The sequence below is a fragment of the Magnolia sinica genome, chromosome 4, assembly GCF_029962835.1.
Source record: "Magnolia sinica isolate HGM2019 chromosome 4, MsV1, whole genome shotgun sequence".
NCBI lineage: Eukaryota > Viridiplantae > Streptophyta > Magnoliopsida > Magnoliales > Magnoliaceae > Magnolia > Magnolia sinica.
The window spans coordinates 29,132,222-29,256,504 of NC_080576.1; the positions used below are offsets into that span (position 1 = coordinate 29,132,222).

Below are 124,283 nucleotides of genomic sequence, written 5' to 3' on the forward strand. Positions count from 1 at the left end.
GTTCTCAACCATCGACTAGTTAAGCTTACCTCAAGGGTTTAGTTAATAACCGGGTTAGATCAAATATTCATTGGACCGAATGTTCCCCAACACATCTATCATTGGTTGGAGTTAGCTTGTTTTACATGAAAAAAACTGACCGAGTCGACTCGCAAACGAGGGTAGCGTTGACTCGGTTAATCAAAATGATTAAGTCAGCCCCAAAGTGGGTAGATCTCAGTTGCCATGAGTTGAGATTTAGGCTGACAAGGAAAATTTGTATTCCAGGTCCCAATGAGTCAGAACTTCTGATTCAGATTCGGTTCCGAGTCACTGACTCAATGACGACTCGACCCACAACTCACATCCTCAAGAGTTTATAGAACTCGGGTCGGATGAGGTCTGCCTGAACCGAGTTGTCCCAGTCAGGGGACCCGTTCATGGGTTCTATTTGATTCTTCTAACATCTCTTGAGTGGGATTTGGGATGGTATAGGCTCAACTTAACAAAAATCGAGTTATGTCAAATCGTGAGTTTAGACAATAGTAGATTGGATAAATGGGTTTGATGTATTACTTGGGCAGAGACTACCCCTATCGTTGATGAAGTTGCAATCCGAATACGCTCTCTACATCAGCTGGCTGGATTACAAATCTGGCTTTCAGCATTTTAACATGCTATTTAAAGTAGAGTGGTAAGGACAGTCTTAAACATCTTACCAGTTTTAATGGAAGATCTCATCTACCATTGTAGCGAGGTCCGGGTGAATCTCATGACTCATTCTATCGAATCAGGATGCTGATTTCGGGAAGGCGGCCAGGCTCGAGGACTCGTCCAGCACTACAGAGACTCGACGCTGAGTCGGTTGGATGAAGCTGGTTCGGATCAACTCGCTATCGGTGTGGCTGAGACGAGTTACAACAGAAACCTGTAACTCACTCCAACAGTCGATCCTCCTTTCCTCACCCTTTTGATCTCTCTCTCTCTCTCTCTCTCTCTCTCTCTCTCTCTCTCTATGATCCTAACTTAGTAATGAACGGCTCAAACTGAATTGAGTTGCTACTGGGGCCTGTAACGTTTTCTCTCCCTCCTTATTTTTTTTCTTTCTATTTCCGCTCTCTTTCTATCTTGGGATTTGCCCTAAAAAACGGATATTTATAGTTGCTTCTCCTTCTGGGTCTTTCTATAGCTAATCTCAAAGGTTGGCGCTAATTTGGTTTTTAATAGCTAGGAACGACTAGTCATTAGAGTCTCTCCATGAGTCGGATCTTCTGTATGGGTCCATTCTACTTTCCTTGATGGACATTAAATGTGCTGGGCCCCACGATGAACGGACCAGATCAGTGAACGGGTCCGATTTCTCAGGAAGTGGGTCTCACAGTCAGTTTGAGGAAGGTGACTGACGAAAATGGCATTTTCAGACCGAGTGGCTAATCCGTATATCAGGGCCATTCAGATGGTCCAGATGATGCCCATCAGGCTTGTGGGTCACTATCAACGGTGATGGAATGCCATGTGGTAAGTGGGATTAGCCGCACGAAGGCGGTTTGCGCCGAATCCCAACCTCGTTAGTTTCTCGAGAATTTCTCATTTAGCTACGAGATTTCAAGCAACCCTAGAGCCGACGCTCGGGATTTGCTCGATAGAGGTTTCTAGATGTTAACGGTAGGCTGGGATGGGGCGTTTCTATAAATGGAAGGGATTCCTCCGCTTTCTGACGGGTAGGTGAGCTTCTTTTGGAAACTATAGGGTTGACGAGGCTTCCGCTGCGTGCATGGATGGAGTCTGACGACTCCGGACGGCTGGATTCGCCAGCCAGGAAGAAGACGTGGATTTCCTCCACACGCCAGCGTTTTTCTCTCACAATGCTTGACTGGACGTTTCTTGAGCTAGTGAAGACGATTTTCAATCGAATATTTAAACATGATTAGGGTCGGTGAGACCATTTCTATCAGATGGACGGTCTGGATCAAGTAACTGTATTCAGATGAATTCCATCTGCGTCGTCAAACGGGGTCCGGTTTTGAGAGAACGTCGGGCGGGAGAGTTTTGAAAATTTTCTCAGCTTTTCGATTTCTATCGGGTCAAACCTTGTTTGACCCAAAACTCGATCCCATGTACAACGAGTGTACATGGCTCCGTATACGTGCGTGATTGAAAAGTGGGGCCTACCTGATGATCTAAGAGATCTGCACCGTCAGATCTCTAGCAGGGTTAGTTCAGGTATTTTTGTTATGAAGGGTTTGTCAGCTTGATGTTGTTAGGTGGTTTGAACTTACGGTTTAGTGTTTTTAGTTACCACGTATTATTATCATTATTCTTTACGTGTTGATCATCGGCAATTTAACGGTCAAACTGTCTCTCCATTCAATCATCGGGTTTCTAAAGGTCTCTAGGCCTATTTAAGTGAATTTCTATGGTAAGTTCAATTACTAAAAGTTGGGATAATGCTGATCGCATAGTGAGTGGTGAATTTGAATGTTGTGGGCTTGTTGAACTGTAAACCTGATGAATTAGGTCCTAAAATTGTTTAATGGAATCTGCTCCATCCACTCATCTTGGACACGACTGTTGTGCCTTCAAGCCAAATATGGGGTGGATTAAATGTCATAATGCTTAGTTTACATGCCTAAATGGGTATCATTTGACAGTTCAGGTCCCAGTCTTTAAGATGATCCAAGATTTGGGCCTTCTATGATTCATATTGGATTGTCTGATTTATCCATCAGAGCAATTATTATATTAAGGGGATTGAAATCCTAAGAATAGAGTTTCTTGGTGATGTAGGGATCTGTCTCAAAGAATCAACGAGTGAATATCTTGTTCTATAGTTGAATATCGCTCCTAATGGTCAGATTTGGACTAGAACATGTGAACGTTTAGATGAAATAGATTTGTACTCATTCTAAAATCGATTACCCGGTAACACCCGAGTACTAAAAACTACGGGGTGTTATAGGGCGCATAGCCATGATCCCTTATCTTCGAGAAGCAATATGCCTCCGAGTGCCCCACTTTTCTGCAATACCCACAGGTATGATCGGGTGAGCGAATGCTGGTGGAGGAGGAGCATGCTGAGGAGGCGGACTTGGTTGTACTCTTCTTCTTGAGGTGGAGGAAGACTGTCCCACAAATATCCCCCGTGACTCGGCTTGGAGGCGCGCCCGGGAGACTTGTTTTCCGTCCTGCTCTGATCGCAAGGACATCTCGACCAACTCGGCATAAGTCTGGATGTTCGCACAACACATCTTGGTGCGGATTCCGGCCCTCAGTCCTTCAACAAAATGCCTCATGTGCGTTTCTTCATCGGCAACAATCTTGGGGACGTAGCGGGATAGCTCGGTGAACCGATTTTCATATTCGACCATTGACATTCCCCCTAGCTGGAGGCATAGAAACTCATTCTCCTTTTCAATTCGGTATGTACGTGGGAAGTACTTTCGGAAGAAACATGTCTTGAAGTCCTCCCAAGTCCATATAAAGTTTTCGGGGACGGTCCTCAACACACTGTCCCACCATACATTAGCCTCCTTCTCGAATGATAGGATATCAGTTCCACCTATTCTGCTTCAGAGCAATGGAGAGGCCGGATCGCCTTAGTAACCTGATTGAGCCAACTTTCAGCTTCCTCTGGTCGGTGCGTGCCAGTAAAGGTTGGCGGTCTAAGCCGCTGGAAGTGCTTAAAAAGATTGTAAGACACGGTTGCCGTACCGGCTTGATCTAGCAATGGCATGGTGGGCCATGGCTCCCACTAAAGTGTGTAACACCTGCTGCTGCTACTGCATGACGTGCAACACTTGCTCCATCGTGCCCATAGCCGGGACTGCGTGGTATGAAGAGGTCTCGCCTTGAGTGAATGGCACCTTTGGGAGTTGACCCGGTAGGTCATTTTCTATATCGGGTTGACTGGCTTTGCCCTGGCTATCTTGTGGCTCATTTGGGACGATTCGTCCATATTCGTCTCTTCCGCCCAAAGCTAGGTGGATGAGGTGGCTATCACCTTGGGGTCTCATTGTCTTGGAAGGTAAATTCTATATTGTTTAGATACAAAAATATTCATGGCCATGACATATAATACATACATAAATTCAGAGCAACATCACACGAGTGTCATCAATTCTCCAAATATTCCAACATATTACTCAATTAAAGGCAACCTAATGCATTTCATTAAGCAAAATTGTCACTGTTACATATGCTAGGGCATTACATGTACAATGACGGAAAATGCATGATTACCCATCAACAAGAAAAACTTCCATAACTATTTCCCAGGACGACCAAACTAAGCCTATCCCAGGCCATTACAAAAGATAGGGATGAAAACATCCACATCATCACTCTCCTAATCCTCCAACTCAGGCGAAGGTGGAGGTGCTCCCTTATCCTACATGTAGCATAGGAGTTCCTTCAATGTACGAGACATCTTCTTTAGCTTCTTTCTCATGTTCTCCTGGTTCTCCTCGATTTTGGCGAGGCGAGAGTCAAGTGCATCCTGACTTTGGTGCCCACCACGGGTGGTGGGAGGCTCCCAGTCAATGTCCTGAGCCTCACCTTCTTCTTCTTCTTCGGGCTCTCTCTCCTCTTCCTCTTCAGTCTCTTCTTCCTCTATATCATCCTCGAACTTCTCAAGTTGGGCCTAGTGTTGCTTGGGGCCAATTTTCATATTGTTGAGAGTGTTCTCATCTATCATTCTGATTGGGACGAGATGCCATGTAGACTGTCTGTACCCGTAGTTATGGGCGATCTTGCAGATTAGTCGGCTGAAGAGGAGTGACTGTTTCTCTAGTGAGACTGCACCGCATTCATAATTTGCGTCAGTATGAGCGTAGGCAGGCATACATTCTCTCCTTGACCCACACGGTAGAGAAAGTCTACCATGAACCTATTGTATTCTGTGCGATAGCTCGTCCTCAGATACACATTGTAGGTGCATATATGGTGAAGGATGTGGTAATTGGGGGTCATCTCTGTCAAATTGAGGCTATTTTCACACCTCCACTCGACTAGTAGACCACACAAATAGTGCGTCCGGCGGTCTCTCTCCCGTCTTTCAGCGAGATTCTTCTCATTTGCATGAACGACGCTGTGCTCAACCCCAAGGATACGTGCGATGACATCCAAATTAATCCGAGTTTCCTGTCCGCCCAGAGGGATGTAGAATTTAAGTGGATTGAGGGATGTCCTCTGTATGCATGCGTAGAAGGTCCGTACAAGGTCCTCGCTGGCCCGATCTTCCCTTCAAAGATTAGACCCCATCCGTTCTTAAGAAGGTGGTCCAATAGAGGGTGCTCACCAAATAACTTCTCATCCACATGGGCCTTGAACACGATCTTGCGGTTCCTGAACTTGCCTTATTCGACGCCCGGCGATAGCACTCTTGCCGGCGGAGCAAGGGGGTCGAGATTCCTCTTGGATCTTAATTCGGTGCTCGAGCCTGCACTGACATCTTGCTTCTTCTCCGATCTCCTCTCTCGGCTCGGCCCGACTTCATCAGAGGCTGTCTGTCTCTTCCCCATGAGGGAAAGAAGCATGAAAATGAAGAAGATGGACGTCACCACCTCAAAGAAAGCCATTGAAGTGTAAAAGCTTGGAGAAAGTAATGGATTTGAAGGAAGAGAAGTTGTGGGACCCTAGAAGGAGAGTTTTTGGGTTCAAAGGAGTGAGATTGGGTAGGTATATGGAAGGTTTAGGATGATTGGGGTCGAGGATGGGTTAAGGATGAAATATACAAGGAAGATGGTGGACCTAGGAGCTTGGGAATGAAGATTTGGAAGAGCAAAAGGTTTAGGAGGGGTTTGGAATGTAGAAAGTGATTTGGGAGGGGGGGTTTTCACCTTAAAAAGGGGAAATGGGCATGTTTAAGGGTCCCCACGTGTGGGAGGGGCCCCACATGAGTGTCGGACCGGCAACGCGCCGCCGTCCTCTGGACATCCCGGCCGCATTGCCGCCGTTGTCTGTCTCTTCTGGCGGCACGCCACCGAGCTAGAGGTGGCCAGCCACCCCCGGCCTCCATTCGCAGTCCGTGGGACCCTCTGGTCCCCCTGTACGCGTCCTTCAGGCCCCCGATGGTTTAGGTTTGCTCATTCGCGATCCACAGACCATTTCATTGTGTCATCCGGTCGATATCGAACCTTGGATATCCCTAAAATGGTAATTCAAACTGGTTTTAAGTTCGTCGGGTCCATGTGGAGATGTACTGTCTTAATGAACTTAGAACTTTATAAGATTTTATGTTTGATTGGACCGCTAGGTTGAACATTAAGACCATTGGAGTCTCGCGAGTTACTTACGCCGCTTAGTCTCGACGTACTAATATCGAGTCGACTAAGTTCATTTGTTCGTGACTAGGAGTGACTAGAATCATTTCTCATAGCCTAAGCATTTCTACTTGTAGGTCCTAGGCTAGTCTACAAGGTTCGGTCTTGCTTGTAGACAGAACCTCGAGATCCTAATATTATCTCTAAGTTCAATCGCTCCCTCCTAAGTCAGAGTGCGTCGTGATAAACCTGTCACCCTAGGCCCGATTTAATTCAAACTATTGCTCTGATACCAAGTTTGTAGCACCTCGAAATTCAAGGGCCGAGTAAGAACTCAGCTCTCGGATTCTCGAGTGCCACGTGTACCCTAACGGGCCTCGTATGCATGTAAATATGGATATTAAGAAGTCAAAGAAAGATTAAATTAACATAAGGTAACTAATCATCGAAAATTTAAATATAAACCATCCATAACCAAGTGCTACTAATAAAGTTATGAACCAGCATAAAACCTTATAATCCCAAGAAACAAATATCCATTAGGGACCTATTCCTATCCTCTCGTCTCTCCTAAAGAAAGTTGGGCCCTGGCTCAGACCTGAGATCATCCATCGCGCTAGTAAGGTCCGCCAAACGTCTAGAAGTATGCTAACTCCTCGTCATCGTCCACACTGACATCCTCCAATGCATCTTGCTCCAAGGTTCCTGCATCTATGCCAAAGTCTGGTTGGTGTTTTAGAACACCGTCCTAGAGTGGGAGTGAGTGATCAACTCAGTGGTATTATTAGCAATAGATAACACAAATAATCATGCATAGAATAGATTTAGCAAACAACATACATCACAGATTCCTAAATACTCTTGTTAATGAAATGCATGGTTCATGATGTGATGCATTCGTCTTTCCACCAACACTCCCTCGAGCTACAACATCTAACGAACGCGAATGACCAACACTCCCTCAGTGTGACCTCGATTCTCTAATCACCAAAGTAAGCAATGCAATATTATGGATCATGTTAGCGAGTTGATTAATTAGGTTCATTCATCCAGTAGGTTAGGAAAATCGTAATACCCTTAGCAAAATGTTGCCCTAACCTGATCATGCGGCTCAGGGCTGTGGTCGATTGGCTCTCGTGATCCTTAGCCCTCGTGGGTTCGATAATCCCATAGCTCTTAAGCTCATACGAAGTCAATTAGGACTTTTAAGTCCATCTCGCGGTCACTATGGGGAGGTCGTCACCCCAGCATAGTGTAAGTGTTATGGCTTTATCCTCCTTTGGTTGTCAAATTTTGTGGTGCCAGAACCTCAATCTATGTCATGTGTAGCTCATTGGTATATATGTTCAAGACATTGCATATGGTTCAAGACATTGCATCACATCTCTAAACACTTTGCTTCAAGTCAAGAACGAAGAACTACTTCAAACCATTTCAAGAAATACAAGTACAAGCTACAACGAAAGAAGTGATCTTGTTCAAAGACTCAAGTTAGTGTACTACTCAAGATGAAGTGTAATTCAAGCTCTAGAAGATCTCAAGTTCAATGCTACATCAAGTATAGAGATCTCAAGCTTACAATCTTCAATTGTCAATGATCATCTGAAGAAATGAAGTGTCAATGTCCATACTTCACATTTAAGGTATGAATGACCTTAGATTAACCTTAGGGTAGGTCATTTTGTATACATAATTTAAGTTAAATCTTTTTATACGTATTTGGTCTGTTTTAAGACTAGTCCTAGACCTTGTTCGACTAATTTTAGAACTGGCTTGACTAGTCTAAGAAATTTCAGGACCTGTCCTAGGTTTGTTGCAATTTTTTAAAATTTTTTGGTTGAGCTACGACCAGTCATGGAGTATGCTCGACTGGTCATAGGAACAGTGATGACTCGATTCAGGACCAGTCGTGCACTTATGACTCAAACTACAGTGACTAAACCTGGTATCACATGACTAGTCATGGAGGGCTCACGACCGGTCGTGGACAGCCTACGACCAGTTGTGAAACGGTTTTATCTGATCGCGCTTAAACTTTTAAAAATCCATTTCTTCTACGACTAGTCATAGTGTCCTCAGGACTAGTAGTAGATGCGATTTCTGCAACTATAAATAGAACACGAATTTCAGAGTTTCATATGGAATTCAAGTAAAATCAAGGCTTCACTCTGAGATAAGTTTGTGTTCATTTTAAGCTACTTCGTGCATATTTAAAATTCTCTTTTGTTAGTTTTATTGATTTGATTTTGTTTCTATATTCCAATCTGAATTGAAAAGAGGAATTGTTGTATTCCTTCTTCTTGAAATCAAAATCAAATATAGCTAGCCCATCTAGTTTAATTTAAAATTAATTAGAACTTATAACCATTTCAAAATGAGTATTGGACATTGAACTTCTATATTCGAACTTCTACTCCGATTGGTTCTTCCGGGCTACAACAAAAGGAGAAATCTAGGTATTTTACTTTATTGTAAATTTTCTTCTTTTGGTTTTATTTGAGATTAAGCCAGAAAAATCTCAATTTGTTGGTTATCTGAGGAGAGCCAGAAAACTCAGAAGTGGGATTTTTTGAATTGTGTAAGCCCATTTGAAAGACACAAATATGAAGGTTTTAGGTGAACCTGTGAAACCTATTTTCATAGTGAATGTTGATATCCCCTGTGTGAGGATATTAGGAGTGGAGTAACAAGCTGTGTGGCTGTTATTTAACAGTTGGTGTACACACAGGCGAACCACTATAACTCTTTGTGTTTTGTAGATGTGTGATTTATTTTCTATATCTTTTATCATTCAAGTTTATGGGATGTATGTGTAGATGTGAATGTTGTAATATTTACATTTCAAGCATTGTGGAGAATGTTGTAATAGTTTAGAATTTATTTCTTGCTATTTCCTTTATTTCCTTTCAGTTTGAGTTTTTGACATTCAAATTGTTTTAGTAAGGTTGTCCTGCCATAAAACCCTTGGTTTTTATGGTGCAAGGTTGTCCTTAGAGCAACATTGGTATCAACCTCACTGTTCTAGTATTTGAAGGTTGCTTTACATTTTCATACAGTGATTGGTTTATAGTGTTATCTTTACTTTATTCATTTAAAACCCGTTGTTAAAGTTTTAATTTGGCATAGTCCTATTCACCCCCCCTCTAGGACATATAGCTAGGCCTTTTCACATAGGCTGACAGCATAGGCACAGTGTCCTATACCACCGTTCCCAGCTCACGAGTTTTGGTGCTTATTGGTCACTACGGGGAGGCTCGTCACCCTAGCGTAGGCCACAGCACGGGCATAGTGTCGCATACCACCATCCCCGGCTCATGAGTCTTACGGGCCAAATATTATGATTAACAGTGGGCGCAAAGGTCTCAGGGATCTCGGGTTCCTACTGTAACGCCCCGAACTTTTCAATACCCGAGTATTGAAGTTCTCGCGTGTTACCAAGAAATTTACTTAGTATGTACACGTGTATGATACCAATCTAACTATTCTAGCCTTACATTTTTTCCCTGACACAAACCTAGCCATTGAGAGTTACCTCCATTCAATAGATTCAACCATCTGACAGTTGATTTCAAGACAAGACCATCCACCACGTGATTAGACGTAAGTACTTTCCCATGTATGACACAACGAATAACTCTCTATCCGTAATTACTTAGATATATATATTCTTTTGTAAGAATTTCTTAGAAACATGCCTATAACCATGTGGAGCCATTAGATTTCACAAAACTCTTAGATAAAAAATAATTACGAAAATGCCATTAACCTAAATCCCTAATTTCTCTAAAAACATACTTTATGTCCATCCATTTACAAAACTGACAGTTCAATCACCTAAATACATGACTAGAATACCAACCATCATGCCTTTATATTTTTAGCATGTCATTTGACCCTCCATCATATTTGGATCCCTCAAACGGGCCATCAGAATATTATGATAATTTAGTAATTGTGAAGATCTCAGGTTATAGGTCCAAACCATCGGATAACATGACAATTAGATGTGTTCAAACGCTATTTTGGAATTATGAAGCGTGTTAGCCATTAAAAAGGCATCTTGGTCGTCTATAAGTGATCAAGGCTCAAACTTGACCGATAGAAAGAGCACATAAAGTGAGGAATGTCCGACAAATTTCAAGACATTCGGATGGCGCACGTCGACGTAACGGACGTCCGAAGTAACTTGAGAAATGGATGTCAAGATAGTAAATATTCAATGCCATTATATTATATACCACCGTTGAAGCTGCGGCCCACCCTATCAACATATATGTTCCATATTTGGACTCTTATTCTAACATGGCGTGTCAAACGCAATGAATGAAGCGGGTCGTGCTGTTACAAATAGTACAATGGGCTCCACACAAAAGGATCCAATTCGCGTGAAATTTCAAATTATCATAGTAAGCTCTGTCACGAGGTGCATGAGGTTTAACGGTGAAGGTTGATTGCTACTTGGTCACAGTGTACGGTTCACTCGACTAACCAAATTGCCTCGTATTTGACCCTATGTCCTAAGGTAGTATTAGGAAGGTGGTGAATGGAGTAGATCTACCGGAAGATCATCACAAGTGGACCCCACATATTTTGAACAACAATGTAGAATAGAGACTCGTCCACATACTGTAACCGTGGACGCAAAATCGGAAGTGACGGTGAATATCGTCCCCACGTTGACTAATGATGTGGCCCACCCTAAGATCAGATTCACTCCATATTTTAGTCTATGGCCTAATGTGACCCGAGGGTTTCAGTGAAGGGCACGGATTCCCTTAAAAACTGCTGCAAATGGACCACACCATATCAACGACCGAACTGCAACACTCTCTGCTGCTTGAAAGAATCCAAACGAAGCACGAATTCAAGAATTTTTCGTCGCCAAAACTTCTGGCTCGATCTTCTAACGAGATCTGAACCGTTGAATCCCCGCCGAAAGGAAAACCGACCACACTCTAGCCTTCCTTCTGCGTAAATCACGCTCCCACGAATCCTGGTCGCACTCTTTCGAGAATATTGTTCTCAAAGAGACGTAATCAGGCCAAGAAATCGACGATCTAGACAGTCCAAACTCCGGGAAAAGAGATTTCGACCACTCCCATAAGGTTGGATTGATTGGACTGGACGGTCCCTCACCCCAAACTCGGATCAAAACGCAAACAGTCGCCGCATTTTCCCTGCGTAGAAATAGAGCTGCGTAAATCAGTTCCGCGAGAGACCTTGCTGGAAGAATTTGGAAGAGGCACAACACCCTATAAATAGGTGTGTTGTCCAGCATCTGGAAAGAAGACACAACAAGAGGAGAGAGAGAAACAAGAAAGAAAGAAAGAGAGAGAAAAGAAAAGAAAGAAAGAAAGAAAGAGAGAGAAGAAGAGGGAGAACCGTGCATTCAACCAGCGAGTCGCCAGGCATAAGGGACGTCCACATCCAGGTTGGCTCCCTCTGATGATTAAAGGTAAGCTCCTAGGGAAGTTCCTTGTTGACCTATGATTTCCAACAACCCTATGTAGGTTCTTTAATATTGAGTCAAACTAAGTTGACTCAGAAAGGCTGAAGGTCCAAGATCGGTTGATTAAGGCTAATTGCTAATCAAGGTAATTCTCTCTTATACTAAAACCTTATATTAAATTGATATCTAAGGTATTACCTTGATAAGCCAAATCCTAAACCTATATCTTAGGCCAAACCTTAGTCTTAACTATATGAGTCATTTAATGTAGTGATCTAACCACACGAATTGTTTAAAACTATGTTAGAATTCAAGTCTACACATGGAACTCTAGTAACACTTGAGGGAGATTCAAAGTTAGAGGTGAGGGTTTTATCCTTTAAGTTTACACTAATTTAAGTTATTATATTTTCTTGTCTTTTCATGCCTTTAAAGATGTGAATTATGTTGCCTTTTCATACTTGTAATGATGAGAATTATCTTGCCTTTCTTGCCTTTAATGATGTGAATTATCTTGCCTTTCCATACCTCTAATGATGTGAATCATACTGCCTCTCATATTTATATTTTTCTTGGAATTATCCTACCAACTGATTCAGTTATTATCATTACAATTATTAGCCCTGCTGGGATTATGACATCATGTCAATTATAATGGATTTCTTTGAATTTATGTGAGGTCATGGATACAAGCCTCGCCCTGCCTTATCAAATTTATTTGAGTTGGCCCTTGCCACTCTCCTTGTTATTACGTTGGCCATTGCCACTTTTGTTAAGTTGACCATTGTCACTCTTCTCTCTATTATGTTGGTCTCTATCTTTACAGCTTGGGCATGTGTCTTGCTACTCCAGAACTTCCATACTTTAGTTAATATTCTTCATGATTCAGATTCAGTTATATTCTTTATGTTTCAATTTATCTTTGTAAGTGCAAGTGATGTGTAAGATGTATCACAACTAGTGATTCAGATATTCTATCATGGACGTAATACGCTCTGGGTAGAGACCCTCTTGGGGCATGTAAGTCCTTGATCCTTCGAGTAATGGTGCACAAATCGATGTGTGTAATCGCAACAGCGTCACATCACTCCGGGATTGGATGTCACAAATAGTCACTCCATGAACAAATCATGTCACGTAAATCACCCAGCCCATGTGTTTTGCGCTCTGAGGAGTTCTCGTAAATCCACGGTAGCGTTGGCCATGTTGGCGAATATCCGTATAGTGAGGTGCGGGTCGAGCCGGTTATCTATAAATCGTATTCCACACTGTGATGATCACTACGTATGATGAGCCCCACATACTTTGCTAGGAATGCATCTCATGTAAGTTGGTTGCGCATGCTGATACCCTCGTGTTAGTGGAGCACGGGACGTATCAGACCCTTACTTTACCTGTTATGAATCTCTTGAATTATTGTTAATCTTGAAGGATAACATTCACTATGAGTAGGGCATTGACCCTCTCCCAACCCTATAATTGATGTAGGTGGCATACAGATTGACGACCTAGATAGCTACTTCCCTATAGAAGATTATCTTGAAAGACTAAAAAGACAGTTTTATTATTTAATTTTATACTTCCGTTGTGAACTCTGATGTTGTAATAAACCTCCCATTATGAGGCCTAGATTATTCCTTTTACTCTGATAATATATAATCAATACAATTGATTTTATTCTTGTAAATGTTACTTTCATGAATGTATCTGGATATAAACAAATAGAAAAAATAGGGTGTGATTTCAGAGCATCCAATTGTACATTATTAACACTTGGTTTCCTCGGGCATGAGTATATACTCTGGCTGTGAAAATTTCAGGATGTTACAGCTACATAGGCGTGAGATCATGGTTAACACACAAGGATGGCCGATTGTGAGTCAATATGCCCCCATAAGTCGCACTATAAATCGAACGGTCTGAGAACGATGTCTCATGTAGTCCAACTACGACTGCCGATTCACAGTTTAACTGATCGGGCCAGATTTACTCATGGGCAGGCCCAACGGAAGGTCGCTCAAGTGATTCAATTAATCGGCCAATCCATAAGGGTCTATGCACTAGATAAATAGCATGTATCATCAGATTCAGGGATAAGTCACATAAGGCAAGTATAATTCTGCAATTCAACTACATAGATAACAATAAACCAAATTCAGATAAACCATACAGACCATATTCAACGTTTTCAACATATACAGCCATAAGGACAACCATGCACTAATATACAACAATTTGATCTTTCATGGGTCAACATAAATCATACAATTCAGTTATATGTAGAGGATCAAGTACAAGTAATTCAACAAATCAGCAAGTTGTCAACAATTCATGCCTTATCTCCTAGCACATTTGATATGCAACAGTGATTCATCCAAAATCAGTAATATTTGGAAAAAATTAATTGCTTATACCCTACAGGAACATGCAATCAACAATTCATACATTGGGGTATTAGGGTCTCGAACCCCATTTTCCATGAATTTGAGAAATCCCTAGTCTATAGTCCCATTCATGCACTCCTAAGAAAATTTCAGTAACAAGCAATAACAATGCACCATACACATTTACTAGACCTACGCTAGGCACGATAATCAGCCACCTAAAGGTAATGGTCTGTACCTATGGTTGACCGGAAGCCGTTGAAATCGTCCTAATGTCATCGGGTCTGCAAGCTCGACACGCTGGGGCCCTTCATTATAAGAAAACGGCGGTAAGATGCATGCATGTGGTTAGAAATTAGGGAGAGATGGGCTGAAGTTTAGTTCTCACCTTAGATCAGGCGTAGCTTGGTTCTACGGCAGTAGGATCGAGATCCGCGGGGTTACAAGGGCATGGGTGTGAGGGAAATGCGGTCCCCAAGCACCAAAGCACTCCCTTCCTCTCTTCTCTCTTTCCCTTTCTCTCTATTCTCTCTCTCTCTCTCTCTCTCTCTCGGATTTTCAGTTGTTGGAAAATCAGCAAATGAGAGAGGGTTGGGCCATATATACCCTAGAATTAGATCCTTTAACCCAGAGTTTGATAATATGCCTCCAATGGCCCTGTTGGGCCCATTTTTGGCTATTGGTGCCACCCTGATGGGCCCCTGGCCCATCCAATTCATGGATAAGGTGTCTCATGGTCTGATGAAGGGCCAGGTAAAATTTGACGGCAAACGGATGCGAGGTTTTTCCCTGCCTTTGATCAACGGTTAGAATTTGTGGGCGAGGGCAGTGAAATATTTCTAGCCTTCAGTGTAAATTTATAAGAGATCCGACGGCTGGAATGCCTGGATTATCTGATCCAAGAAACAGGGCCAATTGATTTAAATTTTTAGGTTTTCCTTCTTTAGGCCTGGCGATTCGCGATTTCCAAGTGCCAATTGGATGACATGGTTTATCCATCTCTGGGCATCATCTGAGCCCGTAGTCCGTGAGGGACCACAAGCTCAGTGAGGCATATAACTTCCCAGAGATTTGAAATTTTTGGTCCTTCCTCGGGCGATACACAGCTCGTACGGACAGTTGCCAAGTGAGACTTGGTCGTCTGACCGTACGGCCCGTGTTTGGCCTGAATATAATTTGATCAAGTCACATTAGTGGCTTAATCATGATTAATTTATGGGTAATAAGCCCACACGTGTGACCGAATTGTATGGTCCTACGTCAGTTCACACGTGAGCGCCTTAGGACACTGCTCCAGTTTTGGGCCAGATGTTACAATAGGTTATCGATTTTTGTAGGCTACACATAAATCGTATCAATGCCAATTTACCATCTCTCCATATAAATGGAGGGCCACAAAGAAAATGAACGGATTGGATTTATCTTCTAGTGGGCCCGATAACAAGTCCCATGCTTCGGAATGAGTGCTACGTAGCTTCTCCCCCACACAAAAGCCATATTAGTACTAGATCCAAAGTAGGGGCAATTTTGTTCCAAAATTTTTAAAAAAAAACTTGTCAGGGCCATCAAAGGATTATTATTATTATTATTATTATTATATATTTTTTAAGTCTCACTTTTTGGGGCATTTAGCAATACCACAAGACTACTTTGGTCAAAATTCCTTATCTAAATATTAGATTTGTTATTTTACTGGATATCCAAAAATAAAATTTATCCAATGGTTTCATTTATAGAATAAGTGGCCACAAGTTAAGAGGATAAGTTTGTCCAAGCAATTTAATTTTCAAATTGTGACGCGGCAAAATGGATTTTTTTCATAAATAATTTGAACTTTCATTTAAACCCAAGGGTCAAAGCAAAATCATTAGAAACCAACAAAGCAACATTCATTTCCACAATTTAATCCATTTAATTTGAGTTGATAAATGTCACATGTGCAATGCTAAATGCCTGAGAATCATATTGTCATACACTGCATGAGGCAACAAATAACTCCTATGATGCCATCAGGATTGTTACTTTGCATGATAGAACTAGGTGGGCCTGGAAAAAATAAGCATTTGGAAAATGATCTCATTATAATATACATGATGGAGTGATGTGCAAATCAAGTTTGCCATATATGGGACCGAACACAGATGGTTTGTCTAAAAAATCACTGATATCAGAAAGAATAGTTTTTTTCGTCTAATTTATAGGCCATTAAAATGACAGTAGAAAATAAAAATGGTCAATGATTAAACGTATCATGTATTTTATATTTACTACATATAACACAAGTAGCTGTGGACAATTTAAGCTACTAGTTACCAGAGTAGTGAACTTTGAGATTTAGGGCTAAAGTGATTTGTTGTAATTATTGTAAATTATAGAAGTAATTCACTCATCAATGCGATATTGCCCTTTGTATTTCATTTCTTCCAAACAATAGAAATAGGTTATAATTATCTATTTACCACCATTTATAATGGTAAATAGGAAAACAAACATGCCCTTAACATATCTTGTTAGAGGTATGAAAAATCATCCCATGGAACTGAACCTTTCGAAGCCAACATTCTGTAGGTCCGATATGACATATGCATTATATATATTTGTCCATTCATTTTAGAGAAATTTACGACTGTATGACCCATTTATGACCCATTTACGAGACCAAGCCCACCTCATTTTACCTTGCAAGAATAAGCCCCAGCAGTACGAATGCCTTCCCAAAGGTCGAAAATGCCCCTCCTTTTTCAATTTCAGTCCATTCTCTCATTTACTCCCAAAAATACGTCCGGACTCGTCTCTATCAACCCTTTTTCTTATTTTCACATATTTTCTTCACTAAATCGCCATATAATCTTCATCATACTATCACATTACATCTTCCCTGTTACATTCTCCTCAAGCCCAAGTGCATTCTTTTTACGAGAGGACGCGAATGCATTGATGAATATGAAATCTTGAAGACCTTTCTCCAAAGAACATGTTTCACATCAACGCACTCTTATTCCTTTTCTCGAACACGGATTTCACTGAGTGTTAGGGAGTGATTGGAGTTCGCGGTCAACTACCTTGAAGTTTAAATTCTAGGTAAATTCTTAAGTGTTTACCTAGAAGACCATGGTCAATTTCACGTGGTCAATATCATGCATTGCTGAGTTAATTTTACATGACTATCCAATTAGATGAAGTATTGTGGTCAATTTCACTCACTTCCCAGTCAATATACTGAATTGATCGGTCAACTTCATGCACTACTTGGTGTTTTTCACGCAATTTACCGTCAAATTGTAGTGCATTTCTGTAATACGACGGTGAATCTGTAGTGCATTTATTGTAATACATTTGTGAATGTTATATATTGAATACATCTGTTGCTTTCTTTGAGCCTGTTTGGTTTTCCATAATCCAGGTAAATCGCCGTAAAGAAGTAATTATTATATTTTTTCATTTGTTTGGAAATGAGTGAGTAATTTCACCTAGAAAACTGGTCCGAAAATATTGACTTAAATCCATGGGCCCACCATAATGTATATAATATATCCATGTCGTCCATCTATTTTTTTAGAATATTTTGAGGCTTGATCCGAAAAAATTCGGAAGATCTAATGTTCAATTAGCCCACATGAAAGCAAACAATGGATTTAATTTGTCCACTGTTGAAAGTTGATTCTTTTATTGGGCCCACATTGAGGTTTATTCACCATTTAACCCGTTCATAGGGTCACATGGACATGGATAAGTCAAAAATATAAATATAAGCCTGATCTAAAATTTCTAAGGGCCTCAACAAGTTTTTAATGGTAGGCATTCAATTCTCATGATTTCGTGTGGTGCGGTCCACTTGACGTTATGGTGGGCCCCATATTTATCTTACAAATTCCTTGATTTATGTGCTTAAAAAGTAACTGGTAAAGTCAACATTGGGAAAGATGCAGGTAATTACCTTGGTAAATAATGATTACTCATTTACAATATAATTACACTTGAGCCAGAAAACCAAACAGGCCCTGAAATTGCAAATTGTTATCACTACGATTCAAATTTCCAATAAGACATTCATTTCACGGTCAATTCCATTCATTTCACGGTCAATCCCCTTCACTCCACGGTCAATTCCACGCATATGTATGGTTAATTCCATGCGAATCCCCCTAACTTCACGGTCAATTTAATTCAAATGGGTCCCACCAACAAGTGGGCCCTGAGATTCAAATTAATGACAAAGCACCCACCTTATCTTCCTTTTCCTTGCTCCCTTGGACTCCTTAGCTCCTAACCTTCACTTTTAATGGAGATTGATGAAGGATGAATGGTTGAGATTGGAGATGAGAGGGTGGGCCACACTTGAAGTTGAGAGGGAGTGTTGGATGAGTGAAATTTCTCATGGGATTTGGAAAATTTGCTAGAGAATGAGAGGGAGAGATAGAAATAATGGATGGAGGGATGGGTGGAGTGGTGGTTGTAAGAAAGAAGTGATGAGGGGTATGGCTTAGTTTGAAATTGGTGGAGAAGAGGGATGGTTGAAGTTGAAAATGAGAAAAAGAGGAATGGTGAGGTGGAAAGATGGTGGACTTTTGGAAAAAGAGGGAATGGGTGAGGTACTTTGAGGTATGGTTGCATTTATGTTTAATTAGTGGGACTAATTGTGTAGAGATTCCCTCGAAATCCGAACGCGCGGTGTTTCTTCTAATAAACGCCGATCGGCATCTTCTTACCAGGTATCGGTTCGGTGCGCAAGTCACGGCGTTGGAACCGCGGCGGACGACGCGATCACCAAGACATAAGTTTCGGATCGAGCCGACGTCGTTGCGGGACCTGGCTTAAGATCGGGCGCAAATACCAAATACGGTGCGAAGGTTGCTAGAATTTGAACAGGAAGGACCGCGGAAGCTAACGAATGGTACGGATTAGGACACGGGTCTTACATTTCATGTTCCATTCGCCTCACTTCACGGTCATTTCCATGCATATCATGGTCATTCCCATTTCGGCGCATTTCAGGGTCATGCCCCTTCACTTCACGGTCATTTCTGCGCATTTCACGGTCTAATCGCCTCACTTCACGGTCATTTCCATGCATACCACGGTCATTCCCGCCTATTCCATGTTGATTCACGGTCATTTAGGTGCATTTCATGGTCATGCCCCTTCACTTCATGGTCGTTTTTGTGCATTTCGCCATCCAATTGCTTCACTTTATGGTCATTTCCATGCATATCACGGTCATTCCCGCCTATTTCGTGTTGATTCACGGTCATTTCGGTGCATTTCACGATCATGCCCCTTCACTTCACGGTCATTTTCACGCATTTCACGGTCCATTCGCCTCACTTCACGCTCATTTCCATGCATATCACGGTCATTCCCGCCAATTCTGTGTTGATTCACGGTCATTTCAGCGCATTTCACGGTCATGCCCCTTCACTTCACGGTCATTTCTGCGCATTTCACGGTCCATTCGCCTCACTTCACGCTCATTTCCATGCATATCACGGTCATTCCTGACGATTCCGTGTTGATTCACAGTCATTTCGGCGCATTCACGGTCATGCCCCTTCACTTCACGGTCATTTACGCGCATTTTAAGGTCCAATCATCTCACTTCACGGTCATTCCATGCATACCACAGTCATTCCCGCCTATTCCGTGTTGATTCATGGTCATTTCGGCGCATTTCACGGTCATGGCCCTTCACTTCACGGTCATATCCGCACATTTCACGGTCCAATTGCTGCACTTCACGGTCAGTTCCATGCATACCAGGGTCATTCTCGCCTATTCTGTGTTGATTAATGGTCATTTCGACGCATTTTACAGTCATGCCCCTTCACTTCACGATCATTTTTGTGCATTTCACGGTCCAATCGCTGCACTTCACGGTCAGTTCTATGCATACCACGATCATTCCCGCCTATTCCGTGTTGATTCACGGTCATTTAGGCGCATTTCACGGTCATGCCCCTTCACTTCACGGTCATTTTCGCGCATTTCACGGTCCATTCGCCAAGATTCACGCTCATTTTCATGCATATCACGGTCATTCTCGGCGATTCCCTGTTGATTCACGGTCATTTCGGTGCATTTCACGGTCATGGCCCTTCACTTCACGGTCATTTACACGCATTTCAAGGTCCAATCACCTCACTTCACGCTCATTTCCATGCATACCACCGTCAGTCCCGCCTATTCCGTGTTGATTCATGGTCATTTCGACGCATTTCACGATAATGCCCCTTCACTTCATGGTCATTTCCATGCATTTCACGGTCCAATCACTGCACTTCATGGTCAGTTCCATGCATACCACAGTCATTCCCACCTATTCCGTGTTGATTCACAGTCATTTTGACTCATTTTACGGTCATTCCCCTTCACTTCATGGTCATTTTTGTGCATTTCACGGTCCAATCGCTGCACTTCATGGTCAGTTCTATGCATACCACGGTCATTCCCGGCTATTCCGTGTTGATTCACGGTCATTTCGATGCATTTCACGGTCATGCCCCTTCACTTCATGGTCATTTCCGCGCATTTCACGGTCATTCGCCTCACTTCACGCTTATTTCCATGCATATCACGGTCATTCTCGACGATTCCGTGTTGATTTACGGTCATTTCGACGCATTTCACGGTTATGCCCCTTCACTTCATGGTCATTTTCGTGCATTTCACGGTCCATTCGCCAAGATTCACGCTCATTTTCATGCATATCACGGTCATTCTCGGCGATTCCCTGTTGATTCACGGTCATTTCGGCGCATTTCACGGTCATGTCCCTTCACTTCACGGTCATTTACACGCATTTCAAGGTCCAATCACCTCACTTCACACTCATTTCCATGCATACCACGGTCATTCCTGCCTATTTCGTGTTGATTTACGGTCATTTCGGCGCATTTCACGGTAATGCCCCTTCACTTCACGGTCATTTCAGCGCATTTCGCAGTCCAATCGCTGCACTTCACGGTCATTTCCATGCATATCACGGTCATTCCCGCCTATTCCGTGTTGATTCACGGTCATTTCGGCGCATTTCATGGTCCATTCACTTCACTGCGCGGTCATTTCCATGCATTTCATGGTGATTCCGTGCGATTCCGTTTTATTTCATGGACATTTCCATGCTGGTTGAACTAATTCAGTCTTATCTTTGTGGTGGTTAAACTGTCATGCCCCAAACTCGGAAACCAGGTTCACAAAATTCCTAATCGCCGAATCCGGTGCCGACAGCCTCCGTAGTGCCCTATTCTCAGATTCCGGCACTCATATGCTAGATTCTGATCCTAGGATCTTACAAGGAGAATTTTTCAACATACATTTGTCTCACAAGAAGCATAACTATAAGTATACCGAAATAATAAAGGCAACATCATCACCACATATCCACTAATAAAAACATTTAAATACAATGCTGAAAGGGAAATACATATATCGAAATCAAAGCTCCAGAGGACAGCTGCACGCTCCAAGCTCAACGCTGCTGCAACCTAAGGCCACTTGCACCCATCTATCGTGCATAAGCTTACAAAAGCTTGGAGGGTGGTGAAAGTGTGTGCATAAGATTAGTGCCAAGTATACCATAAAGCCCATAAATCATACATCATCGAAATAAGAGGAAATACTAACAAGGTCATGAAACATACGATATCAGAGTAAGCAGAAATATACTGGTAAGTCCATGAGTGCTATCAGTCGTACTAAAGCTATGCGATGCAAAACATAATAAGACAATAACAGATGCTGAGGTGCAATGCAATATGCAAATCCTGACAAGCCACGAACACCATCAACCTCATGTAAAAATATAGTAACCAAAAATGCTAAGTACTGCGGATGCAGTGTAATATGCGGTGCGAATGAAATGGCCATGTTGAAATGTGAAGTCGGGGTGATAGTACATAGTATCGCAGGCTATGGGGTTCACCACAAGGGACTTCTATCCAAACCAGTCCCATACCTAAATTTGGATAGTCCGACTCAATGTAGTAAACTCCTGATCTCAGGTTAGTCACGCGCCCAATCGAAATCCTGGCCATACGAAGGTACATGTGACAAATAGTTACGCACCACCAGCCCGAGTGGATAGTGAATGAATGAATGAATGGATATGCAATTCAATAACTCCACATATCAATAGGGTTGCTCTTTGGAGAAATCACCGGGGTCTATTACACTCCACTCCGGCTGCCTCCTCCCTAACTGCACAGCCCAGTGAGTGGAAGAGACCACATATCTGCCTGCCAATGTCGGGCCCGGCTCGTCGATAGCGGACCCATTTACGAGCTGATCATACTCATCCTAGCTTATAGCCCCCTCACTAGGGCGGATAAGGCCACACTCCCTTTTAACCGACAATGACACAGTAGGAGACACGACCTCATGGTATAGGCACCGACGCTCATATTTCACTCAGTCTAGAGGTTGGAGCATCTCCTGGTACGAAGGAGGTTCTGAAATTTTCACCCAAGGACATCCTACGTGCCTATAGTGCTAAAACCAAGCATTTTCGATGTCCCATCTGGCCATCCACGATGTATCTATGGAGGTCACGGCCCTGATGTCGCTAGGGCGTACAATGATCAAGTCACATATATGTGAGATGCATGAGTCACACTATCCAGTCATGCAGCAATCCTGCGCATACGGCGCGATAATGTGAGCACTCTGTCTCATAAGGAGTCCCGTAAATAGTCTGCCCAATGGCGTATGCTATGATCAAACATTCCTTATATCAGGCATACATATGATGCGTATGGGCATGAATCATGGAGTTATACTAGTATTTTATATGGTGATGAACTATCCTCTCAACGAAGATGGGCCTTGATGGCCTACGCACAATAAGTATGGGCCTATCAATGGGCCCTAGGGAGACTTATAATGCGAACATTTAACCAACATTATTCTTACGATGTGGACGTTAAACAAACATCGCTCCCAAGGCACGACCCGCCATAAATGTCATTACATAACCCATGGTGGAATCACACAATGCAATAGACCTTGTATACATCCCATTGGGCCTCAAATACATCAAATGAGCCTCATAACATGGGTCTCATATATATCAAGGTGGGCCTCAACAACGGGCCTTGAATGCATCACAATGAGCCTCAACCCATAGGTCATAATACATCACAATGGGCCTTAACCCATGAGCCTTACATATATCAAAGTGGGCCTCAACCACGGGCCACAAATACATCGAATGGGCCTCATAACATGGGCCTTACATTCACATCCAAGTGGGCCTCAACAACGGCCTCATACACATCAAGGTGAGCCTTAACAATGGGCCACAAATATGACAAGATGGGCCTAATCACTTGAGCCTTATATATATACCAAGGTGGGCCTCAATGGAGGGCCACAAATAAATCAAGACGGGCTACATACATATACTAAGGTGGGGTCCACTTGAACTATAGATCTGTCTTATTTTTAGTCTCAAGCCTTAAAACAAGTTTTCAAAATAGTTGAACAGATTGGAGGCAACACATGCATCAGGGTGGGGGTCCACATAAAGGCCAACCATCATGTATATATTATATATAATATAATCTATAATCTATATATAATATATATAATATATACAATATTATATATAATAATACACACACACACACACACACACACACACACACACACACACTGCAGTCCCACCCGTGGGGTGGGTCCCACCGTCCAGTGTGGGCGGTGTGGATAGAACACATAAATTTTGGTGGGCTCCACCGTCCACTGTGGGTCCCACGTGGGGCTCACCATTATGTTTATATGCAATCTGACCCGTTAATAAGGTCGCACGGACCTGGCTGAGTAGGAAAAACAAATTTCATCTTGATCCAAAACTTCTGTGGCCCAGAAAAAGAGTTTCAAGGGCAGACGTTCAATCCCACTCTTTCCTCTGATGTGGGCCATCTGAGCCGTGGATATGGCTGATTTTTGGAGGGGGCCCACTATTGGAAGTGGCTCACCATATGAATGGGTTGGATGACAAATATACATCATGGTGGGGCTCACGGCTAGGGCCATGGGTCTGCTGTCGTCCACCCGCCCGCCAGCAGCAGGCGCTGCCTGCGTCTTTGACAGTAGCAGCGTCTGCTACATGTATTTTAATTTTTTTTTTGAAAACGAGTTTTATCGAGGTTTTCCATACATGGGGCCCACTTTAAGTGAATCTGACCCAACCGTTGGGTCCCATGGCTTAATACAAGTCAAACACGCCCAATATTGAATATATTTTGGTGAATAGAAACAACAGTTGGTTTTTCAACGGTAATCACCACAGTTTCCCATGCTATGGCCCACCAGATACTCGGATCAGCTTCATTTTTCGACTTGACGCCTAAAATGATCTAGGGAATGAGATGGACCGCGTGGATCGGATCAATGCATCAGGGTGGGGCCTGTGTGAGCGGTTCACTCCAAATAATAGCCTTGAACCAAGGCTAATATTTATGTTATCCTTTCAACGTCCAGCATCCCTGGACGCTGGACAATTTTGGCACAGTACATACATTTGAGGTGGGCCCCACCTATGGATGTGGGTCACCAAAAGAAAGGGGTTGGATGGCATGGAAAATACATACATCAAAGTGGGGTCCATCCAAGTGGGCCACTCAACTACACCATCACACAAAGGGAAAAGAGAGAGAGAGAGAGAGAGAGAGAGAGAGAGAGAGAAATAGAGTGGGACACATGTGATGGAGGGCTCCGCCACTATGAGCCCTCCCTTGCAAGAAATCATACATCGAGTGGGTCCCAATACATGTGGGCCTACCAAATCAAGGATTAACGGTGGAGATCCCTTCTCCACCCAAAATGGACGGTCTAGATGACCTCTCTTCATGCAAGGAAAATAAACATCATGATGGGGTCCATGGAGAATGGCCCCATCATGGAATGATCATGAGCATCAAGGTGAGCCATCGGCCACACCTAGGGTCCAAAGTGAGATCCATACCATCAATCGGTAGGCCTCACTTGGCCCATCATCAAAACATGAAAAATTTAGCCTAATGAGCACCCACCATTCGATCTTCTCGGTCCGTTGGAACGCCAATCTTCTTGTGCTCCACTTTGATGGAGGGAGATGAGGTTTGAATGGCTAGGATGAAGGTTAAAGGGATGGGAAAGTGGGCCACCAAAAATCACTTTCTCTCACATGGAAGAGCTTGGACGTGAGCTCATTTGGTTGCTTGGAATTTGTGAAGAGAAAGAGAGAGAGAGAGAGAGAGAGAGAGAGAGAGAGAGGATGTAAGGAGAGAGAGTGATGGGAGATGAGTGATGGATGTGAGGTGAGTAATGGGTGAGGTGAGTGATGGGTGAGGTGAGAGATTGGTTGACTTTGGGGTTTGCTTGACTTATAGAGAAAGGAAGCATGGGTTGCTCTTGTACTTGACATGATGTGATGTGATTGATTGATGGGACATGTTTTAGAGATTCTCTTAGGATTGCAAACGCGCGACGTTTTCTTTGAAATAAACGTTGGCTCACATCTCTTAGCCAGGGTATCGGATCGGTGCGTGAGTCGCGGCGTTGGAACCGCAATGACGGTGCGGTCATAATGGTACAAGTCTCGAGTTGAGCTTACTCAAATCTACAGGATACGACTTAGGGTCGCGCGCAAACATCGATTATATGATGCAGGTTGTCGAAATTCGACAGGAAGGATCGCGGGATTCGACGGAACAGTATGGACTAGGATACAGGTCTTACAGCTCTCCCCACCTAATAAAAATTTCGTCCTCGATATTTAAAACACGACACAACCAATATATAGTTCATAAGGGAGGAAAATCCTATCGCTATATATATAATCATCAAACACCTAAGAGTTGGGGATAACGCCAACGAATATCAGCCTCTTACTCCCATGACACCTCGTCAGCACTCTGATGATCACATAAAACCTTGGATCCTGGAACAGAAACGATCGAAACTATGCAGCCTCACAATCTCAACGGTATGGAGCTATATCAAAAAATCTCTAAGTTATTCGAACTCAGGGATCCAATCATTCTAAGTTCTCAACAATCATCGAGTGAAGGGTAACTATTAGCAGATATGTGATGTTATCTTCAGGTATTCCCAAGTTATGCTGTGATACCAACTTCTGTCACGCCCCAAACTCGAAAACCGGGCTCACAAAATTCCTGATCGCCGAATCCGGTGCCGACAGCCTCCGTAGTGCCCCATTCTCGAATTCCGGTACTCATATGCCAGATTCCAATCCTGGGATCCTACAAGGAGGATTTTTCAACGTACATTTGTCTCATAAGAAGCATAACCATAAGTATACCCAAATAATAAAGGCAACATCATCACCACATATCCACTAATATAAACATTTGAATACAATGCTGAAAGGAAAATACATATATTGAAATCAAAGCTTTAGAGGACAGCTGCACGCTCCAAGTTCAACGCTGCTGCAACCTAACGCCATCTGCACGCATCTATCGTTCATAAGCTTACAAAAGCTTAGAGGGTGGTGAAAGTGTGTGCACAAGATAAGTGCCAAGTATACCAAAAAGCCCATAAATCATACATCATTGGAATAAGCGGAAATACTAACAAGGTCATGAATCATACGATATCAGAGTAAGCGGAAATATACTGGTAAGTCCATGAGTGCTATCAGTCGTACTAAAGTTATGCGATGCAAAACATAATAAGATAATAACAGATGCTGAGGATGCAATGCAATATGCAAATCCTTACAAGCCACGAACACCATCAACCTCATGCACAAACATAGTAACTAAAAGTGCTAAGTACTGTGGATGCAGTGTAATATGCGGTGCGAATGAAATGGCCATGCTGGAATGTGAAGTCGGGATGATAGTACGTAGTATCGCAGGCTACGGGGTTCACCACAAGGGACTTCTATCCAAACCAGTCTCATACCTAAATTTGGATAGTCCGACTCAATGTGGTAAACTCCTGATCTCAGGTTAATAGTGCCCAACCGAAATCCTAGCCACACGAAGGTACACGTAACAAATAGTTACGCACCACCAGCCCGAGTGGATAGTGAATGAATGAATGAATGGATATGCAATTCCTGCTCAATAAGTCCACATATCAGTACGGTTGCTCTCTGGAAAAATCACCGGGGTCTATTACACTCCACTCCGACTGCCTCCTCCCTAGCTGCACAGCCCAGTGAGTGGAAGAGACCTCACTATCTGCCTACCAATGTCGCACCCGACTCATCGATAGCGGACCCATTTACGAGTTGGTCATACTCAGTCTAGCTTATAGCCCCCTCACTCTGGCGGATAAGGCCACACCCCCTTCCAACCGACCACGATACAGTGGGAGACACGACCTCATGGTATAGGCACCGACACTCATATTCCACTCGGTCTAGATGTTGGAGCATCTCTCGGTACCAAGGAGGTTCTGAGATTTTCACCTAAGGACATCTTACATGCCCACAGTACTAAAACCAAGCATTTTTGGTGTCCCATCTGGCCATCCACGATGTGTCTGTGGAGGCCACGGCCCTGATGTCGCTAGGGCGTACAATGATTAAGTTACATATATGTGAGATGCATGAGTCACACTATCCAGTTATGCGGCGATCCTGGGCATACGGTGCGATAATGTGGGCACTCCGTCTCATAAGGAGTCCCGTAAATAGTCTGCCCAATGGCATATGCTATGATCAAACATTCCTTATATTAGTCATACATATGATGCGTATGGGTATGAATCATGGAGTTATACTAGCATTTTATATGGTGATGAACTATCCTCTTAACGAAGATAGGCCTTGATGGGCTACGCACAACAAGTATGGGCCTATCAATGGGCCTTATGGAGAGTTATAATGCAGACATTTAACCAACATTATTCTTACGATGTCGATGTCAAACCAACATCGCTCCCAAGGCACGACCCGCCATAAATGTCATTACATAACCCATGGTGGAATCACACAATGTAATAGACCTTGTATACATCCCATTGAGCCTCAAATACATCAAATGAGCCTCATAACATGGGTCTCATATATATCAAGGTGGGCCTCAACAACGGGCCTTAAATGCATCACAATGGGCCTCAACCCATAGGTCATAATACATCACAATGGGCCTTAACCCTTGGGCCCCTAATACATCACAATGAGCCTCAACCCATGGGCCTTATATATATCAATGTGGGCCTCAACCACGGGCCACAAATACATCGAATGGGCCTCATAACATGGGCCTTACATTCACATCCAAGTGGGCCTCAACAACGGCCTCATACACATCAAGGTGAGCCTTAACAATAGGCCACAAATATGACAAGATGGGCCTAATCACTTAGGCCTTATTTATATACCAAGGCGGGCCTCAATGGAGGGCTACGAATAAATCAAGACGGGCCCCATACATATACCAAGGTGGGGTCCACTTGAACTATAAATCTGTCTTATTTTTAGTCTCAAGCCTTAAAACAAGTTTTCAAAATGGTTGAACAGATTGGAGGCAACACATGCATCAGGGTGGGGGTCCATATAAAGGCCCACCATCATGTATATATTATATATAATATAATCTATAATCTATATATAAGATATACAATATTATGTATAATAATATACACACACACACACACTGCAGTCCCACCCGTGGGGTGGGTCCCACCGTCCAGTGTGGACGGTGTGGATAGAACACATAAATTATGGTGGGCTTCACCGTCCAACACATACATCACTGTGGGTCCTATGTGGGGCCCACCATTATGTTTATATGCAATCCGACCCGTTAATAAGGTTGCACGGACCTGGCTGAGTAAGAAAAACAAATTTCATCTTGATCCAAAACTTCTGTGGCCTAGAAAAAGAGTTTCAAGGGCAAACGTTCAATCCCACTCTTTCCTCTGATGTGGGCCATCTGAGTCGTGGATATGGCTGATTTTTGAAGGGGGCCCACTGCTGGAAGTGTCCCACCATATGAACGGGTTGGATGACAAATATACATCATGGTGGGGCCCATGGCTAGGGCCGTGGGTCTCCTGTCGTCCGCCACCCGCTAGCAGCAGGCGTTGCCTGCGTCTCTGACAGCAACAGCGTCTGCTGCATGTATTTTTTTTTTTTGTTTTTAAAATTGAGTTTTATCGTGGTTTTTCACACATGGCTTAATACAAGCCAAACAAGCCCAATATTGAATATATTTTGGTGAATAGAAACAGCAGTTGGTTTTTCAACGGTAACCACCACAGTTTCCCATGCTATGGCCCACCAGATACTCGGATCAGCTTCATTTTTCGGCTCAACGCCTAAAATGATCTAGGGAATGAGATGAACCGCGTGGATCGGATCAATGCATCAGGGTGGGGCCTGTGTGAGTGGTTCACTCCAAATAGCCTTGAACTAAGGCTAATATTTATGTTATCCTTTCAACGTCCAGCGTCCCTGGACGCTGGACAGTTTTGGCATGGTACATACATTTGAGGTGGGCCCCACCTATGGACGTGGGTCACCAAAAGAAAGGGGTTGGATGGCATGGGAAATACATACATCAAAGTGGGGTCCATCCAAGTGGGCCACTCAACTACACCATCACACAAAAGGAAGAGAGAGAGAGAGAGAGAGAGAGAGAAATAGAGTGGGACGCGTGTGATGGAGGGCTCCGCCACTATGAGCCCTCCCTTGCAAGAAATCATACATCAAGCGGGTCCCAATACATGTGGGCCTACCAAATCAAGGATCAACGGTGGAGATCCCTTCTCCACCCAAAATGGACGGTCTAGATGACCTCTCTTCATGCAAGGAAAATAAACATCATGATGGGGTCCATGGAGAATGGCCCCATCATGGAATGATCATGAGCATCAAGGTGGGCCATCGGCCACACCTAGGGTCCAAAGTGAGATCCATACCATCAATCGGTAGGCCTCACTTGGCCCATCATCAAAACATGAAAAATTTAGCCTAATGAGCACCCACCATTCGATCTTCTCGGTCCGTTGGAACGCCAATCTCCTTGTGCTTCACTTTGATGGAGGGAGATGAGGTTTGAATAGCTAGGATGAAGGTTAAAGGGATGAGAAAATGGGCCACCAAAAATCACTTTCTCTCACATGGAAGAGCTTGGACGTGAGCTCATTTGGTTGCTTGGAATTTGTGAAGAGAAAGAGAGAGAGAGAGAGAGAGAGAGAGAGAGAGAGAGAGGGTGTAAGGAGAGAGAGTGATGAGAGATGGGTGATGGATGTGAGGTGAGTGATGGGTGAGGTGAGAGATTGGTTGACTTTAGGGTTTACTTGACTTGTGGAGAAAGGAAGCATGGGTTGCTCTTGTACTTGACATGATGTAATGTGATTGATTGATAGGACATGTTGTAGAGATTCTCTTAGGATTGCAAACGCGCGACGTTTTCTTCGAAATAAACGCCGGCTCACATCTCTTAGCCAAGGTATCGGATCAGTGCGTGAGTTACGACGTTGGAACCGCGGCGACGGTGCGGTCACAATGGTACAAGTCTCGGATTAAGCCAACTTAAATCTACGGGATTCAAATTATGGTCGCATGCAAACGTCGATTATACGTCGCAGGTTGCCGAAATTCGACTGGAAGGATCGCGGGAGTCAACGGAACAGTATGGACTAGGATACGAGTCTTACATAAACTAATTCAGTCTTTAATTTGTAACAAAATTTGTCATGAAATGTTATATGCTATTTCCCATAAGAGGTTTCCTGGAAGAGCAAGAGATGAACGTGGGGTATTTTCCACCGGATGGTTCTAAAGGTGAGATGGGCTGGTCTTCATCCGCAGTATTGAAATCACTCAGACTGCATAAAAAATACAAGAAGTGGTTGCTGTATGATCTGAAGGAACAGCAAGCTTGGTTACTGGTTATCTTGTAAACAGTTAGGGTATGTTTGGCCAATGGTATTAAGTTGTGTTAAATGAGATTGCATTACTAATCCCACTTTGAAATACGGAATGGCATGTTAGGAAGGAGTGTGAGATGGGATTAAAATTAACTTTGTTGGCTTTGGAAAATGAGCCTATCCCACATATGATGAATTATTACTTCATCCATGTTCAATTCAAATGCAATGTAAAAGTAAATCCTAGTATTTACTTTTTAATGTATACATTCCAAACTTGGTGTTCAAAAACATGGGATGCACTCAATTCAGGGAAAATACCTTATACATGCATTTATTACAAGTTTTACAATTCCAGTCACCTTAACCCCACCTAATGCGGCTGGCCAAACAGGCCCTTAGAGGGCAATTAAAATGCATTTATTTTCCATCCAATCTATTCATAAGGTCACAAAGACCTGGATGAATGTGAAAAACAAATTTCATAATGATCCAAAACTTCGATGACCCCTAAAAGGGATTGAAGGGTAGACATTGAAAGAAGCATGGTAATGTTTTAATAGCTACGGATAAAAACCGTAGCTATATAACTGCTCTGTAGCTATTGAATCCTCACCCAATATTCAAACCCGGATCGGTTTGGTGCTCCCTCGCCACTTGCTGGACTGTTCGGCGGGGCCACACCCATCTGGCGGGGCCACGCCGATCTGGCCTATAGCTTCGAATTAAAACTGTAGTGAAAGATCCGTACCCCTAATAATCGAACCTGGATTGGCGTGGGCGCGCAAAATTGGTTCCCCCCACCCCCACCCCCTGCCACTTGCTAGCCTGTCTGGCAAGGCCACGTCGGTACGCTGACCCCTATTGCCACGGACTATAGTCGTAGATATAATTTTAGCATACAAGGAGGATTTGTATGTTGGTGATGCATGTTAAGGAAAGACTATACACTCCCCCTTTTTGGGCTGTAATGCTACTTCTACAAGTGAAATAGACAAATCGCTTCTTCTATGTAGTGGAATGACCAAATAGTATTACGATTCATATGTAGTGGAAGTTGTGTTCATAATGTGCTTCTTCTAGTCTCTTAAGTTGCAATTGCATTTAGTGCTTTTGAGTTGGGACTAAAAATAAATGAAACTACAATTTGTGGTACTTCCTCATTACAAATGTGCTTGCTAGGAAACGTCATTCATCATCATCATCATCATTTTAGCCTTATCCCTATTAATTGGGCTCTGCCACATGAATCATGTTCCTTCATTCCAACTCAAGCCATAAGATGCTTTACATGTTATGGGGGTGAAGGATCATACAAAGATGTCATAGGTTGAAGGTTGGTTGGTTCAGAACATTATTCTACAAATTTGGAGAATAAACAGAACTATAATCAACTAACCTGCTGAAAGGAACAGGTCCTAGAACTTTGTAATGACCACAACTAGTAGTCATGCTGAATAATGATGTCACTTCTAAGGGCAATTAGTTCTAGAAGATCATATTCATGCTGCAACTCAAGCTAAAACAAGAAACTAATCCCAGCGTGAGGCCTCAATGCAATAGAACTCCTTTTTGTCACATAACTATCAACCAACCAAATCAGTTAAGCCATTGGAATGTTGTCTATGTAATGAAGGACCATTGGAATGTTGTCTAAACCCCTGATGTTGTTAAACCCTATCTCCCCCAAAAACCCTAACCTTAAACCTCCTAAACTGTAAAACCATATTATTGCCAAGTCCCTAACATTTCTCCATCCTCCAATCCACAATCCCAAACCTTAGATTTTTCAAATATAATTGCACTAAGTGTGAGGGCATTATCCCAACTAATTGGAGTCAGCTATACGAATCTTGTTCCGTGGTTCCATTCTATCAAGGGCCATAACTTCAGTTAGACCTTAGGTTCATCTAACTAAGATCTAAATCCTAATTTAGGCTCAATTTTTTGCTACAATCTATCTCCTAGCCTTAATTAATGACTCCTAGAGAAGGATGGACTCCACCACAAAAGCTCCAAAAGCCTAAGAAATCCTTCCAACTCCAAGTCCGACAAGGATCTCCTGTAATTAAAGATTTATTTGTGTTTCCTATGATTGGAAATCTTCTCTAGAAGTTTGACTCTTCTAAAACCTAGGGGCTATGGAACCCTTCAAATTGAGCTTTACTCCTACTACAAGGATGTTTAGACTTGCAAAAATTTAAAAGCAGACACTTCCCTACTCCGAAAACTGACTTTGTTGTAGCTTCGCTTCATGTTTCTTTTAACTATAGGCGAGAGTCCTTTAGTTTCTTTCAGGATGAGATTCCATAAGAACTAGTCCCTTCTCTTTAGTTGCTTCTATACTGTTTGTGTGTGGATTGGATGAAAATCAGAGAACTCAAAGGTTCTAAAATCTTATTAGTACAATTAAATCAGGAAAAACTAAAAGAGTTTGTTCCCATTGCTATTCTTGTGAAATAAGCAGAAAAACATTGCACCAAGGAAATCAAAGGATACATTCGGCCACCATCAACAATCAAAATTAGCACTGGACTCTATTTCAAGTAAATAACTCTAATAGAGTAAGCAGGGAACAAATCATATACATGGCTTCTTCTAAGCAGGGAACAAATCACATCTTAAAAAAATATTCATAACATATCTATATTAACTCCTTGTATCATGTCTGTATTACATATAACATATCTATATAACATAAACAAATCACAAATAACAATAGAATGATTTTTGTGAAAAAAGTACATTGATTTGTTTGTAATAATTTGGTACCCTGCACAAACATTCTACAACAGAGAGAAAATCCAATGTGACCATCAAGTCATAATTTTGATAACTCATATCGCATCTCAAGCATATCAATCATATCAAGTTTCGGAAATATTCATACAAATGCAAATAAAAAACAGATAGAAAAGTTCATAACTTGTAAGAAGTTGCACTTTTGGTGCGGTTATGATGAGGACATAATTAATCTAACACGCATAATGCAATACTGCACAAGGTAAACTAAAGTGGAAACAATTTCATTTATAATATGAGATTGTACATTGTTCCCATTCACTCCTTTCACCAAGTGGAAAACATAATTAACCCCTCTACTAACTAGTAAACTACTAGGTGGAAATGATCCACTTCTTACAACACAATAAACACAAAGCACATAACCGCAGACATGGCTTCACCCGATGCCTAATGATCCTGTAAATCAGTCGGATGCGGTGCTGTTCCATCCTTTTGAACACAACATAACACTTCCTTCAGGGTGCGGAAGATCTTCTGGTTCCATTGCTCTTGTTCAGTCTTTTGGGCCTTCATTTCAGCCCTCATATCAGTTAATTCAGACCGGACTGAGGCCAGCTCCCCTTCCATCCATACTGAAGCACACATGTATAAGGGGGGGCACAAAATCTTCATCGATGTCTTCGTCATTATCTTCCTCATCCTCCTCTTCTTCTTCATCTTCTTCATCTTCTTCATCCCCAGATTCTTCAATACTACCCCGGGGCTGATTAGAGCTTCTTTCAACACGATTTATGGTGTCCTCGTTGATCACCATGATCAGGTATGGGACCCCGATCGGGTACTTGAAATTGTACTGACGTGCCAACTTACAGATTAGATGACCAAAAGGAAGTGATAATTTTTCACGCTTTCCTAATGCAGCCTTCACAATCTATCTAAGCACAAGGGTGGGGATACATACATTTTCTCCTTGCCAGATCTGGTAGAGGAATTCTGCCATATACCTAGAAACCTTAGAACGGTTGCTGGATCTTGGGTACACGTTATACGTGCATATGTAGTGGAGCAGGTGGTAGTCTCGTGCTAAATAACTGGCTTTGATGCTAGTATCTCTTCTCCATTCGACGATTTTTCCGCACAAATGGAGAGCGCGCTCGTCCCGTGCCCCCTTATCCCTTAGGTTACTCTCCTTGACGTGCACATTGCTGAGCTCCATACCGAGCATGGTAGCGATTTCTTTCACACCAATGTCGTACATTTGTCTGTTAATGCTAACTTTGAATCCAAGAGGTTTGAACTTGGCCTCAACAATTCGTGCATAGAATGCTCGCACTAGATATTCACTCGCGACCTGCGTTGCTTCAAACATCGCTCCCCAACCATTGTCTACGATTCGGTTGAGCAAGAGATACGTACCAAACATGTTATTATCCACATTTGCCTCGAACACGACCTTTCGATCCATGAATCTCCTGAATTCAATGCCGGGCGGGACGACTCGCTCAGGGGATGTTCGTGGGTCGAATTGTCTCTTCGACCTCTTCTCGAGGATCAGTCCCTCATTATCATCATCGGGTTGGCTGAACCTTCTATCACAGCTTGGTCTCACTTGCTCGCTAGGTTTTCCCTTCGATCTTGTCCCACAGCTTCGCCCCGCTTCATCGAGGGTTGCTCTTTTCTTTCTCATGAGGGAAAGCACCAAGGTAACGGTGAAGAAGGAAGAGAGGGTTGCAAGGAGGCTCATCTTTCTTCCTTGGTAGGTGATGAAGATGGAAGATGAGTTTTCGATGTGCAATAGAAGAAGGGTTTTGGGTGTTCGACGTGGGCTGGGTACAGATGCGTGCAAGAGACGATTGGTTTTCGTTGTGTAAGAGAATAAGGGTTTTAGGTGTGTAGATGGGTTGTGGGCGTGCAATGCAGGATGGGTTTTCGTTGTGCAAGGGGAGTGTGCAAGAGATGATGGGTTTGGGGCGTGCAAGGGAAGATGGGTTTGAGGTGTGCAAAGGAGGGAGGGATACAAATGAAAATCCGATTTTGGAGGAGAAATGAGAGAGAATGGGGAATGAAGAGCATAAAAGGTGAGAGAATGGGCCCCACACATGTTACAGGGCCCCCACTCAAATGGGGCTCCGGCGTGGGCTTGCCAAACTGGCGTGGGCGCGCCACTCGCTGGACATCCGGGCGGGGGCGCGCCACTCGCTGGACTTTCGGGTGGGGGCGCGCCAGTGTAGCATGTCAGCCCCCCTTGTTGTTGCTTGTTCGGTGTGGGCTCGCCGAACCAGTGATGCCCACGCCACTCCCTGGACATCCCGGCGGGGGCGTGCCGGTCTGGCGGGGCCTCCCCAAATAAATCCCCCCTTTTCTTTATTTATTTATTTTTTTGATGTTAGCTTGTTAGTACACCCAATGTCAGTTCACACTTCACTGTTAGCCACCCCCACTAGGGAATCGATACCAGGACCTTAGTGTTGAGACGAGGTATCTTTCACTCGGTCTACCACTTGATTTCGTGGATCAGGGTATCATTTTCTCTCTCCCATGTTAGTCGTGTGCATGCCCTCCAAACCAATGCAAGTCAATGCTAGCGTTTTCTATTTTATAACCCGAAACTGCAAATCGACGTAGAGTACCTTGTATTAGTTTTTTAGAGTTGAGAATGGTCTCCTACAGGCAAGGTATTTAATAGCACGTATCGTTGAAATTACCTAACGGCCAATGGATAACAATTGTTATACACCATGCCTAGGTAAAATATTGTTTCTAGATGTATTCTGGTTGATTTGTGCTGAACAGAATGAGAGATACTTTGCTAACAATCATTAGTGTCCTGGTAAGGTGTTCAAATGGTATAATTGGATGTTATCTCATGGGTTATTATTCTACTAAATTGCGGCAAGATCAGAAACTATTCTATACTCTTAGAAGCCTGTACGTTACAATCTAATATTCAGCTCTTCAGAGATTATCTGAGAATATGAGAAAAGGCACTTGAAATGATATGCAATGTCTCAGGCTTTTCATCGAATATATGGACTACAATACATTATTTGTAATGGTCTCTCAGAGATAAATCATTTAAATAAAACAACAACACAACAACTTTTGGAGCTTAAATCGTGGCCCATGATCGTTACCTGCTCCCTCAGTGGTCGATATTAGGTAACCTAGGGTTAATAGCATAAGCAATTCCTAATAAAACATCAAGTGCCACTAATCAAGTAAATATCCACGCACAAGACCAAAATATTATCTAAGCAAGCAAGTTGTCCCAACCATACATAGTCCATTGAAGTGCCTTGTTAATCACTTGGGCCCTACTAGGGAGAAATTGAGGAGAGTTCGGATTCTTACCTTGGATCAGAGGTACCTTCTACAGCAATAGGGTCGAGATTTCTGACAATGCAGCCACACACACTCCTTCCAACACTTTCTCTATCTCATCTCTCCTCTATTGCTCTCTCTTTTTTCTGGAATTGTTGTAAGAGTGAGTGGGAGAGAGAGGTTAAAGGGTTTTATACCCTGGTTTTAGATGAGTTGGCCCCGGGTTCCGCTGATTCATCCAAATGGCCGTATGGGACCCATTTTCGGTCACCGTTTCTCGATCAAGGGTTAGATCTGGCCGCCATGCTGTAGGGACATATTTTCAATATTCAATGTGTAAATTTAGATGAAATTAGACAACCGAAATGCCACAATTCACTGTCCGAATTGGCAGGGCCATTTGGTTAAAAAGCATAAAATTTTATTTCAAGGCTAGGGCAATTTGCACTTTACAAGTACCGACTGGATGGCACGATTCATTCATTTCTAGGTGTCGTCCGAATTGGTCATCCGCGATGTACCACAAGCCCCGTGAGCCCCATGACCTCCCATTCAGTCGGATTTTTTTTTTATAGCTTCATTGGGTGATGCACAGCCCGAAAAGACAGTCACATGCATGGAAATGAGCATGAAGGGAAGCGAATGGACCGTGAAGTGAAGGGGCATGACCGTGAAATGCGCGGAAATGAACGTAAATCAACACGGAATAAGTGGGAATGACCGTGATATGCATGAAAATGAGCATGAAGTGAGGTGATTGTACCGCAAAATGCGCGAAAATGACCGTGAAGTGAAGGGGCATGACCATGAAATGCGCCGAAATGACCATGAATCAACACAGAATAGGCGAGAATGACCGTGATATGCATGGAAATGACCGTGAAGTGAAGCGATTGGACCGCGAAATGCACGGAAATGACCGTGAAGTGAAGGGGCATAACCGTGAAATGCATCGAAATGACCGTAAATCAACACGGAATAGGCAAGAATGACCGTGATATGCATGGAAATGACCGTGAAGTGAAGCGATTGGACCGTAAAATGCGCAAAAATGACCGTGAAGTGAAGGGGCATGACTGTAAAATGTGCTGAAATGACCGTGAATCAACACAGAATAGGCGGGAATGACCGTAATATGCATGGAAATGACTGTGAAGTGAAGCGATTGGACAATAAAATGCGTGGAAATGACCATGAAGTAAAGGGGCATGACCGTGAAATGCATCGAAATGACCGTGAATCAACACGAAATAGGCGGGAATGACCGTGATATGCATGGAAATGACCGCGAAATGCGCGGATATGAGCGTGAAGTGAAGGGGCATGACCGTGAAATGTGCCGAAATGACTGTGAATCAACACGGAATTGCTGGGAATGACCATGATATGCATGGAAATGACGGTGAAGTGACGCGATTAGACCGTGAAATGCGCAGAAATGACCGTGAAGTGAAGGGGCATGACCGTGAAATGCACCGAAATGACCGTGAATCAACACGAAATAGGCGGGAATGACCATGATATGCATGGAAATGACCCTGAAGTGCAGCAAATGGACCGTGAAATGAGCGGAAATGATCGTGAAGTGAAGGAGCATGACCATGAAATGTGCCGAAATGACCGTGAATCAACACGGAATAGGCGGGAATGACCGTGATATGCATGGAATTGACCGTGAAGTGAAGCGATTGGACCGCAAAATGCATGAAAATGACCGTGAAGTGAAGGGGCATGACCGTGAATTAACACGGAATAGGCGGAAATGACCGTGATATGCATGGAAATGACCATGAAGTGAAACGATTGGACTGCGAAATGCGGGGAAATGATCGTGAAGTGAAGGGGCATGACCGTGAAATGAGCCAAAATGACCGTGAATCAACACGGAATAGGCGGGAATGACCGTGATATGCATGGAAATGACCGTGAAGTGAAGCGTTTGGACCGTGAAATGCATGGAAATGAGCGTGAAGTGAAGGGGCATGACCGTGAAATGAGTCGAAATGACCGTGAATCAACACGGAATAGACGGGACTGACCGTGAAGTGAAGCGATTGGACCGCGAAATGCGCAAAAATGAGCGTGAAGTGAAGGGGCATGACCGTGAAATGCACCGAAATGACTGTGAATTAACACGAAATCGCTGGGAATGACCGTGATATACATGGAAATGACCGTGAAGTGAGGCGATTGGACCGTGAAATGCGCGGAAATGATCATGAAGTGAAGGGGCATGACCATGAAATGCGCCAAAATGACCGTGAATCAACACAGAATAGGCGGGAATGACCGTGATATGCATGGAAATGACCATGAAGTGAAGCAATTGGACCGTGAAATGCGCGGAAACGACGGTGAAGTGAAGGGGCATGACCGTGAAATGCGCCGAAATGACCGTAAATCAACACAGAATGGCGGGAATGACCGTGATATACACCGAAATGACAGTGAAGAAAAGATGTCATTTATTACAAAATGTTATTTTCACCATTCAAAATGAAATCAATATTACGAATACATCATTTCCTTCAAAATTATGACAAAATATACAACACATCATTTACATCCTTTTACAATGAATGTTTTACAGTACTTCATTTACAACAGTTTACAACATTTCACAAAATTTCCCTATTCCTCTCATGCCTAAGACAAATATATCATATTTTGAAGTCACTCAGGCAATCATAGGTTATTGACTTCCTAAAGCTGAAAGTGAATTGTTGCAAGTCTCTCCTTGTCAAAATTTGATCACTGCACAAAATATCGATATATTTCATGATAAAAATGCCACAATCATATCCGTTTGTCTGCTTTGGTATAGAGGTATCTTCTCTAACCGTCCAAACATTTCCTTCCAGCGCAGCCCTATCTCTAGTGGCGTAAAATAATATAGCAAGGCCCCCTTCATCAGATCAATATGTTGCCTGTATCGACTGAGTGCCCTCGAATATAAACTGTCAAGTATAATGATTTCTCGGTCTCGAGGGTGGATGACCATTAGGTACCAATGATTGTTGGCGTGATTGACTGGCACATATGCCTGTCCATGTTTGGCAAGATAAGATATTAATATCTAGAAGTTATAGATTTGGGTATACCTAACATTGATAACTTGTAATGACACCATTACCTCTTCATGTTGCCACATGGCCTTCTGCCCCTCATGAGGCTTGACAATGCTGATCAGAGAGAGTTTTTCTGGCCCTTCAAATAATAAACGCGATTCGTCACTGCCAACATCCCGATATATTCGCAATGTCGACATTTGCATGCCGATATATGCCTATTACAAACAACATAGTAAATTAGAACATACATCAGATAATGAGATAGCATAATAACCATGATCCAAATCACACAGTTACCAGGAAAAATGTGGGACAGAACTTATAGTCCTTTGTATATAATAGAGGAAATGATTGGTGCCTTCTCTCCAAGAAATCGACGTACTTATCAATAACCTAATCAATAAAGAAGGAAAATTAACCTATACTCTATTATATACAAATTCTGAATAAAATCATGTATGTATGTGTGCGATTTACTTACCACACTGTCAACCCAAACATTCCTCTCCCAAATGGTCTTGAACCAAAGAAATTCGGCGTGATTCTTTGTTTGCGTTGGCCCATCTTTCCAATTCATTGAGTTCGTCCTGCGATATTACCCTAAGTGGATCAATCTTGGCCTGAAGGGGTATCGGAGAAGTCAGAAATTCTTTCTGTTTCTTATTGTCGGCGGCGTTGCTTGGAGTAGTTTGCACGGCAGAGAAGGAAGTGAATAGAGAACACTTATAGACAGACAACTTCAGCACCCTCATAGGTCTCCTCGTATATACTGGAATGGAATGCAGTGATTTCTTACATATATCAACGCCCAATGCATCCTCATCCTCCTTCTCAAACTCTTCCTTCTGATTCTCTAAGTCCTCCTTCCAAAACCGAATCTTCTCTATAAGAAATGCCTCCATCTGCTTCTTCAACTCCACTTTACCTTCCTCCAACTCTTCCCTCTCATTCTTCAATTCTTCCTTCTCCCTCAACAACATTTCACTCTCCTTCTTCAAAACCTCTCTCATTCAACTCCTCCTTCTCTAACCTCAAAGCTTCTTTCAGTTTCAACATTAGTTCAACCTCCTTGAGTACTACTTCTCTCTCCCTTTTAATCGATTCTTCCCTCTTTTAGTATGCGTTCGAGAAGCTTCAACTCTTCCCTCTCTCTCTCCAACTAAAGCCTCTGCGCCTCCAGCTCCTCCCTATTCTCCCTCGACTCCCCAATGAGTTACAATCCTCATCCCTCTCCCTCTCCCTCACTAGTACTGTCTTCCTCTCCCCCTTCTTCTCCCTCTCCACCCTCTTCTCCCTCTCCCTATCCCGATTTCTCCTTCATGTCTTCATCATCTTCATCTTTAGTGCCCTACAGAATGAAGCAATATATGTATCAGTTATATAACATGTCAAATTAAATATAAAATATCAACATAAAAGAAGACATTTCTGACATCTTACATCAAATATATCATAGGCCAAACAAACGGCCTCCGTCTCCAACTCCTCTGTGGTAGGCTCTAAGTTAACAATGATCTCAGCCTGCAAGAGAACATTTTCATTTTCATGCTACAGAAACACACACGCACACACACACACACACAAATATATATAGTTAAATGAGTGACCACTTAGCTTCATAGAAATTGACTTACATCGTTACTCTCTATAATTTCATAAATATTCTTATACCTCAAAATCTTTCATCCCCGATATTGTATGAATCGTGAAAATTGGAAGGGAACGTATGAAATTATACATTGTTGGAGAGCTGGTACTCTCTCGACGGCCCATATCTGTTATAATGAAATAACAAGACGATGTTAAATAAATATAGTTTGCTATAAACTATGAATTAAAATAGACAAGGAAAGAATCCTTACCTGTAAAGGAAATATGCAACCGATGACATTGTAATGAAGCCTCTGAGATGCCATGAAGCCACTCTCGATCCCTTCCGTCATCGTTTGGAAGGCCAAACTACCCCAGGGGTAGATATTAAAGTCTTCCAACGAGTCGACAAGGTTAATAAACTCTTTACAGCATATAATATTCGTGTCGGTACCCCTAACAAACCACTCTACATATAATATTACGGCTAACTTCACGACATCTTTGTGCTTATTGCTATCAACTATCCTATTGAACACCTCCTGTACATGTTTCTTTAGGATAAGATATTCATGGAAGTATTTTTCTCTTAAGGACTTCTTCGAACGATCGATATTGGGTATATAGAGGTCACCAGTCTTCAGCCCTGTTATTAGGGTGAAGTCCATCTTGGTAAATTTTATATGGTTTCCCTATATCTTAAATACAAGGTTGCCTATATATCTGTTAATAAGTGCATGAAAAATTGCTCCTATAAACCTAAATGATGGCATGTGTAATAAAAATGAGAATGGGGTCTACCTAAATATATTTAATCTGGTGTTATTCTTCTCCAACCCACTCTTCACACTATCAAACCATCATGTCAAAGAACATCTGCATGAGATGGTGGGGGCCAACTTACCGAATCCCTTATGTAAGGATTTGTCATCTGCAAGGATGAATTGGAAATTAAATTAACAATAACATTCAGTATTTAACGACACATAATGTGAAAGTTGACTTATTGTGGTGAAAATTTATAAAGTATGGTGTGAGTCTGCCGAGTCAGCATTCAATTTTTGGCGAATTTCAAATGAAAGTACAAGACTTATTAGTGAATTTTCACAAGTTTTGGGCCTCTTTCACTCATTTATCAGTATATTTCATATAGTTCTTGGTAAATTTATACCAAGGTTGGCAGTAAAAAAAATGTCAATATCAAGCAGTCATCGGCCATTTTGAAGAATTTCATGTTAAATGGTCAACTCATAGGTCACATTCAACAACTTCACAGCCAATTTCACTAAGATATGGGTCAATTTTGAGAGTTATATGTTGCATTTTGGCCGAGAACGTCGTGAATTTGACCATGCGTGGATTTGTCTAAGGATTGTAATTGACCGTTAAGTAAAGGGGATTGACTGTGAAATGCATGGAATTGTCCGTGAGGTGAAGGAAATTGCCTGTGAAATGAGTGGAATTGAACGTGGCGTGAAGGGTATTGTATATGAAAAGCATGGAATTGACCGTGATGTGAAGGGGAATGACCAGGAATTACCGTGAAATGCATGGAACTGACTTTGAAGTGAAGGGAATTGACCATGAAATGCATGAAAATGACCGTGAAATGAAACGGAATTGCCGAGATTGACTATGAAATGCATGGAAATGACTGCGAAGTGAAGGGGATTGATCGTGAAATGCATGGAAATGACAGTGAAGTGAAGGGAATTGACCGTGAAATGCATGTAAATGATCGTGAATCAACACGGAATCGCCGGGAATGACTGTGAAATGCACGGAAATGACCATGAAGTGAAGCGAATTGACCGTGAAATGCGTGGAAATGACCGTGAATCAACGCGGAATCGATGGGAATGACCGTGAAATGCATGAAAATGACTGTGAATCAACGCAGAATCGCCGGGAATGACCGTGAAATGCATGGAAATGACCGTGAATAAACACAGAATCGCCGGGATTGATCGTGAAATGCATAGAAATGACCGTGAATTGAAGGGTATTGACCGTGAAATGAAGGGAATTGATGTGAAATGCATGGAAATGACTGTGAAACGAAACGGAATCGTCGGGGTTGACTGTGAAATGCATGGAAATGACCGTGAAGTGAAGCGAATTGACCGTGAAATGCATGCAAATGACCGTGAGGTGAGGTGAATTGACAGTGAAATGCATGGAAATGACCGTGAAGTGAAGCGAATTGATGGTGAAATGCATGGAATTGACCGTGAAGTGAAGGGAATTGACCATAAATGAACATGAAATGATTGGAAACGACCGTGAGGTGAAAGGAATTAACTGTGAAATGACGGGGAATGGCTGGAATTAAGTCAGTTCACGGTCAATTTAACTCAACTCACAGTCATTTTAGCCCAATTCACAATCATTTTAGCTCAGTTCATGGTCATTTTAGCTCACTTCATGATCATTTTAGCTTAGTTCACGATCATTTTACCTTGGTTCACAGTCATTTTAGCTCATGAATCAATAACTCAGTAGGTCCTTGGTCTATTAACTCAGTCGGTGCTCAGTTGCTTTCATGGTTTTCGTTTAGTTTCACATCTAATTTAATTTTTTGTTTAAACAACTCTCAATATGGGCCATTTGAGTCCTGATTTCGCTCATTTATCAGGACATGTCATACCATTAAGCATTTTTTAAAAATGAAAATGGATTGGGGACCGTGCACATATATAGTATAATATACAGTGGGGTCCACCCAAAGAAAGCTTAATATTTTAAAAAAATGAAAATGGATTGTGGACCGTGCGCGTATATAGTATAATATACAGTGGGGTCGACAAAACGAAAGCAGGGATTTCAATATATTTGTCATTCGAGGCTTCTTAGCTGGGGGGACCATTTTTCATCCTATATTGGGCTCAAAAAGTCGAAAAAGACGTCTGTGAGGTGTGTATTCTCGACCAGATAAAGGGAAAAGAAGAAAACGGTAAAAGAAGGGTTTTACTGCTACAGTGGACAGTCATAGAGGGAGAGAAGTGATCAGAAATTGGTAATCTACGGGTAGGACGAAGGATTAGGGAGAGGAAAGAAGAAAAAAACTAGGTTTTTTCAATGGAGACACAGCTGGCAGCGTCAGCAAGATGCGTCGGCTATACCAGGGGCATTTTCGACCTTTGGGAAGGCATCCGTACAGCTGGGGCTTATTCTTGCAAGGTAAAATAAGGTGGGCTTGGTCTCGTAAATGGGCCATAAATGGGTCATACAGTCGTAAATTTCTCTTCATTTTACCTCATTATTTTATAGTCTGAGCTTAAAATTGAAGTAGATCTAAAATTCAAGTGGACCACATTATAGGAAAAGGGAAATTGCACGTCTACCATTGAAGGCTTCTTGAGAGGTACAGGAGTTTTGGATACATTGCACTTTTGAGCTCATGCCCTATAATAATGATGCTATAAGAATGGACAACATGGATTTAACACATACATCTAAGCGGAGCCCACACAGTTTTGAGATGTAACCATGGCCCGTTTCATTTTTTGGCATCATAACCCGCGGGATTTAGAAGGGCTAACGAACATATATAAGGATATTCATATTATTAACAAAATTTGTATGCTTAGTAATCCACTACTCAAGTATTCCCTGCCCTTAAGATTACTCATAGAAAATTGGTCAAACATGCATCTTATGCGTCATGCAATCCAAACCATCTATTACATGCAAATGTGGGTGAATAAAATTACTAACAATGGATGTTTAGGACAAGCCAATTGTTATGTTTCTCCACAATTATGAAAGAAAAGCTGAGTGGGAATAATGGACAGTTAAAACACATGAAGTAAATTCAATTGGCTACATGGATCATTTCTCTTTATTTAAGAGAGTTATACAAAAACAGTACACTAAAAACATGTGTTAACTAAAGTTAACCTAACAAAATGGTGGAACCCATTGCTGCTAAGTCACAATCCCAAAATCAGACTGGTTAACCTCTAATACGGCCACTTCATTATTAAAAGAGCCATTGGATATTTTTATTTTCAACCGTCCATCCCATGGTGTCCACCTCCAATTTGATGGTTAGATTATCAAGTAAGCGGCTTACTTTTAGTCCATCATGTATCCAACTCCAAATCACAATTTTGACAATTAAATTTGAATTACATGAAGCGCATGTAATTTTTAAGTAACTGCGTATCATCCATCACCGTTCAGCCAGAATATCAAACATTTCTCGGAAATGAGGAGTTATTTGATACTCCTGCTGTGCATGAAGCTCGATACCGGGGCACTTAGAAATGGTACAAACGGCGCATAGACACTCTCGTTGTATTAGAATATAAAAATCAGACTATTTAACCAATTCTAACTTCTAGTTGCTCTAAAAAATTTCAATTCTAACCGTCCAGTAAATGTCAAGGAGCCTATTAGTCTGGTAACCGAATAAGAGCAATTTACGGTTCAGAATACATCAGTCAAGGTACTGATAAATTGAACAGTTTAATTTAAATTATTTGTATTCCACGTAAGCAACTTATGAGTAATTTATAATTGTCTGTGTATCATCCATCACACTGTGCCAGAGTATCAAAGCTTTCCTCCTAGATAAATACATCATACACATGAATGGGAGACGAACACTCTCGAACCGAACATTTCACGCCCGCATTTTTTAGAGCTCTGGTCCTCTGATTCTCCATCTATGGCAACATCCACCCCTTCTTACCAGAAATACGCCATCAAACGAAGAAATCCCGACCCCAAAAACTCCGCTCTCCTCGTCATCGACATGCAGAACTACTTCTCCTCCATCGCAGCGCCGATCCTTCCCGCCCTCAAGAACACCATCCATCTCTGCCGGACCACCGAAATCCCTGTGCTCTTCACCCGCCACGCCCACCGATCCCCCGCGGACTACGGCATGCTGGCTGAGTGGTGGAACAACGATCTCATCCTCGACGGGACCACAGAATCGGAGCTCATGCAGGAGCTCGGGCGGCGGAGCACCGAAACGGTGGTGCAGAAGAGCACGTACAGCGGATTCCAGGGGACGGATCTGGAGGCGATCTTGAAGGAAAGAGGGATTGAGGAGGTGATAATCACGGGCGTTATGACAAATCTCTGCTGCGAGACTACGGCGAGGGATGCTTTTGGGAGGGGTTTTAGGGTTTTCTTCTCAACGGATGCGACGGCGACTGCGACGAAGGAGCTGCACGAGGCGAGCTTGATGAACTTGGCTTATGGATTCGCTTATTTGGTGGATTGCGAGAGCCTGAGTAAGGGTTTTGGGTTGGAGGAGGAGGAGACGTAGCGCTCTCGCACGCGTTTTGAGTCCACGGGAAATCGGTTCGTTGCGCACCGGACTGGAATGGTGGTGGGGTCCACCTGACGAGCTGCTTGGATCTCGCGGGTGGGCATGATGGTTTTTTTTTTTTTTTTTGGTTTTCTTGTTTTCTTTTGTTTATAAATAATCTTGTGTCTTTTTTTTTTTTCCTATGGTATTGATTGCGGAGAAATGATTTTTATGGTGCATTTGAATAAATGGACAATCCAGATCTGAATCATACTGAGTGGTCGGTTCTAACCGTCTGATCAGTATTCCTGATAAATGGATTGCCGTGATTTTCTAGAAAATGGGTCCGGTTGTCCATTTGCCGTTCATTTGCTTGGATTGATTGCGGTCCCAACGAATCACTTGCATGATGAATGGTGCTTCGTGGCATTGCATGATTTCGGGCCTGTTCGATTTTTCAACCTTCGGAATTAGTAATTATTACTCCTCTACCTGTCTGAATATGCACTTACATTTCTGTTTTGAAACCGAGTAAAAAAAGACTAAATTTTGGGGCCCACCATGATATATAATATGATATGCCTGCGCCATCCATCAGTTTTGGCATTACATTTTGAGGCAAGAGCTAAAAAAATGAGCTTTATTATTATTATTATTATTATTATTATCTGTTAGCTTGTTAGTACACCCACTGTCAGTTCACACTTCACACTCAAGTGACCCACACTTAGGCCCTGTTTGATGTTTCAAATTCAGTGCAAATGCCATGTAAATAACCAATTATTACAATTTCACCTGTTTTAAAACACGGTGGAAATTCTTCTTCGAAAAAACGGTCCAAAAGGATGGGTATGAATTTGTGGGCCCCACCGTCATGTATATGACATATCCATGTCGTCCATCCTTTTAACAGAACATTTTGAGTCATAAGCTCAAAAATAAGGCAACTCCAACATTCAAGTGGCCCACACCAAAGTAAACAGTGGCTCTAAGATGTTTTTAACGGCGAGAGTTCGATTCCATTTTTAATGTGGTGTGGTCCACTTGAACTTTGAAGCTTCCTCATTTTTTGCCTCATGCCCTAAATTCAGTTGGCATGACAGATGGATGGTGTGGATAATCCACATATATCACGGTGGGCCCCACATATATTTGACAGCATCCTCGATTTTCATGTTTCAACTAGGAGTCAAATCAACCCTTGAAAAGGATAGGGTAATTACCAAAGGAAATAATTGTTACTCATTGTCACCTTGGAACCCGTTTGGATTTACAGCTCAGATTGTTTTGCATTGTATTAATGAATAAAATAATACTTTTAAAGCGTTTGATTTCGAATTCAAATCCAGTGTCTAGGCCGCTTTCGAATACATCGCTGAGCTAGTGTACTTATTAAAAACGTCAGTAATGTCAAGGATGAGCAGTGTAACGCCTTCATTGTACTGCATTGGAAAATATACTTTCAGTTTTAAATAGTTCGATGATTCATATTCAGATTTACACCTTTGTCGTTTCCTTCTCATCTTCACAGACTAGTTCAGCTGGGGGCACTAGTGACAGTTATGTACACGTGAAAAATATTATAAAATCGTTTTCGACTTTGCATCGCGCCATTATACGTCTTATCCAAACATCGACTAATCTATCACCTTTGTATACTCATCTGAATCTACTCTAATGCAAACGGTGTGCTTTTCTTCTGGAAAATGGAAGAATATATACTCTCCTATGTTGTATACCTCTGTCGTACAAAAATTCAATGTATAACAATACTATACGTAAACCCAAACAGGTTAGAAAATCAAACATGCCCTAAAGGAAACAGTGGCACCAATAAGTTTTTAATGGTAGATGTTCAATTCCCTAAATCTTGTGGTGTGGCCCGCTTGAGCTTTGTATCAGCCTTATTTTTTTGGTCAAGCCCTAAATTCAGCTGGCATAACAGATGGACGATGTGGATAAGATACCGACATCACAGTGGGCCGCACATATATTTGGCAGTGTCCTTGATTTTAAAGCTCAGAAAGCAAGTGTAAAATCAAACATCGAAAAAAGTAAGTGGTCAATCAAGCATCGTTAGGTGGCAGACTGAGTGATTACCCGGTGAAATAATTATTACCCATTTGCAGTGTAAAATCAAACATGCCCACGGGGGCAGAATTGCAACCGTTCCAGATTTGATGGGACCAAAGTCGACAGGCCCGATGGGATGGGAGTGGATCAGGTGAGACCGTGGGTCCACCGAGGTGGGTGGGACACTGACAGTGGGACTCAGGTGATGTATGTGCCTTAAATCTACTCCTTCCAACAAAAAGTCATGATTGAATCCCCACAATTAAAAGCTTCATGAATTGGGCCGGAATGTTTATTTTCCATCCAACCCGTTGATAAGGTCACAAACACCTAGACAAAGAGACCATACAAATATCATCTTGATCCAAAGCTTTTGTGGACCACAAGTAGTTTTTAATGGTCAAGCACCACTGTTTCCTGTAGTGTGGTCTGTCTAAGATTTGGAACAGCTTCATTTTTTGGGGCTCCCACCCACCTGGGTGGATCTGGGTCACACCTAATACGCTCCGGTGGGATGCGGCTTGGTGCCCGTGTATTGCTGATGTATGTGTATTATATCTAAAATCTCAAGTGGACAAAACCACAAGAACGCCCACCATTAAAAACTTCCTGCGTTCAACTTCGTGGGGTCCACCTGAATATATATTTATATATATTTAAGTTAATGATCTGCATGAGAGGAATACACAAATATTAGCTCCTTGATTAGAACAGGCCTACACAAATATCAGCTTCATTCAAAAGCCCATCAAAAGTTTGTAAAGTTTGTATCAGTGAATTATGTAGATTTGGATTTGCTTCATTTTTTAGGTTCATACCTTGAAATATTTTGGTGGGGATTTAAGAGACATGTCTAAGTGGGATCCGCAATTAGGGGGTAAGGTTGAGGGGTAAAGGAGTGAGTAGGGTCGAATGGCCAAAGGAATGCACACTGATCCATAGCTCAAGTGGTAGACTGATTTAAGATACCAATGCTAAGGTCTTGGTGTCGACTCTCAATTGAGGTAGAAACGATGTTATCTTCACTTATACTACCACCTGAACTGTGGAACATTTGATTTATTCATTTATTATATTTATTTAATATAAAGTTATTTGAGTTATTTGAAAGTACATTCACTCATCTTTTCAGTAGAATAAAATTGTTTTGATGGGGCTTATAAGATGATTCCAAAATCACAAAGCCCTCTTTACTTTCGGAAAATGATCATATTTCAACAAACAATTGTTGTGACCCATTCCACATTCATCTGAGCTACATGTCAATTGAGGCATCTGAAGTACATCTCCAAGCAATTTCACTATTTAGTTAGGTTCAATTTTTGTTAATATATGCCAAATGTACCATTTCTAAGTGCCTGCGTATCAAGTGCCATGAGCTGAGTATCCGGGGGTCCCATGCTTTTTTTATTTTCATAAAGAGCCTCTTTATTTTAATAAAGAGTGATGACGTTTGATGCATGAATATGTGAATGGAATAAAACTTCTCTCTATATTAAATGATGTTTTTCCTGTATGGAAGACTATAGAGCATCCATCCAATGGATCCTTATCTAAATCTGTCACATCTTCCAGATTGTTCTCTTGGGAGAAGGTAAAATCTCTCTGTCTCAACTGAATGGTCAGATTTGTCCACTAGAGATAAGGTTTTGCATCTCGTCCATCCAAATCAATACAATTAACGTTCTTCCAATACCGTGAGAGTAATTGAGTAGTATTATTTCTAATTGTACCGACCTTGCTAATCCAACTATCTCTACCATCTGGACCTGCTAAACTGGATTAGTTTTCGAGTGAGAAAATCTAAATGTTGGGACCCACCTGATGGATGTCTTGAACATGATATACCTGCCAGCCATGTTGGCACATATAGTAGCATGTATATGATCTACCTTTAAAAAAATTAAAAAAGTTTCCAACTTAGAATCCAAAAAAATACTTGAAAAAAAAATAAATCAAGTTTTCTTTTTTAATTTTGATAATAGGCATCTAATTACAGTTAATTTCAACTAAAAATAGAATAACTATATTGAAAAAATGAAAAAAAAAAAAAAAAAAACATAAAAACAAGTAAATATAAAATTTAAAACATAAATAAATGATAAAACCTTAGTGCCTGTTTGGCTGCCACTATATAATGAGTTCATTTCATTTTAATGAATCAATTATGTATTAAAGATCACAATTTCTATAAAATGTTGTTTATATTTTTTTAATTCATACCGAAAAAAATGATCTCTAATACATAATTATGATTAAATAATATGAGATGAACTCATTTTCATGTGGCAACCTAAACGGGACCCTATATCAAATAATCAAAATGGAGACTTTGGCAGCTGCTTATTGGCTAAGAAATGATTAATAAGCTGGCGTGAGCGCTTTGGAACGAATGTTGGAACTTGGTGGCCCGCTCCCCTCAAGGTGACAAATGTCAACCCGTCGTAAACTATTGTAAATCCGCCAACCTAGAAAATCACCCAAAAAATGAAAGAAAGCAAGGAAATTTTTTATTTGAATATAAAAATTAAATAAAAAATAAGTAAATTAAGATCATTACCTCCTGATGGTTGTACCATGCATTCGTTCAATCCAAGTTTGTTCAATGTGTATCTCGTGGCAGTTGCCAGAATTCTTCCGTCGGATATCTCCACTGAATAAATAAATAAATAAATAAAAACACAAAATTTCATATAAGATTAAAAAAGAAGATGAGAATTGAACATGTAGGATTTTTTATTTATTTTGAGGCCCAAAATTGAAGTCCGAGATGACCCAATTGGAATTTCTTCTTACCTTATTACATTGAAAATTTTTAAGTGGGTCCACATATGATCAACAAAGGCCATTCAAATAAGGGCCTGGAAATAAAAATGGTCTTATTATCCATTTTAGCAGGAACTTGAATGATTGTGATCATCTGATCAGGATGACCTTGAGAACTTGAACAAACCATATTGGACCTGTTCTTTCCCATGACCCACATGATCGTAGTTGTGTCAGTTGGCCCACCTTAGTGGTAAGATGAATTTTTTCTATGGAACTTGCTCTGTAGAAAGGCTTCACCTGAAAACCCAAACCCGAATGCCGGCAGCTATGAGTTTTCTGATAACTGGAAGGACTGACGCAGGTGCATCGTTCCAATTTTCGATGGCATCACTGTAATAAGATAAAAATTCAAGAATAAGTTAGCAATTCTACAGTATAAATGCTAACATGCACCCAAGTCACAGTGAACATTAACTGTCAACCGGCCGGGCTTGTTAAAATCTAGAACCAAGCCCACCAAGGCCCAAGTCCTGATTATTTTTTTAATGGAAGATCCAGTTCGTTCATTAGGTGTGGCCCATCTTGATTGATATATGACAAAAATGCCTTTCAATTTAAAGGGTCTCGGCCAGGATGAATGGCTGTTAGGCACAGTTGACAAACAAGCTTAAATTTAAGGCCTGGTGGGTATATCAGTCGAAGCCCGTCGTGAAGCGAGTCAAGCCCATCTGATGATCATAGCCATCCAATGGAAATGTACGGCTACAATTGTTAGATCACATTTGACATGATGAAATTGACATAGTATGTACCATCCGATGAGGGAGATTATGGGCCCCCCTACCATATGGTCACTTGAGATCATCAGATGATGGGCCCCACATGTAGTTTTCGTTTGGTCGAACAAACATTGTGCTTGACATTGTATATTTCCTTCAACTGATCAAATCCACTACCCTTAAAGTCAAACAAACTGACACGAGCGAGTAAACCCTATTAACTCACTTAGTTAAGTGTGTCGAATCACTAAATTACTATATTTCGAACTCAGCTTACATGCAAAGAGTCCAAGCATAAGGGATTTTTGTTACATTAGCATGTAAAGCTTCTTGCACTTCACGCCAATTGAAGTATGCTTCGAGATGATAATCAACGCATGGATCATAGCCTGTTGGCTTCCTATGCCAGCCATCCTACGAAAAAGATAAAAACACCATTGTTCTCGGTTTATGATTTTCTGAAGAGATGGGCTAAAAATTCCATCTCAACGGGCGATTGGCAATTACTTAACAGACTTCGCGACTACTTTTGGTGCAATGCCTTCAATCTTCCGCAACTGTCTCGACGTGGGTGTGTTGGGGTCCACACAGATGGGAGAATACAAGCTGTACATGTCGATGATGTCGTAAATAGAATAGTATGTGTTGACAGCTTCCATGCATTCGGGTAGTTGCTTGACCCAAAATTCCTATTTAGGAACGGTTTTGAACCGTGGCTAAATAGGGCGTCGCGAAAAATTAGGAACGGTTGCTAACAGTTCCTGAAATAGGGCGTCGCAAATACTTGCGGTTGAAAACCGCGCAAATTTTCAATTTCCAGCACAATTTTAATTTTTGGGAACTTTTTTTTTTTCTGCCAGTAATGGATCACTCCTGGAAATACGACAGAAGAAAACTCACTAACAAACTCCCAAAAAGAACCAGTGGTATTATTTCACAAGGCATCAACAAAAAGAATTGCAAGGCTATTCAACAACTATTCAAACTTGTCCCTAGTTTTTTATTAGAAAAGAATACTCACAGTAGCAGCACGTTTTTCACTGAAATATTTGCATGAAACTGTTGATAAGAAGCTGAAAACCTCCTGTGGTGCCATTTCAGTGGTGGTTGGAGACCAGATCATAGGCTAGCACGTGTTATCTGCACATGACATGAAGGCGTTCTCGTTTGCGGGAACTCTCAAGCATGAACTCATCAGTGGCATCTTGCCTCCACCCTGCCACATCTGTGGCAGTGGTATCTGAAGATTTGGGTCCTGCACTGTTATCCTGTACTACTCAGGATGCTCTGCAAAAAATAACATTACAAGCAAGTTGAAGGGCATGAAACAGACATCTCAGCAAACACATCTAACCCAGCTTTGCACTTTTGCTTTTGCAAATAAATGACAAGTTCATTTGTTTCAAGAGGATGAAAAACTAGAGAAAAATTTCATTGTTAAAGAAATAATTTGAACATTTCAAGAAGCAAAGGAAGTTGGTTTACATCCCTGACAACCAAGCTAGCTTCAAATATGTTTTCAGAGAGAAAAGATATGAATGAAAAGGAAAGAAAGGATGGAGGAAGTAAAATTAACATATGTTTTTCTTTTCTTTTTGAAGGGTATATGATTGATATCAATTTCATGAACCAGAACATTTGTAGGATGATGCTTTGGGTTTTTTTTTTTCTAAAAATGCCCCATGGAGCTTTGTTTTCTTTTGGAATTCTGCCCCTGCTGCCCCCTCTAGTGGCTTTTTTATTTTCTAAAAATGCCCCATGGAGCTTGTTATTGGAATTTCAATCATTTAGTATCCATGAAATTTGTAGATTAATTATAATATTTTGGAGAATCCTAACCCTACTTGGTGGCTGATAAATAGATAGCTGAGAAAGAAAATAGGAACACTCCATGCCTAACGAAAGAGGGTTGATGCATATGATTTTCTATCTGTGAGATTTTCAGGTATGGCATATTAGGGAGGTCATTACATGTAATTACAGTAAAGCAAAAATCCTTTAGACGTAAACAGCCCTTCCCTTTATTCATTTCTCACTGTTTTATTTTACCAAATAATGCTTGGATGTATAGACGATACATAGATTACCAATTACATGGAGGTGCTTCTTGATAGATGAAAATGCAGAGGGAAGCAATGTAACTCGTGCGAAAAAGCATTCATTGCCTGTGAATATGTGATCATTGAGGTCTATTCGGTAAAATCCAATTTTTTGCCATCAACATTCGAAAAAAAGAAAAAAAAAAAAAGAATAAATAAAAGTGTGCATGGAATCATCAACTAATACGGAGTGACAATTTCTTGGGGATTGTATTTCTACAATGTTCCTAAAAGCATTAAAGCAAATCAAAGCAGAGACACGTGACATGTTTTTCATTGAAATAAAATCAGCACAAAAAATAAAATAGCATCAATAGTCTAGAGAATTTATCAAGATATGGACAATTTTCACTCAGTTCACAATCAGAAAATTCACTCAAAACAGTTTTGCAGGAGCATGAAACCATAATGAGGGAGCATCGATATGAACTGAAAAGACTAGATTCTCTATTGATGAAAATAACAGATTGATGGGTATATTACATGAATATAGCATTGTTGAATGATCCATGGTTAAAAGTGGAGAAGCTTACCTGGAAAACAATTCCAAATGATCCATGCCCTACAACACGCTCGGCCATGTAGCTTATTGTCTGCCATCAAAATGAACAAGGTTTATCAGACAAACCATGTGCAATTAATAAAAACATCAAACACATGATAATAACACTACCAGATACTAAAGGTAATAAATGGAAACATACGTAATGACATTCATCACTCATCAAGAACCAAAAAAAGACGTGGTAATCTATATTTCCACATAGTAATGCTAGTGAACATGAAAATTCCTAAAATAATAATGTAACAACTCAGAGAAATAAAAGCAAATCCTCTTTGCACTACACACTTTCCAATTCTTCAACTCTTCATTCGACTTAAAAAGATTTGACTCCTAGTGATTACCTGCTTTGGTTGGCCATTTCTACCCCCAATAGTTGTCATGATTATATGACCCGTTTCCATCGACCACAGCAGTTTCCATTTCCTAGAAGAAAATTCACATTTCATAGAGAAGGCTAATATGCTATCAAGCAAGCAGAGATAAGATTATATTAAAACCTACCTTGTCATCCCCTATCTTCATATCATTCATTTCTTCAGGCAACCTATCCATGCTGATAGCATTTCCACTTGTGTTTCTCAATCCAGTCGCAGGCACCACACTAGCTGATGCCATTTGCTGCAAATGGGGAACCAAACAGATCTAGTTCCAGTACGTTGCAGAATCACCTTTTTTTTTTCTCAATAACACCCAATCCTTCACCTGCTTTAAAACATGCAGAGAACCATTTCAGTAAACAAAATAAGCTGGAAAAAAAAACAGTGGATTCTTCAGGCTAATCCCTCCCCAAGATTTAAAATATATATACAAGGAAAGAATCTGAGTCTTGCAACAGAAGTCCAATGCATGGACCACTGCAAACTGGCCAATGACCATAACTCTGCCAGCCAACGCAATGTAGTGTTTTGAGGAACCCTGACCAACATTTTGTAGGGCTCGTTTGGCTAATGAATTGGAATCCAAATCGTAACTACACCGGAATCAAAGTTATTTGGAATCTTCATTTGTGCTTGGCAGCCTGTAACTGAAATCCCGTGGAATCCAAAAATTGTATCCAGCGGCCTAGATTTTGGCTAAGGGGAATTCTGTAATCTATTCACAGGATGATGAATTGGATAAAGTAAATCATCTTTACTACCCCAAAATGACATTCATGTGTGACATGTTAGATAATCAATGCAATAAGCCCATTGAAAGATATACTTCAGCTAAAAATGAGGTGATTCCGAGCCTCAGGTGGCCCACTGATTTTATAGCTGTAGCAAAACCCTGTAACAGGTGGGGCCCACGGTTTAGTAATCCAAACGATTGATCTGTCGCAACCCACTACAGATGGAGAACTGCATGGAAATATCCCTGCAAGATGCTCCGCTATTGGGACCTTTTTTCAGTTGAACAAGGATCTGTCGCAACCCACTACATAACGGTTTATGTTGTTGGCTAAAATTGAAACGGAATAATCGTCCTATCAAGGAGATTTTTGTGGCATTGTCCATCCACAGTGGGGCACGACATATCGGTGGTCAAACCATGGCCCATGAATCCCAACTTATCAGAATTGAGAATCCCTGGAATCAATTGGGTCCCACTTCCAAAATTCGACCACCAAATCAAGCAACCACACATGCCAATACAGAGCAAGGGTATAAAACACGAACTCTTCAGCATGTAGGCACCATGTTTGGATGTTTTTACCTATCAGTCAGGCTGCTTAACTTCAAATTTTGGTTAGGTTAAGATCTTTTGAAAAATGACCTGGAAAAAATAGAAACACGATGGTTATTGAACAAGATCTAAATGACAGTGTAACCTAGAGAAATTCCTCAAAATAGACGGAATTAAATATCAACAAGACCTCAACATACTGAAAACAACCAAATGTGCACAACATGACTAAACATTTGATAGGATGGAAACATAACCATATGAAATCTTGTTCATTTCACACAGTAAAACGAGTGTCATGAGGCCTGGCTAAAACATTGAGAATCATAAATAATCCATGATAGGCATTCACGACACAACATGCGTTGGGATTTTTTTCCTATTTGCAAGACAGTTTCAACCCTTAAACAAAAAATGTTACCACATTTAATAGGAAATTGGAAAACCAAAGAGAATCTTAGTGAATTCGTCATCTTCTCAAAATAAACTAGACTAGTTCCCACAAAATCTGGCGTACAAATACATTGACAAGAAGACATGGCAAAGGTCACATTTTGCAGTGTTATGGCCAAGAACTTACCAAAGGTATCCCTTCTAGTTGCATTTGATATTACGGTTTTGGAGAAAAACTTCCTTCCATCTGAAAGCCTCACTCTCACCTGCAAGATTCAAGCAGTTGTAAGACAGCATTAGCAATAGTGAGGGAAAAATTAATCTGGTAATATTATGGTTAGAAAGCCAAGAATTGTGAGCATTATCTGTAGGTGGTAGCACTTACAGCCTTTCCATGCTCGAGTATAATATTAGTCACATTAGCTTTATAGAGTATTTTACTGCCCTTATCTACTAAGCCTTTCACTAACGCCTTCGCAATTCCACCAACACCACCAACTGGGTAGTTTATCCCTCCAAAATGCCTGTCGCATAAAACCTGGCCCCAATAAGACATGAAAAAATAATGCAGCTGTGAATGCCAGAAGGGCTCAGAGCTATTGAAACAACCAAGAACAATATCAATGGAAAGAAGCTTACCATGCTTGCATTGATCACTGGTGTCTGCAAAGCATTAACTGTGCTCACTATGAAACAGTGGAGACTTAAATGGATTAGTTTTCATCCTCAATGATTCCAAACCTTAAGACATAATCTCATTTAAAGGAAAGCTTTCAAGATGGAGGAATTACATGATCCTTGATCCAAGGATATTCATTGTGCACTCTGGTTTCAGCTTACAGATGGGCTCATCACACTCGGTAATGCAGACAATTGCTCATTTGGGCCCCGACAGTAGATGGACCATGCTCCAAACATCTTCTCAATCTGTGGCCTTCAAATAGAAGGTTGATGAGTGAAATAAAGCAGTGGGCCACATTCAATTGAGAGGACACGGGACTGGTGCCCAGGATTATTCCATTCTGGGAGATTTTTGGGGCATGGTCCATTCATTGTCAAGTCTAACAGACTGATGGCCGGGGAGGCTGGAGCTTTGTGCCATGAGCTCCACTTGGACTAACTGAAAACCTAAGTACACTGCATATCCTTGGCTACGAGATCATACAATCCTCTTCAACTAACAAACATTCACACCTCTGCATCTATGAAGGCTAACAATTGGGGATCTCGAATGTACTTTCATGCTCCGGCACCCAACAATTACAAATATAATTCTGCTTTGATCCTCAGCATAGAGATCATGTTGTTTAACTCCATGTTAATATAAAGAATGCCATTGAATAAAGACTGATTACCAAGCGTCAAGCATTCCAAGGGCTTCTTAAAGAATTGTCCAAAAAGGTAAATTGGCTCCTCAAGTGACTTCAGCTCCAATGAATTCAGTGCATTGAATATCCATACATGCAACGCCTTACTGTACTCATACATGACTGATACTGACACTGGATGAGCGCTTGAGAACCTACATAAAAATAAATAAGGCAAAATTATTTAGAAATTATGATTTGATGAAATGATGCCTCTGTTGGTGAAACTGCCTAGTAGGAAATCTTCATCCTTCCCTATGGTGTGGCCCACTTGAACTTTGACGTGGCCTAATTTTCAGGATAATGTCCTATAGCTAACATGAGTATTGATTCTAAACAAACAATACAGAGTATGCTGTACAAGCTTTAAAACCTGTATGTTATGCTGTACAAATATTGAGGAATCGTATGATGTACAAAGCTGAATGGTATGCTGTAAAAGCTTTAAAACCTGAAATGTATGTTGTACAAGCTTTAAATTCCAAACATTTCTGTGGGTGGTCAACAAATAGAAGGGCCGCAATCAAGGAATCTTAAGCTCTTTCGTGGGCCCTAAAGGCAGCCATCAGCAGTTTGGATAATTGAACAATGGCCCCCACATGTAGAACTCCTTAAAACCTGAATGGTATGCTGTACAAGCTTTAACAAACACTTCAAAAACCAGAACATGGCATAACACAACATGCCAAACAGCCAAAGATATCCAACACCACACATTCTTCAAAAATCAAAACATGGACATGAACACAAACAAGCCAAAGATGTAAACACATGCACACACACATTCTTCAAAAATCAAAACGTGGGAATCAACACAAACAAGCTAAAGATTATGAGAACATATACATTTTTCAAAAGTAAAAACATGGGTATCAACACAAACATCAAAACATGGGCATCAACACAAACAATCCAAAGATCACATTAGCAACATTTCCACAAATCAAAATTGAGAAAGAAAGAAAAAATCATATTCTTCACAACTCAATTATAATCTATAGAAACCAAACAAAGCCCACAACAGTTACAGTAATGCAAGATATTAAGAACACGATATTCAAACTCCAAAAATGTTATGCATTTCAAAAAAAAAAAAAAAAAAAACAATCCCAATCCTTTACAAGGAAAAAAAAAAACCCAAAAACAGAATTCAATCCCATATAGCTAAATCACTATATCATATTAATATTTGTCATATTATCTCATATTAAGTCAGCCCCATGTCTGGCTAAAGATCCACAAGAGAGAGAAGCATACTAGATTAGCTCAACCAATAGCTATTAAAAACACAAATGAATCTCTAAAAATATAAAAATAAGAAAAGACCCAAAAAAGGCCACAATCAACAGAAACCAAAACTTTTGTAGAAAACATAATCTTAGAAAGATCGTAGACAACAAAGAAGAAGATTGATTGGATAACAAAGATTGATCAATCAGTATGATTTTAGATTTATGCTCCATCGACAACAGGGCCCACAATAAATCAGCCTTTCTGTATGATATAATCAACTGCATCTCTCCAAAAGTACCAGCTATCAGAGAATTTTGAAAGGTAAAATCCTTCCAACTATCAATAAAGCATCCTGTACAAGATTTATGGTTCCGGACCAGTGTGTATTGCTGGATAGATACAAACAGTTTTGTTCATAAGAGATGCCTGTACCATACCAATACAATCACAAAACAGCCTGAAGAGGAATACAACCCAGTTTCAATGGTGACATGTATTGTAAACCGTAATCCGTTTTCAATCCTTAGTCTCATGTAGATTGATATCTCAAAATTTTCTAGGATGAATTGGCTGATGCAGAATGCAAAACTGAAAACGTTGTCTCATGAGAGCATAGGCCAGGGGTTTTGCCGATGGATTAGAGACACTAAGTTTGGGGAGAGGGGCAAGACAACCTGTCAATGGAGATCATGGTTGAACAGAAAAGGGTAATTAGAGGTGCTTAGAAAAGAAAATTAACATCCTTGAATGATATTCTTGTTATTCTACTAATGCTACTTTGGTAGTCCTTATCGTTCAAACATAGCACGAGAATTTTATTTTTTTTTTTCCGCAATGATTGCAAGGAAATCACAATATCCATAACATACAAAGACAACCTAATTTCAATACTATGCTGGTCTTTGATAATGGTTTACACCACGATTTTCTCAACATAGACCAGAAAAAGTATCCTGTGTAAACCAACATAAAAGCAGCAAACAATGCTTTTACACTAACAGTGATGACCGAATTGCAATGCGTCTCTCCATAAGTTGGAAGAGGGGTGAATTGTTATCAGATGTTTTTAGCCAGAGGAGTGATGCTAATGGAGGTCCAGTCTAAGATTCGAAATGGAGCTAAAGCATGCTACCAATGCTGGTAATGGAGGTCCAGTCTACAAAATGTTTCTTGGGTCGGTGTTACACTTGCCTAATAATTTTGTGTTTCAGGTCTTGTGAATGTGTTAAAACTTCTTCAACCTATCAAGGACAAATATTCGAATGTGGCGTATGCGGACTTGTTCCAATTAGCAAGCGCTACAGCTGTGGAGGTCTTTCTCTGTTGTATACTTGCGATGTTTACTCTGAAAAGATTCTAGGATTGAAAAGGATTACTGACTTTCTACTATACAATTTTTCAGGAGGCTGGAGGCCCCAAACTTCCTATGAATTTAAGACCCATTAGTTTAAGAGGAAAAAAAGTAATAACAGTGACACATGCTGAGAATTAGCTTACTGTGTGTGGGATTGTTGAAGGATATGCAATTATCAACTACTATTCTGGTGCATCAGCCCATGATTGGATTCACCTGCATGAAAGGCAATCCAGCTATTAGAGTACAACAAGAGAGAGCTAATATTGACTCAAGCAAGTTTGATGTGGCTCATCAGAGTTGATTCAGACAAGGTCAGACCCAATCTGGTTTGATATCATGATTTACCTCCAAAACAGCCAAGTCAGGCGAATTCAGCCCCAACTCAACTCAGGACAGAACAAGTTGGTCGGAGTCAGCGAGCCTTTTAACCATTCCATCAAGAGAGAATTCCATGGACAAATTTCTACCACGGTAATGAATTTTTTGATAATGAAAATAAAGGATGAAATGGTATGCTAGTCAACTTGGTAGAGCTTCGGATTCTACAAATTCCACTTAACATCATAATGAAACACATTAACAAAAGGGACAATATGTAAATAATGCATCAGTACATGAATGACCCTTCAATGGCTCAAAGAATAGAAACATATACACACCTTTAGTTTAATACTCAAGGCTGCATGCATCCAGAAATTCTATTGAACAGAAAAACATGCACCTATAGCTTAATACTGAAGGCTGCATTGAAAAAATCACTATGGATGTATCTCACCATTGCCCATAGTGAACCATGTCAAAAGGAAATGGGGACCGGTCCTTGCCCTTTTGTTTATTTGCCCATTAGGATTCCAGACAGAATAACAGTGAGTTGATGATAGCTCATAGAGCTGTACACGAGTCGGTCTGAATCGAGCTTGGCACAGCTCGGCTCGACTCAGCCAGTACCTAACCCAGATCAAACTCGGCTCGGCTCGGTCCTCAGCCTGTCTGGCCAGCTCGACTCGGATCGGTCAACAACTCGGGCCAGTTCGAGCCGAGTTCGAGCCTGTGCGGCATTTTATCAAACACCTGATATGGCATCCAGCAAGATCAGCCATCCCTCATCTGAACAGGTAGCCAAAAGACACCCCTGCAGCTGAAGCACCCATAACAAATCCACCTATCCTGCAACTACCAGCAGCAAGCAGACTTGCATGTTCCACTATACCAAGCTGCCGCAATCAAATTGCTCTGCCACAACTACTTGAATTAGCAAACGGCAACTCAACCACAACTACTTGACTTAGCAAACGGCAACTCAACCACAACTGCTTGAAATAGCAAACAACAGCTCAAGCAATCACAATCAAACAAATCTTCTATAATCTGCATCAACCAGCAAAACAAATGTCACAACTGCATCAAACAGCAAAACAAATATCACAATTGTATCAAACAGCAAATCAGAACATCTGGCCCAATTATGAGAACATCACCCCAGCTGCCACAGTCTCCTCCCAAATGGCATAACAAGCAGCAACCAGGGTGATGTAGAGCAGGTCGCAGACACTTTCATGGCAAAGATGGAACAAAGAAGGCCCGATTGGAGGTGGAAGTGATCAGGACCGTCAGAACCTTAAAACAGTCGGATCTCGCAAACCAGAATAAGTTTTTTGACGTATCATATATGATGTTGGAGTAGGAGAAGCTACTTTAACTAACCAACCCGTTACATCAGGTTGCCCATGCAGGATTTACGAGAAACCACAATTTTTTTGAAAAAAAGGAAACCTCAGAAAACCCTAATTGTGCCAATCTGCCCTCAATTATGCAAATAACAAGAATACTTGAAACCCTTCAAAACCCACAGAAGCTCACAACGAACCCTAGAAACCACCAAATCATTCAAAACAAAAACACCACAGAAAACCCTAATTCTATGAATCTGCCCTAAGAACCCTGGAATCTGTTACAAATCGAAGAAAAAAAACTTGGAAATTACCAAATCTGCTAAAAGAACCTTCAGAAAGCCTGAAATTAACAATTCTGCAACGTACTCGTATGCAAAATCATCGGAAAGCATGGTATTCGTCCGTCTCTTGCTTTAAGCATGCCTCGATTGCAGGAAAATGCAAGATCTGAGAAGAAATCTGACATTTCCACGGCCATTTCCACTCGGGTGTATGGATAGAGAGAGATGCTTCTTGTTAGACAGGCCACAAGCCTTGTATAGCCACATGCCTTGTATAGCTAATTTCCATAGATAGATGATTCTCTCTTTATCATTTACCTTGTATAGATGGCTGTAGATCTCTATATATTCAATCCCTTTGGGTTGTCTCAAATACAAGAAAACCAAAGGAGAATCGTTTCTCTTTGCTTTCAGTTTCTCTTTGCTTTCATGGTATCAGAGCTACACCGATCTCAGCTGATCTGATCCGGCACCACCATCTTCAGCTGCACATCCTGATCCGGCACCTCCTTCAACACCGGCACCACCTCCTGACAGATCCAACCTTTCCTGCGCTACCAAAAGTAAGTGTATTCCCTTTTCTCTAAGTACTACAAAATCATCATCTATATTTGAACTAGTGCATATGGATGTCTGGGGTCCTTCACCAATTATGTCTCTCTCTGGGTTACGATACTGTGTTATATTTATTGATGATTTCACATGTTACACCTGGATTTACTTTCTGCACTCTTAAGTCACAGGTTTTTGAAAATTTTAAGTTATTTCACTCTATGTTGGACACTCAATTTCGGGTAAAAGTTCAAACTCTCCGCTCTGACTCAGGAAGAGAATATCTCTCAACAGATTTTCGTACATATCTTCAGGGTCATGGGATTATTCATCAAATCACCTGTTCTGATACTCCACAACAGAACAGGGTGACTGAACGAAAAAATCGTCATATTGTTGAAACTGCCAACACCTTGATGACAACTATGAGTGTTCCTCGTTTTTTTTAGGTGGAAGTAATATTACATTCAGTCTACTTGATTAACCGGATGCCAACCAAAGTTCTGAACAGTAAATCTCCCTACTTTGTTCTCATCGGCTTACCTCCTACATATTCCACATTTCGTGTTTTTGGTTGTGTTTGTTATGTTCACCTGGCATCACGTGAACGTAACAAACTATCTCCAAAATCAGTCAAATGTATGTACTTGGGATTTGGAGAAACTCAGAAGGGTTTTCAATGTTACGATCCGGTTTCTCGTCATGTTCGGGTATCATGACATGTTGTTTTTCTTGAACATATTGTCTTTCATTCATCTGTTCCTCCTCCGCACGCACCAAACTCTTCTAGTCTTACCGCTTTTCCTGACATTCTTTTTGCCTCGATTACTCTCCCTCGTCCGTTGCAGGTTTACTCATGACGACCACGTACAGATCCACTACCTATTACTCTCCCTACTGTACCTGTTGCCGATCCAGAACCCACCTTAATACGTCGTTCCGCTTGTGTACATCGACAACCTGATCGCTTGATATACTCTATATCTGCCATGAATGCTACTTTGGATACCGTATCTATTCCTAATTCATACACCCAGGCAGTTACTCATGATTGTTGGAAGAAGGCTATGGCAGAAGAACTTGAAGCATTGGATGATAATCATACGTGGGACATTGTCACTTGACCCACTGACCAACAATTACTTGGTAGTAAATGGATTTATTCTGTAAAGCTCAAATTTGACGGATCATTGGATCGATACAAGGCTCGGCTTGTAGCTCAGGGATACAAATAAGAACACAGAATTGATTATGATGAGACATTCGCTCCTGTGGCCAAGATGAAAACTGTTCGTACTCTTCTGGCAATATCATCCGTTCGTTCTTGGCCACTCGCTCAGATGGATGTGAAAAATACTTTTCTTTATGGCGACCTTCAAGAAACAGTATATTTGAAACCTCCTCCTGACTCTTTAATCCCTGCCAATAAGGTATGTCGTCTAAAGAAAGCTCTGTACGGCCTCAAATAGACACCTCGAGCATGGTTCCAATGCTTTCACGATGTTGTTACGGGTGCTGGCTTTACTCAAAGTGGTCATGACCCATCCTTATTTTTACGCACCACTGATCGCAGTATTGTCATTATTCTCGTATATGTTGACGACCTACTCCTGACTGGTAGCGATGCTACTGGCATTTCGACATTAGAGGAAGTTCTGAAATCATCCTTCAAAATGAAGGACCTCGGCCATCTAACATACTTTCTTGGGCTTGAATTTTCACGTTCTCAATGTGGGATCCTGGTTAGCCAGCGTAAATATACGAAGGATCTTCTCGCTTTGGCCTCATTTGACCGATCAGAAGACAGTTCAAACTCGCTTAAAACTTAACGTTCAATATAGTCGTGACGATGGTCATCTTCTTGAGGAGCCCACATTATACCGCCATTTGGTTGAGTCTGGTTTCCTTAACAATGACTCGCCCAGATATTGCCTATGCTATCCAAGTTGTCAGCCAGTTTGTTTCAGCTTCTTGGACTCTTCATATGATTGTCATGTTGCGCATCCTACGGTACCTACGTGGAACTCTAGATCAATCACTATTCTTTTCCTCCACGGCAACTCTGGACCTTCGTGCTTATTCGGATGCTGACTGGGCCGGTTGCGCTCTCACACGAAGATCTACCACTGGTTACTGTGTTTTTCTCGGCGCTTCTCTCATATCTTGGAAGTGTAAGTAGCAGGCCACTGTTTCCAAATCAAACATGGAAGCCGAGTATCGAGCGATGTCAACTGCTTGTAGTGAGCTTGTTTGGTTACGTGGACTTCTTTCTGACTTGCGCGTTCATCTACAGAATCCTACTCCACTCCATCTAGATAATTTGAGTGTCATTCAGATTGCCTCTAACCTTGTTTTCCATGAACAGACAAAGCATATTTAAGTTGACTATCACTTCATCCAAGAGAAGTTTCAGTCTGGGCTCATTTCTCTTCCACATGTCGCATCCCATGATCAGATTGCAAACATTCTCACGAAGTCCCTCACTTATGCACGTCACACATTTCTAGTTGGCAAACTATTACTTGTCAATGACCAGCATTAGTTTGAGGGGGGATGTTAGACAGGCTACATGCCTTGTATAACTAATTTTCATAGATAGATGATTCTGTCTTTATCATTTACCTTGTATAGATGGCTGTAGATCTCTATATATTTAACCCCTTTGGGTTGTCTCAAATACAAGAAAACCAAAGGAGAATCGTTTCTCTTTGCTTTCAATTTCCCTTTGCTTTCACTTCTGACCCAAACGAAATTGAAACGTCTCCCAACGAAAAGATAGATCGAAAATTAGGGTTTTCCTTCTAAAAGGTTAGATCTTGCTTAAGATCTACTGCCATTAACGAATCTCTCACTCAGTCTCTCTATCCCTCTCTGAAAAGGGAAAAATGCATTTGATTTCGCATCCACAGAAAGAGAGAGAGAGAGAGGAAGGAACAAAAATCGGTAAGAAATGAGAAAGAGAATAAAAATGGGATAAAAAATGAGGCCGTACAAGTGGTTCGGTGGTTTCCTTTTCCTTGTAAAACCGTTCTAAATTTCAAACGGTCTGAAGCTGTTCCTGAACCAAAACTCTCGCCGTTCCTCAATAGTGATTTTGGTGTAGTGATGGTGGACCCCCTATGATGGATGACCAACATCAACGGTAGGCCCTACATAATGGAAATGCACATTAAAGGTCGGCCCGTAATGATGAATGACCCTCATCCAAGGTGGGCCCCTCATGATGGACAACCCACATCAAAGGTGGGGCCCATGCAATGAACAGACCACATCAAATGTTCCCCACATGACGGATGGTGGAACCGTGGATGTGAGGGGTAGCAAACAGATTTGAGGGATAAATACTTAAGATGTTAGAAACCAAACATGTTTTTCTACCTATTAGCTGATAAGCATGTTGTTTACCAAATATACTTATTTGCTGAGTAGAAACCAAGATACTTATGGCATAAGTAGCTTATCTAAAGTAACTTACGATCCAAACACCCCCTTAATGACTTATGCAATATGTGTTTGAATATCCCTCAAAATGCTGGATGGGAAGGATGTTTTCCACCAATATTAATAGCTAGTACGTTCTAAGTATGATGTGAAATGTGACTGGTATTGATTTGTTGTTGGAAAGATGGGAAGACCATATCCTGCCTGATGTTCTTCTCATTTCCCAAACCTGCAAAATGCACAACAGAAGATAAACCATCCTCACACCAAAACTGTATTAGGAATAACTGTTGTGTTTTTCCACTGACCTTGTGACAGACACAATTCCTTCTTTTAAGTAATGAGGGCAATTTTGTCTTTTCAAAGGTTTAGATCTGATTGATATCATTGGTAATTCACGAGGTGTTGACTGTAGTGTGAGCCATGAGCATCCATGTGTGCTTTGGTGAAGCTTGTGTACATGCATGCACCTCTGCTAAATATTGGTGTATTTTTTTGAGTTCTTTCACAACCCTTGTTGTGATGACGAGTTTATGTTAAAGAGAAAGATAAAGGTTTTTCAGATCTTCCATGGGTGCACTAAATAGATAATTCCCGCTTTCTCCACATTCATAGAAAGGATTGCTTGATGAGATCCTGTTGTTTTGATATTGAAGAGGATTTCATGCTCATACCTTGCCCTATTCTATGGTGCAGCGATTGTGTCTGGGGGGAAAGGTACTGCTCAGGACAAAATTAAGACCCTCAGAGAAGCTGGTGTGACAGTCTCTGAATCACCTGCCAAGATGGTGCTGCAATGCTGGATGTTTTCAAGGAACGTGGCCTTGTGAGCTAAGAAGGCTGTTACCATATTTTCCTATTTATGCAATTTTCCTTCTTTCTTTATCTCTTCCAGAATTGTTGGATGGCGGCCTTTTCTTTATTTCATTTTTTTCTCCAAATGAGTGTTTGGATACTTTAGATGTACCCCTCACAAAAGCCAGGAAGTTTTTTTTTCCTTAACTGTGAGCCATTTGATATTGAATAAATTATCAACACCAGCTGCGGTTTAGAGACAATCAGAGCAACTGATTTCCTCTCTCATCTTTGTATTGTTGAACTTGAATCAGGTCTGAACTTACCTGGAAAGATTTGAATCAGGTATAAAGTTACATGGAAATATTTGAATGAACATAATAGGAAATAAGATCAAAATTGGTATGATTACAGTCGGCAATACATTATATTTTCTCACATTAGATCAAGATGCCGGATGAGTGTTAACAGAATATGTTTGGACCTCCAGAAGAAGAAAGGATATACTACCATTGAAATAAAGTATATTTGGAACTTGCATTAAACAAAATGGTGTGATGTTTTTACAGTGAAATATAAATAAATAGAAGAACCAATACACACAGGCACCCGCCCACCCACATGGGCTCACCCACTCTCTATAAAGGGTTGCAGGTGCAAACACTCAAGAAGTGGGATAAGCGTGAGTGTGTGGTATCTTCCTAGAAGGGGCAACATACCTTCATCTAAAACTAAATGGGCACGTATTGCACCAGATATCACCCATGAACGATTATGGCCATCTGCCTCTTGACTGTATCAGCCCAAAACAGAGGCCTTGACTGTATTAGCCCAAAATAGGGGCAATACGACTATATTGTATTAGCAGTTGACAATACATTACTATACGTCAACTGATTTGCAAACCTCAGGAGAATAGGTGACCAAAAACAAAATTAGAAGATTTGAGGTCGGCACCTGTCCTAAAAACAAGAAGCCCCTATCGATGGCTTGATTCTGTCATACATAATAAATTGCGACTAGGCCATTGGGTTGTAAGTGCACATAGCAAATGTTAACTCAAAACCATTCATCGTGCACCTAAAATCACCCTTTGGTTGGTGTACAGCAAACTCAACTGCCACACCACACCAGCAGGCTACCCTTGCACAAGTAATACAAAATTACCCTTTGGCTAGTTCAATAAGCCAGGTCACTCTTGGATGGATAGTCCCTTTGGCTAGTTCAATCAGCAGGTCACTCTTGGATGAGAACTACCCGATTCTGAGTTCATACAGAACAACCTGTAGATTTGATGGCAAAATGCATTCAGTTAAAAATTTTGGGCACATTGACATAACTATGAGGTGGTCAAATTTTGTGGATGCATTTACCAATTACTTGAGTTGGCAGTCTGCACCATTAGCTATTATACAGCAAGGAAGAATATTCTATTATAGAATTTTGGACAGGAGATTACTACACAGTTGCCTCATCTGTAGGACACCTGAACCTCAATCCAAACCGGCTATTCCATTGCCAACTTCCTCATTGGAAATCTGTCTTATACAAGATGAAATGATTGAGATTGGTCGGTTAACGATAAGAAGCTGAGCATTTGATCATTTTCATAGAAGGAAAATGGAAGAACGGGAAAAGCCAAACTAGAGTAAAAAAGTATCAACGGTACCTAAGAGCTTGAATGACAAAAGCAACCTCTCACACCCAATTAGTAACAGGAGACTTGGCGTTGTCAAGTTCTAGCACTCTGCAAGTACACCATTTAATGTCCAACACAGATATAGAGTTACATAGTTATCAATGTATATAGACAATTCATTGTTTGATCAAACCAATAGCTGAGACCAACACCAGGTCATCCCAGAAGAAACTCAATATCGGTACTTAGTTGAGTAATCCTTTGGTGCGATGACCAGACCTCGGCCTTTCCTTGCTCCCCTGTAGACAGTCTCGATGATGTCAATAAACTCCTGCTTGTCCTTGAGAGCCCAGTTGATCTTGTTGTTGTTTCCGGTGCCCAAGTCAATCATTATGTGCTTGTTGCGGAAGAAGAACATGACGGTCGAGGGGTCATACAGCTCGTACATGGTGTTGAAGTCGGGCACCTCGGTGATATCTACCAGTTAAATGACAGCAAAGTTCTTTATAGTCTCCGCAACTGAAGCCAGCACCTCATCCATCTGCATACAGCCCAAAAGTGAAATCAATCCCATCACAATCACAAAAAGAGTTATCCATTTGTTTTGCTAACACATTCAGGTACAAAAGCATTGTAAAAGACACATTATCTGCTTTGCATTGTCAATGTATGCCCTCCACATTATGAAAAAATACATTATTTGCTTTGCATTGTCAATGTATGCCTTCAAATTATGAAATTCATTTTTTTTCCTACGATACGGAAGGTGACGATTTTATTAAGTGAGGCCAAAGCAAAAGGAACTACAAATCCGACCAAGAAAGAGTGCAGGGGTGTGTGTGTGTGGGGGGGGGAGACCTACCAACTAAAACCCTTGAGGCTAAGGCCCACCCCATTACGTTCAATTTAACCCTGCTAAAAAACTCCAAAGCCCGCCCACTACAACTAAAACAATGATTGTTCCTCTCCCCCCAAGTAAACCAAATGCCAGCCAACAAAGTCTCCAGACTGCCCTTCTCTATCTTTCTCACTCCTCCCCTGTGCCAAGACAAAAGGCAAATCAATTGAACCCGCCAGCACCCACGTCACACCGAACAAGCAGTTGTCCTAAACTTCCCTAACGAAAGAGCAATGGACAACTGATTCCTCATTTTTCAAACACATATACACATTCAGGAACAGCATCATCATCCTCTTTCGAAGGTTGTCAATAGCGAGCACCTTGTCATCATCATTCTCTTTCAAATGTTATCAAGAGTCAGCACCTTGTTCTGACCCACGAACAAAGCAAGAGCTGCAACCTTATTGCACCATATCGCCACATAAAAATGGCGTGCCACAACAGCGCTCCCGTCGAAGAGCTGGTGATTGTTCTATACAAGGAACTAATAGAACAAGCCAGACTTTTCTTTGTTCCACATCATAGCATCACTATCTCCCACCTCCCACCAAGGGAATAATGTTGCGCAACCACTCCGATAGCCTGACAAAATCTTCCAACTCGTCGTTTGTCAAACTCCTACGACAAGGAGCTCAAATCAACTCATCTCCCGAAAAGGAGGGACATTGCACAATCAGGATATTTGCATCAAACACGATTCTATCTAGCCTTGGAAAGTCTTCATACAACACTTTCTTGCCCAACCAAACATCCTCCCAAAAAAGGATCTTACCATCACCCAAAGAAAAACCCACCCCCTTAAAAACTTTAATGTCAAGCCAACTATAGACTTCTTTAGAGACAAGGCCCTGTATAGAGATGAGCCCTTGCCACCATCCCCCTCCCTGAACCCCATACTTCCGCGCTATAACCTCTCCCCATAAATTGCCATTCTTAGACCTCCATAGCCATTTTCCTAGCAAAGTGGAGTTCATTGCCTCCAATTTCCTAAGACCAAACCGCCTTCATCAAATGGTTTGCAGACCTCGTCCTACTTTATCAAATGAAACTTGTGCTTCTCTACAGCTCTCTACCATGAGAAATCCCTCCTAAGCTTCTCAAATGGGACAAACTTTGGAACGTAAAACAAATCGGACGATTAGACATTGTTGCCTCTATTAGTGTCAACCTTCCTCCCAAGGAAAGATGTCTGTCAAGGTATTCCTTAACGGTAATGGTAACCGTAATGGTCATTGCCATTACTGTTATATGATTGGGCCGCTACAACCATAATGGCTTTTTTTACTTTGAAAAAACCTATTTTAGCCCCCGTTACATGTCATGTTATGGCCCCTTAATGTGTAATGGTTACAAATGTTACCGTTACCAATACCATTTTGTGACCATTTTGGAATGCCTTGATGCTTACTCTTCCATCTTAATAAATTTCTTTCAAAACTCTCCATGACTTTGTCTCATAAATGCTTTTGGTTGGTTTCCCTATTCAAAGTGAGAGGCCAAGATAGGAAGAAGTGAGCCAACATGACAGCCAAATACTTCTACAAAATTAACCACTTCCTCCTTAGAAACACGAATGCCCAACAACTCACTCTTAAGGATATTCACCTTTAATCACGAAACAGCTTCAAAGCATCTAATGATCTTCCTTAAATTATCCACTTTAGCCTCATCCGCATTACAAAATAAAATAATATTGTTTGGATGCTAAAGATGAGTGACTTGGAAATCTATCTTATCCACACTAAAACCGTCGATGTAACCCCACGGCTAACCTCTTATCTAGCATCTTGCCTAAAGGAATAAGTAGGGAGGGAAAGACCTAGAAATTAGGTGACTAAACACAAACTTAAATCCAGCTTCTCCATTTTTGCTCGCAACCCAGCCAACCCAACACGTAATCTAGAAACTTTCAATCAACACAAACTTTTTTATATCGAGCTTGCAAACAACAACCTTTTCCCTCCCTTGTATCATGAATCAATGCATTCACGAGCTGTTCATGCGCTATCTACAACTACCTCTCAGCCACATGCTCCTTGAAATTTAGAGATCGCACTACCCAAAACCACACGAAATTTGAAGGCCAAAATTTTAGCTAATATTTTACAAGGATCCTCGGAAGACTAATCAAACTAAATTCCCCCAAACATTCTACTTCTCCCTTTTTTGGTTTGATAGCAATAAAAGTTAGACCCAACTCTACAGCAGGGTTCTTGTTACCATGAATTCATTGATGAAGCCCGCCAAGTCGCCTTTTATTACCTCACAAATACTTTTAAAAGAAAGCTAAGGGGAATCCATTCAGACCAAAGGCCTTGTCACTGCCTGGATACTCTTACCTTTTCCTTGAAATTAAATCAAAATGCAAAATTTCTAGTCACGACCTTACTCACCCTTTCCCAGTAAGGTCTTTGAAAAACTTAACCATGGCGCCACACATTTTTTATTTGTCCTCTAGCCTCTCCCAATCATTACGAAACACTTTTGATCTTTGTTAGCTCTAGCCTGGGCACTAGCCATTGCATGAAAAAATTTGTATTTTTGTTCCATTCTTTGAGCCAAGTCACCCTGGACCAATGCTTCCATATGGTTTTCCCTTCCCTGTAAAGAGTATTATATGCCGCCAAATAAGTCTCTGGCAAAGCTTTTCCTTTCGAAAGAGACCTTCCTTTATATCAAGGGCTTGAATATTTCTGCATTAGAGAGTCCGTCTTAGCTTCCTGGTTCCAAAGAACCTCTTTCTTACATGTGTTAATCATACCTTTATGACCTATTTGTTTCACCAATCACCCCTGTAATTGAAAAGAAAAGTGTAATCATTACAACTATACCACCGCCAAAGCAAACATGGGAATCGTCAGTCAAATTTAGATGTATTTAGGAGACAGGTAAAGGAATTTGTAATCATTGTACTTTTTTCTTGGCACTAGTGTGAAAATCTTTTTTCCAAAGAGTGACATCAATGTATTTTCATAATGATTTGACATTTTAAGTAATCTAAAAATGCCATCATTTCAATTTTGCCACCTATAAACCAAACACGAGAATCGAGAGTTAAATACAAATGTTGTCAGAGACAAGTAATTTGTGATCATTGCACATTTCATTTACATTATTGTGGTAACTGGTGACAAAAACATGCCTTCAAGTAATCTGAAGTTTTTAGAAAAACAAAAAACCCACAAAACCCTCAACCGCGAAGGATGAACACTGCTCTTCCACAGCTTTGAAAATCCATCAATTTTAGGCCATGATAATTGAGACCTAAACAGCCACGGACCCTATCATCCTCATCCATTGCCAAAGTAACCCGGCAACGATCTGAAATCAGCCTCGGAAGTCCTCTTCAATGCACGAGAGGAAGCTTCTCTGCCCAAACTGTGGGAAAATAAAAAAATAAAAATCCAACTTTGATTTAACCACTCTAGATTGCCCATTTAACCTTCACACACACCCCTCAGTAGATCCACCATCTCATTTGGAAGAATCCAATTTGAAAATTCATTCATATTTTTAAAAATCCGATCCTTACATACAAAAATGCCCCCTAATGATCCCACTGCATCTAGCCCCACCCAATCTTTAATCAACCAAACCCAATTTGTAAATTAAAAAAAAAAAAAAAAAAAAAAAGAGCGAGAGTCTACTATTTTCTCTAATCAATCACCTGCATCTTTTTTTTTTTTTTCTTTTTTTTTTTAAAGAGCTTACAGTCCAACTATATCTTCACCGACAATCAGAAATCACCCCCTCATTGGAGATTCCTAGGCAAAGAAGTTGGAGAAGAGAAATCACAATCCAAAAGAGGTGCCGAGAAAATACCTCACATACATCCCTTCCCACAACATGCAGATCCTTTGAATTGAATGAGGTTGCATTCACTGAAAAATCGAGAAGCATCTCCCACACGTGTCGTCCATTAAGTGATCATCCACACGAACCGCGAGAGAGTTCTTGGCCTAAGTGACTTCATACACAGGTAAAAAACAATTGGAAATTAGCACCCGCAAAACTAGCCACATGTGAGGCTTCCATTGGTCACCCTAACACCTTCCACTAGCCCATTACACGTGTCCATCACCCTCCCCCTGTGTCCAGAGTAGCAGCATCGCCATGTGTCACTAGCTCAGACAAAAGCCCTCTACATAGCCATTGCAACAACGCGGCACCTCTCTCCATCTCTTCACCTCTACATACACCACTTGACAGGACGTGTGTCACTCCATCAAGCAACACTTCCCCACCTACCCCACTGGACCAATCAAACGCTTCCACATCCCCTCCACAACTTCTGATGGTACACAAGAGCAATTAACCTGAACATCATCTTCCTTTGAAGCAACTTACAACACAAGCTCCCAATCTGCCTTATCCTTCATCGAGATGGAGCGCCTTGGCCAATGCTTTTGTTGTTGAATCTCATAGCAACTAGCTAATTCCATAATCATCCAAATCGTGATCCTTTAATCCCTTCACTAATGGAAATCTTCTCTGGCATAGGGGCAAGCTCATTCCATCTTATGTAGATTCTAGCAAACTGAAGCATTTCACACCTTTCTGAACTTGGATCGATCACAACCACTCCACAGATGTAAGAACTCCATGAAAACTGTGGATCTGGTACTCCATTGGGAGCTCCTAGATATTGTACCATGCTTCCTCCAATCCGAAAGTCGACTATTCCTCCCACCTATAGATAGCTCGAATTAAGCCATCCCTAGACACATTGGAAATGAGAATGAAGTTGTCGACATTTGCCTGAGGTCGAAGAGAAATCCATATCATGAAATCACTCAAAAGCTTAAGACTCTTGTCTCCTTCTTCCATGCTACGATTCTACGATTGCCACTCTCACATCTCCTCCATAGCTCTTGGTCTAATAGAGGCAACCGGGATCCATTGGAAGGAGCTCCATGCATGCTTGAGGACATTCAAATGCATAATCACTTTCCAAACCCGCATGTTTCGAACCCGTCGGTTTTGCAAGGAAAGGAGACATCTTTCTCAAGGCTTTGTCTGTCTTCACCTTGTTGCATTTGAAAGGTGAAGGTTGAACATCAAGGAAGGTTGAACATCAAATTACTTGGCTCCTTCAAGGAAGGTTGAACATCAAATTACCTGGCTCCCCTTCTGCAAATGTGTCGAGCCAAACATCAAATTTTTCGATTCCCCTTCTGCAAATGTGCCCGGTTCACAACCTCTAGGCCGTACTTTCCAAAAGTTTCCTGCCTCCAAAACGAGAGTCATTCAAATAGTTTATCGCTCCCTTCATCTCATTTGTAAAAAAAAAAAAAAAATGATCGCTAAAAATCCTATGATGCCCTCTTTCTCCTCCACCAAACACCCTTTGAGAATTTAGTTCAAACCATTCCTTTGTGAAATTTTCAATGTAAAGTGTCAAAAGCATGTCCAACACTCAAGTTCAGCTCCCCTAGTCCACACTTCCTTCAATTTCCTTTTCCAACCAACCAAAATCTCTTTTTAGTAATTAACAAACATGGTGGGTATAACCCGTGCAATACATGTGGAGGAAGAGGGGATGAGACACCGTGGTAAAGGATGTACCTACACTACAGAGAGAGAGAGGAACACTTTTAATGTTGGGCGACCAATACCCACTTTTTCCAGTGTTGTAGTCTACTCGAGTTTCATATTTGCCCCATTTTCAAGCTGACTTTCTAGCATAAGGAGGCACAATAGATGTACGGAAAAGTTTTCACAGTAGTTACAATGGTGGGTCGCACAACCTTTATTGTACAGCTCCCTAATAATACCATCAAGGCAAGCTACACGCAAAGAAAAGGAGACCAGGCTACTCACGTGAAATCAATTACTCTTGCCTGGTAAGATATAAACTGCTTAAAGGTTTATTGCAGATGAAATTTGAACCATACGACAGATTGCAACCACAATTTTCAATTCTCAAAACATGTCCAACTTCGTCTAAAATGTCTTCTCATGCCCTTTCAACATTCAAAGTTCTCCGCCACCCTAAGAAAACTAGGTATGGATCAAAAATGTCCAAAAGCTAGTTGCAACTCACCTTATATATAGTAAAGGTGCTATTAATTAGAGGAGAAAGGTACATCAATGAAAAATTGATGAGTAAACAAATTCCCAAAATATAAAAAAGATCTAATGACACCATGGCTCCAGATAGGAGATAGAAGATTCTATCGTGAATAGTGGTTTTGGCAATGGATGTGACAAGCGAGGAATTCAAAGAGGAAAGAAGAGAAAAAGGATGACATACCTGCATGCATGTTTCGTCCCAGTCGTGGCCGAAGCATATGACTACCAGCCGTTCTTCTTCGGCCAGGATCGCCTGATCGACGGCCCAACCCGAATGCAGTGGGGCAGAAGGTATGACATCTCTAGCGTGGGAAATAGAAAAGGAAGCTTCTGGAGAGGAATTTATAGCGACGCGGATTTCCTGCGAAAGCCTTTGCAGAAGTTCCTGCGCTGGGAACTTAGGTGGGGCCACCGTGATGTTTGTCAGTAATCCACTCCGTCCATCCGTTTTGTGAGCTAATTTTAGGCAATTAGACCAAACTTGAATAGGATCCAAGACTCAAGTGGGTCGTACTAAAGGAAAAAGGTAGTTAGGGAAATTCCTACCGTTGAAACTTTCCTGGGTTCGAGTGATGTCTGGATGTCATTCATACCGTTAATAACGTCATTCCTATCGGGATGAACTGAAAACAAAAATATGAGCATGATTAAAACTTCTGTAGCCCCGCGAATATTTCAACCGTGCAAGTTCAATTATCACGTTTTCTGCCCCTTTAGCATTATATACGGTTCATTTTTTGCCAATGTATTTAAATGAACTCATAAAACGGATGTGAGGATTTCTCACAAACATCCCAGTGCCCCACCTGCGTTCCCACTTCCCAGGCAGGAACTTCCGCGAAAGGCTTTCGCAGGAAATCCGCGTCAAGAATCAGAGAACGGATTGGCTACTCCCCTGCCACCAGGCCCGTGGCTGATGGTCGGTGCTCCGTGGAACCCACCATAATGTATGTGTTTCATCCATTCCGTTCATCCATTTTAAAATATAATTTTAGGGCTTAATACTAAAAACGAGAGGGATATAAAACTCAGGTGGACCATACCACAGGAAAACAATAGTGATTGAATATCCACCATTAAAATCCTCCTGAGGCCCACTATGCTGTTTATTTGACATCCAATATGTTGATTAGGTCATACAGGCCCATATTAAGGTAAAAAAAACAAAGATAAGCTTGAAACAAAACTTTCATGGCCCCCAAAAGGTTTTTAATGGTCAACACTCATTTAACACTATTTCCTGTAATGTGGTCCAGTTTAGATTGGGATATATCTCATTTTTTGTATCATATCATAAAATGATTTAGAAAAATATATGGACAGCTTGGATGAAACACATACATTATGGTGGAGCCCACGGAGCACCAACCATCAGCCATTGGCTGGCGGCGGGGGGAGTCGCCAATCCGTTTCCCGGTATACCTCACACCAGCTATATAGCCGGTGTATTGACGTCAATATGTTCCGTGGGTCTGATCATAAGGCATGTCTTATATCTAAATTGTCCATGCATTTGGCGAGCTCATCTCTAAAAATAAGATAGATATAACCATCAAACCACACTGCAAAAAGTAGCGGGGGATTCAATCGTATACCATTGAAATCCTTTTTGAGGTTACAAAGGTTTTGGATTAATATAAAATTTGTTTTTCCTCTTCATCTAGGTATTTGTGACCTTATAAACAGATGGGATGGAAAATAAACGTTATGGTGGGCCCTACGAATTGTTTAGCGGTGAAAATCATTATCTCTGCTGCTATTTGTGGTGTGATCCAGCTGATCATTGTTATGATTCAGTTCTTGGATTATGTTCTAAGAATGATCTCTAAAAATAGTTGAACGGTGTAGATATAATAAATACATAACTGTGGGGCCATGTAACTATGATCTCCTTTGAACCGTTCGTACAATTCTGAGCTTAAAAGCGTGCGTTAGAGAGAGAGAGAGAGAGAGAGAGCTTAAGGCGCGTCAGTGCTGGCCTTCCCCCATACGAACCTATCAGCAGCTATATAGCTGATGTGTGGTACAGCAGCCAATCCGCTTCGGACTCGAACGCAGATTTCATTGGACGCGAATTAGGTACTCGAAAAGTGACGTCACCAAGTTATGTGGCCCCACCATGACGTATGATTTGTATCTGTACCGTCCATCTACTCGGAGAGATCATCCTAAAGCACGATCCAAAGAATGAATCAAATCCAAATCTCGAGTGGATTCCACCACAGAAAACAGTGGAGAGAGTGACGCCCACCATTAAAAACTTCTACGAGCAACAAAAGTTTTGGATCAAGCAAATATTTGTGTTTTCCCTTCTTTAATGTGTGCGTTAACACATGAAAAGGTTGGATCTCAAGTAAACATCATGGTGGACCTTAGAAAGGTTTTAACGGTGGGCATCACTCTCCCCTCTGTTTTATGTGGTGGGGTTCACTGCAGCTTTGGATCTACCTAATTCTTTACATCATGCCCTAAAATGATATCTCCAAATGGATGGACAGTGTGGATATAAAACATATATCATGGTGGGGCTCACATAACTTGGTGATGTCACTTCGATAGCAAGTCTCACTACTCAACTTGTTAGTATCTAATCCACATCCGATTTTAATAGAGCTAGGCATCGGACTGAGTCGGATCTGATTGGATCCAACTCAATTCTGTCCGAAATCTATATGGGTTGACCCAAACTCGATTCAATCCAGGACCGAGTCTAAGACATCTGATTCGAACGGATCCGATGCACGGTTAGCCTCCAACTCGGTTAGGGAAACCGAGTCGGATCGGGTTGGGTCTGTGGGTCAAATTATGAGGTATGTGTTATATCCAAACTGTCCATCCATTTGGAGAGTTCGTCTTAAGGCTTGAGCCGAAAAATAAGACAGATCTAAAGATCAGTTGGACCACACTGTAAAAAACAGTGGAGAATTGAACGTTTACCATTGAAACCCTTTTGGAGATCATGAAAGTTTTGGATTAATATGAAATTTGTTTTTCCTCTTCATCCATGTATTTTTAACCTTATTAACAGATTAGATGGAAAATAAACGTTTTGGTGGGCCCTACAAATTTTTTAATGGTGAAAATCATTATCCTCGCTGTTATTTTCGGTGTGGTCCATTTGAACTTTAGATATGATTCAATTTTTTTTTCAAATGCTCTAAAATGATCACAAAAAATGGATAAACGATATAGATATAATAAATACATCATTGTGGGGCCCATATAATTTTCATCTCATTTTAGCTGTTCTTACAACTCGTAGCGCGAGGCGCGTCTCCGCTCATCTTTACACGACACGTATCTACACACCAGCTATAAGCTGCTGTGTTGACGTGCTGTGCACGAAATTGCATTGCATGTAACAGTGGGCTCTTATCGTACTGAGTAAACTTTATTGGGGCCCACTGTGAATGCATGTGGTTTATCCATGTCGTCCATTCGTTTTTCTAGATCATTTTAGTGGTTGAACCCAAAATTAATGCATATCTAAAGCTCAAGTGGACCATATCATAGGAAAAAGTAGAAGTATTGATTTCCACCATTGAAAAATTTATAAGGCCACGATGTTGTTTATTTGTCATCCAACCTGTTCGTAAGATAAATATATGTGATAAATATTCACAAGAATCACTCTGGATCGGATCGGATCGGTCCGGATCGAATCCATTCGAATCGGATTTTGGATCAGATCGGTCCGGATTAACCACGATCCGAACTCGATACGATGAACGGTCGTATTTGACCGATCCAACTCGAACCGCACCGATCCAGGCTTCGGTTGGGTTCGGATTGGGTCAGATCCGCCGAATCGGGTCAGTTTGTGCCTAACTCTAGATTTCACTACCCGTGATGTCTACTGGGGAATTGGATTGCGTACTAAGTTACTCAATATGCTTTTATCATACTGAGTAAACTCAGGCTCACTTTGAATGTATGTGGTTTATCCACACCGTTCATCCATTTTTCCATCTCATTTTATTCGCTGAGACCAAAATTTAAGCATATGAAAAGCTCAAGTGGACCACACCACAGGAAACAGTGGGAATAATGACTTCCAGCGTTGAAACCTTGCTAGGGCCGACAATGATGTTTATTTTTCATCCAACCTATTCATAAGATCACATAGACATGGATGAAGGGAAAACACAAATAGCAGCTTGATCCAAAACTTCTTTCGGCCCCGAAAGTTTTTTTATGGTAGAATTTCAATTCATACTGTTTCATGTGGTGAGGTCCACTTAAGCTTTCGATATACTTCATTTTTGGGCTCAAGCTTTAAAATTATCTGTTAAAATGGATGAATGGAGTGGATGAAATACATAAATCATGGTGGACCCTACAGAGTTTACTCAGTATGCAATCCGCTTCCCTCTACTGGACGGTGCTTCATGGGGCTAACTACAATATATGTGTTTTATCAATTTTGAATCATTATTTAGAATAAGGCTTAAAAAATGAATTGAATTAAAATCTTAGGTGGACCATATCATTGAAAACAGACTTCGGTGGGATTTCACCAATGGGTGGATACTCGTACTCGTGACCTTGTGTTGAAACTCTTTTGAGTCAACCACCGAGGCATGAGTAACTATAACATTTATCAATCATCCAATTGACTAGGTCACATAGAAATTACAAGTAAAAACACAAATACTAGCTTGCTTTAAGTTTTGTGGCTCCCAATAAGTTTTTAATGGTGTATTTCAATTGTTACTTTCAATGGTGTGGTACCCCTGAGATTTGAATCATCCTGATTTTTTGGGTCATGCTTAAAATGAGTTGGTAAAGTGGGTGGACAGTGTGGAAAAAAAAACATGCAGCATGGTGGGTCAAAATGCAATGCATGTTCGCTTGTACTAACCGTAGGTAGAGGACATAAATTAGGCATCGTACACTGCTGGCACGTTGGGCATTGTAGGGCCCACCATGATGTCTGTGTTTTGTCTGTGTTGTTCATCTATTTTGCTGATTCATTTTATGGCGTGAACCAAAAAAAAAGGCAAATATAAAGCACACATAGGCCACTAAGGGTCTTTGTTGGCACATGTTAATGGTGGTTCAAGATTATTAACCTATTTAGTAATGGTCGAGGTTATCATATATTAAGAATCGATGTTGTTATTTATATAGGTTACCAACTTCGACCCTTAATGGATGATAATATTGACCCTTAATGGTGAAATTACATCAGTTGTCTAATACGGCACCACGCTATGTGGAAGCTTATAAAGTTATAATTATGACAAAGTTCTAAAAGGGGAATATGACTACTTAAAAACATGCACCAATTAAAAGTAATTTAACAACTTAGGCTTCCAAGCCAAGTGGCTTAAAGTACATAGACTACAATAGATATGACTAATTGAGTAACTAGTGTATATGGTGATATATGAAATATTAATTGTGTGTGTTATAAATTAAGTGTCTAACATATAATGTATTAATGCATTCATAATGAACAATTCAAACAAAAACACAATAGAAATGCATCCACGTAAGCAATCACATACACAACGATGTATAATGCTTCGGTTAAATACCTACTCCACTCCCAGTGGACTCACTCTTCGCGAGTGTACCGAAATTCACTATCTTGGAGATTTTCAATAGGTTTACCTCTAACATTTACACACGTACACGCCTGCCGGAAGCCTATACAGGGTCTTACACACATACACTCTTGTTGGATGCTTACACAAGGACTTAAACATATACACTACCGTTGGAGGCCTATATAAGGACTTACACATGTACACACCCATGCTTGGTGGCAGTACGATCTTACACAAGTACGTACGTAAGTTTGGGTCACAAACTCTATACTCAATCTTATATAAGGAAATAGTACATGGACTCTAAAATAACAAATTTATTTATTGGATTGAACCTCGTTGATGCACTTTACTTGAGAGCTTCTTCAATCTTGAATCGACTTCTCAATTGCTCTCTTGATCTTTGAAGTTGATTTTCTTATACTTCCTAAAATCATATACCTTTCACCCAATGTTCCAATGAGGCTACTAAGGTAATGGGAGGATGGTTGAATCTCCTATAACTAATGAATATTTAGTTTCTAGATGGGATTCACCTAGATGGGTATTCTAGAGGATTCAGACTAGGATTTACTTGTAGGTTTGGTGTCTAATCTATAGAAAATGGGAGAGAACATGGACACCTTCTTATGGAGCATGGAATGCTCATTAGAGTGATTAATCATAAGAAGGGTGTTATGAATATCTTTGGTTTGGAGTTTAGGAGAGGGATAATGAGTGGAGAATCACCTAGGCTCTAATTATACAAAAAAACAATTCATTTGTCCAAGGTACGAATGCCATTTTATAAAGAAAATGTTTGCAATGGCTAGTTCGACAACTCTGTCAATTCAATTAATCGAGCCTTCTATATGATCGAAGGCTCCCTCAATAAGATTGAACATGCATTCGATAGAATCGAAGCAGTCAAGGTTATATCAGTTTACTTGCTGGACTGTTTTTTGTTGTCTTCAATTGTATAAAGCGGACCCTTTTAAAGGATCGAGTCCTATCGACGGCCTGACAATAGTATCGATGTCTTATCAAGAACTGCTAATTTGGGTTGTTCGATTATCAACAGCTTTACACCTTTAAAGCCTGATTAGTTATAATCAAATAAAGGCTTCTAAGGCTATAAGATAATCAAACAAAGGTTTATCCATTATATAATGAATCAGATAGAGTGTAAGGTTGTTTTGGACCTAAAAGGGTCTAAGATTAGGGTCACTAAAGCACCTTAATTTACCCGTTTCTTTACTCCTTGAAGTTCAAAGTATACATGTGTCTTCGGTCTTCAGCTTCCAATGGCTCAACCGACTCACCGACACACTGGCACACATTGACAAAAAAGTGCATTTACAATAACCTCAGCTCTTGTCGAACTTGTTGACAATCTCAACCCATAATGGATGATAACCTCGACCCTTGCAAGTATCGCATTTATAATAAATGACAACCTCGACCCTTAATGGATGATAACCTCGACCCTTGCACGTGTTGTTATTTACAATGCATGATAACCTAGACCCTTAATACATGCCAACTTAGACACTAAACACATCACAACCTAGACCTTAACACATGATAACCTCAACCAAAGATTTAAGGTTTTACCTTCAATAACGATTAAAATTTTCGTTCATTAGGATGATAGAGACATTGGAGAATGGAATGAAGATGATCACCTCGTCTAAAAATATAATGTACAATCATGATGGTGGAATTAGTCGACGACGAAGCTTTAAAGAATATGAGTTTTCGGACGAATGCCGGAGAATACCAGATAATCGAACATTGGAGAATGCTAGATAATAGAACACTAAAGAAAAACACCGGAGAGACGTTGGAGAGAAATGCCCAAGGGAGAGTGACAATGGGTACCACGACCATAACATTTCCAAGAAAGAAGAAGGGCCCTCTGCAACATCTAAAAAGGCAAGGTTGACCCTATCTAATAGAGTTCGTACACCATTTGTGGGGCCCACTATTGCTTGTGTGGAAGCCACTCCATCAATTATCCTCTGGATTTTATGAAAGACCATGGTTGGAAAAATGATCAACATCTACTGGTCATAAGGACCATATCACAAGAAATTAGTTGTTTGTGAACGGACACTGTTATAGACTATCGATTTTTGTGGGCTACACATAAATCGTATCAACGTGAAGTTACCATCTTTCCATATAAATGGAGGGCCACAAAGAAAATGAACGGATTGGATTTATCTTCTAGTGAGCCCGATAACAAGTCCCATGCTTCGGGATGAGTGCCACGTAGCTTCTCCCCCACACAAAAGCTATACTAGTACTGGATCCAAAGTAGGGGCAATTTTGTCCCAATATATATATATATATATATATATAACTTGTCAGGGCCATCATAGGTTATTTATTTATTTATTTATTTTAAGTCTCACTTTTTGGGGCATTTAGCAATACCACAAGACTACTTTGGTCAAAATTCTTTGTCTAAATATCAGATTTGTTATTTTACTGGATGTCTAAAAATAAAATTTATCCAACAGCCTCATTTCTAGAATAAGTGGCCACAAGTTAGAGGATAAGTTTGTTCAAGCAATCTAATTTTTAGATTGTGACGCGGCGAAATGGATTTTTTTTAAAAAATAATTTGAACTTTCATTTAAACCCAAAGTCCAAAGCAAAATCATTAGAAACCAACAAAGCAACATTCATTTCCACAATTTAATCCATTTAATTTGAGCTGATAAATGTCACATGTGCAATGCTAAATGATTGAGAATCATATTGTCATACACTGCGTGAGGCAACAAATAACTCCTATAATGCCACCAGGATTGTTGCTTTGCATGGTAGAAAATGACTAGGTGGGCCGGGAAAAAATCGGCACATGGAAAATGATCTCATTATAATATACATTATGGAGTGATGTGCAAATCAAGTTTGCCATATATGGGACCAAACACAGATGATTTGTCTAAAAAATCACTGATATCAGAAAGTATAGTCTTTTCCGTCTAATTTATAGGCCATTAAAGTGACAGTAGAAAATAAAAATGGTCAATGATCAAACGTATCATGTATTTTATATTTACTACATATAACGCAAGCAGTTGTGGACAATTTAAGCTTCTAGTCATCAGAGTAGTGAACTTTGAGATTTGGGGCTTAAGTGATTTGTTGTAATTATTGTGAATTATAGAAGTAATTCACTCATCAATGCGATATTACCCTTTGTATTTCATCTCTTCCAAACAATAAAAATAGGTTATAATTGCCTATTCACCACTATTTACAATGGTAAATAGGAAAACAAACATGCCCTTAACATATCTTATTAGAGGTATGAAAAATCATCCCATGGAACTAAACCTTTCCAAGCCAATATTCTGTAGGTCCAATACGACGTATGCGTTATATATATATCTGTCTGTTCATTTTACCTCATTATTTTATAGTCTGAGCTTAAAATTGAAGTAGATCTAAAATTCAAGTGGACCACACCATAGGAAAAGGGAAATTGCACGTCTACCATTGAAGGCTTATTGAGAGCTATGGGAGTTTTGGATATATTGCACTTTTGAGCTCATGCCCTATAATAATGATGTTATAAGAATGGACAACGTGGATTTAACACATACATCAAAGTGGAGCCCACACAGTTTTGAGACGTAACCATGGACCGTTTCATTTTTTCGGATCATAACTCACAGGATTTAGAAGGGCTAACAAACATATATAAGGATATTCATATTATTAACAAAATTTGCATGCTCAGTAATCCACTACTTAAGTGTTCCTTGCCCTTAAGATTACTCATAGAAAATTGGTCAAACATGCATCTTATGCGTCATGCAATCCAAACCGTCTATTACATGCAAATATGGGTGAATAAAATTACTAACAATGGATGTTTAGGACTATCCAATTGCTATGTTTCTCCAAAATTATGAAAGAAAAGTTGAGTAGGCATAATGGACAGTTAAAACACATGAAGTAAATTCAACTGGCTACATGGATCATTTCTCTCTATTTAAGAGAGTTGTACAAAAAGGATACACTAAAAACATGTGTTAAGTAAAGTTAATCTAACAAAATGGTGGAACCCATCGTCGCTAAGTCACAATCCCAAAATCAGACTGGTTAACCTCTAATATGTGGACACTTAATTATTAAAAGAGCTATTGGATATTTTTATTTTCAACAATCCATCCCATGGTGTCCCCCTCCAATTTGATGGTTAGATTATCAAATAAGCCTAATTTTTAGTCCATCATATCCAACTCCAAACCACAATTTTTGGCAATTAAATTTGAATTATATGCCGCACATGTAATTTTTAAGTTCCCACGTATCATCCATCACCGATCAGCCAGAGTATCAAACTTTTCTCATAAATGAGGAGTTATTTGATACTCTAGCTGTGCATGAAGCACGATACAGAGGCACCTAGAAATGGTACAAACGGCACATAGACACTCGTTATATCAGAATATAAAAATTAGATTATTTTACCAATTCTAACTTCTGATTGTTGCACACTTGTTGTTTTAATCAGGCCACCTAAAAAATTTCAATTCTAACTATCCAGTAAATGTCAAGAAATCTACTAGTCTGGTAACCAAATAAGAGCAAATTTACGGATCATAATACATTACTCAAGGTACTGATAGTTTGGACAGTTAAATTTGAATTATTTGTATTCCACATAAGAAACTTTTGAGTAATTCCTAATTGTCTGTGTATCATCCATCAAATTGTGCCAGAGTATCAAAGCTTTCATCATATTATTTAAATACATTATACACATGAATTGGACACAAACGCTCTCGAATCGAACATTTCACCCCCTGCATTTTTTTAGAGCTATGGTCCTCTGATTCTCCATTAATGGCAAAATCCACTCATTCTTACCAGAAATAAGTTTCTGAAATTTTCGAGGTCTTCGACCAGTCGAGGGACAGGTTCGACCAGTCGAAGGTTACGCAGTGGTGCACGGTTTCTGCGCGGACTGCGTAAATTTGAGGCAGTTTCAGGGAGGTGCGGAGGTGGAGTTTCCTAAACTATAAATAGGAGTCCCTAGGGCCATTCTAATGGATGCTAAAGTTTCCTAAAGGTATTCCAAGGGTTTCTAAAAGGGTTTTAGAGTTTCTAAAGGGTGTAACAAGGGTGAGATTCGAGGTTGTTTGAATTGGGTAAGTTCACTCTCTTTGTAATTTTTATTTTTATAGTGAAGATCTGTCGCTTTGTGCCGTGATTTTTTTCCGCAAGGGTTTTTCCACTTAAAATTTTTGTATTCTCTTGTGATTGCTTGGTGCTCTTGGATTGCTATCTTAGATCCATATCTGTGTGATTCCGCAGACCAAATCCCAACAAGTGGTATCAGAGAAATCGTTGGGGCACAGATCTAAATCTTAGGGATAAGCAATAATGGTAAGCACTAGGTATGATATTGAGAAGTACTTAAAAATAATAATAACTTTGAGTTATGTAAGATCAAGATGATCAGTTCCTTAATCAAGCATGGTGAAGATGGTGCTTTTGAGGAGCAAAAGTCTGCTATGACTGATGATGATTGGAATACTCTTGATAAAAAGACATTATTCTCGATCCGTTTATGTCTCACGGATGAGGTTCTCCACAATGTCATGAGGGAGAAAATTGCGGCTAAGTTATGGGCAAAGTTAGAGGATGTCTATGCGAAAAAATTCTTTGAAAATTGTCTAGATTTAAAGCATCAGCAGTATAACTTGAAGATAACAGAGGGTGGAGATCTGGAGGCTCACATCAGTAACTTTAATAAATTGGTTTACAAATTGCTGGATATGGAGAAAGTGATGAAGGATGAGGAACAAGCATGTATGTTGTTGAATTCTCTTCTAGCATCGTATGTGTAACGTCTCGAAAAAATTCGTACAAAGACCTGAATACCACCTCAAGCAGAAATCACTAAGGACCGAATCCTTTAAAAATTAGACGAAAATTAATTAAGTACTAAACTGAATTGATCAGCGAATTAGCTCGAATCACTTTCTATACGAACTGCATACCCAAAACCATTAGAATCGCTAACTCTACATTACCTAAAAACCTAGGATCAATCTCAAAATCCAGTTGCTCTCGGGAGCACATTGAAACTCCATATCAGACCTGGACCGCGCGTCGAAAGTTCAATTAACGCGAAACTATACAGTTATGACCGCCTTACTGGGCTTGACAACCATCTCGGGAATCAAGTCCAAAGAGTATCCAGAAATGCACAACTTAAGCCCAGAGCAAAGTGTATGAGAAACGTAAATATCTTTAGAAAATATACTCAAACTTAAGTGGATTGGGCCGTTCGCTTGCAGGCCAAATTTAAGGCTTCAGACCGTCAGATTTTGACCTAACTACACCCTTGGATCAGGAAAAATTTTCTACACATGTCAGTGTACTTGTGGCCCAGATCGAGTGACGATGACCGTTAAATTGAAATTGGTCCTCCGTGGTCGATCTACAAACCCGATCAGACCGAAATCTTAACCTATCGTAGATCCATTGTCAGGAAACTTTCTCCAGACTGTATGCAAGAAATGGACCTCCAGATGAGCTCCGTTGGCTCAAAACAGACGACTTTTCGCTATAACGTAAGTATACCATGGCCCTGGGGCCATTGACATCAGTTTTAAGCCTATATAAGACCCTTAACCCACCCCTCTCTCATTCCATACAAATTTCCTAACCCTAGGAGAGAGAAGAGAGAAAAGAGAAGGAGAAAGTGAGGAGAAGAGAGTGTGTGAGAGATAGTTGTTAGGATTTGTTCCCACCGCTCCACATACCGAATCATCCTACCTGTGTCGCTATACCGGGGATTTTGACTCCACTTTTGGGTAAGGAATCCTAACCCTAATATGTTTTAGGGATTCAAATAGAGGAATTAGTGAAATAGTTAACCTATTTCATTAATTTAGGCAGCCGTTGTGCCGTAGACAAAGGCGTAGTATTCGAACTGAGTTTAATACGAGTTTATCGACGGAAGGTGCGGACTATAAATATTTAGGTTATGGTTTTCAAGGCTTTCAATGTTAGTTAATGATTTATAACTGACTTGATTGCTATCACATGTGCTTAGATGCGATGTTTCCCATGTATTACACATATATATGAACTATGTTGTATATAGTGCATTTCATGTGTTTGTTGAAATGTTTGAATGAAAATGGAATTGTGATTTGTGCTTGCCATGATTATTGATTGAGAATATATGATTGTTGGATGTGTGACAACTCTTTTGTGAAAGGATTTGCTATAATATAGGTTATAACTAATTTATTACATGTATGTTGATATGTGTAGTCTAAGTGTTTGATAAAATGCCTGAATGAGAAATTTTTTGTTAAAATGTATTTAATGAGGGTGTTAAGATATTATTCTCAATTACCTTATATATAGTTACAGTTTCCTTCATGTAACCTATCTTACTACTGCGTGCTTTATGGATGAAATGCCTATATATGACAATATGTGTACTATGTGTTTGTTAAAATGCTCAAATGAGATTTATACTAAAATTGGTTGTCACATGCTGTTTGACTATCACACATGAATGCCTATTGTGTTTGAATATGATCGGGACTACTGTGTAGTCCAGGCAATCAGTAATGATTCTCGAATTAGTGGACGAGATCGTTTTGCCGCACAAGACACGTTCGATGAATCTGAATCGTACGCTATTTGTCAACAGTGATTAGGCCATGTGGAGTGCTTATGCACTCCATTTCGACTAATTCAACATGCGCTCGTACCAGTTGAGCTTATTAAGTAACCCGATTGACCTAATGTATGTTCACCATGTATGGATGTTACTGTTTGAATCTAAGGTATCACTTACCATTGAAAAACCTGTTTAACCTTGGTACCACGATCCACTAAGACTCATGAGCCGGGCATGGTGGTATGGGACACCGTGCTCGAGCTGTCGGCCTACGCTAGGGTGACGAGCCTCCCCTTAGTGTTCAGTGACCAAACCAAACTCGTGAGCCGAATACAGTGGAATGGGACACTGTATTCGAGTTGTCGGCCTACGCTAAGGTGACGAGCCTTTTCCGTAGTGACCTCGAGTATAAAATATGCCTACGATCGGGTGACGAGCCCCTTGTAGTGACCTCGAGTGTGAATTAAGCCTACGCTGAGGTGACGAGCCTCCCGTAGCGACATATAGTGTAAACTAGCGAACTTGCATATCGTATGTGATTAATTAGGATTGACAACCCTAGATGGATCATTGTTTGGGTAAATGATATAAAGAGAGGTACCTTAGCTTCCCGAATCTGCTGTATGAATAGGTCTAATTAAGAACTTGGCTAACACGACCATGCACCGCATTGCATGTGCCTTTGGCATGGGTGTTGAGCACAGTGGGAGTTTAGCATGCGTGACCGTGAGATGATGTTCTAGAGGGAGAGCAGGCGAGGGCATGCATCATTAATACATATCATCCTTGTATTAACTAGAGTACTTAGGAATGCTTGTTGTACTGCTTTATCATTACTACTTGATTGAATTGATAACATGTTAACCTTTGCCTTATAGCTCCACTGAGTTGATCACTCACTCCTACTCTGGGATGGTGTTTTAAAACACCAACCAGACTCTGTTGTAGTTTCAGATGACGGCGAGGCTTATGAGTTGGAGCCGACCTTTTATGACGATGAGGAGTTTTCCTACCTGCAACTCTCTGACGAGTCTATGTAGACCTGGAGTTGCGTCACCAGGGCTACAGGGATATGGATTAGATGACATTATACTTTATCATTTTATATATTTTGGAACTATACATGTAATTATTCAGCCTGGTAACATGATCATACTCTGGGGTTTATATCCACTTACACGCTTTATATATCTATCACAGTCTTCCGCTTACTTAATTTAATCGCCTCTGGAGTATGATATGTTGATTTGGTCTAATTACACTCATGTTTTATGCACAAATATGGACAACATTTAATCATCATTATCTATGTTGTATAAGTGATGCGTTAGAACTTGGGAGTTGGGCATCTACTCAACCCTTAATTTTCAGGGCGTTACAGTATGAGTCATTTAAGGACACAATGTGCACCATGAATAAAACTCTGAGTGTCGACACCATTATCTCAGCCCTTCAAGGGAAGGCCATGAGAAAGTTTAACGACGACATGGTGACGTCTTCTGATGCACTATTTACGAGGGACAGAAATTCTAAACAAAGTACAAGATCTTCAAGTTTTAGATCCAAATCCAAGGGCTAGGGTAAAGGAAAGGTAAAGTGCTTAAACTGTGGGATGGAAAGATATATTAAGAAGGATTGTGCAAATCTTAAATCTAAGAGAGAAGAATCTAAGGCTTCATATAGGGAGGCCAACACTGTTACGTTAGATGGATCAAGTGGATGTGATGGTGATGTTTTATCTGTGTCTACGATTAGACTGCCATACGATGATCGTAGGGGTGAGTGGATTCTAGACACAGGGGCATCTTTTCACATGACTCCTCATCATAGTTGGTTCGCCAACTACAAAGAGTACGGTGGTGGACAGGTGTTTATGGGCAATGACATTGCATGTAATATTATGGCTGTTAGTACGGTGCGCATCAAGATGCTTGATGGGGTGGAACGTACCTTGATTGATGTCAGGCACGTTCCTAATTTGAAGGAGAATCGGATTTCTCTTGGTGTACTTGAGGCAATGGGCTGCAAGTACACATGTATTGATGGTTCTCTTAAAGTATTTAAGGGGGCACGGGTAGTCATGAAAGCGCAATAACTCAGTAATCTTTATAGGTTGATCGGTAGCACTTCAAAAGGTGGAGCTGCAGTGGCTGTAGCCAATTCTACTTCTGCACGTGTGTAGCATGCTGGGCATGGAGACATGAGCGGGCATGACAAGAAGGATGTGACGCGCGGACAGGGATACAAATCAGGTGGAGCAACCACTTGTGAGAAGAATCACATAGCATAATCGCAGGATATCGTTGAGGTACATAGTAGACTCCAATATCGCATATCCTCTCGTTACAGTCGAGGGGGATTCGTATATTATTCAGATGGCTCTAGGTGAGCCTGGTGCTAAGAAGTGGAAGGTGATTATGAACGATGTGATGGACTCGTTATACCAGATTGTCTCATGGGAGCTGGTGGAGCTTCCAGTGGGTCGGAAAGTGGTTGGATGCAGGTGGATCTTCAAAAGGATATATCATGGATACAAAGCGAGGCTGGTAGCGGAGGGTTATGCTCAGAGAGAAGTGATCAACTTCTCAGAGATATTAGCGTTGACGGGATAGCAGGTGTCTATTAGATTCGTATTGGCGCTGGTTGCCCAATGCGATCTTAAGCTGAAAGGATGGATGAGGAGACTGCGCTTCTATATGGGAAGTTGGAAGAGAGGTTCTTCATAAAGCAACCAGAGCGGTTCAAAGTTAAAGGGGCTGAGAAAAAAAGTTTGCAGGAGGTCGTTGCACGACCTGTCGCCTAGGCAGTGGTATAAATTTTGATTCCTTCATGGTGAGTCAGGAATTATTTGTTGATGACATGTAGATCGTCAATCATGATTTGTCTAAAATCAATGTACTAAAAACTTGGTTAAGTGGGACATTCAGGATGAAGGATCGGCGGGCTGCAAAGAAGGTTCTCGGCATTGATATTCATTGAGACTAGAAGAGGAACAAGTTTTGGTAATCACAGGTAAAATACCTTGTGTAGGTTTTGATTAAGAATGTGATGGACCAGGCAAAGCTGGTGAGTATTCCCTACGCAGCTCAATTCAAGTTTTCCTCAGGACATGTCCCAAAACAGATGAGGAAAAGCAGGATATGTCTCATGAGCCTTATTCGAATACGGTTGACAGTGCATGTTATGGTCTGTATTAGACCAGTTATTTCACAAGCAATCGGTATTGTGAGCAAATACCCCGCCAAGCAACATTGGATGGCGGTGAGATGATTACTTCGATATATTCGATATAAGAAGACTACGTCTTTACTTTTGGGAAAATAGGGACAAAATTGGTTGGGTATGTGGATTCAAATTACGCAGGCAATGTAGATTTCAGGAAGTCGACTTCAGGTTATTCGTTTGTATTAGCGGGTAGAGCAATTAGTTGGATGTCTATATTATCCGACCGGTGATTGAGGAAGAAGGCGTAACACTAGAGAAGATTCACACCAGCATGAATCCGGAAGACATGATCACTAAGGTCGTTCCTGTAAAGAAGTTTAAGTTCTGTGCAACTTCTCTGGGCTTGAAGATGGCGTAAAAGGAGGATGAAGTATGCACGAGAAGCTATGATGTGGTGTAGAGATAAAGAAGAGGTTAAAAAGCTACACGTTTGAAGATTGAAGACATGGTAGAGATTGTTGTTAAAAAGGATGTCTTAAATATGAAAAGTTCTGGAAAAAGTTTGACTTGAAGTCCATCAACAATATTTCTGAAATTTCTGAGGTCTGTGACTAGTCAAAAGTTACGCAGATGGTGCGCGAATTCTGTGCGGACTGCATAAATTTAAGGCGGTTTTAGAGAGGTGCGTAAGTGGACTTTTCTAAACTATAAATAAGAGTCCCTAGGGCCATTCTAATGGATGCTAAGGTTTCCTAAAGATATTTTAAGGGTTTCTAAAAGGGTTTTAGAGTTTTCAAAGAGTGTAGCAAGAGTGAGATTCGAGGTTGTTCGAATCGGGTAAGTCCTCTCTCTTTGTAATTTCTATTTTCATAGTGAAGATTTGTTGTTTTGTGCCATGGTTTTTTTCCCTCAAGGGTTTTTCCACGTTAAATCTTTGTGTTCTCTTGTGATTGCTTGGTGCTCTTGGATTGCTATCCTAGATCTATATCTGTGTGATTCCGCTGACCAAATCCCAACAAAACCTTCGCTCTCCTGATCATCAACATGTAGAATTACTTCTCCTCCATCGCAACCCCCATCCTTCCTGCCATCAAGAACACCATCCAATTTTGTCGGACCACTAAAATTCCTGTGCTCTTTACCTGCCAGGCCCACCGATCCCCCCACAGACTACGACATACTGGATGAGTGGTGGAACAACGATCTCATCCTTGACAAGACCACCGAATCGGAGCTCATGTAGGAGCTCGGGTGGCGGAGCACTGAAACGGTGGTGCAGAAGAGCACGTATAGTGGATTCTAAGGGACGAATCTGGAGGCGATCTTGAAGGAGAGAGGGATTGAGGAGGTGATAATTATGGGCATTATGACGAATCTATGCTATGAGACTATGATGAGGGATGCTTTCGTGAGAGGTTTTAGGGTTTTCTTCTCGATGGATGCGACGACGAATTCAACGAAGGAGCTGCACAAGGCGAGCTTGATGAACTTGGCTTATGGATTCACTTATTCAGTGGATTGCAAGAGCCTGAGAAAGGGTTTTGGGTTGGAGGAAGAGGAGATGTAGCGTTCTCGCACATGTTTTGAGTCCACTGGAAATCGGTTCGTTGTGCATCAGATTGGAATGGTGGTGGGTTCACCTGACGAGCGGCTTGGATCTAGCGGGTGGGCATGTTGGTTTTTTCATTTTCTTATTTTCTTTTGTTTATAAATAATCTTGTGTCTCTTTTTTTCTATGGTATTGATTGTGGAGAAATGATTTTTATGGTCCATTTGAATATATGGACAATCCAGATCTGAATCATACTGAGTGGCCGGTTCTAACCATTTGATCAGTATTCCTGATAAATGGATTGTTGTGATTTTCTAGAAAATGGGTCCGGTTGTCCATTTGCCATTCATTTACTTGGATTGATTTTGATCCTAATGAATCACTTGCATGATGAATGGTGTGTCGGGGCATTGCATGATTTCGGGCCTGTTTAATTTTTGGAAACACATGTAAATGCCTTCGAAATTAGTAATAATTTCTCCTCCACATGTTTGAAAATGTAGGTGCATTTCTATTTTGAAACCAAGTCAAAAAAGACTAAATTTTTAGGCCCCACCATGATATATACGATCCATCCATCAGTTTTAATGTAACATTTTGAGGGATGAGCCAAAAAATGAGCTTGATCCAACACTCAAGTGGGCCACACTAAAGCTTTGTATCAGCTTCATTTTTTTTAGTCAAGCCTTAAATTCACTGGCATAACAGATGGATGGTGTGGATAAGACACCCACATCACTATGGGCTCCACATATATTTGGGGTGTCCTCGGTTTTAGAGCTCACAAAGTAAGTATCAAATCAAGAATTGATAACAATGACAATGCCTAATTACCCAGTGAAATAATTAGTATTTACCAAAGGTTTGGAAAATCAAACACACCCATGGGACCGTGGGTCCACCAAGGTGGGTGGGACACTAACCGTGGGGCTCAGGTGATGTATGTGCCTTAAATTTACCCCTTCCAACAAAAAATCATGATTGGATCACCACACCATTAAAAGCTTCATGAATTGGGCTGAAATGTTTATTTGCCATCCAACCTGTTGATAAGGTCACAAACACCAAGTCAAAGAGACCACACAAATATCATCTTGATCTAAAGCTTTTGTGGCCCACAAGAAGTAATGGTCAAGAACCACTGTTTTGTGTGCTGTGGTCTATTTAAGAATTGGAACTACTTCATTTTCTGGGGCTCCCACCCACCTAGGTGGATCTGGGTCACACCTAATCTGCTCCCTGTGAGATGCAGCTTTGGTGCCTATGTATTGTTCATATATTGTATTATATCTAAAATCTCAAATGGACAAAACTGTAGGGATTTGGTCTACGGAATCACACAGACATGGATTTAGGATAACAATCCAGGCACCAAGCAATCACAAAAAAACACAAAGATTTAATGTGGAAAAACCCTTACGGGAAAAAAACACAGCACAAAACGACAAATCTTCACTATGAAAATAGAAATTGCAAAGAGAGAGGACTTACCCGATTCGAACGACCTCAAATCTCACCCTTGTTATATCCTTTGGAAACTCTAAAATCCTTTTATAAACCCTTAGAATACCTTTAGGAAACCTTAACATCCATTAGAATAGACCTAGGGACTCTTATTTATAGTTTAGGAAACTCCACTTATGCACCTCTCTAAAACTGCCTCAAATTTATGTAGTCCGCGTAGAATCCGTGTACCATTTGTGTAACCTTTGATTGATCGAGCCTGTCCTCGACTGGTTGAAGACCTCGAAAATTTCAAAAACATTATTGCTGGACTTTGAGTCGAACTTGCTTCGACTAGTCGAACTTTTTTCAGAACTTTTCAGATTTAAGACATCCTTTTTAACAACAATCTCCACCATATCTTCAATCTTTAAACGTGTAGCTTTTTACCTCTCTTATCTCTGCACCACATCATAGCTTCTCGTGCACACTCTGTCCTCCTTTTACATCATCGCAAAGCCAAGAGAAGTTACACAGAACTTGAACTTCTTTACGGGAACGACCTTGGTGATTATGTCTTCCGAATTCACGCTGGTGTGAATCTTCTCACAGTGTTACACCTCATTCCTCAAGCACTTGTCGGATAACATTGACATCCAACTAATTGCTCTACCTGCTAGTACAAACGAGTAACCTAAAGTCGACTTCTTGGAATCCACACTGCCTGCTTAATCTGAATCCACATACTCAACCAACTTTGTCCCGTCTTCCCAAAAGTAAAGACGTAGTCTTCTTACATCGAATGTATCAAAGTAACCATCTTATTGCCATCCAATGTTTTTTACTAGGGTATTTGCTTACAACACTGATTGCCTGTGAAATAACTGGTCTAATATAGACTATGGCATGCACTGCCAACCGCATTCGAATAAGACTCATGAGACATATCTTAATTTTTCTCATCTGTTTTGGGACATGTCCTGAGAAAAACTTGAATTAAGCCGCATAGGGAACGCTCACCGACTTTGCCTGGTCCATCACATTCTTGATCAATACCTACACAAGGTATTCTACCCATGATTACCAAAACCTGCTCCTCTTCTAGTCTCTATGAATATTAATACCGAGAATCTTCTTTGCAGCCCCCGATCCTTTATCCTAAATGTTTCACTTAACTGAATCTTTAGTACATTGATTTCAGACAAGTCATGATTGGTGATCTACATGTCATCAACAAACAATACCTGACACACCATGACAGAATCAAAACTTATACCACTGCCTAGACGACAGGTCGTGCAACGATATCCTGTAAACTTTTTTTCTCAGCCCCTTTAACTTTGAACCGCTCTGGTTGCTTCATGAAGAACCTCTCTTCCAATTTCCCATATAGAAGTGCAGTCTCCTCATCCATCCTTTCAGCTTAAGATCGCATTGGACAACCAGCGCCAATACGGATCTAATAGACACCTGTTATCCCGCTGACGCTAATATCTCTGAGAAGTCGATCACTTCTCTCTGAGCATAACTCTTCGCTACCAGCCTCACTTTGTATCTATGTTGTATCCCCTTGAAGATCCACCTGCATCTGACTACTTTTCGGCCCACTGGAAGCTCCACTAGCTCCCATGTGTCGATCTGGTATAACGAGTCCATCACATCGCTCATAGTCGCTTTTCACTTCTCAGCACCGGGCTCGCCTAGAGCCATTTGAATAGTAGACGGATTCCTCTCGCCTGTAATGAGACCATATGTGATATTGGAGTCGTCCATGTATCTCGTCGATATCATGCGATTATGCTGTATGATTCTTCTCACAGGTCACTTCTCCACCTGCTCCGTATCTCTGTCCATGCGTCGCATCCTTCCTTCCCTGCTGGCTCATGTGGCCATGCCCAACATGCCACGCACGTGCAGAGGTGGAATCTACTATAACCATTACAGCTCTACCTTTTGAAGTGCTATTGATCAACCTGTAAACATTATTGAGTCGTTGTGTTTTTATAATCACCCGTGCCCCCTTAAATACTTTAAGAACACCATCAATACCTTTGTACTTGCAGCCTATTGCCTCAAGTACACCAAGAGAAATCAAATTCTCCTTCAAATCAGGAACGTGCCTGACACTAATCAAGGTACGTTCCACCCCATCAAACATCTTGATGCGCATCGTACCAACTGCCACAATATTACAGGCAATGTCATTACCCATAAACACCTGTCCACCATCGTAATTCCTATAGCCGGCGAACCAACTCTGATGAGGAGTCATGTGAAAGGATGCTCCTGTTTCTAGAATCCACTGGCACTTACAATCATCGTATGATCATCTGACTGTAGACACAGACAAAACATCACCATCACACCCACTTGATCCATCTGACGTGGCAGCGTTGGCCTCCCTGTAACCTTAGCATCCATTAGAATGACCCTAAGGACTCTTATTTATAGTTTAGGAAACTCCACTTACGCATCTCTCTAAAACCGCTTTAAATTTATGCATCCATTAGAATGGCCCTAAGGGCTCTTATTTATAGTTTTGGAAACTCCACTTATGCACCTCTCTGAAACCGCCTCAAATTTATGCAGTCTGCGTAGAATCCGCGGATCATCTGCGTAACCCTGGACTGGTCGAGCCTGTTCCTCGACTGGTCAAAGACCTTGGAAATTTCAGAAACATTGTTGATGGACTTTGAGTCGAACTTGCTTTGACTAGTCAAACTTTTTCCAGAACTTTTCATATTTAAGACATCTTTTTTAACAATAAAAACCATTGGAAGTAGGGGTGATTGAACGCCCACCATAAAAAACTTCCTGGGGTTCAACTTCTTAGGGTACACCTTAATATATATTTAAGGTAATGACCTGCATGAGAGGACTACATAAATATTAGCTCCTTGATTAGAACAGAAGGATGGAAGGACTACACAAATATTAGCTCCTTGATTAGAACACAAGGATGAAATTAAAGGCCTACACAAATATCAGCTTCATTCAAAAGCCCATCAAAAGTTTTTAACAATGAATTATGTAGATTTGGATTTGCTACATTTTTAGGTTCATACCCTAAAATATTTTGGTGAGGATTTAAGAGACATATATCAAGGTGGGCTCCACAATTAGGGGGTGAGTAAGGTTGAGGGGTAAAGGAGTAGGGTGGAATGGCAAATTGCAAACTAACTTATGGCCAAAGGAATGCATACTGATCTATAGCTCAAGTGGTAGATTGAGTGAAGATAACATCATTCCAATACTAAGGTCTTAGTATCGATTCTCAGGCACAACTAACTTGAAACGATGTTATCTTCACTCATACTACCACTTGAACTATGGAACATTTGATATGTTATCTTCGCTCATACTACCACTTGAACTATGGAACATTTGATTTATTAATTTATTATATTTATTGAATATAAAATTACTTATAAGATGATTCCAAAATCACCAAGTCCTCTTTACTTTCGGAAAAATGATCATATTTCGACAAACAAGTGTTGTGACCCATTCCACATTCATGTGAGCTACATCTCACAAGCAATTTCATTACTGTTTGATGCATGAATATGTGAATGGAATGGAGCTTCACTCTATATTAAACCTCTATATTAAATGATATTTTTCCTGTATAGAAGACCATAGGGCATCCGTCCAAATTCCAATGGATTCTTATCCAAATCTGTCACGTCTTCCAGATTGTTATCTCTTGGGAGAAGGTAAAATCTCTCCGTCTCAACTGAATGGTCAGATTTGTCCACTAGAGATAAGGTTTTGCATCTCGTCCATCCAAATCGATACAATTAACGTTCTTCCAATACCGTGAGAGTAATTGAATGGTATTATTTCTAATTGTACCGACCTTGCTAATCCAACTATCTGTACCTGGACCTGCTTAATGGACCGGATTAATTTTCAACTGAGAAAATCCAAACGTTGGGACCCACCTGATGGATGTCTTGAACATGATGTACCTGCCAGCTACGTTGGCACATATGGTAGCACATATATGCGATCTACCTTTAAAAAAATTAAAAAGTTTCCAACTTAGAATCCAAAAAAATAATTTTAAAAAAAAATCAAGTTTTCTTTTTTAATTTTGATAATAGGCATCTAATTACAGTTAATTTCAACTAAAAATAGAATAACTATATTGAAAAACTAAAAAATAAAAACATAAAAACAAGTAAATATAATTTTTAAAACATAAATAAATTATAAAACCTAAGCGCCTGTTTGGCTGCCACTATATAATGAGTTCATGTCATTTTAATGAATCAATTATGTATTAAAGATCACAATTTCTATAAAATGTTGTTTATATTTTTTAATTCATACCAAAAAAATGATCTCTAATACATAATTATGATTAAATAATATGGGATGAACTCATTTTCATGTGGCAACCCAAACAGGCCCCTAAATCAAATAATCAAAATGGAGACTTTGGCAGCTGCTTATTGGCTAAGAAATGCTTAATAAGCTGGCGTGCGCGCTTTGGAACGAATGTTGGAACTTGGTGGCCCGCTCCCCTCAAGGTGACAAATGCCAATCCGTCGTAAACTATTGTAAATCCGCCAACCTAGAAAATCACCCAAAAAAATGAAAGAAAGCAAGGAAAATTTTTATTTGAATATAAAAGTAAAATAAAAATACAAAATAAAAATAAGTAAATTAAGATCATTACCTCCTGATGGTTGTACCATGCATTCCAATCCTCAGTGATGTTCAATCCAAGTTTGTTCAATGTGTATCTTGTTGCAGTTACCGGAATTCTTCCATCAGTATCTCCACTGAATAAATAAATAAAAACACAAAATTTCATTTAAGATTAAAAAAGAAGATGAGAATTTAACATGTAGGATTTTATTTATTTATTGAGGCCTAAAACTGAAAGCCGAGATGACCCAATTGGAATTTCTTCTTACCTTATTGCATTGAAAATTTTTAAGTGGGTCCACATGATCAGAATTTCTTCTTACCTTATTGCATTGAAAATTTTTAAGTGGGTCCACATGATCAACAAAGGCCATTCAAATAAGGGCCTGGAAATAAATATGGTCTTATTATCCATTTTAGCAGGCACTTGAATGGTTGTGATCATCTGATCAGGACGACCTTGAGAACTTGAACAATCCATATTGGACCTGTTCTTTCCCATGGCCCACATGATCGTAGCTATGTCAGTTGGCCCACCTTAGTGGTAAGCTGAATTTTTTCTATGGAACTTGCTCTGTAGAGAGGCTTCACCTGAAAACCCAAACCCGAATGCCGCCAGCTATGAGTTTTCTGATAACCGGAAGGACTGACGCAGGTGCATCGTTCCAATTTTCGATGGCGTCGCTGTAATAAGATAGAAATTCAAGAATAAGTTAGCAATTCTACAGTATAAATGCTAACATGCACCCAAGGCACGGTGAACATTAGCTGTCAACCGGCCGGGCTTGTTAAAATCCAGAACCAAGCCCACCAAGGCCCAAGTCCTGATGATTTTTTTTTTTTTTTTTTAATTGGAAGATCCAGTCCGTTCATTAGGTGTGTCCCATCATGATTGATATATGACAAAAATAACCTTTCAATTTAAAGGCCTGTTGGGTATATCAGTCGAAGCCCATCGTGAAGCATGTCAAGCCCATCTGATGATCCTAGCCATCCAATGGAAATGTACGGCTACAATTGTTAGACCACATTTGACATGATGAAATTGAAATGGTATGTACCATCCGATGAGGGAGATTATGGGGCCCCTACCATATGGTCAGTTGAGATCATCAGATGATGGGCCCACATGTAGTTTTTGTTTGGTTGATCAGGCATTGTGCCTGACATTTTATATTTCCTTCAACAGATCAAATCCACCACCCTTAAAGTCAGACAAACTGACACGAGCGAGTTAACCCTATTGACTCACTGAATTAAGTGAGTCGAATCACAAAATTAGTATATTTCGAACTCAGCTTACCTGCAAAGAGTCCAAGCATAAGGGATCTTCGTTACATTAGCATGTAAAGCTTCTTGCACGTCGCGCCGATTGAAGTATGCTTCGACATGATAATCAACGCATGGATCATAGCCTGCCGGCTTCCTATGCCAGCCATCCTACAGAAAAAGATAAAAACACCATTGTTCTCAGTTTATGATTTTCTGCAGAGATGGGCTAAAAATTCCATCTCAACGAGTGATTGGCAATTACTTACAGACTTCGCAACTACTTTCGGTGCAATGCCTTCAATCTTCCGCAACCGTCTTGACGTGGCCGCGTTGGGGTCCACACAGATGGGAGAATACAAGCTGTACATGTCGATGATGTCATAAACAGAATAGTATGTGTTGACGGCTTCCGTGCATTCGGGTAGTTGCTCGTCGGAGCTCTTACTGAAGTTACAATATTTCTTAATGGTGTGGTACGTTTCATCGGAGAGGACGGCATGATCCCAAGCATAGTCGATCATCCCATCCTGGTCCGTCTCGTCATCCATCAGTGCGTTCCCAATCTACACGGTAGATTTATTTAAATCTGAGTTAGAAAAACTTGAAGGGCTTTAATTTCCTAACGCCAAGTGATCCAGTGTCACATAAATCATCAAAACCAATGGTGTTTTCCATACTTACAATTTAGAGATTTATACATTTTTTAATTTAGTTATTATATAATGCCCTAAAAATAAGGCCAATCTAATCATTAGGCATGCAAATTTGAAATGTCTATTGTTTTCGATGGTTTGGCTTGCAATGTGTTTTCGTCACATCATTTAACCTTTTATCTCAATTAATTTGAATAAGCTATTTATTTTGGAAGTTATGGTATATTTGACATCTATTGCCCGCTTTTTCTTTTTTCTTTTTTTGAAAAAAAAATTATTGTTTAACTCATTAGTACACACACCACACTGTTAGCCATACCCCACTTGGGAATGGATACCAAGACCACTGTGTTGTGTTAAAACGAGGTTATCTTCACTCACTCTACTATTTGAGCTATGGATTGGTATGTTATTTTGCCAACCTAATGTAGCACTTATTTATCTGGACCTAGAATCGGCAATGAGAGCACAAAACTCCCACTAGAGCAATGTAACAGAGTAGGTTGATTATAATCAAGCACTATCTAATAGTTTTATTCGATTGATTGCAATTGATTACTTTGGCTTGATTGCACTAAGAATATTTGTTCTAACTAATGCTTTGCAGACTTATTTTATGGGGCAACCCATCATCTTTGTGGGACTCACTTGATAAGAAGTTAGATACAGTTCAACAAGAATTACATGTATGTGAATAATGTACACTTTTATGATGGTGCCAATAACCTTTACACGCAGGTGAATGAGAGTTACAGAGAGAGCTTTCTCTGCAATGTTTTACAGGATCAAGCTCTCACATATAAAAGTACATTGCATACCATGATTCTGGCCTTGACCCATTCCATGTTTTAATACTGTCAAATCTAGCATCCTCATTTCATGTTTAGAATCTAATTGTGAATATCCTTGCCGGAAAGAGTCTGTTTCAAGAACTTGAAGAGATTAAGAAGATGTATAAAAGGGTGTATTAGGCCATGGTGATCTTAGAAGCATGTATTGCATTATTCCTGCTCTAAAAAAAAAAGTGAAAAAATGTTTTTTTTTTCTTTTATAAAAAACTAAAAGCGAATAAAACTTACGATAAAGCCCTTGAAGTTTATATATTTCTCTTTGGAAACCTTCTTATTCTCATCAAAGATGCGCTCAGAGAGCTGCGGAACATAATGCCCTAAATTGAAAAAAGACAAAAGAACAGAAACATTAAAAACAAGATTAAAAAAAATACTACAAGATTTATTTAAATTAAAATAATAATATTAAAATATCAAAGTATTTTAAACCTGCATAGCTTTCTCCAGCAATGTAAAAGTCATGGGATTTGTACTGAGGGAACCTTCGGAACCAGTTGACAAGGAACGCATATGCATCCTTAGCTAAAAAAAGGCAAAGCAAAAAGAGGTAATAATACAATAAATGAAGAAAAATGCTTAAAGAAATTTTAAAAAATGATACCAAGTCTACCTGTGCTGGCATCTCCAAGTTCATTTAAATCAGAGCTTGTATTAGAATAGGAAAATCCTACTCCAATGGGTGATTCCACAAATAGCAAATTGGCCTCTGAATAATGAAAAAAAACAGAAAAAAAAGATTGAAATTCATCAGTGATACATATTAGATTAGAAAGATGATGTTTTATTTCTACAAAGGTCAGGTATTGCAGTTGGTGAGGTCGAACCATGGTTCAACTGGTCCGACGACTTCAAAGGTGGGTTAGGGCTAAGCAAACAGTTATTCCACGCTCTAGCAAAGTGTGAAGGTTGATACTCGGGCTTTTTGACATTATATATGTGGCATGCATTAGCTCAATCGAACAGCTCAAATCGTGGGAATCACATTAGATAGGTTTGATATACGCAATGGCCCACAAAAGATCCCAGCTATGCCCTACTTGTCAAAAACTATGGGCCTGGGCCTAGATAGTCAGCTAATGAGCTGGTTTGGACCCATCAAGATGATTTAGTTAAACTTCTATAAAGGCCCAAGTGAAAATTTTCCTATAAGAATTTACTAATGATTTTTTCTTTTTTTTTCTTTTTTTGGTGATGTGGGTGGAGAAGGTGGGGCAGAGGAAATGGAGCTATCATGACCATTAAATATATGTTTTTTTTTAAAAGATTAGCAGTTAAGCAGCCCACCTGCTTTTTAAAGAAAAATTAAATGATCCAAAAATATATTTAGTGCCTCATTTGTCCTCCATTAGAAGATTTAGAAGGGGAGGTTAAAAAATGTTTAAGAAAATCCTCTGCTACAAGATCTGACTAAACTATGGAAGCGGGCCCCACGCTCACACAAAGGAATGATTAGGTGGGCCACATGTAGTGGGCGTTATGGTATGCTATTTTATATCCACGTAAAGGTTTCAAAGGACTAGTCCATGTGATGATCTTAGCCTTCCCAAAAATGTACCATTTTATTATTGTTTTGACCATAGATGGAATATCTAGTACTTTTTGTGTGTGTGTGTGTGCGTGCGCGCACACACGTGCGCGTGTGCATGTGCGTTTGCAAACTGATAATACGTAGTCATGGTGGGACCTACCACTTTGGATGGTTCAGCTCATATACATACAAATTCACACTAGTAGGTTAATGAAATATCACCTATTATATTATTTAGAGTAGATCTTGTACCAAAAATGGAAACTCTTCCTTAGAAAATGAAAAATGAATTAGAGAAATCTTGCCTTTGTTCCAAGAGTACTGATTGAATTTGAGCTCCGGTACTCCCTTTTGTACCAAGAAAGGCCCTAGCTCCTCTGCCTCTCCATACCCGATGGAAGAACAACCGGGTCCTGCATTTAAATATAGAAAATTAAAAAAATCTAACTCATTTGGGTGATGATTGCTTGCATTGCAAGAACCATATAGTATATTTTCAACTACACAAAATCACTTGGGGCAGTGGAGGATAAGGAAAAAAAAAACTCTGAATTTTTCATGGTCGAAAATGCATTGTATATAGCTCATGTCATGTATATAAAAACTATTACTAAGTTGGGCCTGCCGTATGGAAGATCAGGTGTGGGCCCGATATTCACAATGTAAAGAGACGTTGATGCAAGAGTCCATATTAGATGATTAACGGATAATTAATATGGTGCTATGGCATGGAGAAAGAAAGCATGAGAATACTAACGGATTAATTATATATGGAAAGCATTAAAGATAAGAGAATAGTAGAAGTCCATAGCCAATATAAAAAGATGTAAAAGCGCCTTCTTCATGGGGAAGAAACAATACTCTAAGAACAATGCATGAAATCATTGACATTACACATGCATGCATTCAACTAGTGTAGACGTGCATGACATTTGAATGAATTCAGATTGTCCCAATCATCTGCCCATCTGGAGAATCAGATTGGACAATTCAAAACCTCCTATTAATGGATGATATCCGTTGAATTTGGACACTTTTGTGGCCATCAACAAGAGTGTTAGTTTCATCTTTTAGTTATAAAAGATCTGCAAGGGGTCCATCGTGTGGACAGTTTTGACTGGGGCACATGTTTGTTACCTTGTCAATGGGTTGGATGGAAAATAAACATTACAATGGCTCTAGGAAGGTTTCAACAATGGGTGCCGTTATCCCCACTATTTCATGTGGTGTGGTTTACTTGAGCTTCGCATCTACTTCAATTTTAGACTCATGCCCTAAATTATGCTAGTAAAACGGTGGTGTTGGGTGCTATTGGGCCCACAATGATGAGCTGGGTACTCGAACTGCATAGTCATTGTCAGCCGCACCGTGATGCATGTTTTTATCAATAGATTGGATGGTAAATAAACATTACAGAGGGCCCTAGTAAGGTTTCAACGATGCTATTTTCTGTGATGCGGTCTACTTGAGCTTTGGATCTTTTGCTCATGCTTTAAATTGAGCTAGCAAAATGGTGGTGTTGGGTGCAATGGAGTCCACCATGAAGAGTTGGGGACTCAAAACTATATAGTCATTGTGGGCCATACAGTGATATATGTTTTTATCCGCACTGTTCATCTATTTTGCCCGTTCACTTTGAGGCATGATTTTTAAAATGTGGCAGAAAGATTTCTTCTTAGGGAAGCTGACATTTGGGTCTCCACTCATGGCTCAATTGTGAACTCTTGAGAGTTCACACACCTAGAGGTTGGGTTCCAGTACTTATTATTGTGTGTTCGGGTGTGTGGGTTTGTGAGGGTGCATGTGTAAAATATATATTATTTGTAGTTTTGATGCATGGAGGACATGAGGTCGAGCACCATCTTCCTCAAGAGGATAACTATTCCGAATTCACGGAACTTTTCTCGAATCCACGGGAAAAGAAAGAAAGAAAATACAAATAAGTTTTAATAAATTTAAAATTGATTGATGAATTATTGATCTAATGTGTCTCTTTACACCATTAATAAAGAAAAAATAAATTAAAATTCGTAATTACCAAAAATATCAAAATTCTATCTTTAATAAAATTCTTCTAAAGTCTAATTTCTAAAAAATTAAATTTCAAATAAACTTTCTCTAGAAGAATCCTAGTATAATTAAAAATTATTTTTAAAAGGGAAGAAAATCTAAAACTCTGAAAATAGAAAAATATTAAAAAATCGAAATTACTAAATATAGTAAAAATTTTCTAAAAATTCATTTTTGAGCTAAAAGCACGCATTTTCTGACAAAACAGACAGATACGACTCACTTTGTAGGTCGGTTCACCTCAGATGGTCGCTTTCAGTAAAGATTGATAGGTTGTGCGCCTCGTAACGATACCTAGATTAAAAGTTACGGTCAATTTACGGTCCACCTTCTTTTGGCCCAACCATGCTAGGAACGTATCTGTGACACGTTCTAAATCAGACCCCACCACTTGAAAAAAACTCATCCTCGAGTTACTTAAGAGACTTCGCACAGGAGTCTGAGATAATTCCTGACGCCGATGTTCATTAGCCTTTTTTTTTTATAATTGGCATTAAGCTCTTGAGCTGACACAATACATGTACTCATACTTTCCTTGACTTGACTAATATTGATTAGTTCCTTCACTTCTGCCTTCAAGATCTTATATTCTTTCTGATAATGTGAGTAATTAGGAGGACTTGCACCTGAGATGGGATCAATGTGATTTTGTATATCTCGTATGAGAGGCAATTTATTAGGCAATTCATCAAGCACAACCGCCTTGAACTCCTTCAATACTGGTTCCAAATCCTCGAGGATATTCACAAGCTTCACATATTTTTTTCTTTTCAACTAAAGGATATATATCTTCCGTTTCTTTAGATTGTTTAACAAATGCTTGTTCAGTTATGAGAGATTGTCCCTCCACTTTATTAGTCTTCAGTTGGTTCTCCGTTCTCATAGGGGTCACATGTTCACCACTGATGAATCTTGTGGTCTGTTGCAACTTCATTTTGACCCGGTCACCTCTCGCCGACAAATAATAGAATTTCTCTGCATAACCCTTTAATGATTGGTTATCTTGCCAATAATTTTGATTTTGTTGGAATAATACATGATCATAATTAGTAAGGAGGAATCTCATGAAAAATAACTTCTTCATCTTCGACCACGTGCGGATTGGCGCCTTCATCTGTCTCGTTCACTCGAGTTAAAGTTGTTCCCACAAATCTGAAGCTTTGCCCATCAATTTGTAGGCCACGAGTTTAACTTTCTTTTCTTCTAGGATGTTCATGTAGTCAAAGAAACATTCGACTTCAAGTAACCAATCGAGGAAGTCTTTGAAGTAGAGTCGGCCATTAAAACTAGGAAGATCGACCTTTATCTTGAATTCTTGATCCATCCTGTGGTTCACTGATAGCATCGCCCTATGATCAGTGTGATTACGAATTTCAGCAATTACTAGTGGTGGAACACCACCATGAACATAGAGCTGCCCTAGGGCCTCTGCCAAGTGATCCACCATGCGATCGATGGAAGCCTACAACTGTTGCATGGTTTACCGATTCTTTTGCTGCACCGTTTCGAAAGTTACTGTCGTTAAAGGTAAATTCCCTAAAGCATCATCCATGAGATTGTTGCCCGACCTGTCGTTAGAAGCTATCGATCTGAGGAAAAACTTGCTCTAATACCAAACTGACGCAGGGGAGGACGTGAGCATCGTCTTCCTCGTGAGGATAACTATTCCGAATCTATGGAACTTTTGAGACTTCTCGAATCCACGAGAAAAGAGAGCAAGAAAATAAAAATAAATCTAATATATTCAAAATTGATAAATAAATGAAAAAAAAAAAAAAAACGAGTTCACAACCCTTTAAATAGGGATACCAAGCAATGGGAAAGAAATTAGAGTCAAACTACGACTAAAGCTCCTAAAATTCATGACTTACTATAAATAGTAAACTTACTATTTATAGATGGTCATGATGTCTACTAGTGCGCAAGGTTTTGGGCAAAAAACGGTAAGTGCCATATTTAGCTTCACCAAGCCACTCTCCTAATTTTTCTAAGCTCTTTTCACGTTGGGTGCAACTCCTAAAGCACAACGGATGAAGAGTTATAATCAAACTAAAACTTACTATTTATGGTAAAAATGAAATTAAAATAGGAAACGACCATCGAATTGGCGGTATTTCACAAATCCAACTTGGGCAACCTAGCATGGCTGGGTTGGGTGGCTAAAGTAGCTCGTTCTATCCTAAAATCATATATTTTAGGTCGAATAATGCATTCCGGATTGCATACACCTGATTTAAGGTCCTACGGTCTGGATCACTACTATCATCAACCATACCTTTTCTCATCCATCTTGACCATGTAACTGTCCACGACCCTCTGTACATCAGGTTTCCTTCAAGAGGTATGTATAACCTAATCAACAGCTTGAATGGCAAATAAACATTTTCTACGGTGGGCCTGATATGGCAAAATGGATGGATGCCGTCCATAAAACACATATATCATGGTGAGGTCCAAAGAGTTTTTCAGCGCTGACAAGTGATGATGTAGGTGCTGCGTGCTACGAGTCCCTAGCTGGGTGGTGTTTGCCCACCCAATCAGCTTCCTATTTGAAAAAAGCAAGTGATAAGATTCCTTCTTCCGGAGGAATTTCACCTTACTCTATGAGAGTGTATTATATCATGCGCATGCATACACAAATTATGCACGTGCCATGCATGCACCTATATCCAAACCGTCCAAATCACGGGCCAATCTATGATCGGCGTGTAACTAAACAAACACTTTAATTGCATTATCCAAGCCGTCTAATTAAATAGAAATTTTATTTTAAATACAATCCAATGGAAAAATTTTAACAAATCCTATTTGACCGTATCAGCCAAAAAATCTACTTAATCTCTAAATATGAAAAATAAAAAGAATAAATAAGTAATCTGCTGTTAGCATAGTGATTGGTGATCTTGCATTTTTTCTAAGAAAAGGATTAACGGCTTCATTAACCTGGATTTAAGGTGGCCCAGTTCATTTTAGTTGCCGGTTCCAATCCAAACGATTCCAACCGTCTGAGTGAGTCCTGATATTAAAACCCTGCTTCTTCGTCTTATTATCATTCAGTTTGAATGATTTGTTGATTTTTATTTTTATTTTCTCATTCTTATTATGGGAATCTTTTTGTGATCACCATTCAAACACTTGTACAATGACACTGATGAGTGTCGGCAGAAAATATCTGCCTACATGATTGGTATTGCGTCGATGGAAGAATACCTTCGGGTTATGTAACCATGCCCCGTTTCATTTTTTCGCATCATAACGGGTAGGATTTAGAACAACTAACTAACGAACATATATATAGGGATACTCATGTTATTAACAAAATTTGCATGTTCAGTAATTCACTACTTAAGTGTTCCCTGCCCTTAAGATTACTAGTAGAAAATTGGTCAAACATGCATCTTATGCATCATGCAATTCAAACCGTCTATTACATACAAATGTGGGTGAATAAAATTACTAACAATGGATGTTTAGGACCATCTAATTGCCATGTTTCTCCACAATTATGAAAGAAAAGCTAAGTGGGCATAATGGACAGTTAAAACACATAAAGTAAATTTAACTGGCTATATGGATCATTTCTCTTTATTTAAGAGAGTTATATAAAAATGGTACACTAAAAACATGTGTTAACTAAAGTTAATCTAACAAAATGGTGGAACCCATCGACACTGAGTCACAATCCCAAAATCAAACTAGTTAACCACATATATGTGGACACTTAATCATTAAAAGAGCCATTGGATATTTTTATTTTCAACTGTCCATCCCATGGTCCCCCTCCAATTTGATGGTTAGATTATCAAATAAGCCTAACTTTTAGTCCATCATATATCCAACTCCAAACCACAATTTTGGCAATTAAACTTGAATTATATGCTGTGCATATAATTTTCAAGTTCTTGCGTATCATCCCTCATCGTTCAGCCAGACTATCAAACTTTTCTCATAAATGAGGAGTTATTTGATACACTAGTTGTGCATGAAGCACGATACAAAGGCACTTAGAAATGGCACAAACGACACATAGACACTCTCGTTATATCATAATATGAAAATCAGATTATTTTACCAATTCTAACTTCTGATTGTTGCACACTTGTTGTTCGAATGAGACCACCTAAAAAATTTTCAATTCTAGCCGTCCAGAAAATGTCAAGAAATCTAATAGTCCGGTAACCAAATAAGAGCAATATACGGTTCATAATACATCAGTCAAGGTACTGGTAGTTTGGACGGTTAAATTTGAATTATTTGTATTCCACGTAGGCAACTTTTGAGTAATTCCTAATTATCTGTGTATCATCCATCAAAGTGTGCCAGGGTGTCAAAGTTTTCCTCTTATTTAAATACATTATACACATGAATTGGACACGAACGCTCTTGAACCGAACATTTCACCCCCCGCATTTTTTAGAGCTCTGGTCCTCTGATTCTCCATCAATGGAAAAATCCACCCATTCTTACCAAAAATACGCCATCAAACAAAGAAATCCCGACCCCAAAACCTCTGCTCTCCTCGTCATTGACATGCAGAATTACTTCACCTCCATCTCAGCCCCAATCCTTCCCGCCCTCAAGAACACCATCCATCTCTGCCGGACCACCGAAATCCCTGTGCTCTTCACCCGCCATGCCCACCAATCCCCCGCAGACTACGGCATGCTGGCTGAGTGGTGGAACAACGATCTCATTCTTGATGGGACCACCGAATCGGAGCTCATGCAAGAGATCGGGCGGCGGAGCACCGAAACGGTGGTGCAGAAGAGCACATACAGCGGATTCCAGGGGACGGATCTGGAGGCGATCTTGAAAGAAAGAGGGATTGAGGAGGTGATAATCACGGGTGTTATGACAAATCTCTGCTGCGAGACTACAGCAAGGGATGCTTTCGTGAGGGGTTTTAGGGTTTTCTTCTCGACGGATGCGACGGCGACTTCGACGAAGGAGCTGCACGAGGCGAGCTTGATGAACTTGGCTTATGGATTCGCTTACTTGGTGGATTGCGAGAGCCTGAGAAAGGGTTTTGGGTTGGTGGGGGAGGAGATGTAGCGCTCTCGCATGCGTTTTGAGTCCATAGAAAATCAGTTCGTTGCGCACCGGACTAGAATGGTGGTGGGGTCCACCTGACGAGTGGTTTGGATCTCGCGGGTGGGCATGTTAGTTTTTTTTTTTTCTTGCTTTCTTTTGTTTATAAATAATCTAGTGCTTTTTTTCTTTCTATGGCATTGATTGTGGAGAAATGATTTTTCTCTATGTTATTATGGGAATCTTTCTGTGATCACCATTCATACACTTGTACGAAGTGACACTGATGGGTGTAGGTAGAAAATATCTACCTATATGATTGGTAATGCCTGGAGGGAAGAATATCTTCAGGTTTATATATTAAAATTAAATAATTTCTAAAATATGGCGTAGAGTGCAACATATCAATATTTCATAAATAATTAGTCTAACTTGGTACAATATATTATGAAATTCATGTTATTTGGTGTTATATATATATATATATATGGGAAATGGTTCTATGCAGTCGAGCTCATGGGAACTTCCCATGAGGTTGAGCTGTGTGGGCCTCACCATGATGCATGCTGAACATCTACCTCATCATTCAGATACAACATTCCATTGTGGGCCTCGTGCTTAAAAATCAAGTAAATCCATGACTGGCGTGGGCCACACTACATACAAAGGTTGAGAGGGTTTATCCTCCCATTAAAACATTCATAATCATTTGTTGGGCCCATCGAGGTGTGGTTCACAAATCCAGCCCACCTATTATGTGTGTCCCACTTGGACGAGGGGGTAGACCAAGTTTTAGATGAATTCGAATTTTAGGTGGGCCCCACCAAGTTCTTTTATATGTTTTAGACATATCTTCACATTATTTTAGGTGGTATGGCCTACCTGAGTTCCTTGTATAGCTGATTTTTGGGATATCCCATCATTTAAAGGGGACCCATCAAATTCACGGTGTTGATGTTCGGCACGCATCACAATGGGGCCCACACAGCTCGACCTCACGGGAAGTTCCCATAAGCCGGACCGCATAGAACCATTTCCCCATATATATATGTGTGTGTGTGTGCGTGTGTGCGCGCGCGCGTGTGGTACTATAAGATTGACTTCATGGTAACTTCTCATAAGGTCAGGCTATGTGGACCCCACTATGATGTATGTCGGACATACCATGCATTTGATGGGTCTTCTTTAGGTTAAGGGATAACGCAAAAATCAGCCGGACCATACAATCTAAAACGATATGAAGACATTACTAAATCTAGAAAAAAAAAAAAGAAAAAAGAAAAAAGAAAAAAAGGCTGTATGTATGTATTGTTGTCCATGTATTAAGACAATTCGAATCCATCAATAAGTGGCCCTTCTTTATTACAATCTAACCAGTGTGGGCCCCACTTATATGACTCAAATTGGAAACTTTAGTTGGAATGTGCTATTTCCCATGGTGCGGCGTACCTCATTATTGGATCAACCTAGCTTTTGGATTATGGGTGGGCCTCAAAATGCTTATTTAGAAAGAAATTGGAGTTTCACCAAAGAACATTCTGGCCTTTAGCCTTTAGCCCAAAGACAAATAATACCCTCCCTTGTACGCATCGCCAAACACAGTCTCTTGCATTTTTCATTTTGTCCAAAACATATGGTTAATATTTGCCTGAAAAAATGGCATAACATGACAAAATCATGCCATAGCCGTTACCTGACCACATAAAAAAGGCATCTAATGGATAGGTTTAAGTGAAGGTTTTGTGAGAGGTAGAGGTAGAGTTAGGCATTGGATGTAGGAATATAGGAAAGGGGCCATGTTGTTGTTTTCAATGGATTCAGTTCTATACTACTCGTGCCCAGGCTAATTTCCCGGGTCTAGTCTTTATACACAAATTAGGATTTGATCAGGTAAAGTACACTTAGTTCTCTGGATCTAGATTGTTGAGTTCATGAAAAATAATAGCATTAGCATGACTGGCCCATACAATATACAATTTTAATACCAGCATGGTGTGTAAAGCTTAAGAAATTTAATTTTCTATCAGAATAATCAATGTATACTAAATATTTATAATTTATCTATTAAAACTAATTAATGACGTGAACCTGACCCGACTTTAGTTAGATTCATCACATAAATATAAACAGATCCAACTTGATTTTAACCAGGTCCAAAAGGTATGACTTGGACTTGACTTGATTTCTCAGTGGGCCTAATAAAAACTTGTCAAAATCGGATCGGGGCCATAAGCACCAGCGGGTCTGAGTACCTTGTGATAGACCTATTTGCCTGACCCGGAATGCTTCCTGCCCCAGGCAGTGCTCTGTGGGGCCCACTGTGATGTAAGTGTTTTATCGATGCCGTTCTTCATTTTTCTCAGATCATTTTAAGAAATGAGCCAAAAAATGAGGAAGGTACTGGTCTTAAGTGGACCACAAAGTGGGTATTGAACGTCTACCAGTAAAAACTTCCTGGGAGCCGAAGAAGTTTTGGATCAAGCTGATATTTGTGTTTTCACTTCATGACCTTATGAATAGGTTAGATGGTAAAAAGAAAAACATCACAGTGGCCCTTAGAAAGGTTTCAAGGGTGGGTGTCATTATCACTGCACTTCCTTTTGGTGTGGTCCATTGGAGCTATGTACTTGCTTTGTTTTTAAGATCACACTTTTTATTATTATTAATTTTTTTTACACACACACACACCCCCACACACTCAAGCCATAGTTGGATTTCATCACCTATGGACACTCGAACCCTTGACCGGGTGTTGAAACTCCCGAGAGTCTACCATCGAAGCAAGAGTATAGATCCAATTTTAAGATCATACCTTAAAATAATCTGAGAAAAGGGATAGCGTGGATGAAATACTCTAGGGTCGTTTGGCACCGTGGATGGGAGGGGATTGGAGGGGGTTTCAAATCCCCTTGGTTGTTTGACAGCGTAATATTCAGGGTTTTAAACCCAGGGGGTTTCTAATCCCCTCTTTGAGGGGGTTTGCAATCCATGGTGAGAGCTTGGATTACACCTAAAATCATTTCAATAGTTGCAGGTGGAACATGTGTGTCACTTTAAACTATCATTCTATTGGGCACATGACCCACTAATGATGATCAGCACCGTCCAAACATTGTTCAGCACTGTCCAAACATTGTCCATATTAATCAAAGATTAAAAATCGTTGGTTAGTCACTCAAACATGATCTTGTGCTTGCAGTCCATCCGAGACTTGGAATTTCATCATTTTCAGGCAAAGCATATATTTCAGCGGGCTTATCACAACCATAGTATCAAAAATTATATATCTCACTAATTAGGAATATTAAAGTTGATTTAGTAATTAAATTCAAACCCTTGTAAATATATCATGCATAGGCTTTTTTTGAATTAAAGTTGATTCACACTCCAGGGTGCCAACATGCCAATCCAGGGGGTTTCCAATCCGGGGGGTTCGTATCCAGGGAGTTCGGAATCCAGGCTCCCAAACAGGCCCTTACATCACAGTGGGCCCCACAGAACCCTGCCCGGGGTAGGACGCAATCCGGGTCCCTATTTGTCAGTCCATGAAACAGTGATTTCCTACCGTATTTAGAAAACAGTGATTTTCTATAAACAGTGATTTTCTACCATATTTAGAAAACGCTTTATGGAGGTGCTGTAAGTCAAAACTTGTACTATATTTAGGAAAACCCTTTATGAGGGTGGAACTTACACTATATTTAGAAAACGCTTGATGAGGGTGGTGTAGGTAAAAGATTAAAAGAAAATAGTAATGAAGGAGGATCTTTTAGTCACCCAAGAAAAGAATTTTTATTCTATTTTATTTAGAAAATTTCAATGTAGAATATAGAATAGGGGAAATATATGGTCAATCCACAAGGGCTTAACGTAGAAAACCAAAGATGAGAAATACGTCAACCATATAATAAGAGCGTGAAGCACTGTTTACCGTAGTACCGCAACTGTATGGTACATATGGCAGTGTGATGCATCAATCAGATCCGTCCATCTAACGGTACCAATTATAGATTGCCTTTGCGTCAAAATTCATACATATTAAGTAATCCTATATATCACTTTAAGTCACTTCCCCCACTGAATGTGGACCGTTGAGTATTTTGTTCACTGATGTCCATCTGAAAGGATCTGAATGGACGGTCAGATTGATACGTAGCCACGTGAGAACGAATTGGCATTTCCATAACTCCAGATTTATAACACATCGCTGGTGTATGATGATCTAAACCATACATCATGTGGACTCTAGCGTCAAATAAATAAACTCTCTTAATAGAAATCTTCATCGTATGATAAATGGGCCTTTTCTTAGGATCCGTTGCTGGTTTTTGTCTTTTAATGTCGATTTGTACTGATTTTTGGAAAATGGCTCCATCACAAAAATGGACGGTTCCGATCTGATTCTTGTATAAGACGAATTCAGAATGACATGGACGCGCGGAATCTGCTCCTTTGGTTAGAAGAATATTGGAATAGTAAAAACTGATTGGATCGTTCAACGTTCATTAAATAAGTGGAGGTTCGCTAGTTCCACACGCGTGTGGAGCCCAGCATGTACACTGCGGATATGGACCTGTGCCAGATCGGAACAATCAGAAGGGATTAGCTTTTTAGATCTTCGGCTGAAAATAAAAACAACTGACATCTAATGTGGCCCCAGAATGCAAAAGAAATGGACGGTTGTAAAAATGTTGATTTTATATTGCATATTGTGGCCTATCTGAGGTGTGAATGTCCTGATTTTTAGATCAGAAGATTTATACAGAGTGCCCACCTGGGGGAAAGATCTGACCTGGCGTACTTGTGCCCATATTGGCACGTGTGACTGCGATGTATGGGAAGGGTTCCCACACGCGTGTGGAATTAGCAAACCTCAGGTGAGGGATTTCAACATTCCATCACGTAGGGAGAAGACGAAGACGAAATGCCTAAAAAAAATATCGCGTTCGAGATTGCTACAGCACATGACAGCGGTGTTAGCTTACCACCAGGAGGAGTTTTCTGATACTCTGGTTGTGTGTGACGCTTGATACGCTGGCACTTAAAAATGGTACGCTTGACATTTATTAACCCAAACTAAACGGTCTAGTTTGAATTATTTGTATGCAGCGTAGGCAATTTCTGATTAATTCATAACTGCCTGCGTATCATCCATTACATTCTGACAGAGTATGATAGTATTTGACTATCCCTATTTCTAACTGATGGTCATCGCCAATCACCACCTGATCGAACAATCCGGACCTTTAAAACGAAAACGGTAAGCAGTCCATATTCAATCGGCATATCAAACGGCTGAGATCATATTATGAATGTGATATTCCGGTACTTATGCTCCATGCACTATGGTGTCCATCATTTAGACGATCTGGCAAAGAAAGATTCACCCGTGTGAGGTATTTGAACCGATCATCAGGTGGGAGCCATCATGATATCATCCCATGTCGGGAAAAATTAAAACGAACCGCTAATTAGGTGGTCTACACGTACGTAGAATGTAGGCCATTGGTCCTCCTTTTTTTCTTTCCATCTAACCGTCTATTTTCAAAGACGTGGCCTACGAGACCACCAGTAAAAGACCCACCTGACCAATGGCCCAGATATCATGCATATGTTCCATATTACAAAGTACGTCATGAATAGTCGCTACGGGAGATAAATGGAGTTTTAAACATACAGGAGATATAAGGAGAATGATCACATAAGTGTGAGCTTCATATGGCCCACCCGTGACGTGGAGTTGAAATCCAAACCGTCCATCTGGAACTCCTCCCAATGTTCACCGTACATATCAAGAATGCACCTTATCCAAAATCCAGGCGAGACAAACCAAAGATAGCAATATACACAACACGGTGGACCGCCATACCATCTGGAATCTACGGTATCAGGGTGCTTTTTTATTTTGAAAGATGTATCGGGTTGGATTTTGCAAACGGACAGCCAGGATGGCACTAAAACAAACACCACGGTGGGCCCCACACACATCAGGACTAAAATCGTAGTAAAAAGGGAGGAAAAATACCTCCATTGAGCCAAAGAAGGAGAGGTTTCTCTTGAGGTTTATGAGTCGCTTCAAAAAACCAATAGAACAATGCCTTTCCATGGCTCTCGTCCACCGTCACATACCCCGCATACTGTCGGAATTTCACCTGTGGCTGCCCCGGCAATTCAACGACTCGATCTGCTTCTTGCTGGGCCAGGACGACAGGGTCCAGAAATTTTGGCCCAGTTCGACCATAAGCCGAACCTGAGGCTAGAAGAGAGAGAAGAAGATGAAAAAAGAGACGTGAAAAGGCCATGGATGAGAGAAAGAGAGGGTGCACGTTTGAAAGATCTCACTCCCTTATATTATATATAGAATATATAAGGGATATGTGAGAAATTGAAACGTCTTAAATACTGCTACTAATTAAGATGTAGGTAATCTCTTTTCCATGAATTCCTATGAGTTCATCCTTACCGTAGCTTACTGTACATTCGAGATCTGTGGGCCCCATGATGACTTATGTTAGATATCTTAACCGTGAATCTCGTAAGTCACTTTCTATTAATGGTCTGTTCCAAAATTCAGCCGCACCTGAATCTCGCATGGGCAATGCCATCTGGAACATTGTAAAATCATCCCAAAACAACTAAAATCATTTTGTGGGCCCCACATGCATTTTATAATATCCTATGATTTTCGAACGCCTTATCCAGGAGATACACACACAATGGATGGGTCTGATTTCTGAAAATATAGCAAGGTGGGCCCCACAAAGAGTCGTAAGGTTATAATGGGTGGAAATTCACTATCCACTTTTTCCTATTGTGTGGCCCACGTAATACATGGATCGTTCTTTATTTATCAATTTAGGTATAAATGGAGGGGATGCATCTAATGGACGGGTTGGATTTCCTACATACATCATGATCGGCTCACATATATCAAATTTACTATATTTTATGGTTAGGAACACCTTACAGGAACATATTCTTCTTGAGCCCTCTTTTTATGGAATGAATCCGTCTCGATTAATCGCCAACAGGGGCATTGTACAGTGCATACACGGACGGTTCGGGAATTCGGTATATACATTTAATGGGGCCTACCCGTTTTGGCAGGATCGGGCGCAGATTCAGTAGCCAAATTGCTACTGAAGTGACGTCACCAAGCTCTGTGGACCCCACCATGATGCGTGTGTTGTATCCATACCGTCCATCCATTTGGAGAGATCATTTTATGGCATGATAAAAATAATTAGATAGATCTAAAGTTCAAGTGGACCCCACCATAGAAAACAGTGGGGACAGTGACATCCACCGTTCAAAACTTTTCACGGCCACAAAAGTTTCCGTTCAATCTTATATATATATATATATATATATATATATATATATATATTTCACTTCATCTATCTATATGTTAACTTATGAAGAGGTTGGATCTAAAAAAGACATCATGGTGGGCCCTATAAATATTTCAACGGTGGGCGTGACTGATCCCACGGTTTTCTGTGTTGGGTCCACTTGAACCTTAGATCTATCTGATTTTTTTTCTCATGCCATAAAACGATATCTACAAATGGTTGGACGGTATTGATACAACACATGCATCATGGTGGGGTTCACAGAGCTTGGTGACGTCACATCAGTAGCAATTTGGCTACTAAACTTGTCAGTATCTAATCCGCTGGCGGCATTAACCCGTCTCGATTCATCGCTAACTGGGGGCATTGTACGGTCCATACGCGGACGGTTCGGGAATTGTGTTTGTACATTTAATGGGGTTCATCACGATGGATGGACCATGACCGTCGAGCAATTATAACTTTGGCATTGATAAAAAAGCGAAAATCCAGTTGGGGAAATCATATGGTCGGGTGTAGATTATATGGCTTCAAGCTGATCTGAGGTGGGGCCCACCAGTTGGACGGTGTGGAATCTATGATTCCACATTAAAAAGAATTTGTTGAACGGATGGTTTTTTATGAAGATGAATTTCTAGTGGTTTGTATACAGATCCAATATTCAAAGGTTAGGATCACCAATGAAACACAATTACCAGGGTATAGCTTCCATATGGTAGTAGAGAGCACAGGAACGGTTCAGATCATTCTAGAGGATGCAATCTATGGGTGGAAACCTGCACCATACCATACGGATGTACTGTGGCACCGTACCGTATGAAGACCCTAGAAGGCTTTTTTGGTGATTTAAGCGGAGTAATATAGAGAAAAATCTTCTGCGAAATTGCAGGAATCGCTTCCAATTTTCTCTCTGTTCGAGGAAGTTAAATGAATTTATCGCGATAGTTTTACAATTTCGTAAAGCATTTGAGATGAGACGAAAGGATAAATATCAAAACTAAAACTCAAGATATCGGTAATTTATCCCGATAAATTGAGATCAAGCAAGATGACGTGAAATCTGAGAAAAATATCGGACTTTTGCAGATTACGAAAATCACCTTTTGCCAATTGAAGAATCATAAGATCCTCCTTTGGAAGTGTTGTCCATGGTTGGGGTAATCCAGACCGTTGAGATGATGGCCCCTCGGTCGATGGACGTTGAGCGAAATTTTACTAGATGGGAAAATCGTAGGCCATTGAGTGGTGACCTTCACATGGACGCTTGAGATGAGAAATATAACGGCGGTACGATTCCTCCTCAGGTCCGTTAGAAGAGCTTTGCGTGTACAGGGCGGCTCATGCTCATGTGCAAGGCACCACATGTGCCAGCGTGGCCTATAGGTACAATATCCAAGCCATCCATCATATGGGTCTGACTGCGAAGGCTCTATTTTAAAAAGAATAAATCCAGTCCATTCATCAGGTGAGCCACAACACAATTACAATTAGACCAGTTTTTAAAAAGAATAAATCCAGTCCATTCAACTTTTTTCGTTTTTCAGCCATACGTTTACTTCATAGACCGTGGCTTGTATGAAGGCTGGACCGAATTCTTTATGAGCATCTATAAAGTGGTATTTCTCTAATGAATATATCAGTATGAGCATCTATAAAGTGGTATTTCTAGTGAATATATGGGATCTTGTATTAAAAAGCCACACCGGCATATGGAGATGTGTACATAAGCCATGCTTATTTTTCAGCGTAATACAGGATCCACGGTAGCTAATGGAGATGTGTACATAAGTTATGTTTTGTTTTCAGTTTCGGCATATTTTTTAATACCTAATGCTTAGGCGAGCATAATTTGCATAAATCTGAGATAGTCCAATCAATCCATCAACTTACTAATCACACACTTCTCTCTCCCCATTAATTAAAAAAGTCTATGTTAAAGAAATTCATACTATCTTCTTCTTCTTTTTTTCTCTCCCCCTGTCTTACCCCTCAATCTTTTTCTATTTTATTCTTTCTCCAAAAAGTTTTACCATAAAGCCCCCAAACTCTTATTTCCACAATTTTACTGGCAAAAGAGACTAAAGAAGAAAAGAGAGAGAATAGATTAGAGAAAAAGAAAGAAAAAATTAGAGGGAACTTAAAGATGAAAGAAAAGATATAAGAGAGAGATTTGAAAGAGATAAGACAGAAAAGAGAGAGTAATCGAGGAAAATAATGTTTAAGAGAGAGATTAGATACACCCATATCAATAGCTCAACTGGCAGACTGAGTGGAGATACCTCATTTCAACACCTGAGGTCTTGGTATCGATCCCTAGTGGAGGTGGCTAACATGGAGTGTGTGTATTGACATGGGTGGGTACTGACAAGCTAACCCAAAAAAATAATAAGATATGGCTTGAGAGGGAGTTTGAGAGTTAGGGAGTTTAGGAGTTGAGACAATTCGAGCCATGCAGTTGATCATCTGGCCCAATCCAATCTTCCATCCGCCATTATGAGTGAAAGGAATGATAATCTTTCTTATTTTTCTTGCTTTTTTAATTTTCATTGGCCTAAGGGTGGAACCCACCTTGTTACATGTATGATATGTAAGGAGAGCCCCATGGGCTTTATCTTTTGTGGTTTGTTGTAGGGCTCATAAGTGAGCCACACTGTGGGAGAGCATGCCTCACACGCTATCACAACATTGACCATCTTATGCGCCCACCATGAGTTGACCAACTTGATGGACGGACTGGATCATCCTGGGTGGACTCATTTAGCCTGAAATAAAAATAATATAGAAAAAAAAAAAAAAGAAGAAGAAGAAAGAAGCAGACTTGGAACAGACAACGTCCGGTAGCTGCTGCTGTATTTGACGTAGCCCTTATCCGAGTTAGTAGCATCCACCATTGGACCCTTCAAGGGACGCTGCTTGGAAACTAGCGTTGGGATGGGCCCAGTCATGGGACCCACTATGATGTATAAGTAAAATCCACACCGTCCATCTGTTTAGCCAGATCATTTTAGGGTGGGGTGGCGGCAAAAAAAAATTAGCCAGATCTATATCTCAAGTGGGCCACACCATAAAGAACAGTAGGGAGTAGGGACATGAACGTCCAGTGTTGAAACCTTCTTATGTCCTGCCATGGGAATTAAATCCCATCCAACATGCTCCTATGGGCTCACAGACGAAGAGAAAACACAAATATGAGCTTGATCCAATACTATGTGGGGTCCACGGTGGACTAGGTTGCATGGCCGCCTGCCTTGGCATGCTGCCAGCAAATGGCCCACTCTGGGCCCACCATGGTGCATATATTTGATCCATAATGTCTATTTGTTTTTCCATGTCATTTTAGGGTCGAGGCTTTAGACAAATCCAAGTCTTCGGGTGGACAACACCATATGAAACAATGAGGATAGTAATGCCCACTGTTGAAACCTTCCTAAGGTTATCATGTTGTTTATTTGTAGTCGAGGTTATGGCACAAGTCCTCCGACCTTATTAAAGGGAAAACACAGTATCATCTTCACCTAGGACTTCTGGGGTCACAGCCTTATGCCTGCTGGCAGTGTGCATTGTGCGCAAAAACACACACTTTCTAAACTTCGTGCATGTTGTTTTTATGTAGATTATGCTAGACAGTAGCAACATTGAGATAGGAATATATGTCTGATTTTTTAAACTTATGTTACATTATGTATTTTGTGCCTGATTTTTTAGACTTATGTTATATTATATATTTTCCTAGTACTGTATTTAAACAAATATTATAGTAGAAATGTGATTTTATATATATATATATATATATATATATATATATATATATATATATATATATATTTGGTACACTTATGGTTATGATCAATTACCAAAGAAAAAAATACCCTAAAAATTCTGATTTCACAATTCCAAGATCGGAACATAATAAGGTAGCCGAAAATACGATACTATGGAAGCTCTCGCCGCCAAATTCAAACAACAACTATGTGAACTCATTCACTGAATTTGGAGTGTGACACACTTATGAACAAGTTGGATGGAAAATAAATTTTCCGGCACCCTAAGAATTTTTAATGGTGAGTGTTCAATCATCACGGTTCCCTATGATGTGGTCCACCTAAGATTTCTAAGGGTTTCTTTCCAGTGTTGATGACCAGGATTCGAGCCGGATAGTTTGATGAAAGCGTATTGCGGAATTGGTGGCGCTTACAACATCAATCCATTTAGTATGTATGGTGCGCAGGGTATTCAGGGGTGCCCTTACCCCGAAAAATACATCCATTGGGATGGTATTCATCTCACCTAAGAGGCTTATGGGCAAATGCTTTATGGCTCATTTTCAGCATCGCTAAACAATGAAAATGTTTTGTGTAGAAATTTCTTTTTAGTTTTTCTTTTTTTGCAGATTTTTACCTAAAGATTAGAAACATAAGGTTTTGTTATTATTATTATTTTTTCATATAAGAGCTAATTAATTCTTAATTCAATATACATTTTCATTATTAATCATTTTTCCTCTTCATCAAAGCTATTTAAGATCAATGAGATACTTTTCTTTTAAAAAGTTTTGGTGGGGCATCGTGGTGCGCATGTGACATCCTCTCGATTCATCATTTGTGCAGCTCTAAATGTTAGAACGTAAACCCAGATATAAGGCCGATCTAAACACTCATAATTGGAAAAACCATGATCGCGGTATGTATAAAGCAGTGGTTATGGTATGTACAAAGTTGTGATAATATTTTGCACAAACATACAATTTCAGTTTTTCCAACATCATGTGATTCCATGAAAACACTCATAATTCCCTCATTACAGGTCAGATTAATACAATTTTGAAATCGCTAGAAAGATATATAATTTAATGAGATGAAAACTAAAACTAAAATAATTTCATTTTAATATAATTTGTCCTTTCAAAAGTAAGTTTAAAATTGCATAAAGTTGTCACTCATTTTTAGTGACTTTTTAGTTAGATAATG

The 124,283-nt window shown here is 40.4% G+C and overlaps 4 protein-coding genes and 2 pseudogenes across 6 annotated transcripts; 3 read left to right on the plus strand and 3 right to left on the minus strand.

The window, feature by feature from the left end:
- Positions 1 to 46,190: 46,190 nt before the first annotated feature.
- On the plus strand, positions 46,191 to 94,570 carry LOC131242923 (nicotinamidase 2-like). 2 transcript variants are annotated; one of them, XR_009169766.1, is made up of 2 exons: positions 46,191 to 46,981; positions 94,552 to 94,570. XR_009169766.1 is itself a non-coding variant. In XM_058241902.1 (1 exon), the coding sequence occupies exon 1, from the start codon at positions 46,299 to 46,301 to the stop codon at positions 46,905 to 46,907; it is 609 nt and encodes a 202-aa protein (XP_058097885.1). In that variant the 5' UTR covers positions 46,193 to 46,298; the 3' UTR covers positions 46,908 to 47,326. The 2 variants fall into 2 exon arrangements, 1 of the variants encoding a protein (XP_058097885.1); XM_058241902.1 differs by lacking the exon at positions 94,552 to 94,570 and having other exon boundaries at positions 46,193 to 47,326.
- Positions 51,554 to 63,254, minus strand: LOC131244102 (prolycopene isomerase, chloroplastic-like). Its single transcript, XM_058243760.1, has 8 exons — positions 63,174 to 63,254; positions 62,484 to 62,557; positions 58,588 to 58,754; positions 58,427 to 58,543; positions 57,872 to 57,918; positions 57,618 to 57,770; positions 57,420 to 57,498; positions 51,554 to 52,121 (listed from the first exon to the last, which is right to left on the minus strand). The coding sequence occupies exons 1-8, from the start codon at positions 63,252 to 63,254 to the stop codon at positions 52,057 to 52,059; spliced, it is 783 nt and encodes a 260-aa protein (XP_058099743.1). The 3' UTR covers positions 51,554 to 52,056.
- Positions 69,587 to 76,843, minus strand: LOC131242924 (thioredoxin-like protein YLS8; annotated as a pseudogene).
- On the plus strand, positions 91,560 to 94,489 carry LOC131244103 (nicotinamidase 2-like; annotated as a pseudogene).
- A 5,460-nt stretch (positions 94,571 to 100,030) lies between the features above and the next one.
- On the minus strand, positions 100,031 to 118,293 carry LOC131242926 (serine carboxypeptidase-like 34). Of its 2 annotated transcripts, XM_058241903.1 has the most exons (10): positions 117,990 to 118,293; positions 105,172 to 105,279; positions 103,949 to 104,044; positions 103,768 to 103,860; positions 103,567 to 103,655; positions 102,101 to 102,397; positions 101,866 to 102,002; positions 101,154 to 101,246; positions 100,591 to 100,696; positions 100,031 to 100,485 (listed from the first exon to the last, which is right to left on the minus strand). In XM_058241903.1, the coding sequence occupies exons 1-10, from the start codon at positions 118,264 to 118,266 to the stop codon at positions 100,336 to 100,338; spliced, it is 1,446 nt and encodes a 481-aa protein (XP_058097886.1). In that variant the 5' UTR covers positions 118,267 to 118,293; the 3' UTR covers positions 100,031 to 100,335. The 2 variants fall into 2 exon arrangements, with proteins under 2 accessions (XP_058097886.1, XP_058097887.1); XM_058241904.1 differs by lacking the exon at positions 101,154 to 101,246.
- Positions 111,273 to 112,166, plus strand: LOC131242927 (nicotinamidase 2-like). The gene has a single exon (XM_058241905.1). The coding sequence runs from the start codon at positions 111,299 to 111,301 to the stop codon at positions 111,986 to 111,988; it is 690 nt and encodes a 229-aa protein (XP_058097888.1). The 5' UTR covers positions 111,273 to 111,298; the 3' UTR covers positions 111,989 to 112,166.
- Positions 118,294 to 124,283: the final 5,990 nt, after the last annotated feature.

Coding starts and splice junctions, on each gene's coding strand:
- LOC131242923 (XM_058241902.1), top strand. CDS start 46,299: ATGGCAACATCCACCCCTTCTTACCAGAAATACGCCATCAAACGAAGA.
- LOC131244102 (XM_058243760.1), bottom strand. CDS start 63,254: ATGCTTTCCGATGATTTTGCATACGAGTACGTTGCAGAATTGTTAATT. Junction 62,558..63,173: donor AGGTTCTTTTAGCAGATTTG/GTAATTTCCAAG, acceptor TGGTTGATGCAG/ATTATAGAAGATTTGTTTGA. Junction 52,122..57,419: donor AACTAGAAGGGATACCTTTG/GTAAGTTCTTGG, acceptor ATCTTATTACAG/TGATGCCATCGAAAATTGGA.
- LOC131242927 (XM_058241905.1), top strand. CDS start 111,299: ATGAATTGGACACGAACGCTCTTGAACCGAACATTTCACCCCCCGCAT.
- LOC131242926 (XM_058241903.1), bottom strand. CDS start 118,266: ATGGCCTTTTCACGTCTCTTTTTTCATCTTCTTCTCTCTCTTCTAGCC. Junction 104,045..105,171: donor TCAGTACTCTTGGAACAAAG/GCAAGATTTCTC, acceptor TTCATTATTCAG/AGGCCAATTTGCTATTTGTG. Junction 102,003..102,100: donor CGAAAGTAGTTGCGAAGTCT/GTAAGTAATTGC, acceptor CTTTTTCTGTAG/GATGGCTGGCATAGGAAGCC.